At 32.9% G+C, this 144,179-nt stretch overlaps 2 protein-coding genes across 2 annotated transcripts; one reads left to right on the top strand and one right to left on the bottom strand.

The window, feature by feature from the left end:
* The first annotated feature begins 20,746 nt into the window (after window positions 1-20,746).
* LOC146994101 (uncharacterized) lies at window positions 20,747-24,681 on the top strand. Its single transcript, XM_085826461.1, has 2 exons — window positions 20,747-21,410; window positions 21,495-24,681. The coding sequence occupies exons 1-2, from the start codon at window positions 20,868-20,870 to the stop codon at window positions 23,085-23,087; spliced, it is 2,136 nt and encodes a 711-aa protein (XP_085682587.1). The 5' UTR covers window positions 20,747-20,867; the 3' UTR covers window positions 23,088-24,681.
* A 36,220-nt stretch (window positions 24,682-60,901) lies between these two features.
* On the bottom strand, window positions 60,902-140,359 carry LOC118205840 (neprilysin-2-like). Its single transcript, XM_085826460.1, has 21 exons — window positions 139,978-140,359; window positions 123,939-124,046; window positions 122,671-122,778; window positions 117,280-117,438; window positions 115,383-115,466; window positions 113,691-113,947; window positions 110,650-110,829; window positions 108,852-108,938; window positions 105,243-105,364; window positions 99,071-99,266; window positions 93,571-93,669; window positions 91,123-91,200; window positions 90,951-91,009; window positions 87,466-87,530; window positions 82,032-82,083; window positions 81,831-81,898; window positions 74,054-74,181; window positions 69,727-69,792; window positions 66,075-66,173; window positions 65,146-65,210; window positions 60,902-61,145 (listed from the first exon to the last, which is right to left on the bottom strand). The coding sequence occupies exons 1-21, from the start codon at window positions 140,048-140,050 to the stop codon at window positions 61,046-61,048; spliced, it is 2,253 nt and encodes a 750-aa protein (XP_085682586.1). The 5' UTR covers window positions 140,051-140,359; the 3' UTR covers window positions 60,902-61,045.
* Between the last annotated feature and the right edge of the window lie 3,820 nt (window positions 140,360-144,179).

The following is a 144,179-nucleotide window of genomic DNA, read 5'->3' as shown; positions in this document are numbered from 1 at the left end:
AAAAGATGTTATAGTAATAGCCAATGCAGAATTTTATTCAAAGTGAACTTCACTAATTTGCATTTAGTGTGTTAAATTTCACATTTAATAACTGCTCACTCTTAAATATACTGTCTACGCAAGAAATATTCATCAAACAGAATGAATTTATCTATTCACAACGAATATATTCACTTTATTCACATATAACTTTTAATGTTAACAAGGGATATAATCAGATCATACACAATATGTATTCTGAATCTTACACTTTCAAAATCAAATGAATGCATGCACTGAAATAAGAAAACACTAGATTCATTGTAACACTTCCAGTCCTTCTCAGCTCAATAAATAATAATAATAATAAACTATGCACATGAATTCTCTTAATGCACATTTGTTAGTAAATATTCGAGGCTAATTGTAGTCTGAGTCATTATCTCGGTGTAAAGAGCGATAATATGCCGTGAACATCAATCCAAATATCACAGCGTGATAAAAATCGCGAAAGTGAAATGTCAGCGATTAATTAAACTCATAAAACGAAAGCACTACGAGATTTTCTACTTTTACGTCATACATTTATCACTGCGAAATAAATGCAAATTAAAACGTAAACAACATACGCTCACATTCACAAGAAGATTTAGCATCACTAGAGCAATAAAAGTTCATTGGTCCATTTTCGAAACCCCTCCCTCAGTGGCTACGCGGATGTGCACTTGTGAAATATGCAGCCGGGACACTGGATTGTGACGTCACGCGTAGTCGTCTATGTCGAAACCCCGAGAGAGCAACGAAACAAAACAGGCTGCGCGCTAGTGCCGTACTTAACGTTGATTTCACTATTTGATATAGATACTTGGGTGGGATTTTATTCAGAGATTCAATTATATATAATGAATAATTTAATTACTTCCAAATTTAACACAATAAAATTTGACATAAATTTAAGAATTTTTTGTTTCTTATTTCTTGACTTTAATGAATTATACTTCCTTGTAGGTTTCACAGCAGCATTTAAAAAGTTAAAAATCAGCCATACTAACTCAAAAAAGGAATTTCTGACTTTTCCCTCATAATTTAATATTGCTTTATATTTTTCTAATATTTATGAAAAAAACCCAATTATCTGCATACAAACTATTACTTATCATTTCATTTTTCTTCCAATCAGTAATTTGTCTTTAAAAGAAAATGGTATAAAAATGCACTAAATTTTGTCTATAATATGCTATGTGTCTTGCAAGTTTCAAATAAATTAGTATATCAGAGGTTTGCTTAGCAAATAATTCAATGTGCAATTTAAAATTATTGCTTAAATCTGTAGAACCAATAATATTAGTTGTATATGTACTTAACTGTATTGTGTTAGTTATATAGCTGAACTTGAAAATAAAGATTCACAAGTGAAAAATAAAAAAATTTTATTTACAATTTTATGCAAGCAGTCAGCATAACAACACAACACCTAAGTTATAACATACAAATAAGTTAAAACCAGCTGATCTCTTTTTATCAATAAATTATTCAAACTTTCTTGTAAAAATTGAAGCAGAAATCTCATTAAGCATATTGCCATACTAAGAAATCTCATCAATTCTTATTTATTAACAGGTGTGAAAATTTCAAAACTGCTTCTATATTAATTGGGTCTCATCAGAAACAATAAGATGAGACTATGTGACCTTAATATTTAAATTTTGATACTGCAAGTTCAAGTTTCTATTCGTTAAATTTCAACCCATTTTGTCTGGCAATTACAAACACCGTTATTAACTTTTTACAACAGCCAATTAATAGTTTCAAAATGTATTACGATATTGCCATAATATGGATAAATATCGGGCAAACACTTGAGAAGACCGTCCATTACCATTTAAAACACTTCAGGTGCACAAATGATATTAAATTTTATACGATGGCTATTATTATTTATGAAGCATATAAAGATACATTCAACAGCAAATGGATGTCAGCATCACCAGTATATGTAAAAACATTTATTGATGTTGTGTAAAGGAAGTGATTATCAGTTAATGTTTCAAATATAGAAAATAATAAAAATGTTTTACCTATGCACCAGTATCCAATTTGAAAGTATCTGGTCACTACATGCAACACAATTTTGTTGTAATTTTTCCAAGCTAAAATCGTGATCTTCTAAGTTACTCGCTATCAGGCTTGTTTAATTTAAGCAAAGAATATATCAAAATGATTTGTCCAGAAAGCCACCAGTCTTAATTATGGGATACCGGTAATTTCAAAATGCACATGAAAATCACAGGTTTGTGAAATGAGTGCTCCTAATCAGAGACACCCTTTATTCAGCCAATTCCCAGAATAATAGTAGGAGTTATTCCAAACCTGTTATTTTGTCGCCATGCTGAAACACATAACTGTTATCTTGATAAAGTAATTTATCATATGGTAACATGAAAATTATACTCAAATGATATAAGTAATGGCCACTTAAAGACACAACATAGACCCTTTCTTACACAACAACAAATTAAAGACAAGGAAATGAATTTTTCAATATTTTTAAGTGTAAAACAGTCAGTACATGCCCATATAAAAAATATAAATTATAATGACCCATTCTCAGTATAAAAGCAGCAGTTACCATAAACTCGTCATCTTGTAAGCATGCTGAAACACAACTTTTATCATGAGAAAGCATTTTACAGTATGTTAACACCAAATGATAACCACTTACTAAACATTAAGTGATAGCCATTTAAATACAACCCAGATACCATTTTATGCAGCAAACACTTAACAGCACGAAAATGAATTTTTCAATATTATCATCTTTCAAGTGCTCTGAATATAAAACAGTCAGTGCATGTCCATATGAACAAAATTATAATGACCCATTCCCACTATAATAGCAGCAGCTATTATAAACATACAATTTTCTAATCATGCTGGAAACATATAACTGTTACCTGGATAAAACATTTTACCATATGTTAACACAAAAATTATATCAAAATGATAAGAGTAGTGGCCACTTAAAACATAACCCACACACATTTTTATGCGATGACAAATTAAAGGCAAGGAAATTCCTTCTTCAATATTTCAAGTCAAAGAGTGGATATATATATAAATATATTTATATACGTTTGGTGTGGCCGATTGCAACCAAAATACGAGGTACACATATACATGTTATAGCAGTCCTATATACAAAATTTCAACGTTCTGAGGCTACTCGTTTTTGAGTTATGTGAGATATGTACGTACGCACGAACGTACGTACATACGTTCGTACAGAAGCCACGAAAAATTCTCTTCAGAATTAATTTTAGTTTCAGTTTTTTTTAAGCAGTTTTATAATTTTTTTGAAGGAAAAGAGTATTTTATTCTGCCCTTACGTACAGATATGGTGCAAAAACATCGTTAAATTGCATTCGATAGCGGTCAAAATGGATATTTTCGGTGAAATATGCTGCCTGAAACTTTTCGCGATTACAATACTTCCTTTTTACTTCGTACAAGGAAGTAAAAAGGACATGCCTTCTTCAATATTTCAAGTCATCTAAATATAAAACAGTCAGTATATGTTCATATCAACAAAATTATAATGACCCATTACCAGTATAACAGTGGCAGTTATTATATACATATCATTCGGTAAGCATGCTGAAACATAACTTTTATCAGGAGAAAGCATTTTACCATATGTCAACACCAAACTTATACCCAAATGATAAAAGTAGTGGCTGCGCTAAAACACAAACCGAGACACCTTTTTACGCAATGACAATTTAAAGGCAAGGAAATGCCTTTTTCAATATTTCAAGTCATCTGAATGTTAAACAGTCAGTATCTGTCCATATCAACAAAAGTATAATGACCCATTACCAGTATAACAGTGGCAGTTATTATATACATATCATTTTGTACCCATGCTGAAACATATCACTTTTATCAGGAGAAAGCATTTTACCATATGTCAACACCAAACTTATACCCAAATGATAAAAGTAGTGGCCGCACTAAAACACAAACCGAGTTACTTTTTTACGCGATGACAAATTAAAAAAAGGACATGCCTTCTTCAATATTTCAAGTCATCTAAATATAAAACAGTCAGTATATGTTCATATCAACAAAATTATAATGACCCATTACCAGTATAACAGTAGCAGTTATTATATACATATCATTTTGTACCCATGCTGAAACATATCACTTTTATCAGGAGAAAGCATTTTACCATATGTTAACACCAAACTTATATCCAAATGATAAAAGTAGTGGCCGCACTAAAACACAAACCGAGACACTTTTTTACGCGATGAGAAATTAAAAAAAGGACATGCCTTCTTCAATATTTCAAGTCATCTGAATGTAAAACAGTAGTTAACTGTGATTGTAATGACCCGAGGAGTCGGGAGAAGTAGCAAGCGTTTTTTATCGCTCCGCCTTAAAGCCGTGTATATGCAGATATAGTGTGTGACAATAGTCAAAAATAGTATCATCGCAAAGAGCAAGCTCTATAGTACACGTTGATTAACGATTTTGACCGTGTGATGCTTATGAAAATTATTAAGGAATATTAAAGTATCTCCATTTACGTGCATTGTGTAAAGCAAGGAGCTACAACTTCCCTAGAAGCGGCACTGCCGTTCGATAGGTCCGAGCTACCACCCGTGAACTTTGACCTTCGCAGAGCAGCAGTGCAACCTTCCCCGCCTCCCCCCTGCAAAGGGAACTTATGGAGCTGCAATAAGGAGAGATAACAAATGGAAGTGAGTGTTTATTTTCAAAGTCATATCTCCGCTGCTAATTACTTTAGCGCCTCCAAGCTAATTTTCCCATAAACAGCATATCGAGTGGAACCAAAGTTTCTAAAATTGAAGAAATTCGGACTGTTAGTTCGAAAACTCCAAGTCTAGCTTTTTATACAGTTTCGTTCGAACTTTTTACACAGCGAAGGACACCACCAACTCAAAATTCAAATTTGACGAAATAGTAAGTTAATTGGTTTTAGTGATTTAAGCAAATTTTTCAATGACAAGCAATTATTTTTCAACGCTTCTAAATTTACGTTTACATCTGTGCGGGAAGAGTGTTCTAGTCTGAATTTTGCAAGCCGATCTATACATACAACTAATAAACTTCAGTTAAATTAGTGACTACATCTGTGTGTACAGCGTTATAGAGTGAATTTAGGCAAGGCCATCCCGTGTTCCGCTACTAGATAATACCCAGTCAATTCGGGTAATTACATTAGTGTCTGTGTTTTCAGTGTTAACATTTGTATCTGCGTGTTTTATCTGTGGATTCTTATGAAGAGAAGAATAGATGTATACTATCATAAGGTAGGATTTTAAAATTTATTGCATTGGAGCATTTTTGAGTTTTCATCTTGCATGCGACAGTTTACTATCTCTCTGCTAAAATCTACAGTGTCGCAAATTTTGCAATAACTCCGCAACGAACGTTCAGTGGTCTCGTCCGTCTTGTATTATTGTACCTTTATTATTCTACGTTACATAGTCATTTTAATTCTCAAACATCGTGTTATTATAATTTTAATTATTGTATTCTTTGAATATTCCTAGTATATGTTGCACTTATCATAATTTAAACATATTAATTCTCAAATATTGTGCTTATCGGTCATCGTAATTTTAATTTCAGTGTTATTTGAATATGCCTAGTATACGCTGAAACCATCATAATTTAAACATTTCAATTCTCAAACATTGTGCCTATCGGATATTATAATTTTAATTTCTGTATTATTTGAATATTCCTAGCATATGTTGCCCATCATAACTCGTGTTAATACTCGTGTAAACATACTCGTGTAAATAACACGAGTTGAGTACGTGTTGAGTGTAAATTGTGTATCTCAGTTCTCCGTAGTTTTCTCTCATTTCATTGTACTTTGTATAATTGAATTATTTCTTTGTTTTGATATTTTTTTGGTATTGGGTTATCTTATATGTAGCTGTTTAATAATTTACTAACGCTGTGCATTTCCCCTATGTTTTGTTCTGAGCTATCAGCTCATACTTATTATGCAATTTTTTTAATAGTATTTAGTGTGTTCAGTTAAGTTACTTCCAACTGTTTAATTCTTAGATTACCTGTATATGCTTATTTAAAGGGGCTGGCGGTCGAGGCTCTGTACCCTACTGAGAGGATCTCTCAGTGCGACGGTGCATATAATTCTACGCAATTACCATCCTAGTGCTGAGTTATACCTACTTGTATTATATTACTTGATGAGTTAAACCTACTTGTATTGTTTATGCAAGATAATTCCTAGTCACTAGAATGAGCTCGCAAACTCCAAAATCTCAAGCAAACTCAGATGGTGCTATGATTAATGTGAACGCTTCCCCTCCAGCTGAGACGCGTACCACTACTATCAATTCACCAGCTTCCAGAATCGAGACCATCAATCATCTTAGCGACCAGCTACATTCATTTTTAATGCAAACAAGAGACAGCCGCAAATTCAGCGTGAGCGAGAAAAAACTGCTTGGTTCATTAATTACCTCTATCCGCAATACTTTTGCAGAACAAGAAGTGTACTGTGCAAGTCTGCAAGGAAAAATTCAGCTGCTGCAACAGCAACTCAGCGTGAATGATAATCGTTCTTTAACAGTTCCGGCCACACCAGAAGACCTTCCAGAACAGACGGAAACAGAAGAAACCCCATTTACCGAAGTCAAAAAGAGAAAAAGAAAAGCACGAACTGCGCAACTTAACAAACAGTTATCAGACCACGTCCTCCTATTAAAAGCAAAAGAAACAGATAGAACTCCAGAACAAGTCAGAACACAACTGACTACTGAACTTAGTGCCAGGGAACTGGGCATTACTGTTGAAGAAGTGCGGCCCACACGCTCTAACGAACTTTTAATTAGGTGCAGCCACAGACAAAATATAGAAACACTCAGGAAAGCGATTGAAGAAAAGCCCTCACTCTCAGCAGCAGTCACGCTCAGAGAGCCCTCTTTCAGAAAGTCCACAATAATCGTCTTTGGTACCCCCACATCCGCAACAGCAGACGACATACGTGAAGCTTTTGCGAGCCTGGTGCCCTCAGCAAGTGAAGAACAAATACATCCAAGAAATCCTATTCGCACAACTATCGGCCACACCTGGATCGTCGACCTACAGCAGAATCTGTACGAGGATATTAAGGACCTTAGAAGAATTCTTATAGGATTCAGCTCTTGTGCTTTCAGAAAATACTTTCAAGTTGCAAGGTGTTTTAATTGTCAGCGGCTAGGACACTTGAGTCATTCTTGTAAAGCAGCGTTGGCCTGTGTAAACTGTGGACAAGCTCATAGCCAGGATAACTGTAAAGCAAAGACTCCACACTGCGTCAATTGCGCAACTCACAATAAATCCAAAGGCACTAGCTTCGACACCACACACCCGTCTAGTGCAAGACAATGTCAAGCCTACAAGGCAGAACTGTTCAGAATGAAATCAACGGCGCAGTGGTAGATGAACAGCAGGCTATTGCATATCCAAGTACAGTACATGGTTTTGCAATTCTTCAAAGCAACTTGCAACGCAGCCAAGCCGCAACTGTCCATGCAGCCCAGGTTATTCTAGAAAACAATGTAGATCTAGCAGCACTACAAGAGTTTCATTCCATTAACAACAGGATCACAGGATTCAGCAACTTCAAAACTTACCATTCAGTAGGCAATCAAGCAGCCATCGCCTACAATGGTCCACTCACGCCCCTGCTAATGCATAAAGGAGATTACACAGTTACTGTACAACTGGAAGGGCCTTATGGTCAAATTGCCATCACCAGCGTGTATTTTCCTCCTTCGCACGACATTGTCACTGCACTCCAGGAGCTGGAACAAGTCATGATGATTCCGACTAGGAATAAGATAATCGCTGGGGACTTTAACGCTGCTAGCTCTCTATGGGGTGCGCCAGAGGAAAACAGGCGTGCTTGCCCTGTCCTTGACTTCATCACTTCTCATAACCTTGCAGTCGTCAACCCCACCGACAGCCCTCCTACATACTGGACTACCAGGGCTCAGGGGTGGCCTGATATCACTTTAGCCACCACTGGTATTCTTAATAATATTCACAATTGGAAGGTTAGCGAAACTCCCTCGTTCAGTGACCATCGCTACATTGAGTTCAGAATAGATTCGGAGCACCAATTTATAACAAAGAACAGATGGAAAACGAAGTATATAAACCTGAACAAATTTAAAGATGCACTTTCAACCCATATTGAAAGTCTCGTGGCACAATGTAACAATTGCAACAGTAGTAAAGACATCGACGCCATGCATGAAGATCTTATGCAAACACTGCTCTCAGTGTGCGAAAAAGTCTTGAAAAGGAAACATTACGCAGCCCCGAAATGCACTCCTTGGTGGAGCACCACGCTGACTGCTGAACGCAGCAAAGTCCGTGCCCTAAGGCGCAAAATGCAAGCATGCAAGGATCCCTTAGAAAGAGAGACACACTCGCTAATTTTTCGAAAGCACAGAGCTGCTTACAAAAGACAGATTGCAAAAGCGAAGTTTTCATCCTGGAAAGAGTACTGTACCAACACTGCGAATAAGTTCGGCACTGTCTTCCGTATTGCACATGACAAGATGTTTACACCTACTAATCTTACTGCCACAATAAGCCACGGAGCAGCAACTAGCACAGAAGTAGTTGCGCACATTCTGGACAATATCTTTAGACCTGATAACGCAGACACAGATAATCCCGCACAAAGAAATATCAGAGCCAGCGTTGAGCAATATTACAATACCAAGAAAACAGATTTTGAACCACTGCCTAACGCCAAAGAAATAAGCGACATTGTTAAAGCGTTAAACACCAATAAAGCACCAGGTCCTGATGGGATAGATAATGGCATTCTGCAAGCCATTAACCGTATGCATCCGGAGTTACTGCATGCCTACATCACTGCATGTTGGCGCAACAGATATTTCCCAGCCGGCAAGAAACTTGGTGAGGTGGTGCTCTTCCTCAAAGCGAAAAAAGACCCTAATGTACCAACGTCTTACCGGCCTATTTGCCTTCTTCCTGCCTTGGGTAAAGTACTAGAAAGAGTCGTCCTTCAAAGACTTAAACACTATATCCTGTCTGGACAAAGCATAAATGACAAACAATACGGCTTCATTCCTGGCAGATCGGTGGATCACGCGCTGCAGCACCTACGAAAATTAATAGCAAATAACAGAATAAATAACCAACATAGTCTCATTATCTCTGTGGATATAGAGGGCGCTTTCGACTCGTTGTGGTGGCCCGATGTACTGAAGAGATTACAGGACATGGGTAGCCCTAAGATTCTCTTTGACCTTATTTACAGCTACCTAAGTGATCGCCGCTTACAAGCCACTACGGACGCAGGAGTACACTCACGTTCCATCAATAGAGGCTGTCCTCAAGGATCCTGTCTGGGTCCACTGCTCTGGAATCTTGTAGCGGACACAGCGCTGACCCTCTTTAACACAGATCCTCACACGGAAATACTGGCTTATGCCGATGACTTTTTGCTGGTAACCAAAGGGCACAGCCGCAACGCATATGAGACTAGGGCACAACAAGCAATGGACAAGATGGCCAAATGGGCCAATGACCATAAGTTAACTATTGCCAACTCAAAAACCCAAGGTATGCTTATCTGTCCAGGTAAGCGCCATCGAAGAACCCCGTGCATCAACCTTCATGGGAAAAATATTAAAATAGTCAGAAACTTGAGGTACCTTGGAGTTATAATTGACGACACATTGACTTGGATGCCACATTTAAAGGAGGTCAAGGCACGACTTCACAGGATATTTCATTCCATGCTCAGAACAGCAGCACCAACATGGGGAGTTTCTTCGAGGATGCTTAAGACGTGGTACTCTGTAGTTGCTGAACGTATTGCACTACATGGAGCCTCCATGTGGGGCATAACGATCACTACTAAAAATGGAGAATCTACTACGCTCAGCACAAAGACCATTCCTCCTGAGCATTACCCGAGGATATAAAACCTCGCCCACTAATGCTCTAAACGTGATTTCAGGACTACCGCCTCTGCATCTCTTAGCTCAGCTCGAAAGTGCAATAGTGCGAGTGCTCCGACTCAAAGAGACAATAAGTTTATGGGATAGGACTTATGTTTATACTGACTATGAGCAAAGCATTCCCGAGCCACCTTGCCACCCGGCCGAATTCAATATCTCGATTAACTGCAGGTCACCAACGTGGTTCAAGGCCACTGCAATCTACACCTGGTTCCAAAGGAGAATGTGGCACCGGTAGCGGATACTGTGTTCTACTTGGGAACCAGATCTTAAAGACCTGGGAAAGAAAGCTTAAGCACCACAACTCAGTTTTTCAGGCTGAACTGATTGCATTAAAAGCTGCACTTGTCTACGCACTGGAAAATAACTATTCCAGTATATATTCAGACTCAGCCTCTAGCCTCCAGGCAATCCAAGGCAAATGTAGTAAAAATCCACTCGTCAGGGCCATGCAAAAACTCTTACTAAGAACACCTAAATACTATAGGCCTGAACTCCAGTGGGTACCTGCCCACACTGGAATACTGGGTAATGAAATTGCAGATGCAATAGCCAAAAGAGCAGCAACTGACCCCCACGTTCGCACACTTGACGTGCCTCTCCCGGGTTCGTTCTTAAAAGCTGAGCTCGAGAGAGAATTACTCAAACGTTGGCAACATCTGTGGGAGACAGAAACCACCGGCAGAAGAGTTTACAGATTTTTTCCAAAAGTCTGCCGGCTTCTAAAATCTGGCTCGTCTCACTTCACTCAGTATCTAACAGGACATGGTCCCTTCATGACTTACCTGCATCGCTTCAGACGACGCGAAAAAGAGCATTGCTCATGCGGGATGGTAGGAGATCCGGACCACTATCTGTTCGCTTGCAGAGAGACCGCTAAATATCATCCTAGGCAACCAGTAGCAAACCACATCCATGCATGGGCCGAAGCTACTTCCAAAAATCGCAATGCATTGAAACGCATATGCGATTGCATAAACATTGCACGCATAATCTCAGACAGGCTGGAGTAATTCTCAGCCACCATCCTCGTCACCAGCACAGCCCCTGTATGCTCTGTACCTGTAGCGAACTAATTTTATCTTAAGTTAGCTTATTCGGCTTTTCTTATTCCCTGTATATATTTATCTTCTTGAACTGTAAACCTTGAATTATGAACCTTGAACTATGTATTTTGCCTTATTTTATGTATTGTTTCCACTGTTTTCCTTTTTTTTATTTTATGCATTGTTTTACTTTCTAGTATTTTACTTCTTATTACTTTTAGTATTTGTAACCACCTATCCATTACTCTGTAAATATGTAACTGGAATTGTTCTTCACGCCCGCAATGCACCCTTCTTGCATCATGCGCTATCGTCTTCGTCCAGCATTTGTTTGCACTGCCCCCAGCAGTCGTCTTGAGCACAATATGTATTTATAAGTGTGTCTTTTGTTCAAGTTATTTCCGTCAGCGGGGCTACCTGGCCGATATGCTAACTACCCAGTGGACCGGCTGCCTCGCTGTCGGTGGAAAGAAAGAAAGAAAGAATGTAAAACAGTCAATATCTGTCCATATCAACAAAAGTATAACGACCCATTACCAGTATAACAGTAGCAGTTATTATATACATAACATTTTGTAAGCATTTTGAAACATATAACTGTTACTTTGATAAAGTATTTTATCATGTTAACACCAAAATTATACCCAAATGATAAAAATAGTGGCCACATAAAAACATAACGCAGACACTTTTTTACACAACAAATTAAGGGCAAGGAAATGAATTTTTCAATATTTCAAGTCAATTATAATGATAAAGAATCTTACCATATGTTAACACTAATTTGATATCCACATTAATAATAAGGACCACTTAAAATACAACCCAGACACTTATTTACATAGATGCATAGAGATGAATTTTTCGTTACTATTACTTTTCAAGTGATCTCAAGGTTAAACAGACAGCATACATGAGTAGAAAAAAAATAATAAGGAATTCACAATAATGTGTAACAGTAACTGTTAGATGCGAAAATATTTTTTCAACAGAAATAAATCTGAACTAACATCACTAGGCTTTGCTCAATTAATTTTTTGTGTCTTGTTACATGCATTAAAGTTACTAAACTTACTAGTCTATGAAATACAGCATCATTTGAATTAAAACCTACATTTTTTAAATGTTTAATTGCTAAACACCCATTATATTTTTATTTATGCTTTAAAGTTTTCAATTTGCGCTCTTTTGCAATGCTTTTCTGGTTTAGTGTATCATTCTTTAATTTGCAATAATTATTTAAAAATGTGTTCGTTGATGACCAAAGAATCTGCTTTAACACTTTCTGTGACTCATGAGCTTTAGGGCAATCATCTAGATTTAAAAAAATGTCATTTTCTATCAGTATGTCTAGAGTTAAGTTACATGCTATATCCCTCTGATTTGCAGAAAATAAAAATTCATTCTCAAATTCTTCAGATACAAGTTTTTGAATAACAACATAATTATATATTACTGAATTTAGTACATCAGGATGAGGATATAGAAGTCCTCTATCAAATCTTTTTATCCAAGACTGTCCTTCATTTTCTACAATTAATTCTTTATCAATAGTTAGATTGCCTTTACAAATATCACAGCTTAATAGTTTCACAACTTTATAACTACAGTAACCAGCTATATACATTAAAATTGGTATGTTATTTTGAACATTTTGTATATCTTCATTTGTAATAGTTATTCTTCCTGAGAAAGTGCATCCAATATTTTCTTGCTCCAGAGATTCAATACACAGGTTTTTACAATTTAAATAAATAGGAATTCCTCCATACTTTGATGATTTAATAACAGTTGGCAGAAGACTTTGTAATCTTAATTTTGCTTCAGTTTCATATACTTGCCTTACAGAAATATTATGTTGTGAACCAGCCAGCTGTCTATATTTTCCGAATCTATTCTCTAGGAGATCTGTCTGAACTTTTCCTGGTAAAAAGTAAGTAAATTTTAGCTCCTCAATGCAATACCTTGCCATTTCGAGCAACGAATAGCTAGTATGTGTTAATGCAAAATGTGTTTCCTTAGTCAGTCCACCACTAGAACAGCCTAAAAGTTTCCACTGATCTAACCACTCAAGTAACTTATTTAAATAAATATATCTAACATCATCATTTTGCACAGTTAACGGCTTTTGATACTCATTCATCTTATGGTGTCCTTTAAAGATACTTTTGACATTGACTATTGACCACCATGTAGATATAATTTTAATAAATTCAGCTGTTGTTTCGTAATTTAAAATACTATTTTCTTTACCAATAACCATTATTGCCTCTGCAAGACGACTGTCAAATATTTGTAATGCTAGCTTGACATTTTGTCTTTCCAAATTGGTTGGATACAGAGCTTTCAGAGTCAAACCATAACTATATTTTACAATTCTGCCTGCCTCTAATGAATGGAGACTTTTTATGCATGCAAATGCCGCTGTTTCGACCTTGGAAAAATTTTCAAAATTTGGATAAAATAAACATTGCCCAGAAGTTTTTTGATTTATCCAGTTGTTCCTGACACACTTCAAGATGTGCACTGAGTCAATAACAAAAAATAGTGGCCGAGATAAGTCTGCAGGGTTTTTATACACAATACTAATTTTTGGAGGCATACAAAATAATGACATGGCTTTTTTATTTATTGAATTATTGTCAGAGACAACTGCCACAATTCTATAACCTATATTTTCTAAACCAATTATAATTTTCTTAAGATATTGATACAGATCCTCAGCATTTAATGATTTAACTGGTAATATATGTGCCACATCCTTGAAAGGTGATAATAAGCTACGTATCATAAAAACTTAAGCACTTGTAGCAGCTTTTTCACAGTTGTAGGCCATGCCACACAAATTTCCTCCTTTAAAATCGAAACATGAATTTAAATGCACTTCATCCATCATAATAATTACAGTTTTATCATTTTCTTCTAAATCCTTGCATCTTTGTTTAACATATCCTAAAAAGTCATCATTAAATTGCTCAGTAATAGGATTAAGAGAAAACATTGAACAAATTCTACGAATAGTACGTGGATGGGGAATAGAAATGTAACCTGAATGTCGTAAAAACTTGTATGCATGCGGTGAGATCGAGTTTAACAAACTGCAAAAAATAAGTAAATCTGGAGTATATCGATACTTCTCTTTCTTTACATTTAGTTTATTTACTTGCTCTGAAAGGAAGTTCAGTTCAGTTTCTTTTTCAGGTAACACTCTTTTCAATTCTGAAAGCATATCATCCACAATTTGTATAGAATTCTTAATATATTCTTCATTTTGTAAGTTATGAGACAGACTTTCAACTTCCTTTAGTACTTCTAGAAACATATTTACATTACTAATTTTTAGAGGGAAAACAAATTTACCAATAGATTTTATAGCGATGTTTTTAATATAAACACATACTGTTAAATCCTCATTTATTACTACCGATTTCTGAATTTCTGGAGCTGGGTCACTTAAAATATCAAGTAACATAGTTGAATTTTCAGTATGTACAGTTGTCCAAAATGTTTCTAAAATCTGATGTTCTAGGCAATTATTGAATTCAATTAAACTTTCAAATGATCGTTCATTATCATACCGTTCTTTCATTTTCAAACTTTCTTCTATCGCTTTCTCCAGGTATTTCTCTTCTAAACGAGCTTTCTTCTTTTCTGGTGACATTCTCGATACAGAATTTGATGACATGTAGGATGGGCCATCAGGGAACTGAGAAGGTATGCATCCTTTTTTCAAACGTGGCCTAGAAATTGGGGCTTTAATTAACTTCGCTGATTTCTCATCATACATTTCGATTTCTCGTATTATTTCATCTGATCGAAAATTTAATTCACATACCTATAAAAGAAAATATTCAAAAATCAACTTATTGCGAGTACAAAAGTTAGATGCATGTTAATATTTAGTAACAGAAGTCAATAAGCCCTATAATTTAAATAAATAATTTGATACATAAATACGAATTAAAAAACCAGTAATATCATTTCAATTACGTGTATAATTTAAGTAATTTGTAAAATCTGGAATGCTCGTCATAATGATTACAGCTTTATTTACATTTAAAGAAAATTATATATTTGAGATAATTGTTTACAACAAACACTGGTTACCAAATACAAATAATTACCTTGAATACATCATACCAAACTTTCATATATCATTACAAAAATTTTAAAATGAAACCTATTATGATTACTTAGTAGTTCCTTGTCATATAAATTATGATAAATTTGGAATAACTACAGAATCTGCCTGCACAGTATACTAGAAAGCATTTACAAATTATTGGCATTTATGTAACTACTAAATTTAGAATTATTCCTGTTATATGGAACTTTATTTCATTCATAAAACTTTGAAGGAAAATATTTTTTTGAAATGATTAAAACAGGCAAGATTAAAATCTTTCAAACATAAAACTTCTTACCCACAGATCAAAATCTAATATCGTAAGCATAAACATCACATACCTATCAATAAAAGTAATAAAAAAATGTAAAGATACAAAACATAAAAAATGCAGTAAAATTGAACTTACTCTGGTATGTTTAGTAGGTTGAAAGCCATCTTTTCTTCGTAGACTCCTTATCCATTTCATCCCGAGTTCAGTCTCATTTGGAAACTTGAATACAGCCACTTTTGGTCCGTTTTTATAATTACCACGACATATGGCTACAGCACATTTATGAGGCATCGTATGAAATTATAAAAGCACGAGACAATATATAAAAAAAGCACGAGACAATATAAAAACTCTGTCGCTAACGCAAATAACCGCTCCACGTTCGTCGCTCTTGGCTCAACTACGGGGCTTTGATTTTGTTTGAAGGAGCGAGGTGAGTCAGAGACGACTACCTGTGACGTCAGAGCTTCCCCTCGCTTCAGTGTCCCGGCTTCCTTCTATAAGGAGGTGTTGCTAAAACCCGCCGGGAACTGAAGAAATTCAACCAATCAGAATACGCCACCGTCGGAGACTGCTTTTGGCCGCCAATTTTTATGCCAATAATTGAAGAGTTTGCTTTGGATTCATTTCCTCCTCCTATTCTATTTTTCGTATCTTTTGATGATATGTTTTTTGTTTAGATTTGTAACTTTTATTAATATAAAAGGCAACGGAGTGGAAAATTCGGTGGATTCTCATGTGAAATGTGTAAAAAATTTCTAGCGAAAACAGTGTGTTAGTGAATCAGCTGTGTCTTTTTTAAGGTGGTATATCGCAAAAATTATTTGCCGTATAGAACTAACTTTCCGCTTCATTTTTAGCGCTGAAAATTACAGACAGCATTTTTTTTTTTATCACCAAGTAAAAAATACAAACAAAAAAAGGCTTTCTCACGTTTTCGTGCGCAAAAGATATGTTGCTTTTTTTTTTTTTTCCCTTTCAATACTGGGTACTAAATTTAGCTCACAAAGCCACAAGCTTATACTTTTATTTTTTTCAGAAAGTTTCTAAATACTAACAAATTATAATTTGAACGTTTTCTAAAATGTATTGCATTTTTGTGTGATGTTTGTTTTTCAAGAAATGTAACACATTATATTGTATAAATTGATAGTAAAATTCTCAAATATACTGTATTTTTGAAAAGCTTAATATATAATTTTTAAATTGTTTTATTTATCTAATAAAATTTAGAATTCTCTGCCAATTTCAACACTAAATAATATATTAGGAAAGTCTTCCAATTTGTATATGTAAATCTCAGTTCAATTAAAGTATTTGTTTTCTGCAATAGTATTTTCTCACAGAAGATTAGTTGCAATACTTTTACAGACTTTACGTGTGTGAAGGATTAATTGACATAACAAATAGATTTTTAGAAAAAATGTCAGTAGCATAACATGAGGAATGTAAAATGTGAAGATTTTCTTTATAATGTATTATACATATGCAGTTTATAATCATTCGAAAAAGAGGCCCATCAGTGGTAAGACTGTTGAATACTGATAGTTATGTTTATAAAATATGCTTTTGGACACATTTTGCACAGCTTATCTGGTCTGACATTTTCTGTAAAATATTAAATGAAAAATGTAGTATTTGTACCTAATATAATACCTGATCTGCAAAATAAGATTACTGTGGCTGTGGAGACTGACATACCAGTGAAACTGTTATATGGTGTTGTAGATATTATACAAATAGATCAGCTAGATTATGAAGCAGTATGAGGGTAGATATCATATAACCAAACATTTATAGGTATGTGTTTTAAAGTTATAGACTGATAATATGATTAGAAATTATATTTCTGTCATACTTATGAATCTTCTGTGAAACATACTTATTTTGCATAAATCTACTTTCAAAATACTCTATTTTGATACAACCCATAGTTTAAAAAATTAATGGCTTTAGCATGGAAACTGCATAATGAAATTCCTAATTGTGTAAAGGAAGCTACAGTCATTATGGAGATTATTGCTTATAGGTGAAGTTAAACAGGCTTTAAGCTTGATGAATAGTATTTCCACAGTAAGATCCTTAACATTCGCAATATATTTTAAATTTAAAGACAATTGTAAATGGGGAAACATTTAGCAGAATGTAAAAACTTTTTGAAAAATCTGAGCTTCGTTCTTAAAACTTTTCGAATGATCAACTGAGGTGAGAGAACAAAATAGCGTGTGGCAATTTCTGGCATAAATTTTGCATGTAATGAAATTTATTCGATATTTAAGATAATTTCTACAATATTCTTTATTTATTTTTTTTTTTATTTATTTTTTTTTTCATGCACAGTTATTTGTTTTCTGTGTTTGTAAAAATTAAAACATTTAATTATAATTTGGTATTTTGTTTTATGGAATAAAGCGCAAGCTCTTTGTTAATATTTTGGTAGCTAATATTTAATCAAAATTTTATTTAGGTTGATAAATTACAATTTAATATATATTGCCAAAAACATCAGATTATGTTGCATAACATGAATATTTTTATACATTCTTAAAATCTATAAATATTAAGTTTTTTAGTACTGCATTCAAATATATTTTTTGCACATGGATCATATGCATAATTACAAAATATAACTTGAAGTTGGAATATTTCAATTGTTTGTTTTCTATATACAAATGCGTTGTTTTTATCCATTTAACATTTCATCAGTAATTTCTTAACACATTAAATATTGCATTGTTCCCTAGGAAACCAATATTAAACCAAGCAAAATAGACTTGCTGTTTAATATATTAGATATTATGAAAACATAACATTAGTTTAAACCATTGTAAAACAATAAATGAATGTTAATTATGTAATTAAATGCACGTAAGCCATTTTTGACTCTTATATAACAATGGTATAATAAATTGAATGATGTTAAGCTATTAAATTTGCTTGGAAAATAACAATTATAAACACTTTTTATATAGTTATTCTGCTACAAGGCATAATTATTAAAAATGAAAAAAAAAAAGTGCAGTTTCTAAATCAGTTTTGATATGAAGAAAAAATAATGATGATACATCATGTAATGGTAACTTCATCCGAAGATTCTACAGCATAGTAAACTGAGAAACCTTCTATAAAATGAACATAAAATTCTTACAAGTAAAATTATTATCATCTTTCATGATTAGTATTCATTCACATGATTAGTATTCATTCGAGTGGATAAGACTAAGGTGCACTGGCAGTTTGAACGCTGGTAGACAGGCTAGCTTTTTAGGATATTTCTTGTGTGTCACATGAAACAGAAGTCGTTTTCTTGTAATATACTTCATGAAAGTCTTCTTCGCTCAAAAAGATACTGTTTTCATGATTTGCAAAAATCAGTTAAGCAAATAAGAAAACATTCTCATTTTCTACCATCCGTATAGAACTCCGGAGGGGGGGGGGAATTGTACGATCTCTTATCAACATAAATATTTTTATGCATGTTCTGCTTTAAGAGAACAAAAAAATTTATTTATCAAAAAACAACAAATTTAGTTTTTCTTATTTATATTTATACTGAAAAACTACATAATTATGAAAATTCACCACATTTCCACGATCAGAAATGATAGCAAATTATAGGCAATAGATGTGTAGGCTATAGTATAAAATTTCTTGCTGCTTACAAAAAAAAAAAAAAAAAAAAAAAAAAAAAAAAAAATTAGAGTCATCCAATGGTGGTAGGTTTTATTGGAATATTTTATTTATACAGAAAAAGAAAATGCATGGGATTTCAAGAAAATTTGTTTAGAATTTGTGCTAGGGATTACTATATGACATCCGAAATCATAATCATTTACAGCAATCATAAGTAAATGAAATTAAAATTGCAGATTAAATATTCTGTGATTTCCAAATATGTATAATTACAAACTCTGAAGACTACTTAAGGTGATAAATTAAGGCATATTATTCAGAAAAGTCCTGACAATAAAAGAAAATAATGTGCATACCAACACATATAGTGTAAAATTATCCACGGATTTATCATGAATAAAACTTACTTGAATGTGCTAATGCTGCATTTTTGCAAGACGTAAAAAATTACATCTTTATATAACACAATGAAATGAAACAGAATTATTTAGATACAGAATAATGCATAATCTATTATTTTTTTTCTTTTGGGAATTACTGGGTCAGCTGAAATTTTATGAGCTATCCCATACCCTTTTAATATGTAGATTCTCTGAATAATCACTCCATTTTATATGTTTCAGTAAGCGCTTTTGTTAATATAGTTTTGCTTACAGAAAAATACACAAAAGAGAGATTTCTAAGATCAGGTTGTTTAAATAAAACACATTCTTAAAATATTTTCTTTATCGAATTTTACGTACATACAATACATGAAATAATAAGAAACCTAAATATCACCAAACATTTTCAAAAACACAAACAGCCAAGAAATTTTACAATACAGTAATGTTTGTCAATTATTACTTTATTTAAAAGGGTATTAGAAAATCGAAAAGTTATTCGGTATCGGGATAGCAAGTTGAGTAGAATTTACAGTTGTATTTGTTTTAGAAATTGAAATTTAAATTAATCCCAATAAATATTGTACATTACTTCTCGCCTCTATGGTAAATTAAATATTAAATCACATCAGCTTCCTCAAAATAGTAAAAATGATCTATCTACTACGAAAGAAGAACGAACAAGTTACCATAACATTAACAAGCACATTCTGGTATACCAGTTTTGCACTAAAATTGCGTTTGGCGAAAGAGAAATGATGCCAAAAGTTCCTGGCGCAACGGTCCTCTCTGATTGGTTAAATTTCTTCAGTTCCCGGCAGGTTTTAGCCGCCCGTTTTAGACTCACCCCTTGTTTCTCGAAGGTCACGGTCAGACTCGCTTTTCCGTTTGCTATCGAGTGAAAAGAGTACCCTGTCTGGTTTTTCCACATCGATCTTGACAGGTGTCCCATTATAATTTATTATCAAAACCAAAATTTTTAAAACTTATCGTCAAATACAACGTTTGTAATCAAACATATATAATAATAATGTAAAAAATAATTATAAACAAAACGCAAAATCGCTACTTTTGATTATAATTTGTAATCAGAAGTTGGGAGGATGTTAATAATACATTATTTATTTTAATGTTTATTATTTTGTATTTTAATTTTCCTGGCTCATGCGCAAGCCTCACTTTGATTTTGCTAGTAAAGTTTAGTAATTAGTGCTTGGCAATAATAATAGATATTCCAGTTTCAAGACGTTAGGGCATAGTAATTGTTGTCTTACGTGGTAATAGGGTTTGTTTTCGTTGAAACTGATTTTATTATTTGAATAATTACCGCAGTTATAGTTTTTTTAATGATAGAAGTCACATCTAAACAGCCATATGATTATTCACACAGGAGAGAAACCTCGTATGTGTGAAGTATGTAAGAAGTCATTTAAACGAAAGGATGCTTTAAACAAGCATATGCTTAGTCACACAGGAGAGAAACCTCATGTGTGTGAAGTATGTATGAAGTCATTTAGTAAGAAGTCTACTTTAAACACCCATATGTTTATTCACACAGGAGAGAAACCTCATGTGTGTCAAGTATGTATGAAGTCATTTAGTCAGAAGTCTACTTTAAACACCCATATGCTTATTCACACAGGAGAGAAACCTTATGTGTGTGAAGTATGTAAGAAGTCCTTTAGTCAGAAGTCATATTTAAGCAGCCACATGCTTATTCACACAGGAGAGAAACCTTATGTGTATGAAGTATGTAAGAAGTCCTTTAGTCAGAAGTCATATTTAAGCAGCCATATGCTTATTCACACAGGAGAGAAACCTCGTATGTGTGAAGTATGCAAGAAGTCATTTAAACGAAAGAATGGTTTAAACAAGCATATGCTTAGTCACACAGGAGAGAAACCTCATGTATGCGAAGTATGTAAAATGTCCTTTAGTCAGAAGTCTCATCTAAGCAGCCATATACTTATTCACACAGGAAAGAAACCTCATGTGTGTGAGGTATGTAAGAAATCATTTAAACAAAAGAGTGACATAAACAGGCATATGCTTAATCACACGGGAGAGAAACCTCATGTGTGTGAAGTATGTAAAAAGTCCTTTAGTCTGAAGAGTAATTTAAACACTCATGCACGTATTCACACAACCGAAAAACCTAATGTGTGTGAAGTATGCATGAAGTCATTTAAACAAAATGGTGATTTAAAGAAACATATGCTTAGTCACACAGGAGAGAAACCTCATGTGTGTGAAATATGTATGAAGTCATTTAGTCGGAAGTCTACTTTAAACACCCATATGCTTATTCACACAGGAGAGAAACCTCATGTGTGTGAAGTATGTAAGAAGTCATTTAAACGCAAGGATGATTTAAACAAGCATACGCTTATTCACACAGGAGAGAAACCTCATGTATGCGAAGTATGTATGAAGTCATTTAGTCGGAAGTCTACTTTAAACACCCATATGCTTATTCACACAAGAGAGAAACCTCATGTGTGTGAAGTATGTATGAAGTCATTTAGTCAGAAGTCTACTTTAAACACCCATATGCTTATTCACACAGGAGAGAGACCTTATGTGTGTGAAGTATGTAAGAAGTCCTTTAGTCAGATGTCATATTTAAGCAGCCATATGCTTATTCACACAGGAGAGAAACCTCGTATGTGTGAAGTATGCAAGAAGTCATTTAAACGAAAGGGTCAATTAAACGAGCATATGCTTAGTCACACAGGAGAGAAACCTCATGTGTGTAATATATGTGAGAAGTCATTTAAAGGAAAGAATGGTTTAAACAAGCATATGCTTAGTCACACAGGAGAGAAACCTCATGTATGCGAAGTATGTAAAAAGTCCTTTAGTCAGAAGTCTTATCTAAGCAGCCATATGATTAGTCACACAGGAGAGAAACCTCATGTGTGTGAGGTATGTAAGAAATCATTTAAACAAAAGAGTCACATAAACAGGCATATGCTTAATCACACGGGAGAGAAACCTCATGTGTGTGAAGTATGTAAAAAGTCCTTTAGTCAGAAGTCATATTTAAGCAGCCATATGCTTATTCACACAGGAGAGAAACCTCATATGTGTGAAGTATGCAAGAAGTCATTTAAACGAAAGGATGATTTAAACAAGCATATGCTTATTCACACAGGAGAGAAACCTCATGTATGCGAAGTATGTAAAAAGTCCTTTAGTCAGAAGTCTCATCTAAGGAGCCATATACTTATTCACACAGGAAAGAAACCTCATGTGTGTGAGGTATGTAAGAAATCATTTAAACAAAAGAGTCACATAAACAGGCATATGCTTAGTCACACGGGAGAGAAACCTCATGTGTGTGAAGTATGTAAAAAGTCCTTTAGTCAGAAGAGTAATTTAAACACTCATGCACATATTCACACAACCGAAAAACCTAATATGTGTGAAGTATGCACGAAGTCATTTAAACAAAATGGTGATTTAAAGAAGCATATGCTTAGTCACATAGGAGAGAAACCTCATGTGTGTGAAGTAGGTATGAAGTCATTTAATCAGAAGAGTAGTTTAAACACTCATATACGTATTCACTCAGGAGAGAAGACTTGTGTATAAAGTATGGATAAATTCATTTTTAATAAAGGATTATTAAGATATGCATATCGACAGAAGAGGGAAATCTGTCGTGCGTAGAAGTATTCATTTGGACAGCAGAATAATTCGAAAAAATATGCGTTGATCTAATCACAAGAAAAGCCTTCTGTCTTTTAAGGAGATGTTAAATTAGTATGAACATTTTATTTATCAATGTAGTAAAGATTTGTGTACACAGCGAAGAAATCTTTTTTTTTTTTTTCTGATGAAGTCAGTTTGAAACACAACAGTTGTCAGTATTAATTGATGGGAAAATTCTTGGTAATAAAAGAGCCATTTAGTGGCAGAGTTTTAGATTTAAAGGTACACTGGGTGCTGCTGATGCTGTGGACAGGTTTTTGAATTGTCATTTGATATAAATAAATCATAATCTAATTATTTTTTTAAAAAAGCAAAAAACTACGTTTATGCAAGTTTTATCTCAATTGCATTTTTAACTAATGCTGACTTGAAGCTATATTTGCTTATATATCCTACCTTAAAGACTCCTTAAAAATTACTTATTCCGACCTTGACTGAAAAAGGTGGGATTGTTGTTTTGTTCAGTATCTGCCATGATGTGTTTTGTGTTTCTTCCACCTTTTTGGAAATTTGAATTTTTGATCCTGGATATCACTTTTCACAGATTTTCGAATCACTCATATTCAGTGTTACATCTGTTACCTAGCAAAATGCACTGTGGTGATATTATGATTGTTACCAATTTGACATACTTCTGAGATGCAATTCTGGAGCAGGGCGAAATGCTTCATCCCATAAGTGTATTGTAACTTGTATCTTCTTTGTGCTAAAGACATTTCAGAGTTTATCAATCAAAGCTATTGAATTAATGATAGAGATGCCTTTCTTTTCTTGTAATGAAATAATATATTAGGTGATTTCTTTATTGTGTTAAAATACTAACGACCTGCAGTCAAACTAGACAGTTCCAATTTTTTTACATATTTTTTATCTAATTAAATCTATTATCAGGAAATATTCTCAGTATGACTATGCAGCTGCAATATGAAATGTCTCGAGTCTATAACATTCTAAAAGGAGTATATGGTTATGACATTATACTGATAAAGAGAAATGAGGTCTTGTAAGATAAAATTCTTTCAAATCCTGGACATACCAAGTAGAGCAGTGCCATGTGTGTAAAGTACCTAAGAAGACATTTGAAAAAATGAATCAGTATTGTGGTATTTCGATGCAAGTAAGAAACTCAAATATAGTACATATATATTCAAAAACTGGGTAGAAGTTAACAATTGGGTGCCCTTTGTTTTTTTTTTTTTTTTTTTATTTTTCTTTTGCGATTCCTTTTAAATGCTAAGATTGGTGCTGGGAAGGCACAATTTTAAGATAGTTGCTACACAAAACCAAAATAAGAAGTCAAAAAATTTCACAAACCTGGTGTCCATGTACATATCGCTCTATTTTCACTTAAAAGAATATTGGAGAATTGCACAAACTAGGCATTATTCACTGCCTTAGCTTTGTCTATGTATACATTGATCTATTTTCATTTACAAAAATCAGGAAGCCAAAACAAAGTTAAAACTATCATGGTAAACAGAAATGGGGTTTCATGGCCAAAACTGAACAAAATTTGTTGCTAATCAGAAGGCACCGAATTCTACACTAGAGTCAGAAACTTCTATGTTCTTTATGCAGTTGTATCTTTGGATTATGGTAACTTGGCAATTTTTCGGCGAAAATTTGGCGACCAACACTGCTACAGCAAACTGCTAGTTTTTGTTTTTTGGACGCCATTTTGTTTTCACCAAGTAAAGGCATGTTTTTTTTTTTTTACTCAACATTTTCTCCAACAATCTGCTAGCCGAATTACGCTTATACTAGAACTTTTATTGAACAAAAATGGTTAATCATGACGAAGATTAGGTGCGAAATTGGGAGAAAGTGCAGAATCGCAAACTGCTTGCCGCGTTTTTAAGAATTGCACATACGCAATATCATCCATGTACACGACCTATTTCCACTTAAAAAACATCCCAGAAATGCACAAAATGGCACTCTTGACTTTATCCATGTACACTGCTTAAGTCTTAGCCAGTAACCTTTATCGCCTTACCAAAATGTCGCCAAACTACCTGTTACCATATTCCAAAGATTAGCCAAAAATACTTAAATTATGAAGATACTAAATTAAAATTTTTTTCAATATAAGTATATCAAATTTTATATTTTAAATGTTTTTCCCCCTTCATGTTAATTAATATATGTGTTTAATGGAAGTATGAGAGGAAGTTTGTAAATGCTTCAGTTTCTTTCTTTTTTTTTTTAATATTTAGCACTTCAAGCATAGATATTTTAATATTTAGTCAGTAACTTCTTAAATTTATGCATGTAAGTTTTTGTTGCACAGACATAAGACATTTTTCATGATATGCTCATGAATTGAATGTAAAAAAATACCTACACAGCATGCATCTACTAATTCAGCATTCTGTGCAACTTTGTATGCATAAAGTAAGATGCAACTCTTTAGATATAAATATTAGGTATTCATCGGGTATCGTGATCAGATTCAGAAATATATGCATACATAAATTTCTGAATCCTGTCCCAGTAACAGAAAAGGGGAACCAAATATTAACTAAAATATCATTAGTCTCATTTGCGTCGTTAATGCTGAAACATTTCCCTTGCTTTTACTACTGCAGACATCTCATTTGTGATATTGCTTTTTTTCTTGTCAAATTCACCAATGGCTAATAAGCAGGGTTCTAAGCATAATATTAAGCATACTGTCAGCAGAAAGTACATGATATTGAGCATTAATGTGTCTTTTTAAACATGTTATTTGGCAAAAGCAGTGTGGCATAAAGCATATGGAATTTATATTTATGCCAGAATAGAAAAAAGAACATGATATTAAGCATAGCAATAGCGGAAAATAATGATGTTAAACATGTATAAGTCTCATTTAGCTCATTAAACATGCAACTTAGTGCATATGCAGGTAAAATCCTAGTATACGGTGCAGCCTTGGGGCGCGATTTTGAAAATTATCGCCAACACCAAAAATGACCCAAACAACGTCTAACTATACACTATATACATACCCAAACAACGTCTATGTATATACTATATATACACTATATACTAAGTATATACTATGTATAACTATATATATTCTTTGAATGACCCGTTTACTACTCATCGTATATGTCCTGTTTTTATTGCTCATCATAAAGTCGCCAAAAGTAGCCAAATCCCGTGTGCACCGGATACTAGGATTAATCCCATATGCACTAAAGCTAGGGGGGGGAAAGAATATTAAGTGTATGTAAATGAAATTTGCCTTTTTAAACATAATATTTAATACAGTTCAGAGTCCGAAATCCGGACCTCAAAATTACCAACAACATTTACTCGTAGGCTTTATGCATGTGCGTTTGATTTCCCCCTCCACACATAATAAAACATCTGGAGAGTCACAATTCTTATTTTCACTTCGACACTAAATAAAATACCTTGATATTAAAGAAGCAATCATTTAAGCATAAATTTGTATGATACGCAGCAACGGAGCCAAATTACGGCTACTGCAATAATTTGGCTCCTTTGCTGTATATCCCCTTGGTATACATCTCGAAACTAAACATTCCACATAGATACATCGTTGATCTGATGCCAACCAAAACATGACAACTTGAATAATGACTCATGTAGCAATGCATAAGAATTTTTTTTTGTTATTAATTGAATAATAAATGAGCAGTTTCCCTTAGAAAGTCCTCCACAAAGGCACTTCCCCCATTAGGCAGATAGCCCTCGAGGTTTTGCCATAATCACACACACACAATTGAATAATAAATGAGTGTGATAACCTTTTATGTTGACATTATGCGTGGCGATTGTTACATATTAAATTAAATGAGCTAAAAAATGTTGACGGTGAAAAATTTACCAAAAATTCTTTCTATATGCTAAAAATAGATTTTGATAATACTCATAGACCCAAAGATTACATATAGGACTATTTAAATTAAGAATAATGGATTTGTTGTTCACGTAAATCCAAAACCAGCGGCATCGAGTTGCAGAATTTAGGACCCACAGAGACTGCATCACGCGGTAAGATAGCTAGCGCGAACCCTCAATAAGGTATATGTATATATTGGAGTATGGCCTGTTTATGTAGCAGTTTATTTTTTCAGAACTTTGATAAGTCTTAAGCATGTGCAAAAAATAGACATAAGTATAATAAATAACTAATACAATTCAGGCTTAATTGTCTCAGTGAACGATAGAAAAATTTAACGGAATAACTTGCCGTTAGTTGCCAAGCTCATGATGCATATCAAATTATGCATAGTGAAGGATAGATAAATTTGATGATGATAGCCTCTAATTTTAAAAGTTTTCGGATATTCCAAACAAGGTGAAATTTTCCATTTAGCGTGTTTTCTAAATAAATGTGGAGAAGTGGTAATAAATGAAGATGATAAGAAAGAAGTTTTTCTTTGTGATGACAATGCTTCTCAATCATGAATCAATTAATGAATGACAAAATCTGTAGTATGGTTCTAAATCCAGAAAATACCGCTACCGGAAGTGAAGAAAGCAGCAGAGAAGTTACTGAAAACGAGAAAATTTCAATTGACAAGTTAGTCGGAATTTTTGAAATAGCAGCTACAGGACTTCAACAGTGTAACTGAACAGGAGATATGTCTGTCTGTCTATGGAATTAAAGAGAATGTATTAGCACAAAAAGGAAGCAACTTACGTTAAAAGAAATGTCTAATAAGGTAAACAAATAAATATTAAGCTTTTTTGTAAATTTTGATACCCTTTACATCATAAGTACTTCATTATTTCATAAATCACGATTTTATATTTTTAATTGTATAATTTTTGCATGCCATCTCACCAGATTTAAATTGATGATCTAATATCTGGAATAATCCCAAATCTGGAATTGCTGAAGTCCCGATGAGTCCAGATTTTGGACATTGTACTGAACATGTAAATTTATGTTAAGAAGAAAAGCAAAACAATATGTAATTAAAAATTAACATAAAAATAAATGCTAATTATGGAAATTGTTTTGAATTAATTCTGTATTTGTAAAACAGTTACAAATACTTGTATACATACAACAATACTTCATTTGCCTTTTATTAAATTTCTCTGGCCATTTTTCCGAAAACAAAACCGTTAAGAATAGTACATTGTCGGAAAACAATCGTATTTAAAATTTCCTACAGTGAGTCTTGCACATTACGTTTAATTTCATGTACAAGTATTCAAATGAGTGATCTGTTAGATTTTTAGATTGTGGACCACTTTATTGCAGCTTCACTATGGAAAAAGATAATGTTGAAGTCATGCAAAATAATAATAAATTAGTGAAGAATAAATTATGTGTAAGAAGTCAATGAGGATTGTGATATAATGTGCAAATTGTGCATAGCAGTCAAGGAAAACAATGACAATACAAGAAAAATGGGGTAACAGTTTACAATTGTGTACACCTTGTTATTTTGGTGCTTTCTTTATGATGCCAATATCAGCATCAGAAAAGCACAATTTCAAGATGCCCGCTACATGAAACCAAAATAAGAAGTCAAAGAATTGCGCAAACTGTATGTCGATGTACATATCAATCTATTTTCACTTTAAAAAAATCAGAGAATCGCACAAGCTAGGCATTGTGCACTTCCTTAACTTTGTCCATATGCGCATCAATCTATTTTCACTTAAATAAAGTCAGTAAGCTAAAAGTTAAAACTATCATGGTGACCAGAATAGGGGTTTTCTCGCCAAAATCAATCAAAATTTCTTGCCAATTGAAAGGGCAGCCAATTCTACACTAGAGTCAAGAAATGGATTTTTTTTTTTTTTTTTTTTTTTTTTACTAAGTAAGGCACACAGACAAGATTTATTTGAAATATTTCATATGGCATTTTTCAAAAGTATTGTGAAAATTGTCTTCACTATTTGCTGTAAATGCAGTACAAAGTGTGATGTTGCGATTCCGCATTTGGAATTTTTCCGAATATTAGAACATCTTCCTAAATCTAGTAAGAGGGCAGTTGGGAATGATAAAATTAAAAGTGTGAAATAATGACTCATCAAATAATAAAGCATTTATTATCTAAATGGTATAAAAATTTACAAAAAACAAAGCTTCATATTTATTTGTTCACTTTATTAAGCATATTTTTCACAGTAAGTTGTTTTGTTTTTATGTTGATGGAAAAAACATATTTCGGGGCCCAACTTGATGAAAGTTGTGATTTTTTTTTTTTTTTTTGGTGCTATTCCTGTTTCTGTGCAGTGCCCTTTCAAGTAAAATGTCATCCAAAACATAGTTAAAACAAAAAAGTATAATCTAAATAAACTGCATTTTAAATCAAAATAAAACACGAATATACAGATTATCTAATCTGTGCAGTACGGAAAAGAAATGTCGACTTGCTTTATTTCGAAATTGTGTCTTTGGAGTGTTTTGTACAAAATTCCTTAACAGCATCCAAAAACGGTTTAAAATTATTTGAACTGGAATCTGTATACTACCATCAGCACATAATTTAACAAAAGTAAGAATAAAAATATCCTTTGTAGTGCCGGACTGTCAGTAGCATTTCTTTTTAAAATCCCTTTTTATTACTCAGGTGATCTTCAGTAAAACTCTCTCGTGGCACCTACACATAACCCCTTAATTTCTCGAAACAGTGTACTTTCAATAGATAACAAGTTGCTTATTTATAAAATTGTATTGCTTCTCATACTATGCATATTCGTGTAAATCATATAGAAAAAAGTTACAGCAGGCACAAAATTGTGCCCTAAGACAGATCTCCAACTTGCCCTGGTACGTTCGAAATCAAAAACTTCATGATGAATTAGGCAATTGAACAAGTGAAATATTTTTATGCTAACCTCTCAAGTATGAGCAACCCCATTATAAGGGTTTACGATTATGATTGGAATGATCCAAATAATTGTAAACGGCCTATGGCCATACTTAGTACACATATTATTTGTTGACATGCTTTACCTGTACTGTGCATTTGTGACTTATGTTATATTTTAAGTGCACCAGTTGACTCACAGTACCTGTGTTGAATGTACATATTATATGCATCTCTAGATTCAGGTTAAAGCCAGCTCGTTTCCCCTTTCTCAGCTTTTGCAGATGGCATTATGGTCTCGAAACTCAGCGAACATTTTATTTCTTCTAGAATTAACAGTTATCTCACTCTCCTTTTGCTAAAAAATAATAATATAATAATTTGACATAAATATATATATTTTATGTTATTTACTCATGACAACATTCGAGACAACCTACATGTTCGACAAGGCGTAGGGTTCTTGACCCAGGCACCCTGGTGCTACACCGTTTCCATGTGAGTGAGAAACGATATGGTTCATTAGAGAAACATCTGCATATACGTACAGCAGAAAAAACTGATGTGTAAGGCATGTAAGAGTTCATTTGGATGAAAGGACATTTTAAATATGCATATTCTTAATCACGCAGGGAAAAAAACCTCACGTGTGTGAGGTATATAACAAGTCATTTGTTCCCACTAGTTATTTAAACAATCATATACTTATTCATAAATGCGAGAAACCTCATATATGTGAGATATGTAATCAGACATTTACTGAAAAAGGAACTTTAAAAAACCCATCTGCTTAGTTACACAGAAGAAAAACCTCATGTGTATGAGATATGTAATAAGTCATTTAAAAACCCATATGCTTATTCACACAGGAGAGAAAACTTATGTGTCTGATGTATGTAACAAATCGTTTGCTGGAACTATCATTTAAAATCCCATATGCTTATTCACACAGGAGAGAAATATGTGAGTTTATGCATGTGAGGAATGTAACAGGTCGTTTACTTTAAAAGGTGATTTAAAAAGACATATACTTATTGGCACAAGAAAGAAATGTTTTGTGTGTTAGTTATGTAACAAGTCACTTACTCAAGGAAATTTAAAGAGACATATCCTTAATCACATAGGAGAGAGACCTCATGTGTGTGAGGTATGTAACAAGTCATTTACTCTAAAAGAGAATTTAAACAGATATATGCTAATTCACACAGGAGAGAGACCTCAAGAGTGTGAGATATGAAATAAGTTATTTGCTGACAAATGTACTTTAAACAAACATGTACTTATCCACACCTGAGAGAAACCTTATGTGTATGATATATGTAATTAGTCATTTACTCACAAACATAGTTTAAACAAAAATGTACTTATCCACACAGGAGAGAAACCTCATGTGTGTAATATATGTGAGGAGTTCTTTACTCACAAACATCTTTTAAACAACCATATACTTATTCACAAGGAGAGAAACTCTATGAGTTACATGTGTAAGAAATCGCTTAGATGTTATAAAAATTGAAAGTTGGATGCCTACAAATAATAGAAGGCTAGTGTCTTTTGTTTAAAAGCTAGATTAACAAGAAAGTTTACTCATCTGTGCAGTAATGACTTGACCATGCTATAAAGAAATGTCTTTCTATGAGGTGTATTTAACTTGTCTTTTCATGTCAATTCTGAATAAATCATTTGTTTGTTTCCACAAGATTAAAACTTCATGTTTGCGAGATAAGTCACAAGACATTTTATCATCATGTTAGTGCGAAATACAACAGACTTATTTTTCATGAAATCTGTTCCTGAAAATCATACCATTAGTATATCCCACTACATGTGTTTTCTGTGCGATATGTATTAGTATTTCATATCACATATGCAGGCTGATTAAAGTATTGCTGATTTAAAGCAATTCTTATTCTTGGTATTTAATTAGAAATGAAAGATTTAAAACAGCGTGTTCGAATAGTGAAAAGGTAATGACTGCTTATAATGTTTTGAATCAAGAAATTGTATTCACATCACATTCCTCCCATTCAGATAATGTCATGAAATGTTGAATATTTTCATATGACTGGAAATTTCATTCACATTTTGCACTGTAATCCACTTTTCCCTGCATTTTTATAAAAAGTATGGAATGTGAAATATCTTGTTTTGTGATAACTTTGGTACTGCAGGATTTAAGTAGTTCTATCTTCCTTGTTAACTTCTGGAACTGCTTTTTTAATGTTGAGAATGCTTAGAATTTAGATTTCAGTAAGCTTATGTGTTCAGTGTCATATATTTAAAATGTTAATTTTGGACTATGAGTTTGATGGTCCAGTGCAGCTTGTAGTGTCTTTGAACAAAGTCAGAATTTCTTGAGGTTTTCTTTTTCTGTGGTAGTGCATAATCATTCTTCCAGCAACCATGGGTATAATAATTCTTCAGTTTAGCAATTCTGCCATTTAGTGTGTTTCGTTTTTGTTGTATTTCAAAGTCGAACAGTTTTTGTAAAAAAATAGTGGTCTTTTTTGCCTAAAACTAAACTATGGCCTTGCAGCATTTGCAAGCAATGGAAAATATTGGTGTAAAATTTCTGCAAGAACACGAAAAAAGTTTTTGAAATACAACAACGAGGAAATTCTTTTCCTCCATACTCGAGTGTTGCACGAACCCAGTTTTTAGCAGTTCTACCATTTTTTTATGCAAAAATAGATAAGTTTGTCATTGAGGAGGAGAAAATTGCAAAAGAATAACGGAAAGATTTGAAGAAGCATGTATTTTATTTCTTTTATTCATTGCTTATTTAATAATTCAAATTTGTATTTTCAAGTATGTTTTGTTTTGCTATATTGATAATGTTGTACCAATTTATAATAAATATTGCCAGTTTGGGTATCTTTCTGGAATAAAGGTGTGAAAACCACGAACTTGCACCCAATAAGTAACTTTTCATGTGTAAAAAATCAAAAAATTGTGCAAAGATTATTTCTTTATTATATTACTACCTTTTTTTTTTTTTTTTTTTTTTTTTTGCTCATGGGTCCATGCAAATGTTTCAGATACGTTTGTACTAATATGTGTCTGTTTATTGTCTATTATTAAGTATTCAGTTTTGACATCTGATTCCTGTGGAATTTGCTGACTTTCATTTTACCACCTTCAAATTCTTCTTGATCTAAAATTCTGAAGAATGGGTTAATATTTCATTACCCTGTGCGTGCTGTAGCTCTTAAGTTCATTTTATTAAACTCGGCTGTTCTTGTGCTAACAAAAAATTTAATTATAGTTCTGAAATTAGATATGAAAATGTTTCTCAGCTTCGATAACAGCTGAGTTAATGATTGAATCAATTTGTGCATATATCAATGCTATAGAAAAATCCCATGTGCATATATAACCAGAAAGCATTTGGAAATATCTTTGTAATGTAAGAAACAGTTATTTACTAAATACATTTTTAAGGAACATTTTTTTTAAGTTATATTATTTTTGAAAAATTTTCTAACAAGACATAATTTTTAATTTTCAAAGGCACATACTAGTGTTTGATATGCATTAACACTTATGTACCAAAGTAATCTCTCATATTTATTGTGTAATTCCTGCTTTGTTTGGAAGTGTTTGTACAAATCAACCTTACGATAAATGGGAGCTTAAATTTGTTATGAAATTCACTGAGGCAAAATATTTCAGGTATAATGGAACTTAAGACTATGAAAGCATTTGCCAAATTTCATGCTTTATTGTCTCTTTTGTTATTTCAACTCAAGACACATTCTGTATTAGAATTATATTCAGTTGATGTTCGCAAACAGGTCTCGTAACAGAAATAAGAATTGTGATCAGGCAAAGTTGTATAGTTTTAAAAGAATGTAACTTTGCCAAGTCCTTTTAATTTTATTTCATGGGATTGATTGCAGTAACATCTGTTTTAGTTGGCTTGTTTTATATAATGAATCTTGTTTTTTCTTGTAATTATAACTATAATTTTTTTATCATTATTAAGGCTTAAAAGTTGAAGAAATAAATGTATTGAATTTAAGGAGATATTTAAATGCAAGAATTCTAATATTTGTATTATGAAAGTTTGTAATTGCATGCTTTAAATACCTTTTAAATATCTGAAAAGATTGTTTTGTTTTAAATCAAATATTAACTAATATGTCTATACCATATCTATAAAAAGTAGGTTATGGAATGAGTTTTGTCAGTGCCACCTGATACAAGTTCTTTAAAATCAACTTTTCACGAAATAGCTGTAAATCGACTTATTAATTTATTTTTAATGCATCAAGCATAAGTGTAAAAGTAAAGAATTTTGTGAAAAATTCTCTCAAGGGCACAGTCAGGAAATGAGTTTGGTAGATAGCCAGTGTTGCACTCTACTCAACCTCTGATGTCTTTCTAAGGCAAAACAGATCACTGTATGCTTGGGGAGAAGAGTAGCGGAAAAAGATTTTTAAAAAAATGAATGTAAATGTCTTATTCTTTTAATGTACTATCACATAATCCTTATTTAATAATTAAAATTTGTATTTTCATTTTCTGAAGTATATTCTGTTTTTATGTTTTGTTCAGGAACTTAATGAGAAATTCTGTTAGTTTGGGAATCTTTCTAAAACACGAAAGTATACAAAAACCACCACCATCCAACCAATAAGTGACTTTTACATTTTAATCTAATAAAAAATGCCAAATTGCACCAAGATGGTTTTGTTAATATGGAAGTACCCAAATTTGTTTTAATATTTTGTCTTTTGAATTTCATAAGTAATCAGGGGTAATGATTAGACATTATTCACTGTAAAAAAATATGGGTTGATCTTTACAATATGGTAACTGGTAGTTTGGCGACATTTTGGAGGCGATAAAGGTTACTACCTGGCACATTGGTAATAATGTGAGCAGTACTCAGTTCCGATTACGCATTATTTTGTGTGAGGGAAATGAGAGATCATGGGATATGTCATGTGATATTAATGGACGAATTACGGTTCTTTAATCGGAAAAAGGGGGAAATCGGGAAAAAATCTGGAAATTTTGTATTTGGCTTTATTCTGTGTTGTGTGAAACAGTGTTCGTGAATTTTTGGATCCCATGGCCGTAACTAAAGTGAATTCGAAATGGGTATTTATGTATGTATTAATTTAATGTATGTGCTCATTTATATTTAAAGTAGTGTTTTTGAATTTAATTATATTTTAATTAAATGATAGTTATTTTATGAATTTTATGTTTGTAGGAATTTGGTATACGTTTTAGTTGAAGTAAACGTGCATGGAAATAATTTAAATATCTGACAATAAGTATTTGTAATGGTTGCGGTATGAATTCGTTGGTGACGTGTATAATGTAATAGATGATTTAGAGGTAAAAGTTTTTGGATATTTTATTTATTTTATATGTGGAAATGTTCATTACTTTTTCGCGATCAGGTAATTTCATATATGTTCTTTTTACAGGGTTTAAAGATTGAGAAAATTGTCATGTATTTTCGTGAAATTTTTCTAATTTATGAGAAAAAAGCAGTGTACATGGATATAGTGAAGGGTGTGCGCAATGCCATTTTTGTGCAATTCTGGGATGTTTTTTTAAGTAAAAATAAGTCGGCGTGTACATGGTTTAGTGATATTTTAATTAAATGATAGTTATTTTGTGAATTTTATGTTTGTAGGAATTTGGTATACGTTTTAGTTGAAGTAAACGTGCATGGAAATAATTTAAATATTTGATACTAAGTATTTGTAATGCTTGCGGTATGAATTCGTTGGTGACGTGTATAATGTAATAGATGATTTAGAGGTAAAAGTTTTTGGATATTATATTTATTTTATATGTGGAAATGTTCATATTTGGAAAGGGTAAATACTTTTTCGCGATCAGGTAATTTCATATATGTTCTTTTTAAGGGTTTAAAGATTGAGAAAATTGTCATGTATTTTCGTGAAATTTTTCTAATTTAAGAGAAAAAAGCAGTGTACATGGATATAGTGAAGAGTGTGCGCAATGCCATTTTTGTGCAATTCTGGGATGTTTTTTTAAGTAAAAATAAGTCGGCATGTACATGGTTTATGTGTATGTGTTATTTTGAAAAACGCGTAAGGAGTATGGTATTGTGCACTTTTTCCCAATTTTGCAGTGAATGTTTGTCATGATTAAGCAGTTTTGTTAGATAAAATTTCTAGCATAAGTGTAATTCGGCTAGTAGATTGTTGGCAGAAGTGTTCAGTAGATAAAAAGAAAAGAAACATGTCTTTACTTCGTGAAGACAAAATGGCGGCGGGGAAAAAAAAATAGAGGGTTGCTGTAGGAAAGTTGGTCGCCAAAAAAACGCCAAGTTACCATAATGTAAAGATCAACCAAAATATGTTTTCCTACAGAATAAGCTTTTATGGTGAAATTTACCTGCCTGTAATAATCAAAATAATGCATATAAGTGTTTCCACAAACACATACAATGGAGATTTATTCATAAATAAATTTGTATCAGAACACACATGCGATCATACTATCTCATACCGACAAACACAGTATTTATTTATATGTATGAGTATTTACAAAAGTATTTTAAGTATTTAGAGTTTCATGCAGAATACAGAGTGTAATACTAAACAGCTGCTTATACTGGGTAATATCTATCAGACAAATTACCTTAGTGTAAATACATAAAATCGACGTATGTACAAAATACTTGTATTAGAATGTGTTTAATATTTAAAAGGACAAGCTAAGCACAAAATTATAAATAATTTGAGTATTAATTATAAAACTTAATGGTCCTACTAGTTATAGGCACTAATTGATTGTAAACAAATAACTATCAGATAAATGTATTTACATACAGAATTATAAATGCATATATCAGAGATATATACACATATTTAAATTAGCATTTCAATAAGTACTTTTGTCTGCGTGATGAAATACATGTTGCATCATTTTTATACTTTTCTGTGCTTAGAAACAGATATCCGAAGTCAAAATTTTCCTCTTTTTTCGCTTTCTTCAGGAAGTGTCTACAAGTACGACGTCGGACGGTTAGCTCAAACATGGTAAAAATCAAGAAGGTTCAATCAAGGAGGGAAGGTTCAACTCAAACGGGGAAGCTTGGCGGCCATCTTCCTGTTATCACCGTGACTTGTGCAAGGAAGTCTGTCATTGCAACATTCTTTTCTTTTCTTTTTGAAGCATGTCAGCTTGTATTGCATATGGATGCATAAATAGATTCTCGAAAAAAATTCCGGGCATTATTTTTCACACGTAAGTATTAATTTTCTTTTTTTTTTATGTAATATGACAACTATGTCAAAAAATATCACAATGTCATGTGGTTTTCTTTCCAGATGTGAAAAAAAGGACTTAAAATAGGTTATTTAATATAACTATAATCAAAATATTTTAAATACATTTTAATGTTTCTGTTTATAGCTGGTATCTTCGTTCCTTAAGATACAATGCTATATGGTAGGATTTAAATTGTATAATTTGAACGTTTTAGTTAATTCGTTTTATAACTTTCATGAAAAGTAAGAAATCAATTGTTACTATTTTTATTAATAGTAAAGGTGTTAAATAAAGCAATGCTTTTCTTTATATATTAATTATTATTCATTTTTTAAAGTTAAGATAAACTGTTCTGTTGTTAAAACTTTTTGTATAAACTTACAAATTTCTGAGCAGTATAGTGATAAAATTAAGTAAAATATTTACACATTTGAACATGTGGAAAGATGTATCCAAAAACTTATATAGGTGTATTTCTGTAATTCAACTTAATTAAAGGCAGTTTCTTTGAGATTAATAAATATGAAATGCGCATAAACTGAAATCAATGAATTCTGTTTTATTTTATTAAGATTTATTTTCTAACCTAAGCGAATCCGTGAAATATGCAGAAACATCATTTTTTAAAGGCTTTAATGTTATGCGCATGCATTTAGATTTCGAACTATTTCTTAACAATTTGCTGTACATAGTAAATTATGGATATCATCTTTATTACTTTAAAACAAAAATTCAACAATAGCGGGGGATTTCATTATAAATTTAACATAATTTTACTGGAAAATAAATGCACGGAACAGCTTAGAAACACGTACATGTCACTGCCGTAATGCAATGTTTTGAAGTCACAAACATGGACGACGCTTGTTCGGCGGAGTTTCATTCCCCGATAGTGGAGGAAACTGCGAACCCTCCCTCCTTCTATTCTAACCTCCTTGGTAAAAATGCTAGGTCAGCTCTAAACAAAGAATATGTATTGTACATAGACTTTCTTTGCTCTAAATCCCCGAACGTGCAGGAAGATCACGTGATCGTCGCTTCATGCGTAAGACGACGTCACAACGAAGCTCCGCCCAGCATCAACAGCAACTTCGTTCGATGTAAACATGGTTCGCAACTTTATTCGGAAATCTGAAATAAGCCTTTGTACATATCTGTGAATATATACGTTTGAACGATTTCGAGCATTATACAAATGAATGGCTAGGTTATGTTTCTCCGTATAACAAAGCGAAAGAATAAATAGTGATAATTTTTTAGATTGGTCTTATAGAGAAAATGTAGCGCACGTAAAAAAATCTTCAGTCATCGTAACAGTTTTACGCCTGTAATTTACAGATAGAATGCATAATTTTTACTTTTCGACAAGAGAACTCTTAACACTCGCAGGTAATCGAAGTAATCGTTCTTCTAGTTCTACACTCTATAAAGCTCTTCTCCTCGACAGTAGCTCTCACTCACAAGTGGCCGAGAAGTAAAACTGCTGAACACGGTTAGTTCCCAGCTATATCCGATTTCAGGCGAACGGGCTGGCTGCATGGACGATTGCTCCATGTGTAACGTTTATACGAGGCAGTTTCCCTAAAAATAAATTTACAAAGGTATCCTTCCCCATAGTCATATGAGCTCAGTGCTTTGAGATAAACAACTTCACGAAACTAAACTAAATATTAAAAGTTAAGTGCCTCTATGGTGCATAGAAAGTATACACGCAACGAGAAACCATGCCTTCTTCTGGATTCAATCACGAACCCAAGGCGTTGGCAACCGGCTTCCCTATCTTCATACCAGAAATGGACTCAACAGAAATATTTAAAGGTCTTTTGATGTCAGTAAAATAAATTTATAGATTTTACCTGAAATCGCATTATAATCATAATGGGAGAAAGATATATTTTGATTATAATTCTGACCAACATTTGAAATTATCCGTATGAGTTTTGGACTGATTTCGGGCTATAGGATTCATTGTTTGATTCAACCTTTACTTGATAGTAAACTTAGTAATCATACTTAGAACATTCTTCCAAATATATCGGAAGACTGCCTAGCTAAGGTCAGATTGTACAAGTACAGCTGCTGAATTTTCTAAACTCAGTTTATTGACCAGGGTAATAATTTGCAAAGATTTGTCGATTTCTTTTATTCCGCAAGTCGTGAATATTCTAAACGTGATTTTCTAATACTGCAACACTATCCAAACGTCGCAATTTGAAAATTCACTACAAAGGGTTTTCAAGTACAAATTTTTATTAAAAGCTGACTGATATATTAATGTTTAAATATAATTGCATACTTGTATTGTAATTGCATAATGTATATGAAATGAAAAATGTAATAAGAAGCAAGAATATAAATTTGGCCTAAAAATTCTTTCATTGTTAATAATTGTTAGACAAAAGTAGAGCATTGGAAACTGAATTGCAACATGTTGTAGCAAAAAAGTCTTGAGTTCTAAAAATATGTAAATGTTTCAAAATAAAATAAACTCCATTTAGAAATATTAGCTAAGCGACTGAGAGCTCTCTAAAAACCATTTAATGCGTGTGAAGTGCGTAATTTATGCAAGGTCAACTTGTAAAGCACATTTCCCCATTATTACAATGGCTGGCTTGTTTACTTATACGCTGCTATTAAATATTTTCCTGGCAGATTTTAAGGGCTGTACATGCAGCAACAAGAACTTGGCATACAGAAGTTATTCTCAGCATTCGTTTCGCTTCTGTCAATGGCAAACAATCTAATAAGAAAATAAAACTGGGTGCAGGCTTTTTTGCAGATTTCACTTTAGCTGCCAAGAAAGAAAATTTAAATGGGTACGAAACAGTATTAATGGGTTTGATAATTCCATGATAATTAAAGGAATATTCATTAACACCCTCCAAGGGTCCTAAACTTTGACATTTTTTTTTTTGCACTTTTATTACAACCTTTATAATTATGATCGAAATCTCAATATTTAAGAGAAAAAAAATCTTGTAACAAAATGCAGATCAATATTTTCGCCGTAGATTCAATTTTCCGTACCTAGTTGACTCACGTCAATTATGTCAGACATATAGAGATTAATATATAAATATTAAAGTTGAGACATTCTCAACTAAAGACATATTTTTTCTGCTGCAACCTTCTGTTCAAAAAGGATGATAAACAAATTCTGAATTTTGGACGAGCATAAACGAATTTTACATTTAGATAATTTGTGACAACCATCAAATGTTTATTCCTCTGAATGGAAAACGTGAGGATATTGCGTTCATTGGTATAGATAAATATTAGCATTTATCTTTCATAAATGTTTAAGAAGGTCTGTGATTACCGTTTACTTACTTTTAAACAAATGAATGTAGCTTATACGGGTTGGACTCTCAAATACTTCGGAAATTTAGTTCTTCAAGTTAAAAAAAATTTCAAATTCCTTCAGGAAGGGTTTGTTATTTAAATTTTTAAATAACCGTAAAGGCTTTCTGCTAAATTTTCAAACGTTAAAACATGTTGTAAGTCTAACGTGTTCAGTACTAATATGGATTTGATAGCAAACGTTTTACGTTTTTTAACTTCACGAAGATCCGCCCCATCTCTTTTTGTGATTCGACAATGATCAAACTACCTATTTCACAATTGTACCCATCGGCTGCTGGTGGGGCCCCCCACTGTAAGTAAAAAAGACCTAACATTCAATGTTGCACGAGTTACAATAGTACACGAAGCTGCAAATTTATTCTAGCAAATAATCAAAGAAACAAAACCTTCTGATACTCAGGCATTCAACAGCGATAGCGTAGAAGATATTTAGTTTTTGACGCATTAACGAAAAGGAAACCAAGCTTTTAGTTACCCTGGGATAGATACGAGATATTTTGAAACACACAAATCATCTATTATCAATGGCAACTCGTGATCTCCAAATAAACGATTTACATAATTGCATAGATTTCATTGAAAAATCACAGATTTCTCAGGTTTGTCTCTTGAAAGAATGTTTTTTTACTTCACCGGTAACAGAGAGAATTTTACGGGTTTGACTGCGTTATTTAAAATTTATTCAGTGTGTACCACATATAAAAGAAGTGCACATATAACTCATATATATGGAACTCATATACACTCATGTCCATAAATTAAGGATAATGCAAAATCAGGCAAAGGAAGAGTTAGAAGCAAAACAAATTTGACTTATTTGTAAAGCTTATTTATTAAAGAAAAGGTAAAGAGCAAAAAAAGATGCTATATGTTTGATATTATTAAAAAAATTACGATTTTTTCTCCCTGGAGCAAATTAAAAAATAAAAAACCTATTTACAAAAAACCAATATTACATGGTTGGTATGATTGTTAATACATTGTATGTCTCCCAGAGGATGCAATACAGTCCGTACAATGCCTAGGCATGCTGAGTATCAAATTATCGATCTGATCTTGGGGGATATTACACCACTCAAAAAGCAATGCTCTCCGAAGTTCCGGTAGACATGTAGGAGGAGGTTGATGGGCTGCAACTCGTCGGCCAAGCATGTTCCACACGTGCTCTACTGGATACAAGTCCGGTGAGATGCTGGCCAGTCCATACGGTTGATATCCTGCGATTGAAGGCATTCGCTTACGATGTTTGCACGGTGAGGACGGGCGTTGTCATCCATAAACACAAATTGTGCGCCCATGCCGCCCCGAAACAAACGTACATGTTGTTCCAGAATGACGTCCCGATAGATTTGGCTTGTCATGGTTCCAATTTGAACATGCAGGTCAGTTCTGGAACCCAGAATAATTCCACCCCAAACGAGCACTCCTGCACCACCGTAACGGTGTCGTTCAATGCTGTTTTCTTGGTCCCTGGAGCTCTCCATATGAAAGTCCGGCGAGAATCAGACTGCAAGCTAAACCGGGACTCGTCGGAAAACATCACACAAGCCCACTGTTGCGGTGTCCACAATGCATGCTCTCTACTCCAGGCTAACCGCAGGCTACAGTGAGTTGAAGTAAGTGGAACGCATCTGACAGGTCTACGAGCATATAGACCAATCTGCCCTAAGCGTCTGTACACGGTCTGGCTTGAAATTGTCGTACCAGTGGCTGAAGAGAGCTAACGAGACAGGTCTTAGGCTGTGCTCCGCCTGTTTCTTTTGGCAGGAACTGCCGAATACCGGTCCTCATTCGGAGTTGTAACTCTGGGGCGACCTGTGCAGTAACGTCTACTCACATTACCATCATCTTTGAATCGTTGCCAAAGCCTGGAGATGTCACCCTGGGCAATTCCAAGTTCGTCTGATATTTCTAGTTGGATACGCCCACATTCCAGACGGCCGATAATTCTATTACGTAAAAAATCATCCAAATGCGTCCTTTGTGTCATAAATATTCGATTATTGCACCGAAATGCTTATAAAGCGCCTGTGAACGATTTTACTTCTTTGCCTGTATTCCTTATATATCACTCTCTTACACTCTCGTCAGTGTGACGTATCATCGGTGTCATCTGATTACTTCCTGAAATTTGCATATGATTCTTGAAGATGCGTGTAGTGGTTTTACAGATGATATAATTATTTTAGAGTTCGATTTCCGCGTGACTCCAAATTATCCTTAATTTATGGACATGAGTGTATATGGGAGTGAATCAATACTTTACTTGATTTATTTGGCGAGCCGTCATTGCCAAACGATAGCTGATGACTCCCCCCCCAAAACTTAATATAGTTAAACAATTTAAGAACTTTATTAATTATGATTGATTGAATGTAATGACAGCAAATTAGAATTATTTTCACATTTGCTTTTAAATTTCATACATAAAACGTGATTGTAAATTCTAATTGTAATCACAACGGATCATCAAATTAATACAATATTTGCCTTTAAATTGAGGAACTAATGTACCGATGTCTGTTTCGATTGAAGTGGTTGCAGTTCTCAGGAAGTTCTCAAGATCTATGTCCCATGATTTGGTTCTAATTTTACTCTTACGTTTCTTCTGTATTGAAAATATTTGCTCACAGATATACTTACTGCCAAATATTAATGACAATGAATATTCATGACTATGCAGTGAAGCATATTTATCTTTCGGTATGCATGATTTATAACATTCCAACAACGTCAGGAATTTTCCTTGAGATAAATGTCCGAAAGCGAATCTGAGTATTCTATTTGTAAATTTGTTCCCAATACCTATATCGACTCTAAATAAGATGGCCCAATAGAAAAGTTTTCTTTTCTTTTCCGAAAATCTTAAAATTCACTTTTATTTTCTTATATAAAATCAAAAGGTGATATATATATATATATATATTCCCCATTTTTTACTCAGTAATAGTAAAAAGTACTATTACTGAGGGACTATTGTTTTCGTTTTGCGATCTGCGTCGAATTACTGTAAAAGTCCTTTTAACTTTTCAAACTGTTGCCACCGAATATTATCGCCCTGGTATTATATTTGAAGAAATTAAATAATGAAAAATTTTCTTAAATGTATGCATGCTTCTGGCATTGTGATAAAACAACAGTACCTGGAGCCATCCAATTTTGAATGACGTAATCCTACTGCTAATATGGGCATCTGGAAGCTCAAATTTGAAATTTGTTTTATTGTTGATTTCATACTTCATAAAATTTAACGAATTTTTGATTAACAAACTCAAGGATTTCAAAGCGAGACATGTTGTACCGAAAAAGCAATTTCATCTCCAGCGCGCGAGACTGTGTATCGTAAATTCTAAAGATATGCTCAATTTAAAATTATTTTGCGATATTGCTTTTGCGATTATTTGCGAATTATTTGCGATTTGCGATATGGTTTAAGACCATGATATTTAATAAAGGTAACACGCAAAATGTTAAAAAACGCCTGTTTGGACGTAATTTAAAATCCGAAACCTTTCAGATTTTCTTTTTAGTGTTATGTTTGTCTAGCGTGTATAAGGCATTTCATTACAGTCCGTTTCAGAGGGTCATAGAGCCCGTCCTTCCATGCGAAAGGCCAACCTCGAATCACGATGGCAGTGATAAAGCATACCATAGGAGAGGGATCAGGATATTTCTCTTCCGCTTCTTTGGTTTTATTGATACTGGGCACTGGTAGTTCGGTCTGGTGATCGAGGCCCACCAGCGGCCGAGCGGTAAAGTCGCTGAACACTGGTAGTTCGGTCCGAGGTTCGAATCCCGCGAACGGGCTGGCTGCATGGGCGTTTTCGTGGTTTTCCCCATGTGTAACGTGTATACGAGCCAGTTTCCCTTAGAAAGTCCTCCACGAAGGCATCCCTCCCCTTAGGCAGATAGCCCTCGAGGCTTTGCCATAATCACACACACACACACACACACACTGGTGATCGAGTTCCGGCGACCGGGCCAGCGTCTTTCCTCATGTGTAACGTGGAAACGAGCCAATTTCAGTTAAACAGACCTCCACGGGACATCCTCACTCTTTCCGTGTAGTGCCAAATGGGTGATCGCGTCATAAGTAAAAATATCTATATTGAATTAACTATTTGTTTAATAACAAAACTATTCAGTAATTTTCTTACCTGTTTTATAAATCTCTATTTGCATATCTAAAACTGACGCAATTAGTATTTTGACACCGTCTTTATCCGTGCGTATTTCAAAAAGGAGCATTTTTTATATTTCCAAGACTCTTAATAAATTCAGAGTGATCTGTACAATAAATATGCTTTCTTGTGCAAATTAATATGAAAGACCACATTAGTCTATAAACCTCAATATTATATAAAATGAAATAAAATTCTGCAGCTTTCAGCGTTTGCCACTAATCAACTAAATGTTTCTAAAAAATCAATTCATTTGATTTTTAACAGTTTAAGGAGCATACCTAATCAGATTCTTCATTGTATAACTTCTTTAACTATGATACAGGCCGATTGACAACAATTTGTGAAGTGATACAACGCAATGGTGTTTCAAACCAAAATGCCGTTTCGAGACCAATAGCCCTTTTAGGTTAACACTCCTTTGAGCTAATAATACATACTTATAAGGTAAGTTTGAAAAAAATATGATGTTAATTTCACTGTTGACACTTTAAAAACGAAGTAGGGTGCAAAACATTAGGCATTAAAAACTTATTGTGTATATTATTTTAGAATGATTAGTCTATTTATTCGAATTTTTCAGTGCCCAACATTTGCAATGTTTATATTCTTCATTTGAGAAATTTGCTAGAAATATTTCTGGCGACAGAATGTTTCGGAAAATGTTTTAATCGTTAACATTTACATTGAAAACAGAAAGACCGTAAAGATGAACATTATTTTTTCAGTTCACTTAATTTAATTCAAAATTTTATTTCGTTTTATCATTCGGCAACAGGAGTAATAAATTTTTAATGTAAACAAGAACCAATTATTTATGTCACTATTTTATGCTATACTGAATTGCTTAAATAATCTGTATTGGGATGTGTGTACATTCCACATTCGTATTACTCGGGAAATGTCCTATGAGTTATTAAGAATGCATGCTAAAAGTTTTACATCATAAATTTCTTATTTGGAGTTAACTTCTTTCAGTTTCCTTTTTATGACAAAAAGAGGAGCAAATGCTTTTGTTTTGTGAAGAAATGAGCGACATGTAATTATCGTTCAAAATAGATTAAAAGCGGGTATTGAATTAAAATCAAAATATCATTCATTTTTGCCACGCATTAAACTTCAGATTTGTCTGCACTTCAAAGCTGGCTGAATAAATTACTCTAAAATATATTATCTGGAAAATAAGGACACCTTTTGGCAATACTTGACTAAATATCTTTCTTCATAGGAAGTACATTCCTTCATTGTTTCATAACAATGCCAAACAGAAACTCATTAGTACTCCCTTACCTAAATTGATTAGTCATATACGTTTTAAATACATTGTATTTTGCCTTCATGCATCATCATTTAGGTACGCAACATGTTTCAAGCTAAAAATCAAAGAAAGTTATAAAACGTCAAATATTTTATTTACACCACAAATCCATTGGCACACAAATCCATTTCTGTTTCGGTCACGAAAACTGCAGTAGCCAGGTACAGTTTTGTATCAGTGCACAGACTAGATTATTTTTCGTTAATAAATGAAATTGGAGACCTTGAATTAAAAAATTCCAAGTTTTTAAAAAATTTTCCTGTACAATTCGAAATTTATGCCAAATAAGGATATCTAAAATAGCAATTTTAAAGAGTTATCGTGCATATAACAGTAAAAAGAAGATTAGTAACTTAATGAAATAATTAATAATTTGTTAGTCAAAGGATTTAATTATTCTGAAAAGTCGACAAACTGATAATCCATCAAATATTAGGGATAACAACATTTTTTTGGGGTCCAGCTTTCATTTACCAGGAAGGAAAGAGGGAAAATTCTGTAGATTTCTGATACCATTTTAATATTAATGCAATAAATTAAAAACTCTTTTAAAACAAACTTCCATCAGTAGAATTAGGAAGTTTATATGCTCTAAAGTTGCCTTTACTTTGGTTTTAATTTTATCAAGCTTTATAATAAGCAAAGAAGCAACTCTGTGAAACGTAGCACGTTTTCAAGGAGAAATTAACATTAGATAACATTTATAAATTATTTAACACGACTAAATAACTCCCAAAATTCATAAAACCATAAATGAAAGCAATAACTGACACCCAACTACAAAGCATTAAGCTTGTACTACTGAATTACCACCGCTCTGTCTGAAAGAGGCAAAGCAGTTTCATTTAAAAAAAAAAAAAAGAAAAAGTAACTCAAATATGCATGGTAGCAGTTTGCAAGTTTGGAATACAATAAGCGCAAAAGTGTAAGAAAACACTAGTGAGCAAAGTCTTTATAATTTTTATCATAATAATTATAATCGCAAACTGCGAATACAATTTTAAATATCGATGCATAATGGAATGGAAGCCTGTTTCCATGCCAGAAGCATTTCATTAAGAAATCTGATATGTTTTTAAAGTTTAAGAAGACAATTTCCAAAGAATTTGACAGCCCAACATGTACAATCTTCATTCATTTGCTTAAAAGTTAGTAAAGGACTATCACAATTTTTCTTAAAAAGTCGTCAGAGATAAATGCGGATATTGATCAATGATGAACGAGAATATCATACAATATTTTGGAAGGAAAGACGAAGTAATTGTGAGACTTTCTGCACGACCCAGTCTCAGTTTTATTATTTTAATATTAATCTTTACAAGTCTGACATAATATACGTGACTCACATAGGTATGGAAAATGGATTCACACCGTAAAAAAAATTGATCTGCATTTTCTTACAAGGTTTATTTTCTTCAATTTTAATTTTTTAAACAAACTCGTCGTTTCTATGCGCATCCATTTAATGCTGGAAAAATACTGAAACTTCAATCATCATTATATGAGCTAAATGTAAATATGTAAATGTAAAATATAATAACAAAAATAAAATATTCTAATAATGATTACTATGACAAGTCATATAAATAATCAAATCCATAGCTTCGAATCTTTGAATATGGTTTGTATCACGGCTTGTAAATTCCCAAAGCCGTTACTCACGTTCGTTTTTAATGGTAATCACACTTATGTGAAAGTGGACTCAAACCCATTTGAATCTTTAAATATCTCGAAATCCTTGCAAAAAATTAATATCATAATAATGCTAATTAACTGAATGGAAAATGTTATCGCTGGACGTGTAAAATTTTTACAACGGCTTCTTTCCAGTTTCGTGTTTTTTCGTCTTATGAAATGGTAATCGTTAACAAAGTTTCGGTCTAAGATGTTACATCATCGGCTCTTCTTCTTGTTAACCTCAGATAACGCAAACCGTACGGGAGCCTAATTTGCTAACTGCAGTCGCTTGAACCTGTGAATCTGTGAACATACTGTTGCGTTCGTACGAGTTCGTTACGAAATGAATGCACAAGTCCGATGAAAAATGAACAAAAATTTATTATTATAACAACAAATATGCTTAAATTTCCTAAAATATTCGTGCAATATTACAATATCTCACAGTAGTTATCTTTTAACTACTCTAACATTCAAAAGAACTTAATTCAAAACAGCTAAAGAAAGCTAATCCGCGAATTCGCTACAATCAACAAGAGCAGTTTTCTAAACAAACTCTTAAAACAACAAAAAGCTAACTAAAATCACTAACTGAGAGGTTTTCTCCTTTTATAAGATTTTAAAATCGCGCGCGAGAATTTTCTAGTACTTTCTCGAAATCAAAAAGAGATATTTATTAAATGTTACATGCACGCGCTCTTGTATTTTCAATTTTCCGGCTAAGCTTTTTTTTTTAATATTCGTCACGCGCTGCACTGAAAGGGGAATAAAACATTTTAATTTATAATTCAACTAACATTAGCTTTTTAAATACCAAGTCGGTAACAATGCAAATTAAAGTGTTAAATTCAAAATTATCTTAACTATTATTAAATCATTAAAGTTAACAACTATTTTACTGTAATCACAAAGTAAGTTTGGTGAAAATTCAAATAAATAATGATCGAATCATTCTCGTGATTTATAACCGAAAATTAACACAAGTCAAAAATGGTGACTTGTTGTTGTAATAAAAGTAGTATCACAAGAATGAGGTTGTTTCCTCTCGCAGTTAAATTTCAAATATTTATAAAAGCAAAGCTTAATTTAAAGTTTAAATTATTATAGATTTATACTATTGTTAACTCTTGCATAGCTTTCCAGTAGCACAGCCCATTTTCTAATTTTGAACCCGAAATGGATTTAACAGGAACTAACTTTTATTGAGATAGTGGGGAACATTCCGCTAGCCGAGCTATGTTCCTACCTTTCAGCTCTATCACTCTGAGCTTAAATTTGAGTAACTTTCTGATCTGACTAGAAATTGCGGCATAAGCGAAGAAAGATTGCACACATGAAAATGTAAGAGATAGTGAAACTTAGTATAGTTGCCGCAAACTTCCTGAATGAAGTTCTTTTATGCTCGTCAAAAACTTAGAATTCGTTTCAATTTTCGAACCCAAGGTTGCAGCTGGGAAAAAAAGAATGTTTCTCTTATTTAAAAAACCAAGGACTTAAATTAGTCCAGATAAGCTTGTAAAAATTTTTGTCTGTATACCAAGAGTTACATATTTAATTTTAAAAGAATGCTTAGCTTTTATTCGTCTGCAAATGAAAAGATCTCGCTTCTAGCAGACTTCACTCGCAGGCATCGAAATAATTGCTCTAGTTGGACTCCGTTTCTTCGAGAAAATAATGTGTCGCCCAATATGAACTTTAATAAATGTCCAAGCATGTAAAAACGAATGTTTCTGTTATTTAAAAATACAAGGACTTAAATTAGTCAAGGTAAGCTTGGAAAAACATTTTTATATATACCAAGAGTTACATATTTGATTTTAAAAGAATGCTTAGAAATGCTTATGGAGTTCATTTAATAATTCAGCACAGTTTTTGTGATACAAAGTTAAAGGTTGATCAGAGTTAAGGTATTGCAATCGTTGATAGGGTATTTTAATTTCATAATTATGTTTTACTTCCATTGCAGTTGTGTAATGGTGACTGAAGTCTCAGAGAGCATTCGGCACTAGATTAGTGCACACACTAATTACAGATATGTTCATTAAGAAAATTAATTTAAGAGAAAAATGCGTGTAACAAAATTCAGATCAATTTTTTCACAGTGAAAATCAATTTTCTTATTAGTGGTGTCAGAAAAATTATGTCAGACTTGTAGAGATTAATTTAACACTAGAATTACGGAAATGGTCATTTTGACCGTATCTCCATTTTAATTGCGTATAACCTTTTTAATTCCTTATTTATAACTTTGATAATTTTTTACTTTTTCTAGAAACGTACGAATATTATATTATTTTTTGTTCATTTTAAATTATTCTTTTCCACATTATTATTGTTTATACCTAGAATTCATTTGTCATTATCAGCTATCGGTCATTTTGACCGTATTAAAAAAATTATAGCTTTTTCAATATTTTTATGACTTTTTTAGCTATTTCCGGTTTGCTGATAGATAAATGAGTGTATTTCTGATAAGGAAGACTACATAGTTTACAGAAGTGAGTGGAGGGAGGAGGAGGTGTCATCGCGACAGGTTTACGCCTTGAAGAGAAAAGAATGAGAGAGAAACTAATGTTTCGTTCAATATACGCATCTACAAATGCCTAAATAGGTATACGATTATGGGTTTCACTTGATAATTGAGCTTAATTTCTGTGTTTTAAAATTAAAGGAAAGGTTGATCAAATTTAATGTTCACACTTTGGATTAGAAAAATTTTTATATAAATTATCTTCATGCATTTTATTAATATAATTTTTAAATATAAAATCTAAGCCAAGAATATATGATGGAAATTAAAAAATAATGAGAAATATATCGGAAATTGTGAATTTATTTCGTAGCCTCAAAAACAATTTTATTCGTGAAATCTCTTAAATATTCATGAAATTTGCGAAATACGCCGAGGAAGCAATTTCTCGATAAAATTGCTTCAGAGTATGCTTTCTAGATTCATCGTCGGTAAACCTGCTGTCTTATCTGTTACATCGTCATCTAGGTCGACATATTTTAAGGATGGTCTTAGAGAAAGAGCTAGAACGGCAGCTAAAGCCCGTGATTGAAAAAAAAATGCTCCTTCCTTCTTCAAAACGAAATTGATAATTCACCTAATAAAAATTATGTTTAGTTTCGCACTCGATTATCTCAGTTTAAACTCAGATTCTTATAAAATTGTTTATACCCATAGCAGTTCCATCTAATTTCGTTTTTTTAACCTCTCTTTTAGAAACGTTTTGCAGCCAAAATGAACCGAAAAGAAATAGATGAAGCACTGACTAAAATAACTGCCTAAATTCCTGCTGCAAAAAGGTTCCTATTTTAGTAATCATCTTAAGATAGTTCACTGTAACCGGAACAATAGTTTGGTGATAAAGTATATATGTTCGCAGTAAATTCCATATCACACAAATATTGTTCGCTATGAAAAAAATAAATTTTTTATTTTTTTCATGTTCTGCAAAATTTTTAAGAGTTCTTACCTCAGCATACAGGCACTTTGCTACTTAAGCATTCGGGCAATATGACCAAACCTATCGGTCCTTTAGCGGTCTAATCACCGAAAACATTACCGAAAGAGCTCCGGAAGGAGAGAATCACACTCGATATAAAACGGTAATTCAGATCCAGGTTTGCTGAAGAATATCTCAGAGAAGGAATCCGAAGGTCACCCAGCTCTTCTTCTAATACTATCCTCTCTAGAAGGGGTCCGTGACACTTAGCCGATAACCAGTTAGCCGAAGGGACACTTAACAGTCTCCAGTTATCCAACAGGACATTTAGTCTACAGGGACACTTAGCCGACAAGGACACTTAGCCGACAGAACATTTATCCGACACGGACAGTTACCCGACAAGACATTTAGCCGACACAAAGAGTTACCGTCAGGACATTTAGCTATGGGACACTTAACTGTCAAGACATTTAGTCAACAGTACACTAAGCCAACAGTGACGTTTAGCTGACACGTAACCAATAATTATTCAAACTTACTATCAATTACAAAATTTCTCGATTTCTCCATAAGTTCAATATTAAAGTTAATTTTTTACTATCAGTAAAATTCATTTTTCGATTCTTAAAGATCTCATATGTTAAGACACATATGTTCTCATATGTTATTTTAATTATTGTGTTAATTTCAAGGAGGTTAGAATAGAAAGAGGGAAGGTTCAACTTAAACGGTGAAGCTTGGCGGCCATCTTCCTGTTATCACCGTGACTTGTGAAAGGAAGTCTGTCATTGCAACATTTTTTTCTTTTCTTTTTGAAGCATGTCAGCTTGTATTGCATATGGATGCACAAATAGATTCTCGAAAAAAATTCCGGGCATTATTTTTCACACGTAAGTATTAATTTTCTTTTTTTATGTAATATGACAACTATGTCAAAAATATCACAATGTCATGTGGTTTCTTTTCAGATGTGAAAAAAAGGACTTAAAATAGGTTATTTAATATAACTATAATCAAAATATATTAAATACATTTTAATGTTTCTGTTTATAGCTGGTATCTTCGTTCCTTAAAATACAATGCTATATGGTAGGATTTAAATTGTATAATTTGAACGTTTTAGTTAATTCGTTTTATAACTTTCATGAAAAGTAAGAAATCAATTGTTACTATTTTTATTAATTGTACAGGTGTTAAATAAAGCAATGCTTTTCTTTATATATTAATTATTATTCATTTTTTTAAGATAAACTGCTCTGTTGTTAAAAATTTTTTGCAGAAACTTACAAATTTCTGGGCAGTATAGTGATAAAATTAAGTAAAATATTTACACAATTGAACATGTGAAAAGATGTATCCAAAAACTTATATAGATGTATTTCTGTAATTCAACTTAATTAAGGGCAGTTTCTTTGAGATTAATAAATATGAAATGCGCATAAACTGAAATCAATGAATTCACATAAATCTGTTTTATTTTATTAAGATTTATTTTCTAACCTAAGCAAGTCCGTGAAATATGCAGAAACATCATTTTTTAAAGGCTTTAATGTTATGCGCATGCATTTAGATTTCGAACTATTTCTTAATAATTTGCTGTACATAGTAAATTATGGATATCATCTTTATTACTTTAAAACAAAAATTCAACAATAGCGAGGGATTTCATTATAAAGTTAACATATTTTTACTGGAAAATAAATGCACGGAACAGGTTAGAAACACGTACATGTCACTGCAATGTTTTGAAGTCGCAAACATGGACGCCGCTTGTTCGGCGGAGTTTCATTCCCCGATAGTGGAAGAAACCGCGAACCCTCCCTCTTTCTATTCTAACCTCCTTGGTTAATTTAGCATTGTTTGATATGTACTGTTTGGTGTACTATATTGGCCAAATTGAAAAAGCGCTGAATCAGGAATCGTCAGGGAATGTGAATTAAATTTCGAAAGGAAAAAGAAATTGTTTTAGCTAAGTATGGCGGTCACTTAATTACATTTTAATATGATGTTAAAAATTATCCGTAAAGCTTCTTCATTTAATCAACTGGGTTCTTTTGAACACTTTCACATCATTAATAGTTTTTCTTGTTTACTTAATTACATTAATTTTCCAATCTCGCTCTTCCAAATGCTTTCAAATTTGTAATACCTTTACGTTTCATTACTATTTTACTCATCACATCATGTTACATTCTGTTTGACTTCTCCCACTAATGAAATTTCCTTTCCCTGTTATGAAAAATCTGAATAATGCAATAAAAATTATTGTTATTCTTCAATTATACTTTTTTATAGAAACCTATGGTGGTAAGAGTTAGTTTAGCAAATATATTTTATTTTGTTATTAAAAAAATTAAAAAAAGAGAATTTTTAAGACAAGCAAGGGTGTAAATTTTTTGTGACCTCTATAATTTGCTGTTCATGCCACCATACTTGAGACAGAAATTCTGTAACATTTTATTGACCACGCCTCTCGCTTAAAATATTTACTTAGGTTAATGTTTACAGCACTAATTTGGTGCATAAGGTTTACTTTAGAGGTAAAATATTCTTTAAGGTTTTGTTTTATTCATAACTGAAGCTGCAGAAGGAGGGGGCCACAAACCAAGTAGGCAGAGCAAAGTGTCACATCGTCAAAAGTCACCGTAATGTGGTTCCATCTATGGATACTGGATTTAACTAGATCAGTCATATAAATACATAATATTATGTACTATGTTTTGAAAGTCGCGATGTGTATATTCTAATATTAATGTTGTTCTTATAAAATATAACTTTTCGCAATATCTGTTAAAATTGTATAAATTTGCATTTCAGTTTTCATTAATTCTATTCTTTTTCCTCTTTCTATCCTTCTTTTTCTCTTTTTCGGTTTAGCTACATGGCAATGGGAAAATTTTTGGTGCCCGTTTTTCTGAATGCATTTATAAAGTTCTAGCCTAAAAATGTAATTTTCATTGGAAGAGGCTCGTTATATATTAAGCAAAACGGTCACCCTATTTTTTTTTTAGGCTCAGCAGAGGCCGAGCTTTAAAGTCATGAACCCTGGCAGTTCGGTCCGAATTTCGAATCTCGCGAACAGACAGGCTGCGTGGGTGTTTTCGTGTTTTTACCTATGTGTAACATGTATACGAGGCAGTTTTCATTAGAAATTCTTCCACGATAGCATCCCTCCCTTTTGCCAGATAGCCCTTTGGCTTTCCCGTAATTACACAAAACCAAATCTACTTCTGTTAGGTGGTCGCAGACTTGTTTTGTGGCCCTCTCCTACTGCAGATTCAGTTATGAAAAAAACGAAAACCTTAAAGAATATTTTACTTCTAAATTAAACATTGTGCCCCAATTTAGTGCTGTAAACATTAGCCTAAGTAAGTAATTTAAGCGAGAGGCGTGGTCAGTAAAAGGTTACAGAATTTCTATCTTAAGAATGGTGGCATGAGCTACAAATTATCAGAGGTTACAAATAATTTAGACCTTTGCTTGTGTTAAAAATTCTCTTTTTTTTAAAATGTTTTTAATAACAAAATAAAGTATGTTTGCTAAACTAACTTTCATCAATATATGTTTCTATAAAAAAGTATAATTCAAAAAATAATAATAATAATTTTTATTGCATTATCCAGATTTTTCATGACAGGGAAAGGAAATTTCATTAGTTGGAGGAACCAAACCATTTTGTAAGGGAAAGAATGTAACACGATGTTATGAGTAAAATAGTAATGAAACGTAAAGTTATTAGAAATTTTAAAGTATTTTGAGGAGCGAGATTGGGAAATTAATATCATTAAGAAAACAAGGAAAATTATTAATGACGTGAAAGTGTTCAAAAGAACCCAGTTGATTAAATGTAGAAGTTTTACGGATAATTTTTGAAGATCATATTAAAATGTAATTAAGTGACTTAGGTAAAATAATTATTTTTTCCTCCGTAACTTATCTAAAAAAATTCTTTTTTCCTTTCGAAATTTAATTCGTATTTTCTGACGAGAAATTTCAGCGCTTTTTCAATTTGGCCAATATACACCAAACGGCACAATAAATATAAAAAAATGCTAAATTAACACAATAACTAAAGGAACATATGAGATCTTTAAGAATCGAAAAATGAATTTTACTGATAGTAAAAAAATAACTTAAATATTGAACATATGGAAAAGTCGAGAAATTTTGTAATTGATAGTAAGTTTGAATAATTATTGGGTACGTGTTAGCTAAACTTCTTTGCCGGCTTAGTGTCCTGTTGACTAAATGCGTTGACAGTTAAGTGTTCCGAAGGCAACTGTCCTGACGCCTACTCTCTGTGTCGTCCAAATGTTCTGTCTGCTAAACATGCTGTCGACTAACTATCCGTGTCAGCTAAATGTCCTGTCGGCTAACTGTCCTGTGGGCTAAGTGAACTTGTCAGCTAATCTGTTAAGTGTCCGTGTCGGCTAAATGACCTGTCGGCTAAGTGTCCGTGTCGGCTAAATGTCCGTGTCGGCTAAGTGTCCCTGTCGGCTAAATGTCTTGTCGGCTAACTGGTGTCGGTTAAGTGTCCTGTCGGCTCAGTGGTTGTCGGCTAAGTGTCCGCGACCGCTCTAGAAGTTTTCTCCTCGATAGAAATTCGCTCTCATCAGCGGCCGAGAGTTAAAATTCCTGAACACTGATAGTTTCCAGCTGTATTCGATTCCATGCGGACGGGCTTGCTGCATGGATGTTTCTTCATGTGTAACGTTTATACCAGGCAGTTTGCCTTAAAAAGTCATCTACGAAATGATCCTTCTTTATAGTCATAAATTAACGAAGCCAAAGTAAAGGATAGAAGTGCCTCTATGGCGCATAGAAACTATACAGGTAACGAGGATCCATGCCTTCTTGACGATTTGATCACGAAACCAATGCGTTGGCAACCGGCTCCGCTATCTTCATACCAGAAATGGGCTCAACAGAAATATCTCAAAGGTCTTTTGAGGTGAGTAGGTAAAATAAATTTATAGATTATCCCTGGAGTCACCTTATAATCATAATGGGAGTTTGATATATTTTCATTATAACACTGACCAACATTTGAAATTATCCGTAAGAGTTTTGGACTGATTTCGGTCTATAAGATTCATGGTTTGAATCATACTTTACTTTATAGTAAACTTAGTAATCATACATAGAACACTCTTCTAAATATATCGGAAGACTGCACAGCTAAGGTCAGATCGTACAAGTACAGGTGCTGACTTTTCTAAACTCTTTTAATTGACCAATGTAATAATTTGCAAAGATTTGTTGAATCCTTTTATTCAGCAAGTCGTGAATATAAATTCTAAACGTGATTTTCTATTCTACAACAAAAATTTATCGAAACGTCGCAATTTAAAAATTCACTACAAAGAGTTTTCAAGTGCAAATTTTTTATTAAAACCTAACTGATATATTAATATTTTAATAAAATTGCATATTTACATGTGTATAAAATGAAAAAGGTAATAAGAAACAAGAAAATAAATTTGACCTAAAAATAAACCTTTTTTGTAATAGAAAAATTGTTACACAAAAATAGAGCGTTGGAAACTAAATTGCAGCATGTTGTAGCAAAGGAAATCTTCAGTTCTAAAAATATGTAAATGTTTCAAAATAGAATAAGCTCTATTTAGAAGTATTAGCTAAGCGACAGAGAGCTCTAAAAACATTGAATGTGTTTGAAGTGCGTAATTTGTGCAAGGGCAAATTTTAAAGCATATTTCCCAATTATTACAAAGGCTGGCTTGTTTACTTGTAGGCTGCTATGAAATATTTTCTTGTATTATTTCAAGGGATGTACATGCAACAATACGAACTTGGCATCCAGAACTTATAATCAGCATTCTTTCCGCAGCTGTCAACGGCAAACAATGTAATAAAAGTATAAAACTAGGTGCAGGCTATTTTTCAATTATCACTTTAGCTGCCAAGAAACAAAACGTAAAAGGGTACGTAAGAGGAATAATGATTTCGATAATTCCATGAAAATTGAAGCAATATTCACGAACACACTCCAACGGTTCTAAATCTTTGACATTTGTTTTTTACACTTTTATTACAGCTTGTAAAATGATGAGTGAAATCTCTATTTATGAGACAAAATTTTCTAATGAAATGTACACAAATATTTTCGCAGCACATTCAGTTTTGCGTATCTACCGTTTCCGTAGTTGAGTCACGTAAATTATACAGTTTAATATAAAAGCATTCAGGCAGTCTCGTTCATTGGTGATACTGTGAATACCGCTGTTTTTGTTTTGGGTTTCTATTACCTGAGAATTACCTCCCAGACATTCAAAGGTAGAGTCCTAAGCGATGCAAAAATCTTGTTTATTCTTCTGAAAGGAAAACGTGATGATAAAGTGTTCTTTGGTATCGATCAATATTAGCATTTATCTTTGATAATTTTTCAAGAAGAAATTACGAAATTTACGAAATTTTAAACAAATGAATGCAGCTTATACACGTTGAACTCTCAAATACTTCGGAAATTTAGTTCTTCAAGATTCAAAAAATTTCAAATTCCTTCATTACATGTATCTGACATGAAAACAAGTTTCAATTCGATAAAGCATAAAGCCTTAGATTTTTTTAAATATATTTAGTTTGAGATTATACATATTAAGAAAACAATTGATAGTCAGGTTGTTGCCTACCGATTTTTTCGTATAACATACGTATAAATAACTACATATATTTTAAAATTATAAGCCGACAAATAATGCACGTTACCATGTATGAGTTCTTTAAATCAAACTGCAATGGCTATTTTATGCAGAGCGGTGGCTTTGGTCATAATTGAAGTTCTACTTTTTTGTTTGTTTTGTGCGTGAATGGATGCGTTCAGTTTGCTGTTCTTTACAACATATTTCAGGTATTTTAGAAATTTGATTTAGAGCGTGTGTGATAATGATTCTACACTTCTAAAAGCTTTGTGTAGAGGTGCATTCTCAAGCATATGCGTAAATGCACATTCTTCAAGTGAAATAAAAACCGGACAGAAGGCCTTTTCATTTAAAGTTTTAAATAAAAGTGCAGGTCTTCTGCTAAATTTCAAATGTTAAAACGTATTGTAAGTCTAACATGTGTAATACTATTCGTAATATGGATTTGATAGCACATTTTTTAACTTCGCGAAGATCCGCCCCATCTCTTTTCGTGATTCGACAGGGAACAAACTGTACCGATGGGTACAATTGTGGCTGCAGGTGAATCCCCCACCATAAGCAAAAACGACCTAATATTTAATTTTCCACGAGTTACAATAGTACACGAAGCTGCGTATTTATTCGAGCAAATAATCAAAGAAGCAAACAATTCTGATACTCAGTCATTCAACAGCTATGGCATAGAAGCTTTTTACTTTCTGATGATTAAATGGAAAAGAATCCAACCTTTTAGCTAACCTGGGCCACACAGCAAGAACATGAAATACTTTGAGATACAGAAATAATATATTATCAGTGACAACTCGTGATCTCCAAAAAAGCAAATCACATAATTGCAGAGATTTCATTGAAAATTCTCTTTCTCAGGTTGGACTCTTGAAAGAATTTTTTTTAATTTCACCTGTAACAGAGAATTTTACGCATTTGATTGCTTTATTTCAAATTTGCTCATTGGGTATCACATTTATATGTGCATATATAACAAGCGCATATATAACTCATATACATGGAACATTTAAGTGAATCAGTGACTTACTTAATTTATTAGGCGAGCCGTCACTGCCTAACGATAGCGAGTTACCAATAAAAAGTAAAATATATTTAAACAACTTAAAAACTTGGTCAACTTATGATTTCCTGAATGTAATGACAGCAACTCACAAATATTTTACATTTGCTGTTAAACTAAATGCATAAAATTTCATTGTAAATTCTAATTACAATGAATCATTAAATTAATATAGTATGCAACCACTTCCATTTCAAATGTTAATCGGTGAGAAGTTTGCAAATTTGCTCGCTTAGCTGCGGCTGTCGTCACATAAGGTGCTACAACGAACAATGCAGTGAGTTGAATACCCAAGGTGGGTTCGGAGGACAAACTAGGAGGTCGAAAGGGTAGTACTTTATCCAATGCCAATGATTTTAAATTACGGTGTGCTTATGGTTTAAAACCATTTACCTCCACATCAGAATTAATTCGTGTACTATGAGCCTTTCAGAGTCTGCTGGTCGAGATCGTTTTTTGTTTTCAGTTTTTTTAGAATTAGTTTTGCGGGAGTAGGAGGGGGGTTGTAGTAGTATTGCTGCTGTTTTTAGGATTTAATTTGTTGCAATTGGCCAAAATTTCTTGTTCTGTGGCTGGTAATGTTAACATCAAGGCTAAACTAAAGCGTGTTTTAGGAAAGTAAAATGTTCTCACTTCCTACAGCAGGTGTTGTCTTCAGAGTATTTATTACTTTTCTGTATTACCTTTTGCTCATTAGAATCTTATTAATCTTCGTAAATGTGAAAACTCTGTAATTAATAGGTTTAGGTAGAAAACTGAGGACATAGATAGTAGTTGCTCCAGAAAAAAGATTTCTGGACGCTAAGGCAAGGGCGAAACAAAATGTCCACAGCAGATACAGCTTGTATCTTTGCGAAACAGAGTTTTCTTTCAGCTGCTGTTAATGTTTCACTATGGGTCACCTTTCTAATTGTTCCATTTTCATTTTATACGTTGTTTTGCTTTTTAACCCTTCCCTCATATAGTAATACAACAGTTTCACTATCTTCTAAAAGCCTGTAGTTCCTAGTTTTTTTTATCTCTTCTGTCCTTTATAAGATCTCTTTTCCTGAATGGTCCTACAACCTTCTCCAGGAATAAAGCAGGTTTACTTACTCATTATCATTCCAAGATTCAGATATCCATTTTCTACTTTCAAGATGTCTATTTTCCTATTTTTGCAATTATGTCACACCTTTACTCCATGGCTAAGACAAAATGTCAAAGAAATTCACTTCTGTGTCTCTTTATCAATGCTTCCCAAATGCCCTGCTTTATTGATTGGCATACCGAAGTCATGCTAGGATGGAGTATCGTGGCTTTTATGTCTTCACCTTGTAAATTATCCTTATCAGGAAGGAATGAAACATTATTGAGAATGCGAAGTGCTCTCTTTGGTAAAGGTTTCGACTGAGATAATTAACTTCTAAAATAAAAAATAAACTATTAATACATTCCATAAAAATGGCTCATTTCTTCTCTGAATTTGACTGATTTTTTTGTAAGAAACAGGAAGATTATAGAAGTTGCCAGACCCATTACTTATTTTTTCACATTTTGGAAACTCCTAGGGATTTTAGCATTCGTTTATGAAATTAACGTATAGCTTAGCTAGTTTCATCTTACGGCTACCTATATCATTGCTGCATGATAAGATGTTAGCTAAGCCTGGGGTCGATTCCCTTCCGTCTTGCACGTGACGATGCCATTTTTTGATCCTACATTGCCATCTGATCGATTCGATTCGCCTTTAAAATACTAAATTTATTCGTAGATTTACTGGCTAGGATTCTGAAGTATTAGTTTTGAATATTACATATAAGTTCTTTAAGCAAACTCATTCAGTTAATTGAAACTAAATCCTTTTCTCATGATTTGATTTATCTAAAAAATTTAAATAATTTGCAAATAAATTTAAATATTTTATTGAAAGAAGAGTTTACAATTATGTAACTACTTCTAAATCTTAAGTACAATGTTTTATGCATACATTCAAAAGTGATAACAGTAAACAATATCAGTTACAACAATAATAACAATACCCCTACAAAACGTTTCTAAAATTTCGATTCTTCGTTTGGCTCTCCTACCAAACTCGACACTTATTTTTTCGGTTCATTTTAGAATCTTCTGAGCACTGAAATGCTTTTGAAAACTCTGGCATATTAGATATCATTCCTATCGTTCTGTAAAAGAGAAAACATATTTTAAATACATGTATGATGAGTGTGACTTTCGCTTGGAGCATTATCAATATTTGCTCAACAAAAGGGTTTTATTCGTGGAGATGTCTGTTATTATAGATATTTGGGATAAAGATGTTATTATGGATATTTGGGATAAAGGATCTTAAAGAACGGTTGCCAAAATATATTCAAGGATGTCGATGATAGCAACTATGTAATGTATTTATATCAATTAACCGATTTTTATGATTTTAAAGTTTACTATTATTTCTCATTTCCACTAACCATCACAGGGATGCAAATAAGATTGAAGAGAATTTCAAGGGAGGATTTTTAGTGTTTTAGATGTAAAGCTTTTCGCAACGTGACTTGCAGCATTATTTTATACCGCTCAACTCGGCCTGTTACATTACGGCATTAACCATTTTGCTAGCCGATGTCAAAACACCCCAAGTTTTAACTACCGCAGTTAGGCCAAATTTCCTTAAGCTCAGTTTACCGTACTCACTTAAAATATGAAATTTTTGCTATTTTACCATCCGCAAGTAGCGGAGATTGCTTGCAAATACAATTAATGTTTTCCTTTTGAAATCAAGTGACATGAAAATGTTATTTGAAACATTTTATGACTGTCTGGGTAATAGGATGTTAATGACGCTCTAGGTGATTACAAAGTTAGAACTCTACGACTATAAACCGCGAACGCCCCTGAAATATTGTGACTTATTATTTTTCATTATTCACACACATTTAATGCACGAGTTTTTAATTTATGATTAAACTTTTGATTCGTGATTTTACGATTTGGCACAACTGCGTGTTGACGTTTTTAGTTAAATTCTCCAAAGAAAAATAAATATCTATAGTAAAAGATATTTCTCATAAATAGTAACGTACATTTATATTTTAGAACTAATATCAATGATTCTTGAATATAATATCATTAGAAAGTTGAAATTATATTTCAGGCTGCTTAATTAGCCAACATTTAAGTTCTCGACTACTGACGTCCCTTTGAAGAAAATGTATCCTCCAGTTATTAAGGACTTTTACACCGACTGCTAACCCATCCAGCGAAATACTTTCTTCCGGCTACAGTAAGAAGAAATGCTATAAGGATAATATGATTATTTGTTTCTCTTACTGTGTTGCCTGTATTGCTTCTATTTTTAATATCAAATTAATCCCATAGAGGTCTTCTAAGTTGTAGTTTGTAAACGCCCTTTTGTTCTCATTCGAACGGATCAAATGAGCGCGCTTGTTCCACGTCGTTTACGTGATTCAGAGAATTTTTATTTTTCAGTTCTTAGCTTTCGGAATACATTTTATGGTTGATTTGTTAACTTTATTCATGTAAAAGTAAGTGAAAAACTGTTTTTTTATCATAAAATAATGGCCGATTCAGAATCTATGAAGCTAAACTCTTGCCATTCAGACAATGATTCAGAATCAGAACATGAAACGTCTGTAAATGAGTCTGGAAGTAGTAAAAATTGTCTAGATGACTTCGCTACTAATATAAAAAAATGACGGTAAAGATACGAATTAACAGTTTCGATTGGAAGTTATCATTTGACTGATTGAAAGGGAAGCAAAAGTGGCAGGTTAAAGACATGTCTTCTTGGGTGCTTAACAGCTCGATTAAGACCAGTAGAAAGAAAGTTTTAATGTGATTTTACTGACATGAAAAACCTAATATCCGCAAGACGGAGATATGTGTGTTCATTAAAAGAAAAATGTCAACAGCAAAAGAATTAGAAAAGAAACTCGGTACATTAGTCTGAGCTGTCATGTTGAACATTACCTCTCGCCTTGTTTTAAGATATATCACACTAAATCAGATCTTTGAAAAAAAAAAGAAAGGTAAGTAAATGTAAATGAATCGAAACAATCGAAATATTAATCGAACATAATTGTAAACAAATGTTATTTTCAATATATACAACTGTAAATAGAACTTCTCTGTTAGGCGGCTTCTGTAGGAAGGTTAGGTTAGGTTATTTAATTACGGCAAAGCCTCGAGGGCTATCTGCCTAAGGGAAGGGATGCCTTCGTAGAGGGCTTTCTAAGGGTAACTGGCTCGTATACACGTTACACATGGGGAAAACTACGAAAACATCCATGCAGCCAGCCCTTTCGCGGGTTTCGAACCTCGGACCGAACTACCAGTGTTCAGCGATTTGACCGCTCGGCCGCTGGTGGGCTGCTTCTGTAGGAAGAAAAGGCTAATTCCAGGGTTGGTTTGGTTTGGTTTTGGTTTATTCGATTACGGCAAAGCACTCGAGAACTATTTGCCTAAGGGAAAGAAGGCCTTCCTGGATGACTTTACAAGAGAAACTGTCTCATATACACGTTACGCATGGGGAAAAACACGAAAACGTCCATGCAGCCTGCTCGTTTGCATGATTCGAACCTCAGACCGAACTATAGTGTACAGCGACTTTACCGCTCGACCACTGGTGAGCTGGTCCAAGAAAACTACTATTATTTTATTTGCAATAAAGTGTTTTTATAAATGCTTAAAAATTTTACAAAAATTTATTTTAATAACATTTTCCTACTTACAAAAATAAAATTAAAAAAATGCCATAAAAAATGTGATTATTTTTTGGATCGAATTCAAGAAAAATGAAACGGTTAAGAAATTACGTCTGCTAACAAAATATCAACTAGTTAGCAATATTTTGCTATCAGTACTTCTCGAATCCGATCTGAAATACTCTAAATAATATCTCAATAATAATTAATACGATGATTCAAAATTTAAATGTGCATATTACTTAAATCTGAAGCTATCATTTCGAATTTTCTGCGTGTTGAAAAATTGTCATTTAGCACCAAAATAATTTTTAAACCTTGATAGCTAGTTCTGTGGAAGTTGTGTCCATTTAGAGTAAAATAACTGTCGTATGTCATTCAAGACAGGACAGATTGTACAGCTTTTAAGTCGAATTTCTAAAGTTACCCATTTTATCGCTGAAAAGAGATATAACTAGTTTTCAACGCTACAGTAAAAGTATAAAGCTTCAACGTTTATTGTGATATGACACTGTTAGATGCCAAAAAGGGACGGTTATGTCTGTGTATTACCCCTTTGTGATGGAATTTTACGTCATCCTGTCAAACAGTATTAGACAAGAAATCGAGTTATATACTCAGTATAAAAATCACGAACACGCATGATTTGTAACAACCTCTGATAATGTCTTGGCAACCAGTCTTGTGTTAGTGCCAAACTGTAAGAGTGATTTCGCAATTAATTTAAACGTTTCCACACACACTCAGATGTAAAGTACACACCACAATGATATCTCTCGTACTGCGGTTAAGGTAAATTACACATGTAATACTCCTTGTTTCTGTAAAGATTTTGATTAGAGTAGTCACTGGGAGATAAGAGATATTAAGTAAACTTAATTCAGAGTGCTATGTCGCCATCTTGTCCGACGAAAATGCAGTCCATGCAATATCTAACAAATCTTCTCTGATTGCCAATTTATGCTTTCATATTAGGTATGACTTTCTTTTTGCGTACTATTATTCATCCATCATTGAGGCAAACTCTTTGAAGATTTTATGCCTTGAGATGTCATTAGAGACTTATTCACCAAACTGGATACTGATGTTTCTTCATTTCAGGTCTTCTGATATTATTCTAATCGTTATTATAGATCCGCTAATCATTATTCTAATTTATGTAGGACGTACCTCTTATGACAACGAGATAAAAGTTTTAATTCTTGAAAATGCTATTGACATTTTTTCTCTATCTCTGAGAACTTGTGAGTAAATTTCATAACTTTCTCCTCTTGGGGTACTACTACTGATTTCATTCGAACATCATAGTCATTCTACTGTTCATAAATATCTTGTACAACTGCAGTTTTTCTGAATTCGAGACCTATTTCACTGTTTAAGAGCTTCACCTTGCGTATGTTTGTATATATCATTATTAGGCCAATTTATACTATTTAGAAAGGAATTTAATATTTTCACTTACCTAACGTCACTTGGCGCATGTGCACCTTCATTCTTTGCTACATCTGTGTATTTCTCACACATTAACTGGAAAATATAATGCAATTACGGTGACTAATAGTAACTGTACATTTTATGGCAGTGGATGTGAATGTATTTTCAGTTACTTTAAAATCAATTGGTTCTCAAAGGTAAAAGAAATTAAAGGTGGGTATTTTTAGATTAAAAGTTAGAAACGTAAACAGAGTTTTACTATGAGCTGTATATCGTTCCATTACATGAATTATTATTCTTAAACTATTCATACTACTAATTCATTTCTTTGTATTTGAAATTAAATTATAAAAGAATTTCTGCTTCCATTTTTTTTATTAAAAATTTATATAAAGAAAAATATTCATTTTAAACTGCTCATTGTTATTTTGAGCACCGTCTCTATGATGCTTAACTCATTAAATCAAGAAACGTATGCTGAATAATTATCATAGAGCTTAAAATCTAAAGCAATATTTAAAACGCGAATTATTCAAAGTGTTAAATGTGTCTTGCAAACGGCCACAAAGCCAAATGATATAAACTTCGGTCCATATCTTTTGTTGCATTTCCTATATCAGTGGTAATTATAACAACATTGATTAATTCCCTTACCAACATTGTTGCCTTGAGAATATTTATAAAACTACAGTTTATAACATATACAAAGGGCACATAAATTTAGATAAATATCTTTAGATAAATATCTTCGACGGGGATTTCTTATGATACGTATTTTAAGAAAGAAAAATTGCTTCTGTAGGGCAATCGAGAAGTCTCTAGAAATGATTATATATATTCCAGTATACTTTCACCCAAACATTCTCAGAATGATATTTACAGCTAAATAACCATGTAATCGCTTAATACTATGTTATAAATGTTTTAAATGTGTTATGTGGTAAACACTGCACTTACTCTTGCTGTGCTTATAAAGAACAACTGATCTTGTGTATAATTCTGCAGTCCTGGTAATTTCCCTTCGCTTTTATGGTCTTTTACCCACGACTGATAAGCCTGCAAAAATACAGAACGATTCAGAGTTAAAATACGTTCTCAAAAGTACGTGTTCTTAAAACATGTTCTCAAAAGCAAATTGAAAAATAAATTTGGGTTTAAAAGCTGTTGATCATACAATATTCAACTATGACCTTGTATAGTGTAAATTTGTGTAATGGATGCATATCGTGCATTTATGTATACATACATATATATACATATAAATTACTATTTAAATTAATAAATTACTATTAGATTGAAATTAATATTTAAAATACTTACATACATTCTGACTATTTTTTTTCATGTTTTTAAATTGAATTTGTATTCCTAAAATAATTGGATTCGTAAATCCATAAAATAATTGGATGGATGTTTTAGAATATGTAGACAATCTCAAGGAGGATCTCTCTAGCTACGCTAATGCACACGAAAAGAAAACCCTCACTGGCTACGAGTGTTTCGTAAAGCAGGGCTTTTCAGGTAAATCTCGGAGAAAAAAACTAGGTGAAAGAGTTCCAGTGAACATACAGATCAAGGAGGAGTACCCCCATAATCAATCCACGTTTGACCAAACGTTGAATTCAAGTGTTTCCTAACGGAACAAGTAAAATGGGCTGAAGCATCATCCTCCTAGGGCCACATCTCTTTGATCTCCTGCTGTTGGATGTTTTGCTCATATAACAGACCGGACAAGACTTCCTTTAAAGAAAATTGTATAAGGCCGAACATTCACACGAACAAGCATGAGATATGGGTCTGTTGGATGGTCGCTAACAATGCTCCCCTCGAAACCTGATGAACACCTGGTACTGTACTCCACGCGCTCGGGTACACTTAGTGTACCCGAGCGCGTTATATATCATTGAGCGTTTTATTGTTACAAAGAAATGAATCCTTGACAACGAGGACTGTCGCAGATGCGACTCGCGATAAGTAATAAGCAGATAGCAGTTGCTCTATTTGCAGCTCCCGGTATGAAGGCAAGTGGTTCTCCAAAGGATGATTTGGGAAACATGGGGTTTGCAGCGATCTCTCATCTGTTAACACATTAATTTCATTCTGCATAACGGAGTACCATCTCTCCTAACTCAGGTGTTCGTATCCTCGTTCCAAATCCCTTTTAAGTATCCGGAAAGGTAACGTATCGGACAATCTTTGATGCAGCCGCACAAAAATCTGGTGATTTGGAAATCGCCTATTAGCTACCGCTCATCGCACATTCGTAAAGCTTGCTTTCCCTTTGGAAACAGTCACTCCATATGTTAGATGCATATCTGCTAACTGAAAATTTGGCAAATTATTGATAGTATCTTACTGAAAACGCAGGATTCCTATTCTGAAATATCTGCTCTAATTAATATCTCTTAAATATGGGATAATATATATGCTGAAAAATAATTTCTGCAAGTACTCGTTTACACTAATCAAACAATAAAATAATATGTGCAATCTTTTGTTACGTCTCTTCAGTTATATGTGTTATACATATAAAGTCTCATATATATAATTTTTGTTAAAAGTTACAAGGTATTTTTTCCCTCCTTTCTGCATGCTTTCATGCTGTAACGGTAGCACACTCGGCGGGTATTCGAGAGGTCTAGGATTCGAGTCATGACGAAAACATTGCTCATTTTTCATGTCTCCTGCTCCAAAATAACCCAATGACTCCACAGTGACTCAAAGCCACAGAATTAAATCGCTAATAAATCATGGCGCAACTTGGCCTGAACCAGGCAGACACGCTCTAACACTAACTTCTGAAACTCTTGCTAAAATAGCATAACTTTTTTTCTTTTTCTTTCTCAATGCGAATAAACTCTCGCTATATCATTTGCATTCTGGAATGCACAGGTTGAGTGCAAAGAGAGTGATAGGAAAGTACTAAAAATTAACTATTAATTAGTTAAAAATAAATAGATAAACCTCACAAAGTAATTCAATTATCTAGCGCCATAAATCTTCTTATCATGTGACAGTAATCACCAGCTCTTGCTGGCAAATACACGCATTATAGTTAATCTTGCTACACGTCTTCCAAAGCTTTAAAAACTCTGCATAGTATTACAATAAACAGCATGAGTGATTTAAAAACAAAAATGCGCATTCTCTTCCTGGTATATTTTCTTTAGTTTATTATAATAATAATACAGTTTAACTGTTTTTTTATTTGGTTTAATTATGACAAAGCTCTCGAGGGCTTTGTCATAATTAAACCAAATAGGGCAAAGATGTCTTTTTGGAGGTCTCTGTAAGGGAAACGGCCTCGTATATCCGTTACACATCGGGAAAACCAAGAAAACGCCCATGCCGTCAGCCATTTCTCCGGGATTAGAACTCTGAACTGAACTACCAGTATTCAGCGACTTTCCCTCTAGGCCGCTGGTGGGTCTATACTAGTTTAAATGTTCCCTTTTGTAAACATCAGGCAAGTAATGAAGGTCGTTTCAAATGATGCGCTTTAGATCTTAATCGACTAGACGTTAACCTAGTCAACAGTGATTTTGCTAAAGCTGTGCTAACTACAAAACTGAAATCAGATATATTTTTGGTCATACGCACGTTTTTAATATGAAATGCATTTTCCTGTTCATCGTTTTTTATTATTTTCTCTCACAAGATTAACCGAATACCATGAAATGAAATATTTCTATAAATCAGTTTGAAATTAACGTGAAAGATGCATAGGAATCCGCATTCAATTTATGCAGACAAAAACATAATTTTTTCTGCAGTGCGTAATGTTTAGTAATGGTTCAAATTTTCCAAGATAGCTTTCACGTATTTTTCTGCTTTTTCTAATATTTTTATCTTACCAAAATCGAGAGGGGAAATTGTATGGATAATTTAATTTTCGAAGGACACAGTTAGAGAAAGAACATAGCAAAACATTTTCAAGGATAAATGATCGGTAGTTAACATTGTTATTTGTTCAAAAGAAACCTGCATTACACTAACAATGCATAGTAATATTAGCATTACAGTATGCAATGAATTAATCCACTAATTATTAATATGCAGGTAATAATACTTGGGAAGTCTAAATTTCTACTTCCCTGAGTCTTGAATCATGCTCTCCCTTATCCTCTGCTAATACTAAGCCCTCAAATCATTCAGAACTGCTGGGTCTGTGTCGTCTTTGCTACAGTTTTCAGATCATCCCATTTTCATCACTAGCATCGCCACCTTTTAGTCTGTCTTTTCACGTGCTGTGATATTCAGAGCCACAAAGAGCATTAAATGTCACTGTTTTTCTGAAACTCTTCATTATTATTGCTTCATCAACCGGAACCCACGAACCCAAAGTTCTCGGGCAAATGAATTAATGCGAAAAAGTAAACAAAATGTGGACGAACCTATTTTAAAATTTAGGGAAGCTTGCTTTCTGAAGGAAGTCGAAAGTTACGCCAATACATAAAACAATTTCAGAACCTAGTGGCTGAAAGACTAAGGGAAAACTACTCAAAAGAAGAAACGGTATGATATATATAACTTAAGTTTGCAAGTATGATAGCATAACATAAGTATGATATATATAACTTAAGTCTTTAAACCTTTCAGCTTTTCTTACCCTGTAAGCTGCATTTAAACCACTATTATCAGCTATACTTTCTCCTTGCTGTGCCTTCCCATCGATCTGCAAAGAATCCAAAGTTAGTTTGAATTAATATAGCTTTTTTTTGTTTCATTTGGAAACTGAGGAATGACAATCGAGTGCTGGGTTAAAGCTTGTTTCTCCTTCCCTACCATAGAATAAGCCCTTTTAAATAAAGAAACCAGAGGGAAAATAAAACCTTTTCTGGGATTTTATGCTATTTCTCAATTATTTATTTGTTTAAGAGAGTGCAAAATTTGTGTTCGGATCTTTTAAGTTTAGCGAAAGTTAATATATACTATGCAATTTTATCTTTTGGAATAATTATTTAGCAATTTAGTTTTTTTTTTTTTTTTTTTTTGATTATGAGTCAAGTAAGGTAAAATTGGAAATAAAAATATAAATTTTAATATTTGAATTATCTTAAATAAAGGAAAGTGTTTCTATTTCAAAATAAGGTACGCAATGCTTACGTTAACTCAATTAACTAGTCTATAGCTGCACAATTAAGGTTAATCATTTCTTTATGGAATTAACCCCTTTGAAAAGGCATTTTATTTAACTCCATCATTGTGATGTTGAAATTTCTTCAAAGCTTATAGAACATTTTCATACATGGAGAAGTTATATTAATACAGTAATTATTAAAACGTTTCACCTAAATTTACATGACATGGAATTAAAGACATGAAGGCTGGTGCGAAAGTGATTAACTCTGCTTTTCTTTAAAGACCTCAGTTTCCTAAACGTTTTCGTATAGCAATTCGACTATATAAAAGCAACCTAATTCTCTAACATCAAACTTTACTCCTCAAAATGATAGTTCTTGGAACGAATGTTGAAAATGCTATGAGAGTTATTTTTGGCAGAACGAATGATGGCACAAATGTTGCAGAAAACTCGAAACTCGAACCTTTAAAAGTTCAGCTGAGTTTTTGTGATAAGAATACTGATGTGGTTAAATTAAATTTAACACTTCGAATTATGCTATTTTCCCTCCTATTCTTCGCAGGTGAAACAGACGTCCTATTCTGCTTTCTTTATTGCACTGATTAATTCTAATGCTCACTCGATGCAGACGATCTATATAGGGTAATTCGCGGCAACAAATGTTTGTATAGTCAGTCGTAGTTCAAGTAGTGTTTTACATGATATTCTACCTGAAATGTAAAATATTATTACTTATTTATCTTCGAAGTTCCAACCGCACAGTATTCCTGGACACACTGGTAGAATGCTTCTTTAGTATCTGTCATAGTAGGCCAATGAGGCCAACTTTAATTTTTGATCAAAGAAAACAGAGAGTTGTTGGCTCACTGATATGCAGAGTACGCATGTGGCTGATAATGCACTATACGGTCGAAATATCTTTTAATTGTGCTTTCTTTGTAACGTAAGTTATGCTGTTTTGCACCATGTGATTTCATACACTTCTTCTGTAAAGAAAATGTTAACACTTTCTAAAAGTTATGCTGAATTACTACAGACTTCACCTATGTGACGCGACTTGTCGGGTAACTTTTTAAAATAAGCGTACGCAAGGCTACAAAGAATTATGTATGAAGTCCAAAACTGCAATGAATGAATTGCTTTGACATATTTTATTTATTATACTGATTTTAATATTGCAACATTACATTTGCAGCATTATCTCTGCGGTCTTGTTTAGGTATATCAGCGCAAGGCATTTAAAAGTGCATAGAAATCTGCATGTTGACTTATTTTGCAAATACATCTTTCCGAAGTTGTTTGGAAAGAAATTTACATATTATTCAACAGATTAATGTACTTATTAAGAAATTAAGAAGTGCGATAAAGTCAGTCATTATTTCGCTGAACGATAGATCAATGAACAGCTAGTCATTTTTATTTTCCTTTTCCTGTCAGGGAAACTAATGAGTTCACAGGAATGCAGGATTTGATTGAACACATTAATAGCTAACACCTCCTTCCCTACAATAATTGAACAATCTGAAAGAATCCAGAAGTTAACGTTGCACCAGACAGTTTGTTAAGGTTTTTATTCTTTTCCTGTTTACCAATTAGTTTCCTGTTTACCAGAATCTTAGCTCGCAGTTTACCAATCTGCATTGGGATTTAATTTTTGCTAACACAATTTTTTAAAATTTTATTATTAAACAAACTCTACACCCTAAGCCGCTTAAAATTCAACAGTAATATCACAAAATCTTTAAGGGGTATCAGAAACCCCTATACCGACAATGTTAAATTGGCCATTTTCGATGTACCTTTTCTCAAAATCTGCTGTAGATACACGCTTGAAATTTTTTGTGTAATTAAAGTGTACCTATCTGATTATACTGAAATGAGCTTTTGAAACATTTTGAATTTTAGAGTAATTTACAGAATATTTTGTTAGACATAGTAAAATTTAGCACTTTTCTCACACAAAAAACATTTTAAAATTTTTTATTCTAAGTTTATCACAAAAAGCTCATTTCAGTAAATATTAGGAAACCTTAATAAATAAGCCATAAAAATATTAAATACCTGTAAGCAGTAGTTCCTGAGATATGGTACATCGAGTATAAAAAAATCACGTTTGGAGAAAAACGCGATTTTATGTAAAAATCCTCATTGATCAAAGCAGTCGACGACATATTAAAACTAGATTTTTTTTACAGTTCTAATTTTCATAGAGATTAAAGAATGGTATTTTTAGAAAGCTAAAAGTGTAGAGAATTTGAAAATGCAAAAATCCGAAATCACAATTTTTTGAAGATTTTGGGGTTCCAACACCCCTTAAAAGCAGCTTATTTTTAGAATATCAATGGGATGTTAAGTGCTGCCTAATACTGTTTCCAGTCTTTTCCCAGTTCATCTTAGCAATGTTCAGCTTTCTTTACAAGATCACCTACTCATACCCCTTTTCTGCCTTTTTAACATTATTATTAAATACCACATTATTCTCACTCAAGGTCACATAAAATGCAACCGCAAAATCACAAAATTTTTAAGAGCAGCATATATTTTTGAATTCTTCGCGTTTTTGGAATTTTTCCTCGGTTCATCATATCAGCGTTCAATTTACTCAGTAATATGAATTACAAAAACGTATTTTATCCAGTTATTAACCGCATGATGATCTTCCTCTTGCTTCTCATTACAAGCAATGTTATTTCTCATTTTCCTTCTGCTGAGCTATCCACAAGTAATTACAAAATTTTATTGTAGCATTTTAGCGAATTCTACAGTTTTTATGGTATCAAACGAGGTTCAAGCGAGTCTAAAAATAGGGCTCATTTTTATTATCACAGTTTGAGATCATCCAAGAAGAGAGGTTTCAATTCTTTTGCACTTCCTTGAGATATCTGTACAATTTTTAGTTCATTATCAATTTTTATTTAATTATTAGTTTAAATAAGTGTTATCTTTTGTTGACCTTCTTATGGACATCTTAATATTGCTACAACCTGTCCTCTCCTAAGCCTTAAATCTTTCCTCTTAAAGATTTTCTACTTGTTTCAATTTGTTCAAACAACAAATTAAAAAAGAATTTTACTCCAATAAATTTCAATCTAAAAACTCGTACAGTATAACCGAAAGAGCAACAGAGAGACTGCACTTTATCTGTCCAATCGATCGTCCACTTCATGGTTACGAGAATTATCCATCATTTCTTGTTTTAAGTTCAGCCTTCAGGAATCATTCGTTTTCTGTTCAAAGATTCATAACGAAAGATAACGCCAGCAGTATTTCATGAGATCTCTATGAACATAATATGGTATTCCAACGGGAGAATGTTCAATGTGGTAAACTTAAATGATAATTTGCGAAGGCTGCATTTCCAACTATATCTTTAGAGAATTGCTCTTCCTAACTTAAGTAAATTTTGTTCCTCTCCTCCGCATTTAGATGAAAGAGCTTTGGAAACAGTGTCTAACAGCGGTGGTAGAACTGCACTCATATATATTTCAGCTAAACTCTTTTATATCAAACGCTTTATACCTGAATGACAAATAAGCTAAAATCCTAAATAAGTTAAATGGATGAACTATAAAACAGCTTTGATGGGTACCAGAGGGATATTAAGACACTGAAAAATTATCCCTTTGCTGGTCTGATTTTAAAAGCGGCGAAGATGAGTTTACTAAACGGCAGTTTTCCTATTAATGATTAGTATATATTTGCTTAGGGTTTTGAAATTTAAATGTAATAGCTGCTGATTTTACTAAATAATGAGTTTAATAAGCGTCATACTATGTGCATATTTATATATAAACAAGCAAACCCACATACCCACATGTGCATAAGAAGAAAAACAGCTATGAATCTAGCTTACCTTCCTTCCGTACATATCAGTATAGTTATCATACTGTTTTATTAGACAGTTGACCTTCTTTTCAAAATTTTCGACAGCTTTATTTCTGATCCAGTCGACGTAATTACCATTTTTATCAAAATAGCGACCTGTAAATTTATCGGCATTAAAACTGACGCAAGAGTGCGCTTATAATCTGAAACAAAGCAACCTAAAGCTAGACTGTAAAGACAATGGAATAGTAGGTAATATGTATCTCGCTTACAGCGTCTTTGTTGTGTAAAATTATTTTAATAAACTTCTGTAAAGCATCTGCATTTAGAGATATAATTTCATTTTGAGAATTGATTCATATATTGAGAAAAGGTGAACGCCTTATTAGAAAATAATATTTAAACTTTTGTAGCCGTAGCTAATACCAGAATTTCAATATCTCTCTCGGAAACTAGTATCTGACTGGTCAACGTTTTTCTTTCTAAAGTTCTTACCATATTTTTATTATGTACTGCATTTTATCCCTAATAAAAAGAAAAAAAATACTCTTCTTTGCGAATTTGGGAAGAAATTTAAAACATTAAAAATGGTTTTTGTTTAGAAATATCGAAATTTTATATTTTCAAATTCTTATTTATTTACTTTTTATAAACTAACTGGCTGAAAGAATTTTTCAATAAGATCTTTAAACACGTTTTAACAATCATTGCATTCAGCCTTTAAGGAGAAAAGCCATATTAATATGTAGATAATTTTATTATTGGTGTACATTTCTCATTTTCGCTTTTAAGATTAGGATCAAACGTTTGATAGTTTATTTACAGAATTAAATATATTACGAAGGAAAAATAAAGATGTAATTTATGAAGGAAGTGCAGAGAAATGAACACACAATGGATTAGTGGAATCGAAAACTATAATAGTAATAGATGAAATAGAAATAAAATGATTAATGATTAAATAACGAAATCTCGTTTAAATCAATAAGAAATGCAGGTGATGAACCTAAAATTGCAGAGATAGAAACATCATTGATCGGAATTCTCGATTTTTACTTTTGTTTTCCAACGCTCTAACAACTCAGCTGACTGCAACGATACCCATAACTAAAAATAATGAAACAAATAGAAGGCACTCTATCAGTAGTTCATCTAATAATTAATAAATACGTATCGTATGGTACAGGCTGTAGTTGTCTTTCTGTCTGACTTGTAGAAAATTTAACAGGTGTACTTTACATAATACTTTTTTGCAGCTGTACTGCAGAAATAGTTATTCTGTTGAAGAAATTTCATTTTTAAGGATTTGGTGTTGAGTTACTTATGGAGCATTTTATTACGTTTAAAATAGCGAGCACTGTGCACTTTAATAATTAAGAAGCAGTCTTAAGGCAGAAAATTTGAATTTGTAGAAAGTTTAATTAATTTTGTTTTCTACTATTTATGGTGTTCCATACAGGTGAAGTATGAATATATAGGTGGGAAAATTCTTTTATAAATATGCATTCTTTTTCTTTAAAGGGGTTTTTCAATGTAGCTCTTTCCTTTATGTGCAACAGGAAATTCTCTAGTATAAAATAGCGAGCACTGTGCACTTTAATAATTAAGAAGCAGTCTTAAGGCAGAAAATTTAAAGGTGAAGTATGAATATATAGGTGGGAAAATTCTGTTATAAATATGCATTCTTTTTCTTTAAAGGGGTTTTTCAATGTAGCTCTTTCCTTTATGTGCAACAGAAAATTCTATAGTATACATTAAACACATTATCATTATCATTATGAGGACACAGCCCCAATCCTCCTAACCGGCATGGAACATGGACCTAAAAACATGGGACTGCCCAGAAAAAAAAAATATAAGAAAAACATATAAAGTCCAAAATATGAGTCTCCGTGCCGAATTCCAATTCTATCTTTAATCGTATTTATAATCTCCATTATTGTCTCTGCAAAATCTTTCAAATTTGAGCAGTTCTTTTTAAAATCTTCCTTCAAATTCTTTCTATATTTCTCTCTTGCACTCCGGGTAAGCGCACATTCGCAGACAAAGTGCTTGACGTCCTCAAACTTATCACATATTAAGAGTATTTATCTAATAGAACTACAGAATATTTATCAATATTCTGTAAAATAAGCCGGGAAACGTCCGTGATTAGTCAGTACCTGATTTATATCAACATTATTATTTGTAATATTCGTCTTCTTGTTTAACTTTATATTTTTCATTAACTCTTTTTTCTTACTAGATGACTCCCAGCAAAAACTCCATTCTGTATAAATCCAGTTTTCCATTTCAGTAATGATCTTTTTCCTGGAATCTTAGATAACAAAATTATCGGTCTCATCACCATTTTAGCAAGGGTGTCCGCCTTTTCATTTCCGACAATTCCACTGTATACTCTCACCCAGCGTAAATTTATCAATATTTTTTATTTGAGCCTTTTTAAATAAGTCTTTTATTTCATTAATCAGACGATTTTTATGATCTGGTTGGGCGAGTGCCTGAAGTACAGTAGGGCATCAGTGCAAATATTTATAACACATCGAACTGTTAATTTCTTATTAATTCGATTCAAAGCTTCTGTTAGTGCGTCTAGTTCTTCTTGATAAACCGAATAACATTAAACACATATTTTCTTTTTCCCACTGCTAAACATTGAGGCAAAACTTGAATGAAATTCATTTAAAGATTCCACCTAAATGTGATTTGAAAGAATCGAGGACGCAGAAAACAGTGGTGATGATTTTACTCATCTGAATTACAATTTCTTTAAACAAAAACTAATCGGTGTGTGAAAAGCATATACAAGAAGTTCTTTCAGAATATCACGTGTGATACTAATTTAGTCAGCTTTTGCTGTTCTTTAACGGCGCGGGTAAAAAGGATGAAAAACACGAGCGAACTTACGTTTAAGTCCTCTGCGTTACTTTGGCGAAAAAAATATAGCGGCAACTACGTCGAAGCAAGCACACTGGTGTGGGTTACCCTAAATGCTTGCTTATTCTATATGCGAACCCGTCAGTATGATTTTGATCAGGTCGAAATGAGGATTCAAAATGAGGAAATGAGGAATGGTAGTTGACTTGAGTAATTAAGTCTTTACCAATAAGCAAATAGAAGTACCCTGGAGTTGGAATTTCTCCTCTTTTATATACGATCCGAATGCTGAGATGAAATGCACTATTTAATAATTTTCTTCTAAAATTCCATTTTTGCATGTTCGATTGAAAGCCATTCGCGTACGAAATTTCGTTACTGCACAAGTAACGTCTTAGTGCATCATGTTTTTCATATAGCACTGGTTCTCAACCTTACTTTCCTCATACACTTGTTTCACTTTTAATAGGAGATGCTCCTACGTTTTTAAGAATCTTGAAAAATACGTTTGTACGTATTTAAATTTAGATTATTTTGAGACCTGTTTCATAAAACTAAACAATAAAAATTGGAGAAAATGTTGGTCAATACCTAACCTTGAATAAAAGAAATATTTTATATTCATAAAATTAAAATTAAATACTGAACGGCTAATTAGGAGGACGACCCCACCCCACCCCTGAAACCGTGAAATCTCCTCTTTTGAGAACCTCTGTCCTAATTAGTACAATCGTTTATATTAAGCGTTTCTTAAAGCGGACAAAAGATTATTTATTTTAATTATTATTATTTATATTTTTATTGAAAAATAATTATGATGTTTTTAAATTAATTTTTAATATGTATTTTATTATTATTATTTATTTATTCTAATTATTCTTATATTAATATTAATAATAATTATTATAGTTATAGTAACATTAATACCAATACATTAAAATATTATTAATAATAATATAAAATTTTATATAACAATATTATTAAAACTGTTATTTTTACCACGTCACTTAGTGTCTTGGTGAAAGTACTTGTATTTCTCTTAAATTACTCGCAACAAGACACTTCAGATTAAATGGAATAGATATAATTTTAAAAAGTGAAAAATCTAAAGATTTTAATTTTGTATCCTAATTTAAACTGAGCTCATGTAATTAGAGTTTTAGTTGATATAATAAATATTATCACTAACTAAGAGCCCAAAATTTGACTAATTGTATACTTTGGAACTGCTGATGATTAAACAAGCAGCATTTCGTTTAGCCCCAGTTTTGGTCGAAAAGTGCTAATATTGTCTGCAAATGAACGATAACTTGCCTAACCAAATAAATTCATATGTGGGAGAAAGTGATACTGTAACCCCACGGCTCAATGAGCGCCACCTAGCGGCCGCAGGAATAAACACCAGCCCCCCAAAAAGACTCTAGTCTTCAGTTGATGTACGGGAGTCATGAACTAAGCATGCTGTTTCCCGAAATTCTGCTCCCCGAGATTTACTTTGTAACTTAAATGTTTAATTATAACGCCCTTATTTGTAATGTTTTATCTTAATTGTGTTTTGAAAATTAAAACTATTTAAAAAGGCCAAGTGAATTTTTGTTTATGTTAGTTTTGGTTATAGTTGGCTACCCAACGTGCTGCTCGAATGATTTTTCCAATTGAGAAAAAAACCGTGTTTAATTTACAACTCCAGGGCATCGACTCATTTTCTTTTCCAGGTTTTAGGTACTACTCTCACCAGCGAAGTCCTCACCCTAAACTTATTTTGGAAATTGCATAAAGTAGCGGTTTTATTTTCACCCGAAGGTTATTTTGCACATTGCATGGTTTCATCTTCACCCGAAGATAACAGATAGCATTTAACTTAATAAGAAAGAGATTTTCACTTAATAAGCATTTAACTTAAAAAGAGATAACAGTTTTACTTGAAACAATATAAAATTCTAACTATAACATCGTTAATATTTAATAATATGGAATAAAATGTGTCTTTGAAAATGAAACAGAATCATATATAAAATATATATAAGCTCTAGGTGTTTTCTTTAAGCTATGCTGCACTTTAAGAATTTATATTGTCTTACATTGTTTAAATAACTGATTTTTATTTGAATTTCCTGTGTTTTAATTCTGTGTTCTAACTGAAGATTAATTTCATTAGAAGTCAACAAAAGTAAAATTTCGTTTCGCTTCTGAACGAAAAGTGTTTGCGTAACAAAATATTATTTTTATTCTGATTGATAAATGTTTCCGGTGCACATAATTCTTTTAGTAATTTTATGACTATATTGCTATCAATGAATGACTTATATGTTTTGTTTTATTTTATTTTATGAATAATATTAACGGATATTTTCTTATCCTCTTTGAGAATAGAAGTGATTTAAAAGTGGAAAGGGTTTTATCTAGTATATTATTTAATCTGTGCACTAATATTTTTTTATGCAATAAGAATACTTCTTTTAAATTAATGATTTATTTACCATTATTCTGAAAAGGCATTCTAATATTTGCTACATATTCGAATGGTGAGCTTATAAAAATTTTAAATTATTATTTCTTAATATTTGAGAACAACTTATACATCTAATTGTGGTTTTCAAAGAGAAGTATAGTCTAAAATTAATTTCTAAAAGCATTTAGGATTTTGTAGACATCACAGGCATAACTAATAGAAGATTTATCAAAGTTCAGTTCTATTTTTGGGAAATTTATGTTTACTAAATTTGTGTATTTTATTGTACATTTGGCAAGTGTGCCAATCCGTGTAAAATGTTTGCTTCGTTTTCGAAGCAATCTCAGATTAATGATTTTGTTTTCGATGTTGTTTTTCAAATTTTATGTAATTGTTAGCGGTAATTAAGAAACTCATAAAATTTCTGAACATATAATTTTTCTTAAAAAAATATTGAACTTTTCAACGGACATTAAAAGTACGATAACATGCATTTTGGGACTAACCAAAAAAAAAAAAAAAAAGCTCTCCAAGCTGGACGAAGGTAACATACAAAACGGCGTACTGAACTAAATCGCTTATTGAAAAAATTCAAGAGAACTCCTTGGAACCAGGGGGAGATCCAACTCCATGTAGTGAAGATTTAAAGTAAATCATGTTGATTCTGTGTTGTTGAATGAATCATCCCGATTCAGTGAAGGTTTGAAGAGAATCATCCTGATTCTGTGTTGTTGAATGAATCATCCCGATTCAATGAAGTTTTAACTGAATCATCCCGATTCAATGAAATTTGAAGTGAATCATCCCGATTCAATGAAGTATGAAGAGAATCATCCTGATTCTATGGAGTTTTGAGTGAATCATCCCGATTCCATGAAGTATGAAGAGAATCATCCTGATTCTGTGGAGTTTTGAGTGAATCAATCCAATTCAATGAAGTATGAAGAGAATCACTCTGATTCTATGGGGTTTTGAGTGAACCATCCCGATTCAATGAAAGTATGAAGAGAATCATCCTGTTTATGTGTTGTGAGATGAATCATCCCGATTCAATGAAGTTTGAAACGAATCATCCTGATTCAATGAGGTTTAAAGGAAGTCATCTCGATCGAATGAAGTATGAAGAGAATCATCCCGATTCAATGAAGTATGAAGAGAATTATCCTGATTCTATGGAGTTCCGTGTGAGTCATCGCGATTCAATGAAGTATGAAGAGAATCATCCTGATTCTGTGATGAATTGTGTGATGAATCATTTCGATTCAATGAAGTGCGAAGTGAATCATCCCGATTCAGAAATGTTTGAAGGAATCATCCCGATTCAATGAAGTATGAAGAGAGTCATCCCGATTTAATGAAGTATGAAGAGAATCATCCCGATTCAGAAGTGTCTGAATGAATCATCCTGATTCAGTGAAGTATGAAAAAATCATCTCGAGTCTGTGAAGTTTTGAATTAATCATTCTGATTTAGTGGAGTTTGAAGAGTATCATCCTGATTCTATGCTGTACCATGAATCACCTTAATTCAATGAAGCTCGAAGGGAATCATCCTGATTCAATGAAGTTTGAAGGGAATCATCCTGATTCAATGAAGCTTGAAGGAATCATCCAGATTCTATGTTGCTGATGAATCATCCAGATTTAATGAAGAGTATGAACAGCACAAAAATATATTACTCTCAAAAGGCTTCTTACGAACCAGGTGACAGAGCATGGGTGACGTTACATCCTATTTGCAGACCAAACCAACATATTTCTGGCTCTTCGCTGAGACGTCGTACGAGCCAGAGGGGAATCTGTAACCCCACGGCTAAACGAGCGCTATCTACCGGTCGCCGGAATAAACACCAGCCAAACAAAAAGACTCTAGCCTTCAGTCGATGCACGGGAGTCATGAACTAAGCATGCTGTTGCCCCGAAATGCTGTTCCCCAAGATTTACTTTGTAACTTAAATGTGTAATTATAAAGCCCTTAATTGTAATGTTTTATATTAATTGTGTTTTGTTAATTAAAACTATTTAAAAAGTCCAAGTGAGTCTTTCTTTATGTTAGTTTTGGTTATAATACGTAAAAACAATGTACGTTTCTAATTTAGCGTAAGAATGTTTTTATCATTTATTAATAAGCATTTTTCACCTCCAAAAACCACATAAAAGGTTAGTTTTCATGCGTATAAAACCAACACACCGTAAAGAGGAAACTACTTTTATATATTTATACACCTGATTTTATTAAACTTCGTTACCAGGAGTACATGTTTAGGGTAAAATTTAAGAAACTTTCCACTGCAGCAATTTTTTATGAAATATGATGTATAGTTTCCTGGTAATATATCATTGTGTTGCTATTATTATTATTATTATCTTAGATTGTTTAACGTAATACAGTTTATTTCTTTAAATTTTTGGTCTGCATGATTTAATATACTTCTGTCAATACATTCTATTATAATTTAAATAAATAACTACTTCACCTTGGTTATCAAATGCATGTGAAATCTCGTGGCCAATGATATAACCGATTGCTGCAAAATTCAGATATCTGAAACATTAATAAACATCGTTTTATCAATCATCTTACTTTAGAAATGTTATGAGGAAAATAATAAAAATAAACGCGTTTGCTCTGGAATTTAAATTTTAAAAAGTACATGTGGTGTATATTAATAACTTACTGTGGTCGATCCTTGTTGAAACTGGGATCCTGTAAATATGCTACGGACATCTCTGTAAAGCAAATGCTGTATATAAGGAATGTACCCAGACACTAGATATAAAATCTCATGCGATTCATTTACATAAAACGTTTCACGTGGGCTACAGAGTCTAATTTCTTATGCATTGAAGCCATTTAGTTAAGAATTCAATCAGCAAGCAACAGATGAACAAATTGACAGTGTTTGCCATTCCTTGCTTTAAATTAAGTATCAAATTTTAAATTTCTATAGAGAACTAATTTTCTTTGAACTTTATTTAATGTAGTGAACAAACACGATGGACATATATGTCCTAGGTCTCAGGAAAAAGTAATAGTTACAAATTGGAATATTTCCGAAAGAGTTTTCTTTCTCCGAAACAGTTGCTTTTTCCCGTTGAATTTTAGACATAAATACATATGGTATCAAGCCGGATACAAGTAATTACGTCTTTTCTAAAGCGTTTTGACTAATCCATAGTCCCCAAAAAATTCTCATAATGAAAATCCTGTGTACAAAGGAATGGTGAATATGCAATATGAGTGAGCTTCGATGCATATACAGAAACCATCCGCATCAGAATTTCTTATTAATACATCAAACGATACGGGAAGGCCCGTTTCTTTAAGGGGAGTCATCACTTTTGCGCAACACAAGAAGTGAGAATTTTAGCTGATTTTCGAGTTTTAATAAGTCAAATTCTTTCTGTCATACATATATGAAATTTTCATTGTGTCATCTCTATACATAGATGATTATATTTCTTGATTTACTTTACTTAATAGTGTATAAGTATTTGTTTTATAAATAAAAAACTAACTGTATTTTCAGAAAATTTAAAATTTGTACTGAAGCACTGCGCGCAAACTGACAGTAATGCAAATTTAGTTACAGTAAAAACATTTTTATAATTGTGTAATGAAATATCATTAGGTATGATTCTTCCCCTGTTTAAATTTTAAATATCAAAGAATATTAACACTACAATAAGATCTTAGAAAACAGAAAAGCATTAAAAATTTTAAGTAAAATTATATAAATACTTAAAAAGTAATTTTTCAAAGGAAAGGGTAGGTGCATTTTTTCAGCAAAATCATCATGTACTTACCCTGAAATTTTCAAATCAATAGCTATGGGAGATGTTTTAAAGAGTGCGTGCAAATATGAAAATCACAATTTTGAAAAAAATAAATTTTAAAGTTTAAAGTTTCAAAATTTTTAGTATATATTCTCTTAAATAATACTAAAACAGTTTAAAACCGATCAGCTGCAACACCAATCCCTCCTGTTCTTAAATAACTATTACTGCAACAAGTGTGGATCTTTTTTTTTTTTTTTTTTTTTTTTTTTTTTTTTTTTTTTTTTGTTCTGCGAGCATCTCTTGTAGATGTCTCTACCTTTATTTCGGCTGACTGAATACCACGTTGATCAGTGTTTGCTGCAATCTTGACTGCATTATCACCAATTCGGTATCCAAGTTCATTCATAATATGCAATCGCCTAGCTTGGTCATCGTTGTATATAATAACTGCCTCATTCACTGCTCTCTTAACACTATTATAACCACACCCGTAATTTTTAGGACACAATTTGCAAATCAAAGCATTCAACGATTTATTTGGATTCTTTGCATGTCTTCCTAAACACTTTTTTAGTAATAATCGCACGCTAAGATCTTTAAGTATATCTTTGGTAGAATCCATTACAGGCGGTGGAATTGAATTTTTATGTTTGTTACCATTTCAGATTTTCACTCGCGCTCGCACTTTGATATGTACACTACGAATCCTCCACTTTTGGGCCAAAAATTGCGGGTAGGTTCCACGTCGGTTGGACTTTTGTGGTAAAATATTCCCCACACTGCGTTTTGCATATCTCTTATAGAATTGCAATGTTTTCTATTAGCATTGCCATAATGTAAAAATTAAATCAATCTACGAGTGAACATTTGTAAGCAGCTACTTACGAATTATTACTACTATTACAAACCATATTAAAAACCCATATATTTGTATGATTTTAGTGGCTCATACATTCTTAGACTTCATAGAGTAATGGATACAGCTTTTGACATTTCATACATTTTTACGTGTCTTTTAATCCTTCGTGTACAGCGCAGGATTAGAATCGTCAAAAGAATTTAAAAAAACGTATTTTGGTCTTTTTTCATCTAAACGTTTTAGTAAATGTGTTTTCTCCAGTGTGATGGTACAGATAGATACACATTTTAAGAAGTTATACATATCGTGTCTGTGATAAGATGCATTTAGTATTATGTTTTTGTTGCCTTTCTTAATTTTTAAATATTCTGTATTTTGGATTCTAAGCTATGGCGGAACTATGTGGATGTTTCAAAATTATTTCGCGTTTTTCTTGAAATCGATAAAGGCCGAATATTCGGCTTTTTACATGAACTTTTGGTGGCGGACAAATGTTTTATAATTGTTACCAGTTTTTCAAGAACTTTTACATTATTCCATTTACGCACCATTACGTTTTTCTTCCTGGTTATTAAATGTAGTTTTATAATACAGTTGAAGGTGGTTCTTTGTTCCAGTTGAAAGTGATTCACTTTATTTAAGACTTCCCATCAGTAACACTATGAAACTAATATAAATTACTTTAAATTTTTGCATATTTATGCAGATTAAAATGTTAATTGGTTTTTATAAAATTGCTTTCTTTTATGCTTTCGTGTTATTGTTTTTCTATAGGTCTTACTAGATATATATTAATTGCTAGTCATTAAAAATGCTGCATCAGGAATGAAGCGCACAGCATACCTGAAACATGCATGAAAGGTCGAATGGGATATGCAGATGTTTAGTGTTTCTCGATATGCACACATTACGGGCTATAATAATGATATCTGGAAAGAGAATAAAAGTTTAGATTAGCATGTCAATTTTGTTATTCGGAAATCGCGTTTTATTGATTGTTTTTATTGTTGTAATTGTTTAAGAAGAACGAACTCATACGAACACGTGTTACAATTCGATCACATGAGAATTCCATCCTACTAAGCTTAAAAATTACCGTAGCGCCCGATTGCTGCTCGCTCTGAATAAGAAATCAACTTATGACAAGAACTCAGGACAACTCTCCACAAGAACTCAACTGGGTTAGAATTCAACTTATTAGAACCGTTCAATACAGTTCGATAGACCCAGAAAGGCCACACAAAACTACGTGTTCTTAGTCATCAATTTACGATATGGTAAATGTTATTTACTTGGTTTTACAAATCGTACAGCCGCATCATGGTCCTAGGTCAAAAAAACTACGCATGTTTGCTGCATAGCACAAAATATCCGCAAATATTGGGGGATGCCATGTTGTCACGGATTGTCGAGAAGGCGCTTATTGCCCTAGTGCCCTAGTGCTTATTGCCCTAGTGCTCTTTGGCGTTTTACCACAAGTCACAGTGCCTACAATGAAGTAATCAGCGACTCTCATGGTTGCTCCATTGGCATGGCATTATCTTCTTTGATGAATCTCGCTTTTACTTACAGGATCCTAATGATCCTATCCGTGTCTGGAGACACTGATGGGAACGAACGTTAATAGCTCGTTTTCTTCATTGGTATACTGTTTCGGCAACTGGAGTTATGTTTTGGAGGAACAGCGCGTGCACATCCCGTTTGTCTCTTGTACAAATATCCTGTGCTTTTTAGCTACCGTTAGATTGTTGGTATCTGAATGACCCGTAAGTGTGCTCTAACTTCGATGTCACTTTAGGCCCATCTTCCAATATAACATTGCGAGACTTAATGCTGTCCACGTTCTTTGACATTTCCTCAACACAAAGATATTTGACTCCTATCTTGTCAGTTCGTTTGCTTGGTCAACGGTTGGCATATTTCACAAGTGCACATCTGTGTAGCCACCGAGGGAGTGGCTTCTAGGATGAACCAGTGAGCATCCAGTAATATTTCTGTCCTGTCACATGACCTTTCACGTGCTTTAAGCAAGATGGTTGAAAATATTCTGCCACGCAATTTTCTGTACAAAATAGTTAAATCACCGTCGATTGCTTCTGAAACGTTTCATTGCGAAGTTAAATCAATTATAGGAAATTATAAAGATTTCACTACCTGGTTGAAATAAATACAAACACATGTTGGAATATTTCGCAAAAATATCGATGTGAAATATTACTTAATAAGTGGTAAATAAGATGAAGAAAGAAATATGTAATAAACATCTGAGCCCAAATGCAATCTTTACATAAAACTATGCGTATGAGAAAAATATTTACCCCAATTATATATGCAAATAGAAGTCAGCACTTTTTATTACAGTCTATATGAAAAAGATGTTCTATAACCAATGCAGAATTTTATTCAAAGTGAACTTCACTAATTTGCATTCGTATACATTTAGTGTGTTAAATTTCGCATTTAATATCTGCTCACTCTTAAATGTACTGTCTACACAAGAAATACTCATCACACAGAGTGAATTTATCGTATTCACAACGCGTATATTCAATTTATTAACATATAATTTTTAATGTTAACAATGGATATAATCAGATCATATATATTGTGAATCTTACACTTTAAAATCAAAAGAATGTAAGCACTGAAATAAGAAAACACTAGATTCATTGTAACACTTTCAGTCATTCGCAGCTGAATTAAAAAAAAATATACACTTGAATTCTCTTAATCCACATAATATGCAGTGAACAACAGTCCTAATATTAATGCGTGAAAAAAATTGCGAAAGTAAAATGTCAGCAATTAATCAAACTCAGAAAACAAAAGCACTACGAGATTTTCTACTATTACGCCATATATTTATAACTGCGAAACAAATGTAAATTAAAACGTAAACAACATACACTCACATGCACGAAGATTTAGCGTCACAAGAGCAATAGCAGCTCATTGGTTCACTTTCAAAACCCCTCCCTCAGTGGCTACGCTGATGTGCACTTGTAAAATATGCCAGTGGTTGAAGAGAGAGTGGCATCCCAACACCCACCAGCCATTAACTGCATTCTTTTCACATTCAAAAGAGGCAAAGCTGCGTACACATGTAATACGCGTAACTACAATTCTCAATGTTCAGCTGTACAGCAGCTGCCTTTGTTGCGAGAGACTTACACTCAGGATACTGATTTATGCATACTTTGGACCTCGATATTATTTAAAATTTCAATCATTTTATTGCTTTCATTCCTAACGTAGCAATTTTAATGTCTACAAGTGTATATATGTAACGTATCTTTGAAACTTCTACGTTTCTACTTTTGTCCTACAATGAAATTTATAGAAGAAGACTTGTTTTCAGATTCGTTAGTTTAATTTATTTCCCATTATTGATATTATTAAATACTAGTATTTCAATATTTTCATTTTGGAGGCTGAAAAGCCTTTAGCAGCAAAAAGAAGGGAAAAAAACATACCAATAGCATTTTCATTCTTTGAATATAAGACGTTTGCTTCAAATGTTTCCAAGATGGTATCCCGTCTGAAAATATTTTTTAGCTTTTAACATGACGTTTCTACTGTAATAGAATTTCTAGTTTATGGGCTAAAAGTACAAGTTTTAGAATGAAAGTCTTATAGGTGAATAATACAGAAAAAATATATTTTGCCTAATGAAGTTTTACTGTATTTAAATTTCCCTGTACTTATCCTATTACATCCATATAAATTCTTAATACTTTTGTGGGTTATTTGTTGGAATGATTTTAACTTCCTCGTTGCATTTTTCTTAATTTCTGCATTACTCTTGAAATTTTAATTTAGAAAGCATAACTTAGTCTTCAGGTTCCACTCTAGTGTGTGAAGGAAGTGATTAAGAACACTTTGTTGCAAAAAATGCCTTGTTGATAAAGCTATACTTTGCAAAGATGACTTAAGCCATGAAAATAAAACGTAAGAAAAGGTTAAATATGCTCTGTTGTTTAAAAGTCTTTTAATAACGAATCTGAAATTATAAACGTTTGGACTAAATATTTTATATGAATTAAAATTTCCATCAATAACCTATACTACGATAAATAAATAAGGCGATGATATCCGCAACAGGTTTTTAAATCTCTTTTTTCGTAAATTTCCGTTTCTGTACATGTGGTGCTCAGTACATACCGTATATGACGAGCTATTCTCATGAAGTCTTTGCGTGTGTCTTTAACTAGCAGTATCAGAGGTGACATATGTTTAAGGAATTACCGTATATCACTGATTATAAAAATATGCATCGTTTCTGGGCAACAACAGAAAATTATAATGTTTTGTTGTTTTTAAACAATATTTAAAATTTTCTCCATTACTAAGTTCATACAGAAGAGCTATATTTAAAATATAGGGATTTTAAGAATGTGACATAACCTGAAATTCATTAGTAATTTTACATTCAGCATTTTTGTCTTTTTCAACTCACAATATCGCTGTATAGTTTAGAAATGCTTTCGATGCTGTGCTGTGGGTACTTCAACCAATCTAAATAAAGTAAGGATTATGAGACCTTCCCCAACATAATTACAAAATTTCATGAACCAAATATTTATCTATACGTTCTTTTCAAGATGCTTTAAGAAAGACAAATGTTCCTTTTGTAAAATAGTCCACATACAGTTTAGCTGCTTCGCTATAAGCGGGAAGGTCAATACTAAAACGTATTTATTTCTAAAATACTGCATTAAAGAAAGACGTGTCATAAAATTATTAAAGTAAAGACGCTGAAAGTTATCTAGTTTTTGAAGGTGATGTTGTATGTGGAAAAGGTCACTGTAATGAATTCTGGACGAAAGCAGATATCTTGATGCAAAATGCTGGAAAAAGAAAAAACAAATGCTCGCATAAAAGCCATTGAGACGCAATAAATTAGAGGTTAAATCTATGAAATTTATGCTATTGGTCTTGAAGGCGCATATTTTCTTTTAATCGAGGGAAACGTGCTGAGAATTCTATAGAAGATCGCTCTCTCTTTATGGAAATGATTTTCTGTTTGAATTTTGTCATTAGCTTTTTGAGATAAAGATGTGGCATTTTTTATATAATCGTCTACTGCTGTTTTGATTTTATCGGAATGCAGAATAAGACGTTAGCCTTGGAAATGGCTCCTAAAATTAATAGATATCTTGAAGATTACGTAAATGCTGTTTCCGAAAAAAAAGTATCGAATCAAAAAAATTTTAAAGCGATGTTGCAGAAAGAAAACCGACTCTAGAAAATTATATGAAAAACACTGAGCTGATGATATATGGAAACTTGTGAAACTGAGAGCAAATGCTCGCTCTGGTCTTATATAGGTTTCACCCGGCCTCCAAAAAATCTCTAGTATATTCCATTTCTCGAAATTACAGAAAGCATATACGGTTAATGTTACTTCTGAATGCCGGATACGGTTACCATTACATATCTACACTAATTATATTTACTTAATCACAATACCAAATGCAGTTATCCATGGACCGAACCACATTGTCGCCAAATGGTGGCCAAGTCTGGCGACTTTTGGCTATTTCTCGCCAAACTTGGGGACAAAAGTTATTTACCAAATCCGTCACCAGCTTGGCGGTATATCGCAAATTTAGCGATATAGACACTCACTCAATGTTAAATAGACTTGCCCCTGTATTTACGAGAAAGCTTCGCTTCTTTGGATTTTCAAGTTAGATTATACAAAAAAAAAAAAAAAAAAAAAAAAAAAAAAAAAAAAACTAAAATTTTATGTATACTTTTACTAAAATTATTAACATATATACGAAATTCGTAATAATATTTATACAGCTAACATAAAATTACGTAAATAATTATTTAATTAATGTAAAAATTATTATATTTTACGAATAATAATACAATAACAAAATTGCTACAAGTTCCATATAAAAGTTTTAATTTTAACAACATTTTGTTAATTAGAGTAACAATGAAAGATTTGCTTCTAGTAGAAAAAAAATAGTAAATAGTTCTGATATCTTCAAGCTCACAACATAATGGCCTACAAAAAATTCAGGGCTTCGCCTCAGATGGTCAAGTTACCTACGGCTAATTACAAAGCTGAAAAATCACAAATTGGAAATACGATCCAATTAGACAGACGATAGGTTTAAGTCTTTCTTGTTTTCAGAATTCTCAACAAAATATTAAGCCCTTTGAACAAGAAATGAAATTCTAGTAAGCTTAGTTAATTATTCTAGCAGATTTAGAAAATGAGGTAAAACAATGCGTCGCTCTGTAGATTATAATAAAAATCACTTCTATCAAATTGAAAGGAATATTGTACCATTTACAAAACAAGCAATCGAAATTTCTAATCCGAAATTAATGATGCATCCTAAATTAAGTTTGTTAAAGTAATAACAAAAACTTTAAACAATTTGCTGCATGTGTTATTTAATACACGAAACTCTGATTCAGTAGCCACCACTGATTTTCGAACAAATGATTTTTATACTCAGTTTCCTTAGTTGTCGCCAAATAAGTTTCTAGCAACACTGTCTCCCGACACAGTGAATGACAACGATTTCTGGCGCAGCTGCTCGAAGACATGTATCTTCTGCCCCCGTCATATGTTTCCCTGTACAGGCAGATTGATGCAGGAGCTGCAGACATCCAGAGATACTTTCTCGAATATTTGTTTCCTTAAGATTGGGTAAAGACTTCATTGCTTTGTATTGAGTTATAAATTTAAGTTATTAATACCTTTCTCTTCTTTAACATTTAAAGGGTTTGAAGGCTCCAAATAAACAGTTTAATTTAGATTCTTAAGAAAGTTAAAATTTCTGCTAATTCAATAACGTGAGATTATAGTTCAATTATAATAACAATGATTTTGGTATGTTGTTTTTAGCTTATTTATTTTTAAATTTTATTTTTCCTATAAAAATGGATGATTCATTGAGACTATAATTACACAATATTTAAGAGCAACACGTACTCTTCTCCTGGGAAACCACTGCGCCTCTTTGCTGATCTGTCTAGATTAATTCTTGCTACCTGTAGCAAATAATTAAATCTGATAATTAAAATATATTCACAAAATTTCTGAATTATATATCTAAACGAATTATTTTAAAAATTCGGTAAAAGGTATCAATGCATATACTTACGTTTTTGTAAAGATCAGAGACATAAATAACCGACCTAGGGTCTTTTGGGTTTCCAATATATAATTTCATGGCGTAGGCCTACGAAATATAACATATATTAATATCTTCTTCTCAAAGTTGTTTTGGTTTCTGAATTAATTCCGGGAGCTAGTCAAAACACATAGATTAAAGTCATGCTTTCAACATGTCAAACAACTCAGGTAGCTTGCGACAGAAGAAATATATATTCAAATCTATTATTTAGACGAATATAAGGAAAAAATAAAGTGAAGGTCGTAGCATTGATTCAGCAATGCAGCTATATCGAATTTGAAGAAATTATCTTACACGTTAGTTAAAAAAAGAAAATTTAGAAAAATATTCAAACCTATAAAAAAAGGTAAACTAATTTTGACATATTAATTTAAAACGATCACAACAGAAAATGCCCTAAGATCGTAACAGAAGAAGAAATTTTTAACCGGAAACGTCCTAAGACGAGTAACAGAAACAAAAATTTGTAATACAAAAAGTCCTAAGACCCGTAATCGCTGTACACTGATGAGTGTTTAAAGTCCTAATGTACCAATTGTGCCCCTATAATATTTTCTTTTCAAACGCACATTAATGATGCATTATCTTTTTCCAAATCGCTACTTTAAATATATTCTAGTACTGTAAGATATTTTTTCAGTTAAAATCAGTGAAATCTTGAATTTTCTGTCAAAAGTAGCTTGAAAATTATTTAGAAATTTTAGAGAAATTAAGGAAAAATCTCCTGTTTTGTATGCAGCTATTTAAGTTTGAGTTTCTAACTATTTTCTACGAAACAGTGTCATTGGATACTATGTCTGAGTAGAGAGACATCTTTAGCTCAAAACTGGACATTATTTAATTAACTTAAGCTAAGGAAGAACAGAATTGTAGAGGACAATATAATGATGATGTTAAAATTCAGTTGCGAGTACATGTAGGCAAGGTACCTTATCGTGCTCACCGAACTTTTGTTTTGTAAATTACAGTGGCGCATTTAGACTGTTTTCGCAATCAATCTCAAACAGAGGATATTGGTTTGGATATAATTGTTAATTTATATCACAAGTAATATAACTGGTAAACAAACGGTTCGTTTATAATGTTGTTCTTAGTATTCATAAGTCTTATTTTACAGATTGGTTTGGTTTATTTTATTGAAACCAAGGCAAAACACACTACAGCTATCTTCCTGATGGAAGGGATGTCCTCAATGGGTAACATTATAAAGGAAACTGGCTCGTATACACATTACACATGTGGTAAAGCATAACGCCCATGCAGCTAAGCCGGTTCGCCGCATATTCAAAACGCCTACAGACCATTTCTTCAACGGTCTGCTCTCATTGGATGAAACATCTGCTTGTCGGTCATATTTGGAATGGTGAGTTATCGCGCTGTAGGCGTGGTAATTAACGTCAAACAAACCTTGTAGGCTTTCAGTGCAGCGAGGAGAAACAGCTTTTACTTCATTCGATAATTTTTTATTTTATGAATGAAAGCTAAGGGGAATAGTGTGAAATATATTTTAAATAACCTACTGATCTTATTAATAATTTATTGGTATTTGAACTTAAACTGTTAAAAGTACGATAATTATTTTGCAAGAAAAAGTGTTTACAATCAATATTTACAATCAATACAATCTCTTAATTCAATAAACATTTAAGGGCGTCGGATACCTATTCTTTTAACCTAAATTGTGGGTAAATATAACAAAAAATTATAGTTTATTCCATTATGCGCTGTTTCTATTGAAACGCTTTTCAGGATCTTGGATCATAATCTTGCTACTGGTACCTACTACAAAGAGTACAAACCAGTAGATAAAAATAAGAAAAATTAGCATTAACAAAAGAAGAGAAAAATGAAGGTGTTAAATTTTAACACCGCACCCGAAGGCGAAAAAACAAATAATGACAAAGTCATTCAATAAAGTGAGGATAAAAACAAGTCCGTCCAGGTCAGAGTTCGTGAAAGTTTACGAGCAGGCATAGAACCAGCGATCTAGAAGTCCGAGAAGTGTTTCCATCCTCTTTACTGTTGAGCTGCGGTTTCGCTGTTTGCTTTCGGACACTTTTCGGTACACGAGGCTGATATACAAATAGTATGGGCGATGAAGCAAAAGTCGCCAAGTACATGATTCTGTAACCCTACGTTTCCTCTTTTAACCAATCAGAGCAAACAGTAGAAGAAACGGTCTGTAGTCTTTGTGAATATGCCAGTTCGCCTAAAGTCGGATCCTGGTTTGAGCTACCGGTGTTCAGCGACTTTACCGCTCTACCGCTGGTAAGCCCTTATTTAACGATGAAGACGAAAATCAGAAACATTTAGGAAATTCACATTGACCGTTAAAGATACGGGCCAGAGACTATGTAAATAGAAGTTTGTATTAAACTACAACAACAATAGGAGAATTAGACAAAATAAACAAACCTTTTTTTTTGCTTGTTTTTTTGCTTTTGCATCTAACCACTCCTTTTCTTCTATCATATTTAAAAACTCATTATGAACATATTTAAAAATCTTGAGTACCTAACGGGAAATGAAAGAAATTTTATGAAATAATAATTACATCAACACTAATAATTATGGAATAATTTAAATGGTTACTGAACCCAAAACAATCGTTTGAAATTTAAAAACGAAAAATATAAAGAGAAATTAAAAGCTTTCAAAATGTTTACAAATTAAAAGTGTTGGCTTTCATTTACACTAAGTTATCTTGCTCAGACGAATTATTGCCTGCGCAATTTGCTTAAGTGTACATGCACTGAGCCGCCCGACAGGGAGAGCGGTAGCGGCGCTGACTGCCGTACCGAAGGTCCTGGATTCGAATCTTGGAGAAGACATAGACGTATATAAATGCATTCTGTCTCACTATGGGCGGGCTCTAAATATGCGGCAAGCCAGAAGTCCTCACGATAGGTTGGTGATAGAGAAAGAGGAGTGGGAAAGCTTCGGACCCGCCCTTCCCCGAGGTGCTCTCCGTAAAATTTGGGGGCGGAACTGAGCAAAGTCGTACTGCCACCTATGGGGTTCTCAAGGCTCTTGCCAAAGGCAGGCGCAATCTTGACCCTTTCCAAGATGAAATTCGTAGGCTTGCTCTGATTTTAGAGACCTTATCTGATGTTACTGTCGATCAGCTGAGAGAAGTCATAACAATATATATTCTGAAATTCAGTTAGCTAGAAAAAAATATTAATTTAAGCTTGATTTTGCTACTTATAGAGTACAACTTAAGATTAGGAAATAATATGCATTTGCTATTTGAAGTGTTTCTTAGTACTAAGTATGCAAATACTCAAGCAAAATTAAGCCTGCAAAAGCTTCTTAGGTATCAACCTCTTAGCTCTAACATAAAACTTGAAACAGATAAACAAATCACACGCCATATCCAATATGCACAGCAGTTATCATTCCTCGACTTCAGAGTTACTATATAAAGATAGAAATTGCCAGATAAAAGGCCACTGGACAAAATTCCACAGGGCAAAGCCTTCCCCCCCCCAAAAAAAAATCCCGTTATAACTGCCTATTCGACAAAAACCCACACAGATGAAACCGCTAATGAATAAAACCCCGGATTAATAGAAGCCGAATCTCAAAAAAAAATATACGGATATATACGTCATGCTACCCAGAAAATAATTTCCCCAATATTTTCATTTTAAGTGAAGAAAATGTATTAAACAATAACAGCAAAAATAAATTATTTAGATTAAATTAAATGCAAATAATTAAATAATAAATGAAATGATAAATTATGGCTAGTCTGTCATGGACACTATATCCATTATAGGCATTATAGGCAACGTGCTTCCTAATGTAGATAAGTACTTAATTAGCAGCTCTCCGCAATTTATACAATAACTAATTGGGCATGGTCTAAGTATTTCTTACTTGCATAGTTTTGGCCACTGAAATAATACCCTACGCATTTGCGGTAGTATCCATAATACAGATCACTATCTGTTCGACTGCATATATACCATACTATCATTTGAAAAGACCCTACTTGACATACTAACAAGCTTCGTTCAGGAACACTAGCAAAAATAAATATGCATTCATCCGCAGAAGACGCACATACTAACGTTGCTAAGAATATAGCTAACAGCCTGGAATAATTCGCTGCTACTTCCCTACCTACTGTACATTTGAATTTTATTATTCACGTTTTCCTTCTTCGTATGAACCTTTGGTTTTATATCCCTGTATTATTATTGGACTTGCCGCCCAGACGGACTAGTGTTAGTGACTCTCATACCTAAAAGACCGGTTTCGAAACACGGAGCAGGTATGGATGTTTGTACATGTAAATAGTGCTTTGGAGGCATAGGGACACTAAATATAGGGGGCGGCAACGTTCATAGTAGGATATTAAAAATACACAGTAGGCAGTAGCTGTAAGTTTATTTATTACTACTTATGTCAATTAATAGTTAAAGGTATGCCATTTACTAATATGTAAGTAAGTCATTGTCCATTGCGTGGATTGCTTTTTGAATATGATGCCTGTCAAATGATGCCCTCTTTGCATAACACATTCATCTAGGCGGCGTTGGAAGCTTGCCATAACTTGGCGTAATTTAATCCGTGGGACATTGCCGACGGAAGTTCTGATGCGATCTTTCAACTCAGGAATGATTGCACAACGTGTTCGGAAAACTGCTTGCTTCAGGTGGCCCAAAAGGAAAAATTTCTGGACATGAAAGATTGAGTGAGCGAGGCAGCTAGGAAATGTCACCAAAATGGGAAATTATTTTGCCTGGAAATGTCTGTCGCAATGGTCCGTCCATCTGGAACTTTTCCATGACGTCCCAAGTTGAAATGTTGCCGAAATAGACGCTGGGTAGCAATACCAGAGTAGTTATTTTTGAAATAACATTGAACAGCAAAGGCACGATGCTGTGCACCCCACTGATCCATATCACTGTCACACTCGAAATGGCAGCTCATTAGTACACGACTGCGGCACGAGCTGCCGCGCATTAATGCAGTATGTTATTGTGTTACGCAAGTCAAATTACGCTATAAACGTTGCTGCATCCTATATATGGCTAACCGAACGTCCTTTCGGATGGTTTCATGGTAGAAGAGCAATTACTCAACAATGTATATATGCTTGTTGCTTTGTTGTGTGATTTATTTCTCTAAATATACTTCTCATGCTAATGTTATACTAATATATTGTTTTTTTCCATAAATATATTAAGTTATAAGCAACTGCATGCCTTTCTTTTAACTGTATTCGTATGGAAATGATTACGTAAATATTATCATGTCCACATTTCATCATTGTGTATTCTTCTACAATATAGGTCTTTGTAAAAGTTTATACAATTTGTGTCTTTATACTATCATACCTGTGCACATGTATAAACATCCTGTTTTTTCCACGCATACAAATAATGTAATGCATGGAACTTATTTCTCTGAACATTTTGTCTCTCCTCTTTCCCTGCTACACTTTTAAAATATAATTATCGAAACCTTTCCTTGTTTAGATGCACATACACTCTTAGACAAAAAAAAAAAAAAAAAAAAAAATCGCGCACCATGACGCACTGAGAAGATATAAAGCAAATTGGACACAAATTGATATGCATACAGGTTTCTACGGAAAATGCAAAATTTTACCTTTTGGCTGCCAATGAATGAACGGTTGTCGCTAGAGCGCACGTGATCTGCGCAACTGGCTAGATATTTAAGAGAAGAAATTAGGATTCCAGGTCATAAATTCTTTACGAATTTCATTCCGTATACTCGTGTAGACAGTAACTATGCCTCGCATACAATTGCGCGCGAATGATATGCGCGGATGTCAGAATTTGAGAGAGGTCGTGTAGTTGGACTCAAAGAAGCCGGTTTGTTTTATCGGCAAACAGCTCGACATTTGAGCAGGAGCCATGCCACTATTAGACGATGTTGGCAGGAATGGGTGAACCATGGCCGCACACAGCCTCAAGAAGGAAGCGGTAGGCCTAGAGAAACGACAGAACGTGAAGACCGAGCAATCGTCAGAGCGGCACTCACAGCCCCAGATGCATCATTATCATCGATTGTACGTGCAATTCAGTGACCGCAAGGACCATTCGTAGACGGCTCACAGAAAGGGGGCTGAGGTCACAGCGCCCCTTGCGCCGACTACCATTGACCTCTGTACAACGTAAAGCCCGCTTGCAGTGGTGTCGGGCTTATTCGCACTGGAATGTCACTGACTGGAGTAGAATAGTCTTCAGTGATGAGCTTTGAATTGAGCCACGATGACCGATGAAGGCAAATCTGGAGACGCGCCGGAGAGCGGTGAACCTGACCGCCTTTCGGCAGACAGGCCGACAACAGGAGTGATGGTCTGGGGTGCCATTTCATTTCATAGTAGGACCCCTTTGGTTGTCATCCGTCGCAACTTTACAACACAGCGGTAAGTCGACGAAGTTCTAAGGCCCGTTGTGTTGCCCTTCACGTCACGCCACCCAGGGCTTACATTTCAACAAGATAATGCCCTTCCTCACACTGGACATGTTTCTACTGCTTGCCTCAGTGATTGCCGAACATTACCTTGGCCAGCGAGGTCGGCGGATCTCTCTCCTATTGAGCACGTTTATGGGCATAGCTCTCCAACCAGCTTGGGATATTGACGATCTAAACCGCCAGTTGAATTTGGCACGATATCCCTCAAGAGGACATCCGCAACCTCTATCAATCGATGCCAAGCCGAATAACTGCTTGCATCAGGTCCAGAAGTAAACAAACGCATTACTGTAAAACTGTAATAATTTGTTTTTCTGCACATGTACATCACTTCTACCGGTTTTGCTCCCATTCGTATAACTACTTCTTGGTGCGTCGTTTTTTTTTATTTATTTATTTATATTTTTTTATTTTTATTTATTTTATTTATTTATTTATTTATTTATTATTTTTTTTATTTTATTTTTTATTTATTTATTTATTTATTTATTTATTTATTTTTGTCTAAGAGTGTATTTGGTTTACGTCCCAAGGACAGACCTGGCGGATATGGCACGAAGCGTAAAGTTACCAAGCAGTTCCGATAATCGGGTGTTCGGACGAAACTCTAACTAAACTCAGTGAATATCTGCCCCCGTTATCGGAATAAAAGAGAAAACTCATTGTTTCAATGCAAATAAGCCTTCTTCTATTCCCAGAGTTTTCTAGCTTTTGCTGATTTTAACTTTAGAGCAAGATGTGAAAGGATTAGCATTCACCTGACATAAACAGCTTTTCGAGCCGTCCGAAATTGTATTGTGGTTCATATGAATTTACATTTGACAGAATTCAACTCTATTAAGTCTCATCAAAACATAAAGCAAACAGCGGTAAGTGTAAGAATGCATGAACTTCCAAACCATCTTCGGGTTGGCAATCCTTTTCTCAGTGTGATCACAACTTTCATCTGATTTTCGTTGTTCGGTAAAAATCCCTAACTTCATCCGGTGATTATTCGAACAATGTCTAAATAATTATATTATTTTTCGGAAATCTGACAGCAGTTTCTTCATTATTTGGTAACTACAAAATTGTAAGTTTGTAAAACGTCACCATTGATTAATAAAAACGAAAATCGAGAAATAATTAATTTTATGAATAAAAGAGATTAGATATGATCAGCATAAATGAAAAATATAGAAATAGTTCAGTTTATATATAGGAAAAATCATATATGGAAAGTTGATGTAGAGAAATGGAAAATCGAGAGGCACATAATCGAGAAACATAGTTCGTGATATAGTATAGGGAATAGCCTTCTCACGGTATGAAGTTAAAATTTTTACTTTGCTTCGGATGTTTGGACTCACGTTAATGGAAAATTGTCCATTATTAGTTGAAACAAAGTAAATAACGAAGACATAAGAAAAGCTTCAAATGATTTTGATGTATTCTTTGGAGTAGGCACTTTTGCACTCACGTCATCTTTGGTTTCCTTTTTGAAGTAATGTTCCAGGAAATAAGAACTCATGTTAAATTCCTCTTCGTACTTAAGGGAATGAAGACATCGTTTCCAAAGAGGATATATATAACTCCTTCGTGACCTATGTTTCGGAATCTTCCAGTTCTCTGACAATTCTTGAACTATCTTCCACATCATGTAATTGGCTACCACCCTGAAAATAAAGGTAATAGTTACTGAATTAATGAATAGACTATACCTTTAATAGGTGGGGTGACGAAATGTACAGGCACGCTAAGGTAGCTTCCCGCAAAGCAGCTTTAGGGTTGCCATAAAACGGCAAAGTTGCCACATTCGGAGACAAATTGCATCATTCGAAGACAAAATCGGCAAAGTTGCCACATTCGGAGACAAATTGCATCATTCGAAGACAAAATCGGCGATAAGCCATAGACGGAGAACCTTCCGTCCAGGATGAAACATCTCACGGGATGAAGGAGAATAACGAAAACATGAAGAAATAAAAGACGGTTTAGCCTTGAATGTTCTCGAACGCAAGCCAAAAGCTATGTAAACCCTGCTGGTACGCGGAGAGTTAGTGTCGAGGAGTTAGTAAGTCCGTGCGGAGTCAATCGAGTTGACAATCGGTGAGTGAGTGCTGAGTTGGTCGTCGAGGGCACCGAAAGAGTCTCTTAATGTATCGCGAGTTAGTGCATCTTCGAGTTTATTCTTAGAGTGTGTTGAGCTCCGGGAACGACTGAACCGAGGAGTCGGGAGCTGTACTCTAGTTGGAATATAAATATGATGTGGTATGTGATAATGGAATGTGTGATCTATAAAGGAATATAAAATTAAAGTAACTTACTCCCAAAGGATGACAATTCAAATAATGTAAATTAAGTAATATTTATTATATCTTGATATCATTAAATTTTGAATCAATACCAGCATAAATTAAGTAAATATCGCCAGACAGAAGATTAGCAACCGTGATCGTACAACGGCCGAAAGAAACAGTCGTACCATTTTGAATCCTAACTTTTCGTACGGGAAATGCTTAATATTTCAATCAAACTAGATCTCAGTTCATCATCGTTCAGCAAAGTTTCATGATAAAAAAAGTCAAATTTTATAACGGAGGAAATTGAGTTGACTGGTTATTCCAATATATTTTTGAAAAAACAGAAGGCAAATATTCATATCATCAGTGAATGGAATACGTGCACATGAAGTCCTTTCGAGGATTTTTAAATTGTAGAACATCGTTAATTTACGGCAGAAGTCAGCATCTAGATAATTTTAGTTGAATCTTCAGTACCAATTTCTTTACTAGGAGGAATACTTTGTTCTATATACAATATGGAGATGGCAGTCAAAAAAAAAAAAAAAAAAAAAAAAAAAAAGAAGAAGAAGAAGAAGAAGAACGAAAAAGAGCAAAATGGCACACACGCGTCATCCGGAGTGAGGACAGCCAGAAGACCGTCCTAAACCTTCGGAGCCCAGCAGCAGAAGGAAGAGAAACCGGTTGTAGCCGTCAATTTCGCTCTGTCATTGAGCGGTCGCAGTGAACAGACTTGATGTTGAATAAATGTGGAGGCTTGCCTGCACACTAGCCTATCGTCGAGTGCATCGCGAGTTGTAACGTGATAAGTCTCGAGATTACGTAGAGTTCCGAGAACAACCGAGAAGAGTCGGGAGTTGTACTCTGGTGCTTTACAATGAAGCTGTCTCCACCGTTATAGCCTAATCTCTTGAAGGCTGGGCTGCTGATTGTTTCAGCGGGTATATAGTAGTTCTTCAACGACTATAAACATTTTTTTCGCTGTCTTGACTTATACTGGCCAATAAAGTATGTTTCAATACTTCATCAAGTGTCGTCGTTATCCACTCCAAATCCGCACGAACCCCGTACGTACGTAACGTAATAAAGGGTAAAAAACGTAACAATAGGTTTTCTGAACGGTGTGTTCACGCAGACCAGAAATAAAACATTGTACCATTTTGAAAGGGAATAAACACAAATTTCAGAAAATGTATGTAGCCGCGAATGATATTATTAAGGTTCAATGAAATATCGCACTTCGATGCGTTTCTTGGTTAAAAATGTGATACGAACTTAATACTGCTACTTTAGCCATTGCGTCCATGCTAATCTAAAAATTCGCTTTTGTCTACAGAAATAAAGATTTCTTTATGTAAAATTCTGTTGTACCTAAACAACTGGTGGAATAACATTTCATACTTGCCTTGTAACCTCAACAGACCTAAAACCGTAAATGTAAACAAAAAATAGAACGAACTCTTGTGTTAATAAATACAGTTTCAAATAATAATGTAAACATATAATGCAGTACAAAAGAATTTGTAATATCTGTTTAAACATTTCACGAAAAATGAAGTTACTGCATACTCTTTTACTAAATACGTAGTAAACGTACACTTCGTACCTTGGTATTTGTATTCTATTACACTGAGTATATAGTTATTACGATTATGAATTATTTTATTGATCATATTTGATTTCGTATGAAGTTTCCGAAGAAATGATTAAGAATGCACAATGCATACAATAATACAGAGGCTGTTCGCAGATCTTTTCAGACGATTTTCATTTTATTTAAAGAACTTTTTTAAGAAACATTTTTGGGTTTTTAATGTTCTATTTGATAACTCTTATTTTTCACTACCTTTCTACAGTGTAATTTATAAGATAACAAAGCCTTGTATAGTATCGGGAGAGTACATTAAACCATTCCTCTTGAATAAGTTTACTAAGTCTAAGAAGGATTTAGGTCGACATTTGGATGATCCCTTTTTTAAAGACAAAAAGCACAAAAATCGTTAGGCGATACATCAGGAGATTTAATAGGGATATGAGCGAAGGGTTATTACCCGTGTGTTGTTCCATTTTGTACAGGTGAATTTTCACTTGTATCTGCTTGCTTTGTCTTGATGCGATTCTACTGACTGTTGGTAAAGAGAAATATTTCATATTTGAAAACTGGGTATAAAACATGTTCCTGATAGTACGTGCAGTCAATCCTAACATTTTTCTCCACTTTTTACTTCTTTGTCCGAAGTAAAAAGGAAGTATTGTAATCGGGAAAATTTTCAGGCAACGAAATATCCATTTTGACCGCTATCGAATGCAATTTAACGATGTTTTTGCGTGACATATGTACGTAAGGACAGAATAAAAGACTCTATTCCTCCAAAAAAGTTATAAGACTGCTTTAAAATGAACTCGGAAGAGAATTTTTTGAGGTGTCTGTACGTACGTACGTACGTATCTCACATAACTCAAAAACGAGTAGCCTGAGAACGTTGAAATTTTGCATATAGGACTGCTATAATATGTAGATATTCACCACGTATTTTAGTTGCAATCGGCCGCAGTAGAAGTATATAAATATATGTGTATATATATCCACTCTATTACCCAGCTCAGTGATCTCAGTTGCTTTACGCTTATATGTTTGTAAATTGTGCATTTTTTGCTTTAAAAATGATTGAATTATGTTGTCCTTATCTTCCGGTTAAGATTTTCTTTAGAAATCTGCAAGAAATATTTGTAGAATTATCAACAACTTAAAAGCTGTTTAATTGCTGTTAAGCCTAATTTATATATGTTTGTTTACATTTGAAACAGCAGAATAGTAGATTTGTTGCCAATATAGACAGACTAAGCTTCGCAACAACAAAGACAACGCTTTCAATTATTATTGCGAATTAAATCATGCTTAATCATTTCTGGATTTTTTTCGAGGAAATAAGTGTTTAAGATTTACTTCGTAATTTTTAATATAGATATTTTGAGTTCTTATGTATTTTTGCTTTGTCGCGAAGTGAGATCTGAATTAACTGAATGAGAAATACTGAATCGACTGTGAAAAACTGTTTCTTTTTTGTTTTGCTTGCTTAATTTCTTTTATACATCGTTCTAGAATTATTATAGTACTTGAATAGAACATGTGGCAACGATTAGGTAATTCTTCAAATGATATAAAATTTGTACATTATGAGTTATAATATGAACGAAATATAACGCTGTTAAGTGAATCTAGCGCTAAAGTGTCGCTATGGTAAACAATTATAGTGAATTTTAAAGAGTGCATTTATTCTATTGGGGTTTATGCGCTATCGACGAAGTAGATTTAATTCAATCCAATAAGTTTAAATGAAATGCAAGAAAAGATGTGTATAATTGAATGTTCCGTACAAGGAAGTCATGTGGTGTACACATGAGATTTTTTTATTTTAAATTTGCCGTTATATGAGAAACAAGCAACAATCATAAATTTCTTTGAAAAATTTTAGACTCTTTGAACTAAGTTTTAAGATTTTTTTCTCCTCTTTGATGAAATTATATGCATTATTTATTTCAGTCATTTAAATGCACCTAAGATTCATTTATTGTGATATCAATTTGCCATTTTTATCTTAACAATGTTTCTCATAAAGAAAATCTGCCCATTATATTTTTTCTCCTTTTTTAATTTTCGATTAATTCCTCTGTTTATAGTTGATTGTTTTTGCCCTTTGATTTGGCGGAGGTTCTGTAGGGTTTTCCTTATTTTGCATAACAAATTTATTTTCAGTTGATACCTTTATCTGAACTTCTCAACTTTCCCTCACATTCTCTTACCAGGATGTAAATTTAAAGTGAAGTGAGGTGCATGTTTAAACGGGTGAATCTCTGCGTTTATTTCAGAGCATGTTTTTGCTAGCCAGAGCACGTTACGTTGTTGTTTCGCTGTTACGCTAGTAAGCCTCTTGGCCATATCGGAAATGTCATCCTGCCTGTTAGGTTTTGTGAGTCCACATGTTAGGCGTAACTTACGGCTATCCAAAACTACTTATTTTAAATTTTGACTTGAATTATATTCTACGTTTTTAGTTTCACCCCAAGTTTGACGGTGCCTAACGAACGAGGACAGTGCCTTTCTGTTAACTATTTTGAATTAATAAAGGGCTATTTTCACCCTTCTTCTGCGTGGTAGTTATTCACGCCTGTGCGAGAATTCGCCAGGTTAATTTGTAGGATCTAATTTATTTATGTGGAAAAACAGAGTACGACCCTACAGTTCTTTCTCTATTAAAGATCTTAACCGTTGCAATATTTGAAACAGTCCGTTTTTTCCTTGGATATTTTTGTGGAGCAAATTTTCCATTTAAAGCCAAACTGTGGCATTTTGTTCCTTTCTTGTTGACAATAGTACCTATCGTAGCTTTAGATATCGGAAACCCATGGCTTTCACATTGTTTTTTAAAAATTAAATAATACGATACTTTCTGCGTAAAGAGCACAAACATAGCCTTCTATCCATTGCATCTCAATTTTGCATGGAAACAAAACTGTCAAATAGCAGACGAAAATTTATATTTTCAAAAATGAAAAAGAAGTAAAAAGTATTAGAGAAGTAAATTTTTGATTTATGAATATAATTGTTTTGTTCAATGAGGTTGGACAGAAGGTATCTTCCGCTCAGCTAATAAATCGCCTCTCTGGTATATGGTATATATAATACCATATACCTCTCTGGTATATATAATAACGGCATAGACATTATAGTTCATTTTAAGGTGAATGTTATTTACTTCATGTTCCAGTCTTAAATTTAACTTGTTTCAGTGATTGCCATATGGTTTCCAGATAATAAACATCTTCTAAACAATAAAAATTACGATATGGAGCACATTTTAAAACAAAGATCAGAAAATTTTCCAGTCAAAAACCTTGTTATTGACATTATAAAGCGCTTTTATTTATTATTATTTGGAAATGTCACGATACATTACACGTGCTTCCCTTCTTTCGTAAAACTTTCAGAATGAAACTAACCATGTATCTTCAGGTTAAAGATAGTCGTAGGCTTTATTTATCACAATTTACATAGTTTTTAACAGAATTGGATCAAATAACGTCTGTCTTATAGAATTAAATTTAAATTAAGATATTATTTTTAATATTGGTCCCAATAAAATTACAAAATTTGTGTCCTTGCCTTCGAAAATGAAAATGAAAAATTAATATAAATTTGATTATCATCTAGCTTTAGATTGCAGTGATTTTTTTAACTTTTAGCTTCACTCTCTCTTTTTAATTAAGTAGTTTACTTCTTTCATTATATATAAATAATATTTTAGCAACTAGTTACGAAAATGGAAACTCATATGCAATTAGTCTTACCTCGTGTTTGTCGTTGTGATCAGTTCGGCAAAATTGATAATGAAATTCTTATCCATAACAACTAACGTTTCATTTTTAATTTGGCCATTCAGCAGTCCGTTAAAATACTTAATCCAGTTAATCTGCAAGAAAGTAAAACTGAAAATTTTCATATATATACCAAAATGCACAGGTTGTTTACATATTTTTAGAATGATTTCGATAAAGAGCGAAAGAGAAAGGAAATGTTTCGGAATACAAATTACTGAAGAACAGCTTATTATTTGAAATAAAAATTATCCTCTGATACTTTTAAATTCATTCTTGCTTCCAAATGACGCATGTAAACAAGCTATGAATTGAAGAATTGTTTTTTGCGCTTTTCAAAGCGAAATATTTCCATTCGATAATTCAGAAACGTTGTGAAATGCATGGTGTTAAAAATCTAAGTGCAAAATAAGCAGGATTACTGATTGGAAAGGGAAAAACCATCGATAAATACTTTCACATGGAAAGAAGAATCCAAAAAATCTTTTGTAACAAGAGAAAATCTTCTGAAGCAGAAATCAATTGCAAATTCTTTTAACTACATCTGTAGCAACAATAAATAAAACAATAAATCGAGATTTATAACTTAAAAAAGCTAAAAACATAATTTTCAGAAGCTTTTGCTTAAGCATGCGGCTCTGTGCAGAACAATTTGTATAACCCGTTTGGAAACTATACCATTCATGGTGGTATAGTTTCATGTTGGCCATTGCAACACCATGAAAGAAAGCAAATCCAAAAAAGGTATTTATTGTGCATAAACTCTATGGCATGAAGACAAAATTATCAACTTTTTAAGTAGTCTGGAAGTTTACAGAGGTGTAAAATTAGTAGAAACAGCTGCCAACTCTGGCAGCTAAAACGGCCATTACCCGGTGCGTGCTGCAAACATGCTCATTTCCTAACTAATGGTCCGTGATGTGGTCGTACGGTTTTGCAGGGCTGACCTCCCAATACCTGCTGTTCTCTCTGGCGTTAGTCATGGGAGGACGTTGAGATCCTGCATGCCATTCAGTGTGACTCTCAACAGTCCATTGATTCCATATTCGCATGACATTGGTTGGATGTCGACCAGTGCCACCGGCGATATCACGGAACGATAATCTATACCTTCGATAGGCAACGATCCTACCAGTATCGAATTTCGAAACTTGATGGTAAGCATTTCCCCTTCTTATGTGAGGCATAACACGATATTATAAGCAAACTCCAGATTTGCAAAGCCCTTTCCGAATGCAAAATCCACTGCACAACTTTATGCAGTGCTTCAGATGTCGTTTCTCCCTCCTGCGTCGTCTAAATTCACAGAAATACATTTGCATATCCCAACTTCATCTTCCTTTCATGTGATTTTGACGTTCATCAGATCATTCCTTCCTGGTGTTGCAATTTTAATGATCAGCAGTGTACTTAGTTCGAGATGAATGGAAATACGTTGTAGCCCTTGATGAGACATGGATTTATTTAGGTAACTGCAATAAAGAAAGGTTTACTTAATACAGAAAACGAAGGAAAAAATGCCCAAAACTGGTTCCATCAAAACTAAGAACGTTTCAGTCAGAGCTTTATTATTATCTCAGGATTCTTTTACCAATGGGAAATGAAAATAAGAATAGTGGGAAAAATGTTATAAGCAACTCAACGTGCTATCAACAGAAAGTTTTACGTCCAATATTTGTGGAAGAAATTCCATTTTTTATATCAATAACTTTCAAAGTGTGAAATGTCATGGATATAAAGCAACAAGTCGTACTTCGAAATTAAAAACTGCTTGAAAACATGAAGTCATATAGGTATTCCATGGATCTTTTCCAACATAGTCTTGCGAAGTCGCCTGATATTTCTCGTGTCGTCTCTTGAAATGAGCTCTTTCTACGCTCAAACATATCGCGATTGACTAATTCTGGAAAGTAGTGGAAGTGACTGGAAATTAGTAGCCCTGGAAATTTTTGCGGAAGACTTTCTATCATGGAAATCACGCGATGCAGAATTTTAGTTCAGAAAATCTCTGCCAGATTGAACATTTAAAAACTACTCTTTACGCGTCTTTTTTTCTAACAGCTGGTCATTTTGCCAATCAAGCACTCGTTGAGAATATAGACTGATAGGTCATTTAGTTGCCTCATTACTCAAAACGATGAAATCAGTTTGAACATTTTGCGAGCACCAGACCACCTCAAAACACTGGGGTACAACACAGAAACCCAACTAACTGAAATACAAGAGAAAGAGAAGTTCCATTCCAAATTTCATGAAGAACAGCCGGTGGGCAGAGAGGAGAAACGAAACCCAAATCTGTTTATTTACTGCTAGCCTCTCAAGAGGACGTTGAACTAGGCAATATTTTAAATGCCTCCTTGTAGCAGAAACACTAACCGCCTACTCGGTATAATAGTTAGTGAAGCTGACTGTCGTAGAGGTGGACCCTTATTCCAAACCCGGAGAAAGCATGGATGTTTCTAAGCACATATTATTAAAGTTCTTCCACATAGCTTCTCCACGGATGACATCCTCAATGCTCGCATGGCATCCACGAGATACCTAAAAGCATCCATTCCGGGGTTGCTGGTATTTCTCTAACTTGTACAATTACAGGGCTTAAAGTAAACCTTGTATTATCTCCCGGCATATTCGGTTTTGGACAGTAATTGTTCATTGTCACTGTACGGTTCCAAAGTACTGTAAAGTTTCTAATTCAGTACTGTCATTCTTAAATGGGAAGTCAGATTGATTATTTATTGCCTCATCTTACTTTAATGTACAGTAAATGCACAATGAAGTCAAATAAAGTCAGAGCTAGATAAAGATTTTGGATACATTTTTTAAAAATTTTTCGTCAGTTACTAACTAGGTATACAAAATATCCAATGGCAAGAAAGTGAAAGGTGGTAGTCTTGGAAATAAAGTTGAACAAGGTAGCCCAAACAAATTAAAGTATTAATTACAAAATTACACGAACATAAATAAGCTTTACTTCAGATCTCTGCTTTTTCATAAAATAATTACGATTGAAGAAACTAAAGCTAATTAAGCACTTCAGTCGCAGATAGAAGAGCTAGAGGGATATATCAGTAATAGATGCAAAAGCTTTCCCTCGAAATCAAAAATTCTGTGCATTTATCTTGGCGAGATTTGATAGAAATAAAAGTGAAAGAAAAGGCAAAAAACGATAACAAATTAATTAATGAAAAACCCTGCAATTTACAAGAAATTATTATTACATAGGATAATGAAATTAAGATAACTAATAAAAGGACAATTTTTAAAAGTCTTCCTGATTTGGAATACAGTTTATAAACAGTTATATTAAAATTTCGCATACATTGGTTAGAACCTTATTCAACATATGAAAGACAAATATGAACACAAAGACAAAACAATCGTTAAGCCACTTTTACTGGACAATCAAACAAATCACTGTAATAAACAATTTAGCACAGGCGCAAAATATATAAATTCCCATTTGTAAACATAAATTTATATTTTGAAACAGAGATTTTACTCTGCTTAGTTTCAGTAGTTGCCTAAGGATACGACTAATTATTTTGTTTTAATGAATGTGTTCGTAGAAGAATAATTTACCTGAGGTACTTCATCCATGAGCTCCTGAACTGTATAATTCTTACTTGCATTGCTAATGTCTTGTGTCTCTTGCTGTGGAGAAGAGAGCTGTAGAAAGGATAATCATCATTTTTAAAAATGCTTAAGATATTACTTGGAAGACTATATTGTATGCGTAAAATAATGCAAAAGACATATGAACGAAGCGTTCTGTTTATTATTTACTTTTTCTTTCAATTTGGAACAAAAATTTGTTATTTAATGTAAATACTGACTATAATAAATATCTATATTTAAATTTCTCAGGGATCTGCAAATTTACATATAACGGAACTATTAAGTGTAAATTTCAGTGTGTTGAGTGTAAGAAAATTTTAGTGTGTTCCGGGAGTGAAGTATTGCGCCCCCCATCTTATAATTCACATGTTTAGACATTCCATCATGTTCCTAGCAATCCTATGAAGCTTTGCTTACGGTCTCAAAGACTGAACAATTGATCCACTTGAAACTCTTACAAGGCATTTGTGCTATTTATATGCACAATTTATTATTCACATCTCCTCAAAAAGTGATCTGTATATTGATCATATTTTGCCACATCTTAATATTACTGACTTTTCGATGTATGGTACTTCCGGCAAAACACTGCTTTAACGTCTTCATGGTGGAATGTTGTGCATGATTTTTCGTGCCAGCTCACTATGACCAAGAAAGACATTTATTCTTCTGTAACAATGCAATGAAATTTTAGACAGAATCTTGATAGGTATTAGCATCACTATTGATAAAACAGGGATCGATTATTCGTAAACTTAATATAAAACACAAGCCACAAAATTGTTCAGGGTACATAAATGATTCGATAAACAAATGCACAGGTTCAGAGATTTATGCTGCAGATATTTCGCTAAGACGCCACCATAGGTCATCTGTGAAAAATAACTGATTTAAAATGGTAACAACCTTTTTCTCCTTCAGAAGAATTCTTTCCGTCCTTACAGGTTTATAAACTTCTCAACCATATCGGAAAATTACAGAAAACGAAGAACGTACTCAAGCCCAAATATCCACAGTATTGTATACTCTTTGACTCACAGGTTCACTTTTAAATTAAACGTACTATTTGTGGCTTAAACCTTCTTCCTTTTGTGCTGGATCTTAGAAAAAGGTAAATGCAGCTTATGTTTTCCTAAGAAATATCAAGCATAATATTTATCGCGCTATCTCAGACATAACGATTATTCGCTGCATATTTCTTAAGGTTATAGTACTAAGGTTTGAGTATTAGACTAAATATAACCTTATAATATGAGTTGTTCACTGTGTTCAGACTTCCTCATTCTCTTTTACAGAATTCTTTACGTTTGAATGATAGCAGCAGAAAAATAAAATGCTGTCTTGTCACAAAATGCATAACTAAACTGTAACAAACCCGCAATGTTTGTGTCCTCTCGCGAAAAGGTTTCAAGCAGGCCTTTCACATCTGACACTCGTATTTTTTAAACTTCTATAGAAATTGAGACAAAACAAAGTGAAGAAAATAAGATTTTAAAGAGATAACTGCGATTCGTTGAGTTCTCTTAATTCTACTATTGCAAGATTAAGTTACTGTTACGTATATAAATAAAAAGAGAAATTTTTATATGAGCTTTAAAATTTACATCAAATTTATTAAAATTCCCATAAAAATAAGTTCTTACTTTATTTAAAAACGTGAGTGGTTGTTTTAAATTTCGTATTAGCTTAACATGATTCTCAGAAGAGAATATTAATATAGACTAACAAAACAAACAAGCAATAAAACAAGTTAAGAACTTACTTCGGCAAATGTGGTTTCAAAACTGACAACTTCTCGAAAATCGTCCACTGTAGTATTGATATTGCCATTCAACTGCTGAGCTACTTCCATCATGGATTCAAGCAAACTATCGATCGATGAATCATTTTGCTTATACAGTAAATACGTATGATTTGATATTCCTGACAACACTGGGTCCAACTTGAAAATAAAATAAATTATGTTATTTGTTTCGCTTGGTTTGGTTAATTTGTGCGACGATTATTTGCTTTTAAGATTTTTGCTTTTGTTAAGGAAGTCCTAATAGGAAGTGGCTCGTATTCACATTTCACATAATGCAAAACATGAAAATTATATGCAGCCATTTCGTTCATTAGAAACCGAAACCAGACAAATTACATGCATTCTGCGATTTTATCTACACCAACATTGATGATCTCCATGGGATTTGGCTAAAAGTATAAATTGAAGTCTCATATTGTGCATTGGGAATAAGTGACTAACGTTACTCATCATCAAACATTTTAAGATTTATATCAATACATCACATATTATAAAACCAAGAAGAAAAATACATTTTTATCCTTAAATGTTTCGTATGCTTGTTTTTTAAGCAATTGTAAATATAGACTAGAAGAGAAACACGCTAATGTGACAATCAAAATCGTAAACACTCAAGTGTTTCATTCATTTCATTATACTTACGCTAAATACAAGGTTGTTTTTACGATTTTAATTGTAAATATATTTTGCCATTTGTTCCAAAATACTTCAAAGCTAGCAATTTTCTTTACCATTGATTGCCTAAATGCCTTCAATATATACCGAACCACTGTACGTTTTTCGGATGACTCACGATTTGGTTAAGAAACTTACTGATTTGGAGAAAACCTATATCTTAGTTTCGTGTAAGTCACGCATACAGGAGCTGTTGTTCGATGATTATGACCGAAATTTCCTAAATTTCCTTTTCCACAGCTTATCTCTTGGTATTGTGACTGCAGTATTCTATAGAGGTTGCTATCCCATTCTTGCTCAACATGTTCACCCATGACTTAAGAATTCTGATGCCGGTTTCAGAGACAACAACGCAGGAGTTCATAGGTCAGGCATTGTAAACGAGTACTTAAAACTGAAAATTATTAATTTATGTCACTAATCATTCCGTATTCGCATGGAATGATTAATGACATAAATTCCATATAGTATCTACGGGATATGCTTCGGAGAAGTATGTGTATTCTACCCAGTACTCTTCGGAACCTTTAACAAAACCTACTTAGAGAATTGTCACACATACCCAAACCGCCATAGATGATTATATATATATATGGAATGTGGTTCTAGAAGAAGTTATAGCATTTCGTGCTTATGACTTCAAAAAATCAATTTTTGCTCCTGCTTCTTCTTGAGGATTTTCACCTTATAGTTAGTTCTCAAGTCATCAACTCTTGAATCAATAGTACATTAAGCTTTATAAGGCCTATTTATTTAACCGGTGAGGATAAAAATATGAGTACTGGATTATAAATTTCTTAGCAGTTAATGAATTCTTTCTTCGTACATATCTACGATACATAAGAAAAGCTTTTATTTGATTCACCGAAACTGTGATTCGATTGAAATGCGTGAATTGTAGGCAGAAATGGCTAGATTCTTAAATTTTAGGCAACATAACCAGAAACAAAACAAGCATGTAGTGTCAGGTTTTTGGAGAATGAAACTTTTAAGAACAGTAGGATCAAGTCATCATGCTTTTATTCCTTCTACCTATGCAGACCTCAGCTAGTTTCTCTGTATCATTATGGTCATTCTGAGGTAACAAAATGAATTATTTCTAGTGTGGAATCAATGTTTTATATAAAGATAAAATATTAGTTTCATCAGGCTTCACTGTTTACACTGTGATCTCTATTTTCAATTTATCTGTAAAACAAAAGGTTTCTGAAGAAGAAGCTGTCCCATAAATATTAAGCTGAATTCATCTGTAGACGCAAATTAAACTCAATGTTCCCCATTTTGGTGATAGTTTTCTTTTTCAGACTTAGTCTTTTTTAATATGACTTTTTTAACCTGAAGTCAGTAAGTTTCGCTTGCCTACCATAAATGGTTGTGCCTTGCAGACGATGTTTTGCTGTGAATATTGAATGCTGTCTCTGTTAGAATCCATTACTTCTTCACATCTCCTATGATTTTACAGCAGAGGCAGAAGGTGCACCAACGAGACAGGCACCGACAATCTGATCTTTTCGAAGATCATTCAGCACCCTCATTCCCTGTCTGTACTAAGATTTAGAAGCCATGTATGAAATTTTATTTTAGGAAATTTTAAGAAAATATGTAAAATGATCAAATAATAAACTTCTCCACTCACACTTTTGTTAAAAAAATTTAATAATGTTTGCACTTGCAATGACAATTTTTTAACGTATAATGTAGTAGGAACAACGGATTAATAACACACAATCACCTTGCTGTAATTGTAAGTAAATATTTGTGTTTAATAGATTAGATATGTTTAATGTTAAAATCATTAAACGCATTTATACTTGGACGTGTTTATTTCATTGCATTTCTTTCCGTTCATTTGATTTGAATAAAAGTTAATATACCAAAAATTTAATTAAAACCCTCTGAGCGGCCAGGGTTTCCGCTAAGGAAGCACAAATTTCCCAAATCCACTACGAGAACAAATTATTTTTTTGATTTTAATGTAAAAACTTTCCTGGTATTTCATACCTGCATTTGTTTTCTTTCGATATATTGCCTTAATTTTTTTGACATGTTTTAATATGCACGTATATATACGTTCTTACAGATATCACAAATATATTCTAGGGTTAAATGTCAGCCACAATTTACGTGTATTAAATTCTTCTATATAACACCTAAATAATTAAAAATTTTATGATACGTGCAGTGCTTTACAGTGATTCATTTTCTTAGCGTTTTGTTTAGTAATGGATATTACGAGCAGCTGCTAACACGTTAAAGTTACATACTTTTTTGGTTATCATATAAAGCAATTACAAAATACAGTTCATTCGTTGACGAGTACATACCTTTATCACATGCACAGTGTTATTACTGGCATCATTCTTAGCATATAATTGAATAAAGATATCGTGATTCAAGCCCATCTTGCGGAGCTCAACAAGAGTCTGAAGCCAGTCGAATGAAAACGATTTCCAGCTTTCTCCCTCCAATAATGGCCACCCACCAAGAGTCTTCAGAATGTCAGAGACGCTTTGCCAATTTTCCTGATGAGTCTTTTCCGAAGAACTAATCTTCTCCGCTCTTTCTACCCATGTTGGGCCTCCTATGGAGGAGAAAAGAGATCCCGTTGTCAAGTTTTTTAGCATTTGCTTTCTGAAATGCATTTTAACTACATTTTAGTTTTCAATGTCTACAATGATTTGGAAAGCAGACGAAGAAGTGTCTTAAAACAGTGACGTCCAATACGTGACACTGTATTTTAAAAAGAATTAGATGATATTTTGCGAATCTGGACTTAGGTTAGAAATATTAATGTTTTGCCGCCCAGCCGAGATAGTGGATTAGTGACTCGGATTGCCGTACGAAAGGGCCCGGTTTCGAATTTCGAAGCAGACTTGGATGTTTGTATGCATATAATCAAAATATAATCAAAATGTCCTGAGAGATTGGTAATAGAGAAAGAGGGGTAAGAGGCTTCTGGATCATCCCCTCGGGGTGCTCTTCTTCAAAGGTGAGGGCGGAATAGAGCAAAGGCATACTACGTCCTGTATAGTGCCCAAGGCTCTCACCAACGACAAGCGCAATCTTGCCTTCTTGCCAAGATGAAATTCGTGGGCTGGTTCATATATCAAACAAGCGAGATTAGTCACAACAACAACACTAGTGTTAACGTTTGATGCAACTTCATTAAATTTAGTTGACAGTTAACATTCTAAAACGTTACGTGACCTGAAGTATAGGAACAGGCATTCGATCAATTGCTCTCTATTTGAAAAATAACTCATTTATTTAGAATAACTCATTGTTTAAAGTCTGTGGTACCATAATGTAGATGATGTGGATAGGTATTGTCTTGGGAAGCGGAATTACATTATAATTCTTTTTGTGGGAAACAGATTTTGGTTTTTCTTCGTTCCAGGCGCACATGAATAAATTAGAATATTTTTGACATAGCTTAGGCTGAAAAAACCCGCAAATTCTGAGTGGCATCGATAACTCTTCAATAGAATATCTTATCCAAATGATCCCGAAGCTTCGAAAATTATTTCCTGTAAGCTATCTGATTACGCAAGTAGCAAAATTTTGAGATTTAAATTTTTCGTTAAGTAAAGGCTTATGTAAAAATCGATAACATTTATTTCAACGTTAAACTGAAAAATCCCTAAATCGAATTTTGAAAATTGCATCTATATGAGCACTTTTATCATTAACGCATGTTCCATCTTTCGTAGCTCTGTATCTATTCGTTTCTATCCAACAAACTCATACAGAGATTCCATCTTCTCTGATTACAGAGATTAAACCCATAGATTTGTAGTTCATCTATTGACAGATCTATTTTCATGCATCCGAAGTTTTAATCATTCATTTTAATCAGGTTCTAATTTTCACATCTGACGGGTTATTATATATATTTCATTAGGGTTCACTGAAAAGTCCGTACGTATTGAAACGCTAGCTGATAAAGCTATTTTGATCATTTCTATTATGTTGTAGGTATAACGACAGAAAGATTGATAATTTGGAATAAGTCTTACCTTTTTCCTTACACTTTTCATAGGATGATTTTAAATCGGAAACATGTTTAGATTCATTTCCTGTCATTGTATTTTCTAGCAGATCTAGAAATTAAAACAAAAGTACTTATTCATCAGAAATTGTATTCGTAACCAGTATTTCATTATACCAGATCTAGAAATAAAAACAAAAGTACTTATTCATCATAAATTGTATTCGTAACCAGTATTTCATTATACGGAAGTAAAAAAGGATCAATTCCCGTTTATCCATATATTTATCTATGAAGTTAATCAACTGTTAACAAAAATTGCCAAACAATTCAGGTAAATAAATAAAAGTTAAACTATTTTGCCACAACATATGTAAAACAATTCAATAAAGTTTGTAAGATGGGCGACTGTTTCCAAATTCAAATATTTATGCAACAAGTAGTTTGCTAACTTATGCATAAATCATGTCATCGGTTTACATACTGCCCGATTGCATAAGTTAGCTGTTGCCTAATATTTAAGTAAATCATTTAAAATGGTTAATCATTTAAGCAATTACATACTGCTTTCGTATATAAACTAGACTTTTCCATGTTACTTGAATTTTAATTTAAAATTTAATATGTAGTTTCTGTAAACTCAATCAAAATTTTAACTAGTGACTAAGCAATGAATTTTCTCATAATGTAAAATGTGATCACTCGTGTCGCAAAAACCTAAATTAAATTATCTAGTTATGCATTGGTAATATTCTAAAGTTTTTAGGTTTTAGTTTTAGATTTCTGAGCGGAAGACGTAAAAATTATGCAATCTGATACCCGGACGTCTACCACCTTTATAGTTCCTTTGCCATTTATAGAGTTAAGAAATTTTTAAGACAAGGAGATATCATACTGCGCCCTCGCGAGGACTCGAACTCCTCCGGAACTTCCGATTGCTAACCGGACTTTCATTCCAGTTATAAAACGAAGTCGTGCTGTAAGGAGAAAAAAAATACCTTAAACTATCACCCGCTTAAAAGACCACTATAGAGGCAGGCATCCAATCTCTAAATACTGGTAGTGACAAATTATTGGCCCCAGTTGCATTTCGGGCTCCATTTTATAACTTTTGTAACATTTTTAGTAAGGAAAATGTTAAAAATGTGCAATGCCACCGCCGGGGCTCGATCTCTGGACGTGCGTTTCAATTCTATCATAAATTCGTATGATGTGGAGAGAGTAAAATACCTCTCAAAATTCTTTGGAGTAAGTTTCGGCTGTTCGTCCACGTTCCCGCCTTGCCAGTACAGTGTTTAGTGATGCTGACTTCGTAATCATATGTCGAGGTTCAGACCCGGGAAAAGGCATGGCTGTTTGTAAATGTATAGTATCTCTGTGGAGTTTTCGACAAGTTACCAGCAGTGACACACGTCTTTCAACACATTTTTATTAAGCGCAGGGTTAATTGATTTGGATTTATTGTTTTGCAACAAAGCACACCAAGCTTATATGCCTTAGGGAAAGAAGACCTGACTAAAGAGTTCTGGTTCATATTTAGGTTACGCGTGATGAGAAGTGTGCAACGCCCATGCAGAAAGCCTTTTCGCAAAGACTTGAAATTGGTTTGAATTATCGGTTTTTAGTGCTCTTAAAACCGTTCAGTCAAATGTGGACTTAAACACTGAGTGTGTCTAAGTGGGATAAGAAGAAATGTTCTGAAAATTCTTTGGTTCTGAAGATATACAATCCCTATTATACCCATACATATATATATATATATATATATATATTATTACTGATATTTTACTTTTCTGTTTAAAAGATGGCTATCATCAAGCTTGTATGATTTCTAAAGTAAAACTTATTTTAACTTAACAAAGAAATTGCTCTCAATTTTTCATAAATTCTAATGATCAATCTCTTTGTGGTCCATGGTGACTAACCTCGGAGTTTAAGGTCGATATCGTTTTCAACTTCGTTAGCGATAGCGATGTGCTGGATATCAGAAACTTCATGTCTCTTCAGCCAACCACCACAGGCAAACTGGTAGAAGTCTTCACAAGGTTCTACGCTTTGATTCAAATTGGACAGGATTTCGACAGCTAAAATGCAAGTAAAACTCATCAGATACATATTGGTAATTTCACTGCATAGATTTATTAACACAATATTTTCGACTTTGAAAAAATAAAACATTTTCATTCCAGCCCTGATAATAATATAGGACGAAATCTCTATCGGTGTTGGAAATTACCAAACTAGCAAACTTTTAAGATGACTGTTTCAGAGAAATTTATGCAAATAAATTTCCCGAAATTTGAACTTGAGTATTTAATATCAAGCTTACAAGTGTGGATTACAAATGAAACATTTTCCTGTAAATTGTAAGCATATCTGCTTGAAGTTATTCATTCCTTCAGTTGCAGTTAATTTGTAATCTTTCTCTCAGAAATATATATGTGGTATTTGCGTGAAGCTCACTCTTTACTCTCGTTAGTTTTATTAAAATCGTTTTTAATGATTAAACATTAAAGTTATTCGGCCATACTTTGTCTGAACACCTAGTTTTCGGAATTTTAATAAAATGTTAGCAAATAAAATTATGGCAAAATGCTGTAATTCGTTTAGAATTTCTCTTCATGAGTTTTTTTAAATTAAAACATTGTAAATCAGTAAACAAATGCCTTTTCTAGGAAACACATTTCCAAATTTTGCTCATGTCAAGGTATTTCTTTTCTCAGAAACATCATACGGCTCATGCTTAAATCCAAAACTGTGAATTTGAAACATGCGAGCTAGTGTTATTTAATACTTGATTTGTATCGTTAATGTTCGTAGTGTTGCAAGTGGTTCCACTTATCAAAGCTATGCCTAGCAATATACTGTTTGCCGCATTTAATTAATTGGATCTGCACAAGTGACGTGCTGGTTATGAATTTGGATGAAAAGTCACTAATTTCATACGGAATCCACATACAAAAATATGGATATTATAACAATTTTTCTGGTTACAACGACTGATTGATGATCTGCATACTAATCCCTTTCCTCTATCAGTCAATTACTCTCAAACGTTACTTCTACTGTGTGAAAGAGTCATCGTTGTTGTCATAACTGTTTATGGAAACAAGAGGTAAAAGAAAATAAAAGGTTAGCTTTATTATTTCACTAGCGGAAGTACTAGATGCCATTTACTGTAGATTGAGAGTAATGCATCTAGCAATAGAGAGAACGATACCGCTGTAATCCTTCTTTAATAACGATGCAAAAAATACGATTCATAGTCCTACATTTTTCAGTCTGATGCGATATGGACCCCACATAACAAATTTCGATAGAAAGATAAAATAATTCTTTTCTCTCATTATATCAGCAAGAATGACATGCAGTTTTTAATGATTTTCGTCTTTCTTTTCAAACGGTGACAAAGGCTCAAATTAAATCCAATATTTCACCTATATTCAATTTAGTCGATTAAATGTGGCAAAAAATTATCATAATCGATCGGAAATCAATAACGCGAACAAACATTCTTCTTTACATGTATAGATTTTGTAAAACTTACAAATTTTTTATTAACTAACTTTGAAAGCGAGTAGTAGCAACACTTTTCGAAATAAAGCATTGTTATCTCCAACGCGCAAGACTGTTGCCATTTGGAAAAATGAGTGCGAAAATGAGCGCTTTTAGAGTTTTTAATTAATGTTTCAACTGATTAAAGTCATACGAAGATGGGAATAGTCGAAATGGCTTCCCACGAATTTTTGGAATCGGAACTAATGTATGTAATGATTGGGAATGCTATTTTTATTTCATTTAATTTTTTATGAACAAACTCTATGATTTGAAAGTCAGCAGTGGCAACAGTTCTCGAAATAAAGCAGATTTTCATCTCCAGCTTGCGAAACTGTTGCCACATGGGGAAATGATTGCGGAAATTATAGTTTTCCCGAGTTTTTAATTATTATCTTTGATTTTACTTATTTTTTGAGGGAACAATTGTACGCCGACCTTTTCTAGGACCCAAAAAAAGGATTGTAGAAAGTTTGGTGACGATAGCTATAGTAGTGACTGAATTATTAACTGAAAAACAAACAGACTTTCTTCTTTATATATATCGATTATTGGTAACGTGAATTTAAAAATAATATAACGCAAAACTGCAAGCCTCTATGACGACAGCTATTGGATGGAACTTTACAGTAAAATAAATAACATCAGTGATTTTAAGCAAAATTACACACCATCTGGATCGGGCAGCACAAAGTCTGTTAAGCTCTTACTGGAAACCCTACCGAAAGTCAGGCGTCGACGTTTATTCTCAAGAGTCTGTTCTCTTAGGCAAGCAGATTGAGGCGAGAACAACCAAATCTCTACTACAAATCAACCTGTTACGTTTTTCTCGAAATTTAACTATTCTGCTTGATATAAAAATCTGTATATGCCTCTGTATTGAACGAGTACATAAAATATAATCTTAAATTTCAACTTTTAGTATAACTTAATAAAGTGTCTCTTTGTGACAGGCATTATCGGGGAAACACAAGTTGGAATGAAAAAATAATTTTTGGGAGAGCAGAGTTTAAAGGGGAGTTTAACATTCAGGCAGATTTTCAGCAATACATATCACTGAAAATATGGGATAAGAATAAATGTGCTTGGTTGAGAATTGTTGTCAAATTATTTTGTGAGAAGACTTAGGGAAACAGGAGCTTTATGAAAACATCATTTCTCACGCAATGACAATTGAAAATGATGTTATGTTTGTAACCGATCAGTAAATCCGATATTTGTTGAGAGTTCAAATATATAAACTGCATAATATATAATAATAAGGTATAGTTTATAACAATAATAATATATAGTTTAGTAGTAGCATAATATATAGTTAGTGTAAAACAAAGTTTTGTTTAACATGTGAACATTTGAAAATCTTGAAAGGGAAATAGATCTACAGAAATATTTACAGCTATAGATGATTCCAAAGGTTTAATTCTAGAATTTAAACTAATCATTTGAAGTTCTGTAGTTACATTTTAAAAATTATTTTCTTCAAATTTTGATGATTTGAAAGAAAATTGAGTTCATGAACTCAAACCAAAGGCAATAACTGATGTCAATCATTTAATATTAAACGCTAAAGAAGAGCGTGTCAAGTTTGAAGGTTAAAATTTTAAATTAAAAATTCCCAAAATATCGTTATATGAATTATAGCTAAAGATTAAGAGAGAATTTCTGGAGCTTTCTGAAACGATCCTAAACATACTTTGAGCATTTTGTACTACTTCTTTATGCGAAGCAACAATTCTAGCATTGAATTTATAAGATCAAGAAAATCCGTCAACTCTGCAAAATTTTGAAGTTCTGCATCTCTTAATATATAACATTCATTCAATATTTAAGTCTTTAAATAAATCCAACTGATTACTATGAACTTTAGTATAAACTGATTAGTACGTAAGTTTTGCCATTAACGTATAGTAAATTATATTTTATATGTACCAAAACATTTTTTCCAAATGAAATTTCTCTTAATAAATCATATCATAATTTATTAATTAATATAATTATTTAACTTTGTAATCCTAATTTCTATATCTCTGCACCAAGGGGGACGAAAATGGTCGCTCGAGTAAAATATCGCCAAGTAAGAAAGTTTGAAAAGGTCTACTTTAGGCAAAGTGAGGCTGAAGACTTAAACACTGGCACTTCAGCAGTGAAATTTAATTAGATTATTTGTTAGCTGTGACACACAAGGGCTGTCTACCTGAAAGAAGAGATGCATTACTGGTGGACATTCTCAAGAAATCTGGCTAGTATTTTCATTACACATAGGGAAAGCCACAAAACACGCTCCTTGAAGCAACCTGTTAGCTTGTGTTCGAATCCGGGCCGAACTACCAGTACTCAAATCATTCACTCACTGGTGGAGAACTTCTGTGTAATGATATCGCTAAAGTAATATCCAGCCAGCTAGGCGTATATCATTTTTCTCAACTTCTCATATTTGCCTTGCCTCCCGTCATGAGATTTCTTTTTGGTCGTTTGAAATTACCGTGGAATGGAAAGTGACATGATGGTGTTGCACAATCAGTTAAAATGAATGTGACATATGAGCTGAAAAGTATCATAGAAAAGTCTTTCACTGTTTGCTGCGAGATCTGCAAAAACTCAATCATGGTATACATAAGCAGTGAACGGAAACAAATTGAGTTTGTAACTTTGTAGGGTTCACTTGCTTATCTTCAAAGTGACAACAGTATGTGTAGCAAGTTCTTGTAGGACATGAGGAAAATTAAAAGTACCTCTTTAAAATTTACAATACGTCAACTCGACGCTAACACACTACGCCTCCCTTGGTCGGTAACTAAAATCACAGAATTAAACTAAAAATTCGAAGGTGTTCACAAGTAATAGAACTAAGCTACAGGGCTTAGATATTCCTGTTTCTTAACCCTAGACGAAAGTATTAGAAGCAAAGTGAATGCATTTATGCCAATAGCAATAACACTGGAAGTAGAAGCTCACGCTACAGAGCTGACGGCAATAGCCTCTCTCCAACTTTCCTTCTAAAGCCCGGTATTTAAACTTTTTCTACTTCATGTAGAATTTGTATTCCTTCACGCGCGCTACCAAATTCAAATATTCTGGCATTGCTAATTAGGGGAATGAAGGTTTACAAGAAAGTTTAAATTTAAACTTTAAATTGTTAGTTAAAATAAATATAAATCCTTACAAGTTATATTGCATGTTATTTTCTATAACATCGGTCCTCGATACTGATTGAATGAAAATTTAAATATTTGAGCTATCTTAGTGAAATTTTAGGCTATAAACTAGTATTTTCGAAACAGACTAAAACCCTTACAAAATAAAAATAAAACAATAATTAATAGTTGTATGTAAAGAAATTTGAGAAAGCGAATAACTTTAAATGTGCAACGAAACTTGCAGACACATTTAAAAAAACGTAGCTATTTTTTTTTTTTTTTTTTTTTTTTCTGAGGGAAAACGTAACTGCATTCTTTAGAGTACCAATCATTTCCAATCATACCTCATCACAAGTAACTTTTTTCATGTTTTCTCTGAAGCTGCTTCAGTACTCACTTTGAATATTGCAAAGTTGCCAACAACTTCCACACAGTTTGACGCATCATTAAGGCTTATTATTTATTTTAAATGGTCATTTGTTTTGTATTCTTGCTATTTTAATTCATCTTTTCAAAATGCCTTGGATGAAACAAGCTCGGTGCTTGAGAATAGGACTAGAAAATCATTTATTTATACATCGCGACTTTCAAGGAAAAAGTTGTTAAAAGTTATTTTAATCTTACCTGCTTTAGCGCATCCAGGTGTCAGGCAGAAATCATACTCGGAAGAGATGTTAAGGAGAGATGCTAGGTGCCCTATGTTCACTGACATTTCAGTAGATTGTCCAGAATCTACAGTAGAATATTTCTCTTAAACTGTGAATGTAGGTTAACATATTTATTTACATCTAAATATAAATATAAGCAATATCTAACAAAACCATAAAGATTAGCTCATCTAGTAAAGAAAAACCAGAGCAAGTGCTGTATAATTAAGATCATTGTTTCTTTTTTAAACCGTGGGTGAGCTCATAACTTCAGCAGGTTTCCCCATACTTGATTTTCTATATTAGCTGTTTCTAAGAAAACTAGTTAGTCTTTCATTTGATTTCAAACATTCATTTGAGCTGCCAATGGCTTCTGAAGGTGGATGTCATTCATATGCTATGATATAAAATGCTGGTGTTAAATATCAGAAAAATAAGACTTTTAACGTAAAAAGGTGGAAGATTATGCGATAGATTAAAATGTAGTAACGCTTTCTTTTCCCATCAAAGTGATTGAAAATATCTGACAAAAATGTAGAGGTGACTGTGATAGATTTTGTCACGGAATGTGCACGCAAAAAGAGTACTTTAAAGCGCTGTTAAAGATTAGGTAAAATTATTCTGCTAACGTGAATAGTAGTTCCAAATGTGGATTTCGAGGAACTTGAAACATTACATGAACGCGGAGCTTGCTGACAAACATTTCAGCTATGGAACTGTGGCAGAAGATGAAGGAGATATTAAAAGAAAGTTTTGGTTTAGTTGATTACGACAAAGCCTGCTAGGGCTATCTGTCCAAGGGAAGAGATGGCTTTGTGGAGGACTATTTAAAGGCAATTAGCTGGTACACATGTTACACGTGGGGAAAACCAGAAAAACGTCCTTGCAGCCAGCCCCTTTCGCTTGGAATGGAAACCAGGTAAGAGGTCCAGTGTTTAGCAATTTTATATTAAAAGAATGCAAAGAGAGCGATTCTCGGATACCTCAACAGTGCCCATTTTCCACTTGCCCGTTGAACTGTTCGCAGTTTCGTAGAAAAAAATGTATAATTGCCTGCTTTATCCCACACATATAATGCATATTTACTATATAACTCATTTACAGAATTCTATTTAACCCATGTGGCAAGTTTAAACATAAGCTAAGTTCCTCCGGGATGAGAACAATAAGACTATGCTTATCGTGTCATGCTTCATATGTCAGCATGGAACACTTGATATAAATTTTTAAAAATACGAAATTTACCTTCTTTGATACATTCTGGTATCAGACAAATTTCGGATGTAGAGGAAACTTGACGAAGATATACTAGGGAGCTCACATTTGTTGGCAAGCAAGCATTTGGTCTGGAATCTGGGAAGAAAATAATTTACCCATTTTAGAATTATATACAGGGTGATCAGCGAATAAGCCCTGATTTCAAAATTAAATATCTCTACAACAAAGATCGATAGAATTATGCGGTAAACTGTATGTTTATTAGAAAAACTGTAAAAAATGGTGTACAAAAGTTTATAAAATTTAATTATGAAAATCGTTAACAGATGGCGCTCTAATCGCAACGACCTATCAATAGCCTTTAAAATGTGCTTCGAAGTCGAAAGTGATCAGTATAACTGTTGGCTAGTGAAAAGAGGCTAGCTTAGAAAGTGAAATAATGTATTCCATTTAACAACGTGTATTTTGGTTCTGGAATTTCACAGATTAGAACACAGTCCTACAGCAACACGTCGCAGTTTTCGAAACCTATTCAATGTTCCAGTTGGACCCGATGCGAAAACCATTCGCATGCTCTTCGCGAAATTCGAATGGACTGGAAACGTGGCTGATGATCGAAAGGAAAATGTTGGACCTAAGCAAACTATAGTCACTCCTGAAAATGCAGTCAAAGTTTTTGGATTTGTTCAGCAAAAAAACTTGGAAAAGCATCCGACAGATTGCATCAGAGATTGGTTTGAAGTACACGAGCACACAAAAACTATTTAAAAATAGCCTACGGCTGTTTCCATACAAAATCCATCAGGCCATACCCATGAAAGCTGTGCAACAAAGGGTTGACTTTGCGAATCAGATTCTAACAATGATCTACAACGACAGATTTGATGTGAGCTGCATCTGGTTCACAGATGAGGCCCATTTTCATTTGAAGGGAATCGTTAATAAACAAAACTGGAGATTTTGGGGTACCGAAAATCCTCATTTGTGTGAAGAAAAAGCACTGCATTCGCCTAAAGTTATCACATGGGCTGCGGTATGCGCCAGAGGCATTATCGGACCCTTTTTCGTACGACAAACGATAAATACTGAACGTTACGTTACAATTTTTAAACAATTTGTCAGCACTCAACTAGCGTTGAAGGATCGACCAGGTATCGACTGGTTCCTGCAAGATGGGGGGCTCGACTACATCGAACAAATAAAGTTTTTCACTTTCTTCATGAATACTTTGGGAATAGAGTAATGTAATTGCGTTAGATTATCCTCAATTTACTGACACAGGAATAGCTTGGCCTCCATTCTCCGGATCTGAGTCCTTGTGACTTCTTTCTGTGGGGCTCGTTGAAAGACGCTGTCTATCGAAACAATCCTGCTACTTTAGATGAGCTTGAATCGTTTATTGGTGTTGCATGTGATTCCATTTCCGTCGAGACATTGCAAGACGTGATGTCAAATTTCATTGTTCGTTTACGCCACCTCATTGTTCCGAACGGTGCACATTTTGAAAAAATTGTATTTTGGATGCAAAGGCTGCTTCACTTTTATATTTTTATTTTATACTTTATTTTTTTTTAATTAATTTTTTTTTACTATTTTCAGAGAAAAAATTTTCAGCGCAGAGCGCCATCTCTTAACGATTTTCGTAACTAAATTTTCTAAAGTTTTGTACACCATTTTTACAGGTTTGCTAATAAATGTACAGTTTACCGCATAATTCTATCGATTTTCGTTGTAGAGATATTTAATTTTGAAATCAGAGCTTATTCGCTGATCACCCTGTAAATACAAATTTACTATTTGCACAAATAGGTTAGAAATAGCCTCTGCATGCACAAAGACGCTCGCATACACACAAATATATATATATATGCGTACACACCGTGCCTACAGAAATACTTACCATTACCCAACCATTATCTTCTAACCGTTAGTAACATATATATTTCCAATTAAAAATATTCCAAATAATGGAAAAATTCACGTTTTGGCATTTTCAAATTTAAAGGAATCAATTTTGCAAAAATTACAGAATCTGAACTTTTTATATGTTTGCGTATGCCCTATATTTAAATTTAGGAAAACTGTATGTTCATTATAAAAATTACAATGCAAAATATCTCTCTCCGGTAAGACAAAAAATAGCCGAGATATTTAATTTCAAAATTTCGATATTTGATGTTATTTTCATTATGCATTCAGGAATTGGTTAATAAAAAATTTAGAATAATTCAAAAGTTAATTTTTTGCTTTAAATGCTGTTAAGTGATATTCTTTTATACTTATCGTTATTTTTATTTAAAATTTTATCATTTTTGGTACACCGAAAGACTAGACACGTATGTCATATATAAGCGTTCAACATCTAACAATGCGTCAATATTTTAATAGCTGATATTTTATTACTTTTAGAATAATAATTCTACAATAATAAAAATATTCATAAAAATACATGTACTTTTTATGTTTTCTAAAAGCAATATTGTTACGATTTGACTACGCGCCAACAATTAAGCCTCCCAGTGTTTTCTAGAACACGAATTCTATAAAATTCAATGAACAAGATTCCCATTCTGAAAGAAACTAATATCGATGTATAAGGTATTTCTCCTGCCTTATTATGCCTTCGTTGTGTAATGGTCAGCACACTTGGCGCGTATTCGAGAGGTTCGAGTCCCGGCCAGAGCGCTGTTCATTTTTCACATCTTCTGCTTCCGAAATATCCTAATGTCTCTACAGTGGCGCCCTAACTAAAAAAGGTGGTGAATTATGATTCTTGACCACCAGGATTTGGCGACTGAGTCCCCTAATCCCCAATCGCTCTTAAAAGAGGGAAATATGTAAAGTATTTCTCCCGACTTCTTAGCATGCATGCGTGGTGTGATTGTCAGTACGTCAGCCTTTGCTTCATCAAGTGTCTTAAAATGATCCCATTTACCTACTTTTAAATAGTTTTTATACAGGCTTCTAAAAATTGTTTTTCTTTGAACCACATTCCTTAGTAAAAAATGGTGAACATTAACTCTCTTTTAGCTCTTTTAAACTGAAGATCTTTTCTGTAGCTAGAGAAGTTTTTTAAAGAGTTTGAAATTTGTTTCTGCTGTAGGTGACAATATCCTTTCAGAATGCGAGAAGAAAACAGACAGACGCTTCAGGTTTTAATAAGGAATAACAGAACCTTGATCTTTCCTTCCTGTCTGGGCGTTTCTATCCAATATGATTCGTCATCTCTAATCCTGAAAGAATTTCTATTATAAAGTATTTCTCCCGCCTTCCTAGCGTGTCTTCGTGGCGTAGGGGGAGCCGATATTTCAGAGGTCCGTGGTTCGATTCCCGACGAAGGCGGTTGCATATTTCTCATCTCGCCTGCTTCCAAAAAATTCTAATGTCTCTGCAGTGGTCCCCGAACTAAAAGGGTGTTGGAGGAGGTTTCTCCACCCCCGTGATTTGGCGATAGGGTCCCCTGAAACCCCAGTCGCCCTTTAAAAAGGCGTGTATCTAAGGTATTTCTCCCGCTTTCCTAGCGCGCCTTCGTGGTGTAGTGGTTTTGCACGCTGGGCCGGTATTCCAGAGGTCCGCGGTTCGATTCCCGGCGAAGGCGTTGCTAATTTCTCATCTTGACTGCTTCCAAAAATATACTAATGTCTCTACACTATAAGTATTATTATAGATACGCGCAGGTATGGTTGTTCGAATTATCATTTCTTAGTATTGTTCGTTTCTATATCATGCTGTTGGCTCAGCATTTAACGCTAAGACTGTTTATTAGAGAAATGTTTGTGGTGAAGTACATATTAATTATTTGCGATGCTTCTGTATGAACTCTTAGATATACCTACACATGGATTCATGAGTGCCTCGTACGTAGCTCTCAGCTCTACGTCCATATTATTTATCTACAGATGATATTTTATGATAAGAAATGCGCAGAGTGAAAAAGATGCTGAAAGTGAAACCTTTGCAAACTCTAAAAATTATTTTATTATACCAGGCGGTTATAAATAAACTTCCCCTATAAACGGCATGCTACAGAGTAAACGGGTGAACGGACTGCAACGAAATTTTGTGTTTATTCTCTTTAGAAAACATATTTCGAGATCCTATTGTATTTAATCATTATTTTTATTTCAATATTTAGTATACTATCCTTCAGTGTTAAACAGTAGCTCCAAATTTAATATTACACATAAACCGTACTATGAAACACAGGGCAATTTTGCATTTCGCATTGCACTGTAGTAGAATGTCATATCATTCAGTTGATTCTGTGTTTATCCTGCATGTAATATAAGCATCATTCCACGCTCAATATATTTGAGTGAACGTAGAAATTCACTCTTATTATTTATTATTAACTGTGAACTTGGAATTGTTATTATTTATTAGCAGTGAATTATTATTATTCACTGTTGTAATATGTCACCCATTGTGATCTTTCAATGAACTTATAAATTCACTGTTATTATTCATTATTAAATGTGAACTTAGACCTGTTATTATTTATTAACAATGAGCTGTTACCATTCACTGTTATCATTTATTATTAAAAGTGAGCTTTGCGTGAACTTCGGAACCCACTATTATTATTTATTTTTAATTATGAACTTATAACTGTTAATATTTATTAATAGTGAACTATTATTATTCATTGATACAATTCATTATTGTGAACTTAGAACTGCTGTTATTTATTAACATTGAAGCTATTAATCCCTGTTAATCTTTATTATTAGTTGTGATTTTTGCTTGAACGTAGAAATTCACTGTTATTATTTTTATTAAACGTGTTTATTTTTTTTTTCTCCTGTGTAAATTTCGTTATCTGTGCAGCTGTCCTCATTTGCATACAAACACTTCCTTCAGCATTTTTGTTTCACCGAAGTGTTTGGTTTTCATATGTTTAGTTCTATTTTGAGAAACTTATCATCCATAATTATAATATAACTTTTATTTTGGACTTTTTTACTAAATTATTACGCTTCACTGAATGATGATCACTTCCAATTATCAGAACTACAGTTTCTGTAACTTGGTAACATCATTTTGTTCAAGAATGCGTAGCAATCCAATTAATATCTTTCCCTTTTCAACACTTGTTATATATCATCTTCGAAAACGATACATTTCGTTTATCGATGTCATTAATTTAAAGACTTCAATCCTTGAATAACGTGAAATTCCGAATTCAGTGTTTTAATTCCACATCGTTTCATATCCCATCACATTTTAAAAGTTTCTTTAAATTTTATTATGTTTAAAATGTAAGACTATCTTTTTTACTATGATTTCCATAATGCGTAAAAACGTGCTAAAGAGAATATATTGTATTCGAGAGGATTCATGTAAAATAAAGAAAAATACCGCTTCGTTTACACATTGCTCGGAAAGTGCTCTTGAAAAAGAATTGTGTCGCGTAATTCCTCCCACAAATTTCATATTCTTTTATTGTTTCGCTACATGAAAAGCGCGCTAATGAACGATGATTTGAACTACAGCTTCAGATGCCGTGAGAAAAATGCTGTGATGAAAATTGCACATAAAAGGGTTGGCAGCGGCTTTGAAGTGACTATTTTAAAGTAGGTCGCCGCTTTTTCGGATGGCCTAGAGTCTCCTTTTCCCATCGATAGAAAGACTTGTGTCAACGATAGGGGAATGGCCGGTTTATCGATTACGAGTTTCAAAGTCCGTCTCGTGTATGAACCTTTGTGTTTAGAGGCAAAATGAATTTTGCGAAATCTTGGAGCGAATTTACAGAAATACTTCGCAGACACGAAGTAGAAACTGTAACAAAATATGTTTACTACTATGGAAAGTCATTCGATAAAGAGAGTAAGTAATTTTTGAAGATGTAATGAGTAAATAAAAATCCTCTAGAATGTAAATGCTTTTTTTGGTTGTTTAGTTGATATTTAGCCATTTTGTTCCAAAGAACTTATCAGCACTAATTTGTATTAATTTTATTACGTAAGATCTAGTTGATGTTGCGAGATTCGGTCCAAGTTGAAAAAAGGGTTTATAGACGTTCATATTCATTAATTTTGTTGCATAACGTGTAATAGCGTTATGTTTGATTTTTATTTGGTTTCATTGTCAGGTGTTGCATGTTTTTTTTTTTTTTTTTTTTTTTAAATAGCTGATGCTTCACGAAACATTCCGTACTATATTAAACATTAAACAAGATATACCGTGTTAGATTTGAAAATTTTTATTGTTGTTTCTTGAGAAACTCGACAATTGTCTCGATGACTACTATATTTTTCATCCTATTTTAGTGTATGAATGCAGTCTGTTGATTTGAAATATAATCATTTAATAGTCTATAAAGAAAATCCATTCTTTAGTTTTATCATTAACAACATGTTTCAAAATAACCTTATAATAAACACTACCAATTCAAAAAATATTCTGTTTTATTTTCAGGTAATAGTTCACCATAAAATTATAATGCATTGAAATATCAGGAAGTTATAATAATAAAGATATTGAATTTTAGAAAACAGGAAAGTTTTCTGAAATGTATATATATTTCTTTAGTGATGTGATATATATATTTCTTTAGTCAATGAATGCTACTTATCTTGTGTGTAAAATCACATTACTGTCTATTTTGACTCTTAGCACCAATGGACTAGCAAATAAGATAGCTGAATACTGGATGTTTGATCAAGGTACAAATACTGTTGAATGGATTAGCTGCATGGGAATTTTCCTGTTCTTATATATAAGTGAATACAAGACAGTTTCCCATTAGACCTTCTCAAAGGCATCCCTTTTGCGTAAGGCAGCTAGCTCATTCTATACTTTACCTAGCATATATAATTTTAATATGAGACAAAATGACATAATTTTTTTACATAATAGTTTAATGCTTTTAATATCTCTCTATGTTTGCAGTAGGTGCTGCTTAATGTGATTACATTTGCCCATTTTTGATAATATAAGATGATGAGAAAAGTATCTTTTAAAATAGGAATTGAATTAACTATAAATATAACTAGCCACTTTCTTAACATTTTAATTAGGAAAAATAAAAGTTTGTTTATCAATTGTTTACAGTCTTCATTGCAAAAGTTCATTTGAGTAGTCCATAATGTTTCTGAAATTTATTGGACCAATTCTATACCTATAATCTTAATACTTGGAGGGCATCCTTGTTTAAAGAGATTTTGCCAATGTAAAATCTGAAATTGGGCAAAAACGCAAGTGTATTTTGGCAAAGATGTTTTCAGGAATTTTTACCTCCCTTTTGAAGAAGAGGGAACTGTGCTGAAGCCCTTCCAAATCAATAGCTATTGAAAATTCGTATGAAATTAAGTTTTTTTTTTTTTATTTATTTTATTGTTTTGTGCTTTTTTCTAAATGCTTGATTAAAATCATTTTTGTTCTTCAGTTTAAGAAATTTATTGTATAATATTTTGATTATATTAACCAAATTGAGCAAATAAAATTACAGCAAATGATGCATTTTTTATGTTTCCATATATGAAAGAGCAGAACTTAGAAATTCAATAGCAATATACACGACATCAGCTGCAATACATTAAGCAGTGTCTACAGTACGTAGTATATATAGAGACAGTTAAATGTATAATATGTTTATAGAGATCTGTAATTTCTTTCTTTTAAAAATCAAAGCTTATCAGATTGTGATCTAAATCAAAATTTTCTTTCCAGTTGAACTAACTCCAGATTTACGATTAAACTGGTTGGATGATATTCCCTATTTCCACTTTGGGCGAAAAACCTATGTTTGCCATCAAGGAAAAGATCTGAATAAACGTCAAAAGGAAAATTATGCTAAAGAAAAAAATGAAAAGGTAAAATAACATTGTTATATTTAAAAATTTATACAAAAATATCACCTTTTGGATTATATATATATGTTTTTTTTTTTTTTTTTTTTTTTTTTTTTTAGTGTCAAACTGATCATGCTTTTGGTAAAGCATATTCCAAGAACCAGACAACTAAAAAAGTTAATTGTCCAGCTGTAATTAATGTTACCCGAATGTACAGGATGCCTCAGTTCAAGGTAGAAGTTTATTTAACTTTTTGTTCTAAGATGGTCTTAGTAATTTTAGAGAATTTTTTTTAAGGAAAAAATATAATTCTGTCACGTATGAGCAAGATGTATTGAAGGTATTCTATGATAAAGTATACATACTTTTTGACATAAAAACAAAAGGTATTTTTAGAGTCACAATGTAAAAAAGAGAAATGATTTTTTGTGTCTCTTTATTCAACATATTTTTCTAAATAGTTTTTTTTTTTGGCCAAAAGAGGGTTTTTAACAGTAATATTTTCCTAAATAAATAATTCAGTAATTGACATGCAAATAAAATGATGTTTTCAGACCAGAAATAAAGGCTTTTTATGCTAATTATATTCTAACCAATTTGCTACAAATAGAAATAAGTTGTTCAAAGTGAAGTTTTATTGGTTATGTTTCTTTGAAGAAGTAATTTGATCTATTGTTATAAAAATGGAAGATCCTTTTTACAGCTTTTTTTAAAGGAAAAAAATGACTCCTCTTTTTTTTTTTTTTTTTTTTTTTTTTTTTTTTTTTTTTTTTGAATAATTTGCTATGAATAGAAAGTTTTTAAAATTTAACTTTTATCAATAATTAGTTTTAGATGACTGTGCTGGAATTTCTAAATTTTACTGTGATAAATATGTTTAAATTACAGGTAGTGCCAACCCGAAAAAGAAAGATTATGATATCTCGGAAAATTAAGGAAAAACTAGCCAATAAAGATAGTATTGCTGGTGAAGAAGTTTTCATGTTTAATTTACCTAATAGCCAAGATCATCAAAATCATCTAATGGGTAACATGGCTGCAGTAATAGAACCTATAGATGCTAGAGTGCGGCATTTCATAGCTTCTAAAGTTAAGAATGGAAAATGCAATGCCACTGTAATTGCAGAGCTATTAGAAGTATACGTTTCAACTGAATTGGGAGAAACTGATAAAACGCGCAGACGATTTTATCCAGAAATGGAGGCAATAAGCCAAGCAAAATCCGATATTAGAACTAGTAAAATTGACCAGGAAAATACAGAAATGTTAATAAATAGCTGGGATACTTCCAAGTGTTCTGTTTTTTTTAGACCATGTACTGAAAATACATATGATGGTACTGAGCCAAATGACAGATTCAAAACTAAATCTGCTATTTGTATATCAAAGTGAAGAAATGAAAATTTTATATGTCTTATATGGTTCTAATCTTGTTCTTCTCGACGCGACCTATCGAACCTGTAAGTATGCTCTCCCACTTTATTTTTTAGTTGTCAAAACAAATGTGAACTATCAAATAGTGAGCATAATAATTACACAAAATGAAACAGCCAAAGCATTAGAAGAAGCTCTTATAATTATTAAAAATTGGTCGCCTCTCGTTAGACCAAAATATGGGATGGTTGATTTTGCAATGGAAGAAATTACAAGTTTGGAAAATGTCTTTACAGGAATTAAGGTTTTTATATGTAGTTTCCATCGAGAGCAGGCATGGTCAAGATGGGCTTCTAAGAAAAAGAATGCAGTGGTTCCTAAAGAAGAGCTTTTGTGTAAATTACGTGCCATAGCAAATGCTCCAACTCAAGATGAAATGGTTGCAGCAATAGAGGTATTAAAATCATGGAACCAATATGAAGCTGTGAAAGATTATTTTGAATTAACATGGTTCAGTGAAATTGAGAGATGGGCTTTGGCTTACAAACCAAATGACTTATTCATAAACTCGAACAATGGTGTTGAACGCTTAAATGAGGAACTAAAATATAGATATCTTCAGGGATATAAAAACTGTATGCTGTCTGAAATAATTAAGATCTTGGTTGAGAAATTTCTGCCAGAAAAATATAGAATTTACGTCAGAAAAAATCTGAGTATGCTTTCGCAGGCCTGATTATACAATGAACATGTACCAAATTATTTAATCAATAAGCCAAAATGGTTAATTGATCACATAAAAACAAAATTAAGAGCTGCTGAAGTTTATGTGGGTAGTATAAAAAAATTTCACATGGCTTCTTTAAAGTTTCTTCTGAAACTAAGCATGATGCAGTTTATTCTGTCACGTTTGATGAACAGAAACAACTGTGTCAATGCACATGCTTAGATTTCAGAAGAAACCGACTGCTGTGCAAGCATATTGTGTTTGCTGGCATGAAGTTTCCAGCCTGGAGTTTGGAATGTACTGCAGAATGGCTATTTTCAACACTTATTTTCAAAGTTGATGAAGATTTAGTCTCAAGAAGTATTTCAGGCACCAGAAAACGAAAATATTCATCAACTGAAACTCCTTCAGGTGGAACATCAGATAATTTACCCACCATATCTGAAGAAGCAACGTTGAGTAAAAAAAGAAATTTGATCAATGAGTGCGATGCAAATTACAGATCAATTCGGTCACTCCTTTGGAATTTAGATAGCGAAAATTTACACAATGTAGCCAACTCTTTGAAGGAGATTTTCGAGTCTGCTTCAAAAACAGTTATGCGAGATGAAAATACTGGTCTACCGCTTCAAATTGAAAAAAAAAGTAAAAGAATTGTCAAGAAGTATGGTCAACTAAACCTCCATCGCCGTAGAAATACCAGAGTTGGAATAAAGGTGGATATACATAAAGAAACCATTTCAGTAGATGGCCAGTAATTAAAATTAGTATAAAACCTAAAGCAGGCTACAAAGAGCCTTTGGCAAAGGTGACACCCCCACCTATGAGTGAATAATAGAGTAATCTCGGGGACCTGCATGCCATGGATACACTAATACTTATTTTCAAATAAAATAATAAATTTCATACTTTTAGGATAATCTTAAATACTGAATATTATCATACTTGAAATACTTTAGTATGTGCATTTATTTTCGGATTCTTCAGAATTTATAGTGAAAAAACTGCTACAACTATATACTATCAAATACCAGATTTCAGACAATTAAAATTGACGATAATTCAAAGTATAACATATAAGTTTTGTACAATTCAATAAACATAATACATGTTATTATTTAGTAATATTTATTTCCTGAACAACTTTACAAACACTTATTTGAGAGTCATATAACTTATTTCTATTCAATAATGCTGCAGCTGCATTGATTGTCACGATCAAGACATATGAGCAATATAGTATTTAATGCACTCAAAATTGAATCTGGTAAAGACTTGCGGCATATTGGTTACCAAATGCATCTAAAGCAAACCAGTATGCAGGGTTAGTTTTACAGGTTCACTTGTTTTCAAATTAGCAACTCTGTAAAAGTTTTACTCTTGGTTGTACTGACACTGCCTGTTCTTTCTCATATCTAATTGTAGTTATTTGGTTGTAATATGCAGTAAAGGTAAGAACACTGGTGTAATATGCTGTAATTTTTATGTTAGATAGCCCAGTTACATGACTACAACATTTTTCCACTACTTTTTTTACACTGTAAACTCGGTTTAAAAAGTTATTTTCCATGATTTTGGGGTGTTGTATAATACATCATATGGAATAACTACAGTTAAATGTATTCATTCAAAAGAGGATATATTGTCTTGCTGAATCTTTTCCTGTACTTATTGTTTGATTTAATATTTCCAATGTGGTGGATTGACAATCATGGAATCATAGCATCCAGTAGATCTTTCAATATAACTCCATTCAGATATTCACATTTATATTATTGTAAATTAACGTAGAAGACAGATTGACAGATATTCTCAGTTCATAGTGCCAAAGTGTTTTTTAATAATGCTAAAATACAATTTAAAAAAAAAGATTACTCATGTTATTATGTAGAATTAATGTTAAAATTCCATACAAGAAACAAGCATCGATTAATTGTGTTATATAGAATTAAAGAATAAACAGTCAGGTAGAAATTTATAAATGCATAAAACACAACAAAAGGCAGGGCTGCATTTATTCATCCAGTTCATTGAAAAAGTTGTGGCTTTCCTAGACCCCTCCCTTGTCGAACATGTAGGTTGTTTCGAATGTTGTCATGAGTAACTAACATAAAATATAATTTTTTCCCCAAATTAGTATGTTATAATTTTTGAATAAAAGAAGAGTGAGATAAGTGGTTATTCTAGCCGAAATAAAGTGTGCGTCGAGTTCCAGTAAAGACCCAAAAATGTCATCTGGGAAAGCTGAGAAAGGGGAAACGAGCTAGCTTTAACCTGAGTCTAGAGATGCATATAATACATACATACAATACAGATAAGTGTGAGTAAACTGGTGCACTTAAATTATAACATAAGTCACAAATGTACATTACAGGTAAAGCACGTCAATTTAAATAATATGTGTATTAAGTATGGCCATAGGCCATTTACAATTATTTGGGTCATTCACATTATAATCGTAAACCCTTATAACAGGGTTGTCTTCAAATCTTTAAATTCAGAAAAACTTCTAAAATCGTAATTTTTTCTATAGAAGAATTTCTATCCTCAGATAAATAAATGTTAAAGAATTGAAATATAAAATTTGTGCATTTTATGCAGAAAGTAAAAAGAAATTCATTATTTCATTATAAATTTAATCATAAACAAAAATCTGCTTAATATTTTTTAACAATAATAAGAGAATTTCAAAGATTATTTCAAGTATTTCATTTTGATGTCCAGTGATATTAAAAATTGTTTTAAATTTTGACTTACAGATGCCCTAGAGGAGTTGCATGGTATCTAAAATTTCTGTGAAACACAGTTTGAAAACCTTCAGACTACTCGAAAACTTCAGATTATGTGAAAAAAGAAATGTAGATGTAAAGAGCAGTGATTAAAAAGTTTTAATGACCAAAATATTTTCATTCCATCAGGTTATTTGTGTATTTTGAAGAAGACACAATCAGATAATAAGATCACAAATAGAGGATAAGTTTTTTTTTTTTCTTTTTTTTTTGGGGGGGGGAATTATTGCATATACCATACATTTTAACATATAGAATATTCTTCGATTGTCTACTGAAAAAAGTACATAATATATGTAAATTTTAATATATAAGAAGTAATGCAAATATTTCAATAAATGAATGGATAAAAAATGGCCTTCTTAAACAACCTCATGTTTAAATTACTTAGAGGAATTTATGCGAACATGTTTCTGTTGGCATTAATTAAACATTAACAAATGTAGATGAACACAAATTGCATAATGTATTTTAATTGAATATATGTTTTGGAATGAAAAATGTAAACAGCCTTAATATACTTAATAACTCGGATTTGTAATGCATATATTTTTATTTCCAATGGCAGACAAAAGTATTTATACAGACACGCTATCAAATAAACACACACAAACAAATATATCACACACTAAATAAACAGAGAATAAGGAAGCCTATTTACTACTGCTTGAACATACTCTAGGCTTCCAGTAACAGCCACAGAGATCCTGTACAAAGAGAGCCATGCATTTTGCAGATGGTGGAGGTTCGTATCTTGGGCTTTTATCACAAAGGACGAATACAGAATTTTTTAATCAAAAAGTTTTGCTGAATAATGACGAGTTAAAATACAAGTTATTATGGTGGAATTAGCCTTTGGGTATCGGAAATGAATATGTAGTTGAAGAACGAAGGTTTGCTTTAAATTACAGATTTCTAATACATTAATTTAATTATGTGTTTTAAAAATATCATTTTAATATAATATTTTTCTAATACATTTATTTTATTATCCAAAATTATTTTCTAATTAACAGAAAGATACAGCATAACTTTCAGTGATCCATTGTCAAAAAAAGGCTTCTTCTGGACAGCTTAATAATAGTACAAGGAAATAAGCTTATTTTATGCATGCCTTGTGGCATGAGATAATGAATTTCTGAAGTATTTTAAAAACTGTAAAAATATGTACATATACCATAGAAATGATTTTTAACACTAAATAAAATTCAATACGTGCCCATAGTAAGATCAACTTATGAAAGCTTTTTTACCAAACTGGAAATCATTGCATAAGGAGGAAAATTTCCAAAAGCCATTTTTTAATTTTTATAATATGACTAACGATAAGGTATTGCTTTTTGATCAATAACATGGGTTGTTTGAACTAATAAAGAAAAACAGCTGAATACACATATTAGTAACCTTAATTGCATCAGTATTACAGCGAGTTAATTCTAAATCACAAAACACTTCTGTAAGACAGTCAGACACAGCTGCTACAAAATATTTTCTATGGAAGTGGTTGTCTTAGGTGATATTCGATGTCAATGTTATTAAATTACCACTTTTGTTATCATCATAGTGTGATATGCATCTCTCTGTGTATACATTTTGAATCTGAAATAATGCATTCAGCATAGCATATATACTTTAGGGATAATTGGGTGTAAAGAAAAGTCAATAAATACAAATTTATTCGCATACAAAAATAATTGTATGGTTAAAATGTACACAAAATGATGAAAATACATAGTTTTTTTATTATTAATTACCAGATATAAACAGCGCATAAATCTTAACACTAAGCAGGATTATAATTTAAAAAGAAATCAATAGCAAACAAAAATCCACAAAATATTAGTTCACTTGAAGCACTACACATCTTAATATCTGCTGCAAGAATGAAAAAGAAACATGTGCCTACATGAGAAGCAACAGAAAGAAATTGGAGAGTATGGTTAAATAATAAAAACCAAATCCTTAATATCATCTACTGACAGAAAGAGAACAAAATGCAAATAAGAAGCAAATTTCTTAAAAGCTAACAATAAAGAAGAGATTAAAATTAGGATGAACTGTCATATTTTTATTGACATAAAACATTAGATGCCACTTGAAATCAAATGTTAAGTGAAGTGGTGCCCCCACCCCAGTATAATTTTTCGATGTAGAGAAATGAAAATCGTAGACAAAACAAAATTTATAAATTTCTTTCCTCCAGACATAAGTTTGTGCTGTTTAGTACAAAATTTAAGACACGCATCTCAGCTGTTCGGAGCAAAATTTTAACGCTGTCTTTGCTTGATCATTGTATATGAAACAACACAGTCAGAGAATATTATAGATATTCAAAGAAGGATTCAGTTGGTATTTATCTAAGATTATATTACATATATAAGAAAGTGCTTGTGTGGTATAGTATTATAATGTTTATAATAACACATTATACTATATTTAATTTTTTTACTAAATCAACCCAAGTTTTAAGGCCCGTTTATTCGTATATATATGCACACACAATTAAGTACACAATATATTAAAATAGATATATCACCTAAAAAAGATATATCCCTATGAACAAAACAAAAATTATGGGTCATTCAAATAAATAAAAATTCAGTGATTCTTTTGCTGTGTTCTACCCTACGTAATTATTACTTTAAATCGTACATATACAATCAGTAGTCTAATATATATTTTACAATCAGGCATTATTACTACTTAGTCAACAATACAGACATATCTAAATTTTCATTATTGTTTACACTCATTACATGCACAATTGCGGTTTTTTATTTTAACAACAGAAATGAACTAAACATATCAATACTCTTGATCATTGTATCAGCAATATGAGCAAGTTTCTTTAGATTTATTCGCATTGCGCCCAGTCTCGTATACCGCAAAAAAATAAATAAATAAAATAAAATATGAAGGTGAAGGCCCTTTTCCGTTCCGCAAAATTTTCCACAATTCCGCCTAAAATGTAAACAAAGTATCGAGACTTCGTAATCGATTACAAAGTGCAAAGCTATCAGCTAGTCGTCATCGATGGGGAAAGGAGACTCTTGGCCATCCGAAAAAGCGGCGACCTTTAAAGTAAAGGATTATACAACATGTTTCAAACTTATTAGAAGAAGTGTCATGGCATACTTTTTTTTAAGGAATATATAATTAAATTTTACAATGCTTAAATTATAAAGTTGCATTTTACTGTTCTTTGCTATGCTTTCCATATTACATAACAATAGATAATAATTCACATAATTTTTAAAGTCTTACTAATCTCATTTATGATTATGACTTAATATCATGAGTATTCAAAAATAAAATTAGTTTCAGACAAAAAATATATACTTCCATCCTAATTTATCTCATATAAAGAAAGAAATTTTACTTACATAAATTTTTACTTAAAAGGGATGCTGAGCAAACAAAATTCATTAGAACGTCAATGTTCATTACACGAGACATTTTGAAATTACTAGCTGTAGCCTCTTCTTGTTAATAGCACGACTGCTGAAAAACCACTTTTACCTTTTTCTATTGGTTCAAAAACAAAACATTATATTGCTATTGAAAATCCTCGGCTATAGACAGGATTGGATTTTGATAATGTGACATTAAAATACTTTTTTCTGTATGTTCGTGAGTTTGAAAGCTGTTAACAAATATGTAAGTACTTTTTATCTATGATTTTAGCAAACAGCGTGTTATTGTTCTGTGCTAACACTGCATTTATTCCACGTATACTTTTCTCATGTTATTAAAGGATTGATTTTGAATGATGTATTTGGTGACAATAAATCTGTTGTCGAGAAAATATGTATCTAAAAAACTGAACAATGTTTAGATCTGACACATATATCACCTGCACTAACTGAAGTGCAGGTGCGTCCTAATATAAGACAGTAAAAAAAGTCTGTATTTTTCTTGCTTTGTATTTTGTAATACGTATTGTGTAGTCATTAGTGATTGATTAACCTTAACTTTATTCGTTCAAATGTAGACAATTGTCAGGACGCAGATGGGAAAAATGGACCAAACTGCAACTCACTCAATATGTTACATTTTTGTAGGGTCAGAATACATGTAACTAAAGGAACTTATCAAATAATCCATTCATTACGTTTTTACAATTTTCCGATTGCTAAGATTGAAAATCGGCAAGGATTTGTGCAAAATGCTTGTGTTCATTACATAAAAAAATTTACAATAGCTAGGAGCAGCCTTTGGTTACTAATGTTTTTTCATTATTCTGGGAATGCATTTATATTTCTCATGAGATTCAAATAGTTTCTTCGATGGCTTAAACTGTTATTGAAAGACACAGTGGAAAATCTCAGAAATAATAGAAATAAGTGAGTGAATAAGAGACGTTTTTTCTTTAAAAATGAGCAAGAGTGGACGTTACTTGCTCTACACAGTTTTTACCTTATCAAAGGAGGTTTACAAAGGCAGATAAATCTCAAAATTAAGATAATAGGTATGAATTATACATATATAAAACAAGTTCACACAACCTATGAAAATATAAAGAACTGGCCGCATAAAAAATGAAGTCTATTATAAATTTCTATGAAGAGAGAACACACAAAATGCCTTACTAGGAAGAAAAGGAAACTGAAGGCTACAGTTGAGAGTCTAATATCTAGAAGACTGCAGTTCATAGTGTAATGTATAGTTCATAGTTTACAGTTCATTATCTCAAAGAAATATTCATAAATAAAAGGAAAACAAAGAAAATTTTATTTCAAATTAACGACATAAGATTAAATAGGACATGAATATGAAAAACTTAATTAATTGATTTTTCTTATTGCAGCGCTATGGAAAAATTCTTTTCGCATATCATTAGCAAAGTGTCCACAGCAAAAGAAAAAGAGAGAAATATGGGTGTCATTAAAAAAGAATGTTAGCAGATGATGTCTTCCAGATTAATTTTGCAAAAAATAAAAACATCTAATATATACTTTTAAATGAAATGAATTTCATTTAAATTTATTTCATTTTTAATTAATTTAATGACATTATTGTAGTTCTCTTATAAATATTGTTCTTAGAGACCGTTTACATTTTAGTCGTTGGGAACCTCTGACGACTTTATCCTTCCATTATTTATAGTATGATCTTTTTGCTTTTAATTTAAATGAAATGAGCTTATTTCCAAATTAAACTACCTAAACTTTTAGATAAGTAGTTAACAGTATTTTTTGGTTAATCATAATAATCATTGTTTTGCCTGTGGTTTTAACTGCCTTGAGATTAACAGTTATTTTACTTCAGCCATGGGTGCTAGTCCTACAATTAACGGAAAATCCTCTTGAAGAAGTGACTTAATTCAAAAACTTAAGGAATGTAAAAATCACAAAACTAAACGAAATTGCGATCTCAGCTTGATATACATATTTTGAATCATCATCTAAAATAATTTTAAGTGCAGCAGTTAACGCAGATCTCTTAGTTTAAGAACGAACCCTGATGTTACACATAAAATAAATATGCAGAACAAAAAACTTAAATTTAAAATAAATATGCAGAGTTATCAAAGTAGCAAAACCAAATGGTAAGAAAAATAAAAGTGTGATATAATTTCATCATAAATTAACACAAAGGAAAAATTACTAACTTATTCTTTTTACTTCCTTGTACGAAGTAAAAAGGAAGTATTGTTATCGCGAAAAGTTTCAAGCATCATATTTCAACGACAATATCCATTTTTACACCTATCGAATGCAATTTAACAATGTTTTTGCGTGACATCTGTACGTAAGGACAGACTAAAAGACTCGTTTACTCCAAAAAAATTATAAAACTGCTTTAAAATGAATTCTGAAGAGAATTTTTCGTGGTGTCTGTACGTACGTAAATATGTATCTGGCATAACTCAAAAAACGAGTAGCCTTAGAACTTTGAAATTTTGTATATAGGACTGCTATAACATGTAGATGTGCACCTCGTATTTTGGTTGCAATCGGCAGCACTAAACGTATATAAATATATATATATATATATATATATATACTGTGTTACCCAGCTCAGTGATATCAGTTTCTTTACTCTTATATGTTTGCAAATTGTTCATTTTTTGCTTTAAAAATGATTGAATTATGTTGTGCTTACCTTCCGGTTAAAGTTTTTATCATTTGAATTAATTGAATGAGAAATACTGAATCGTCTGTGAAAAACTATTTTTTTTTCTTTTGTTTGCTTAATTTCTTTTATACATCGTTCTAGATTTATTATTTTGAATATTTATTATTTGAAGAAAACATGTGGAAACGATTAAGTAATTTTTCAAATGATATAAATTTTGTGCATTCTAAGTTATATTATGATCGATTAAAGACAACGATATAATAATTAACAAACCTTTAGATATTGATAATAAATTTGCTGGTACGTATAAAAAGCAATTTACCGTCAATCAATTCTACAACACAAATAATTCGCTCATCTGCAGTCATGCAACCGACTTTCTCTCCGCCTACCAAGATAAAAGAAACTATCCTACCTCACCTAATGAAATGAAATCTTTAAATACTAAACTAAATCCTAAAAATCAGTAGGTTTCGACACCATCACTAATAAAACTCTCATGGAACTTCCCAGAAGAGGAATTTGCTCAAATCACAAATATCTTCAATGCCTGCTTAAGATTAAACCTTTTTCCTCGCAACCGGAAATACGCCGCATCTTCCAAGTTAAAATTAAAAATTCCTTATCTGAAATTTAAAACATCACTGCAGGAGTAGCACAAGGTAGTATTTTAGCTCCTGTGCTCTTCAACATATACATCAACGATATCCCTAATTATCCTAGAGAAGCCCTCATCACATGCTATGCCGATGACACGGCGATTTTAAGCAAATCTTTGAATCCTAAAAAAGCCGTCTCCTAACTTCAAGAATTCCTTGATAAGATTTATCCATAGTTTGCAGCCAATCAACTCTGAAATATCTACTGTTGTTTATTTTCAAAAAACATCTAACCAGAAAGCCTCTTGAAAACATCAAACTTAATAATATTGAAGTAGCACGGAATGCCTCAGTCAAATACCTGGGTGTTTACTTAAACTTTCAAAATCACATCAATTAAATCTGCAAGAAAGTAAACCAAGCTATTGGAAATGTTTACGCATTAATACGCAAACAATCAACTCTTAGCATCGCTACTAAAAGAATTTTATATTTACAAGCCATAAGACCTATACTACTTTATGCTTCTCTACTCTTCTCCAGGCTGGGCGGCTACTGCTCGTACGAACAGATTGAAAATTCAAAGAATACAAAATAAAGCCTAGAAAATCATAGCCAATGCTCCCTGGTTCGTAAGAAAATTCAATCTGCATAATGACCTCATGATTAAACATACAGACTCAGAAATTCTAGAATTATCACATAAACTCTTCCTCAAATGTGATCAACACAACAAGGAAATCATTAAGAAATTAGGCAATTATGACTACGTCATACAGCAAAATCATAAAAGACCTCGTACTATATCCATCATAATTCTAAATGGTAGGGCTTGTTTATATTATCTTATATTTTTTCATTTACTTCATTTAAACAAGCTTTATATTTTATTCATATTTAACCAA

Source organism: Stegodyphus dumicola, chromosome 11 (assembly GCF_044657685.1).
Source record: "Stegodyphus dumicola isolate Sdum_Otavi_A_Nest chromosome 11, ASM4465768v1".
NCBI lineage: Eukaryota > Metazoa > Arthropoda > Arachnida > Araneae > Eresidae > Stegodyphus > Stegodyphus dumicola.
This window is presented reverse-complemented; position numbering and strand designations above follow the sequence as displayed.

Bases quoted from the DNA above. Each gene is read 5' to 3' on its own strand.
- LOC146994101 (XM_085826461.1), top strand. From the start codon at position 20,868: ATGATTATTCACACAGGAGAGAAACCTCGTATGTGTGAAGTATGTAAG. The intron at 21,411-21,494 runs GTATGTAAAATG...CATGTGTGTGAG, and splicing joins AGAAACCTCATGTATGCGAA to GTATGTAAGAAATCATTTAA.
- LOC118205840 (XM_085826460.1), bottom strand. From the start codon at position 140,050: ATGTCTCGTGTAATGAACATTGACGTTCTAATGAATTTTGTTTGCTCA. The intron at 87,531-90,950 runs GTACGTGTTGCT...AAATATTTTCAG, and splicing joins AGTGGTTTCCCAGGAGAAGA to ACGGGATACCATCTTGGAAA. The intron at 66,174-69,726 runs GTAAGAAAAGCT...GTATTTTTGCAG, and splicing joins GTTTAAATGCAGCTTACAGG to GCTTATCAGTCGTGGGTAAA.